The following is a 144,179-nucleotide window of genomic DNA, read 5'->3' on the forward strand; positions in this document are numbered from 1 at the left end:
GGCAGCTCCGGACTGAATGGCAGCTCCGGACTGAATGGCAGCTCCGGACTGAATGGCAGCTCCGGACTGAGTGGCAGCTCCGGACTGAGTGGCAGCTCCGGACTGAGTGGCAGCTCCGGACTGAGTGGCAGCTCCGGACTGAGTGGCAGCTCCGGACTGAGTGGCAGCTCCGGACTGAGTGGCAGCTCCGGACTGAGTGGCAGCTCCGGACTGAGTGGCAGCTCATGACTGTAGGGCAGCTCATGACTGTAGGGCAGCTCATGACTGTAGGGCAGCTCATGACTGTAGGGCAGCTCATGACTGTAGGGCAGCTCATGACTGTAGGGCAGCTCATGACTGTAGGGCAGCTCATGACTGTAGGGCAGCTCATGACTGTAGGGCAGCTCATGACTGTAGGAGCTCTAACGGCTCGGGACAGACGGATGGCTCAGACGGCGCTGGGGAGACGGATGGCTCAGACGGCGCTGGGGAGACGGATGGCTCAGACGGCGCTGGGGAGACGGATGGCTCAGACGGCGCTGGGGAGACGGATGGCTCAGACGGCGCTGGGGAGACGGATGGCTCAGACGGCGCTGGGGAGACGGATGGCTCAGACGGCGCTGGGGAGACGGATGGCTCAGACGGCGCTGGGGAGACGGATGGCTCAGACGGCGCTGGGGAGACGGATGGCTCAGACGGCGCTGGGGAGACGGATGGCTCAGACGGCGCTGGGGAGACGGATGGCTCAGACGGCGCTGGGGAGACGGATGGCTCAGACGGCGTTGGGCAGACGGCCGGCTCAGACGGCGTTGGGCAGACGGACAGTTCAGGCGCCGCTGGGCAGACGGGCAGTTCAGGCACCGCTGGGCAGACGGCAGACTCTGGCCGGCTGAGACGCACTATAGGCCTGATGCGTGGTGCCGGAACTGGAGGTACCGGGCTGAGGGCACGCACCTCAGGGCGAGTGCGGGGAGAAGGAACAGTGCGTACAGGGCTCTGGAGACGCACAGGAGGCTTGGTGCGTGGTGCCGGAACTGGAGGCACTGGGCTGGAGACACGCACCATAGGGAGAGTGCGTGGAGGAGGAACAGGGCTCTGGAGATGCACTGGAAGCCTGGTGCGTGGTGTAGGCACTGGTGGTACTGGGCTGGGGCGGGAAGGTGGCGCCGGATATACCGGACCGTGAAGGAGGACACGCGCTCTTGAGCACCGAGCCTCTCCAACCTTACCAGGTTGAATGGTCCCCGTAGCCCTGCCAGTGCGGCGAGGTGGAATAGCCCGCACTGGGCTATGCAGGCGAACCGGGGACACCACCTGTAAGGCTGGTGCCATGTACGCCGGCCCGAGGAGACGTACTGGAGGCCAGATATGTTGGGCCGGCTTCATGGCACCCGGCTCGATGCCCAACCTAGCCCTCCCAGTGCGGCAAGGTGGAATAGCCCGCACTGGGCTAAGCACGCGTACTGGGGACACCGTGCGCTCCACCGCATAACACGGTGTCTGACCAGTACGACGCCCTCTCACTCCACGGTAAGCCCGGGGAGTTGGCTCAGGTATCCAACCCGGCTTCGCCACACTCCCCTTTAGCCCCCACCCAATAAATTTTTGGGTGAGCCTCTCGGGCTTCCAGCCTCTCTTACGTGCTGCCTCCTCAATCCACCGCTCCTGGGCTGTGGCTGCCTCCTTCTCCTCCCGAGAGCGGCAATTCTCTCCAACCTTAGCCCAGGGTCCTTCTCCGTTGAATATTTGCTCCCAAGACCATTCCTCCTGGTACCGCTGCTTCTGTTGCTGCTGCCCATTTCCACGCTGCTTGGTCCGCGTTTGGTGGGTGTTTCTGTAACGGTTTTCTTCCAGGGGTGAAGGAGAGGACCAAAGTGCAGCGCGGCTAGTGTTAAACATGTTTAATAACGAACAAGTGAAACACTACAAACAACAATACAAAATAACAAATTTGCAAAAACCGAGACAGACCTATCTGGTGCAGACAATCACAGAGACAGGAAACAAACACCCACAAAATCCCAACACAAAACAAGCCTCCTATATATGATTCTCAATCAGGGACAACGATTACCATCTGCCTCTGATTGAGAACCATATTAGGCTGGACATAGAAACAGACAAACTAGACACACAACATAGAATTCCCACCCAGCTCACGTCCTGACCAACACTAAACAAGCAAAACACATAATAACTCTGGTCAGGACGTTACACCCGTCAGTTAGTGGTGGTTTCCGACACTTCGTATGTTGGAGTGGGGGCTGTCCTGCCCCAGCATTCTGCCCTGTACTTCAAGTTACATCCCTGCACCACCTTCTCCCACCGCCTAAATGCCATGGAGAGGAACTACGATTTGGGGAATCGTGAGCTTCTCGAGGTGAAGATGGCATTGGAGGAATGAGGTCGATTGGCCACAAGAACCTGGCATATCTCTGCTGTTCGTCTTCTGTTGCCCCGTACCCTCCATATACATCCCACTTTTCATATTTCCAGAATTAAACCCATGTCTCACAGCCCTTTGTCTCCTGTTTCCCCTGAGACTGCCTGCCATTCTGGACCTTTTGCACCCTATCTGGATTACTGACCTCTGCCTGCCCTTTACCTGTCGTTTTGCCTGCCCCTGTACTAGTAATACATTTTTGTTACTTTGACACTGTCTGGGTGTTAATAGTACTAGTTTCTGTCTTTGTACAAAGCCATGGCCTTCAAGCTAGGGAAGATGGCAAAACATTTAATAATAATAACTGATTGGACTTACATGGCACTTTTCTAGATACCCAAAGCTCTTTACAGTGTATGGTGAACCTTACCTCACTTATACACTGGGATTTTTAGTTACCACAGAGTTCGAACACCCATTTAAAGTCCGATCTTACCTTTTTATGAGAAATTTCAAATGTTAGTAATTCAACATTATTAAATCAAATTCATGGTGTAGAAGTGTATGGTATAAATTACCGGTAGCGGTGCGTGGATAAAAACACTAGGTAAGCCCATCCAGAATAAAATCCATATTACAACCTGTGTTGTGATAATTGCATTATTTGCTCTATAATTAGTTCATATGCCTTGTACTTCACATCGTTATATATAGGCCTAAGGCCGAGACAATAAGAAGACAGTGACATTCAACCACATTTGTTTCATTACAAAAACCAGAGAGTAACATCTGTCCGGGGAAGTCCACAAAACATATTGCGTCTAACAAACACATGACCTACAGCATGGTCAAGCAAGGTAATGTTTCCGACATTTTCGGACTACCTAACAACTATTGATTTTGAACCAGTTAACAGGATCTGCCTCCATTATTCCAGCACCATTTCAACTTCAACATTTCAATATTGAATCACCTATGCTTAGTCTAATACACTGATAACTAAAAAATACCAATCAACGTAAGCTAAATATGATGTGGCTGTCCATGGTACAGATTTCTGTGTGTGTGTGTGTGTGTTTGTGCAAGTTGAAAAAACATGTTCACTCTCCCTACTTAGAGAAACGCCAATGCCATGCTCTTTCATATTGTTTAAATGGTCTATGACTCATTCAGTCATAAACCATTTAATGTCATACAGTACATGCTTTTATTTTTTGTTGTGCTAGGCTACCTGGCTAAAATATTTGCTCTAGCCTAACTTTTATTCATGCGCAAGGTTAGCTAATTAACCTTAGCCTTCTACATCTAGCTACATATTGAACTTCCATCCTCTCAGGCCAGGGGTACAACAATGTATGAATTAATGGCTGGATCAGAATCGCCTTTATAATCATTGGTCAATACGGATAATTAAGTAAAACCAAATCCCTATCCCCATCCATAGCTAATTTTAAGAAAGGGACAATTTTAACTAGCCACCGGAGGACCACAAAACGAAATGCAACAATTCAAGTTTTTCTGTCAATGACGTATGCTCTCAATGGGATTTGATAGGATTGACGCCAAATCCAACCTGGCTTCCCTTGACCCTTTTTTTTGGTGCGCCAGAACCATTCACTGTTGAGCTACATTTTCTTAGAAATATAACATTGCTCTGTGCTTCTATAAGCATGCTCTTCATATAGGCTATGGGTAATTTGATTGAGACCACACTAAATAGCCTATAGCGCACCTAGTATTGTGCGCCCAGCAGAGAATCAGAGATGAGGAACAGCATCTGGAACACATCGATATATAGCCTAATAAGCAACTAATTATAAAACACAGAGAAATATTGACATTTAAAAACTACAATCTGTCTCCTGAATTAGCCTAGTGCACATATGCGCCTAGCTGGCGAGCTGACTATGTTAGCTTTTGTCCTCATTGCCAAACTTGATAAAAACTGCACCCTCAACTTCAAAACTCCGTTGCTAGTTATACAATCATGTAACTAAGAAATTAGCTTGAAAGTAACTTAAATTATGTATTGTTTAATTAAATAGTCATTACTGGGTCAAGATACACTACATGACCAAAAGTATGTGGACACCTGCTCTTCGAACATCTCATTCCAAAATCATGGCTATTAATATGGAGTTGGTCTCCCCCTTTCCTGGTATAACAGTGCGCACTCTTCTGGTAAAGCTATCCACTAGATATTGGAACATTGCTGTGGGGAGTTGCTTCCATTCAGCCACAAGAGGCTAAGGGGCCTAGCCCGAACCATGAAGAATAGCCCCAGACCATTATTCCTCATTCACCAAACTTGACAGTTAGCACTATGCATTGGGGCAGGTAGCGTTCTCCTAGCAGTCGCCAAACCCAGATATGTCCATCGGACTGCCAGATGGTGAAGCGTTTCCACTGCTCCAGAGTCCAATGGCGGCGAGCTTTACACCACTCCAGCCGATGCTTGGCATTGTGCACGGTGATCTTAGGCTTGGAAACCATGGAAACCCATTTCATGAAGCTCCTGACGAACAGTTCTTGTGCTGACAGTTCTTGTGCTGACGTTGCTTCCAGAGGCAGTTTGGAACTCGGTAGTGAGTGTTGCAGCTGAGGAAAGACTATTTATACACGGTATGCACTTCAGCACTCAGCGGCCCTGTCTGTGTGTAAGAACCGATGCAGCTGATGAGAAGCAGGTACAGGGAGTGAACATTTAATTAAGAACAGACATGGAACAGAACAGGAACAGCGTCAGAACAAGGTAACAAAACGACATACGACAATAAATGCAGGAGCGGGGAACAGGGCTGGGGAACAGACAGTTTTAGGGGAGGAAATACACAGGTGATTGAGTCCAGGTGAGTCCAATGAATTGCTGATGCACATGACGAGGGAAGCAGGTGTGCGTAATGATGGTGGCAGGAGTGCGTAGTGCAGGGCAGCCTGGTGCCCTCGAGCAGGTGAGCAGGTGTGACACTGAGTTTGTATGGCCTACCACTTCGCAGCTGAGCCGGGGCAGCTCTAGCGAGGTAGATATTTGACAAACTGACTTGTTGGAAAGGTGGCATCTAATGACGTTGCCACGTTGAAAGTCACTTCAGCACCGGCCATTCTACTGTCAATGTTTGTCTATGGAGATTGCATGTGTGTGCTCAATTTTATACACCTGTAAGTGAGGAGTGTGGTTGAAATAGCCGAATCCACTAATTTGAAGGGGTGTTCACATCTCTTTGGCCATGTAGTGTATCTGTCATAAGACGACGGTGGGCAAGGATATCATTGCTACTTAACACGGATCCAAGTTCAGTTTTGAGATCCAAAGGTGTCATTAGCGTAGAGTTAGCTGGACATATCTGACTGGTCTTGGAACTGTGGCAATGGGTAGCCTCTCTATCCCAACCTCTGTGATATGTAGTGTTTTTGCCAACACAGCCATATATGTAGAGAAGGGGGGAGCTGCAGTATGGGCGAGTGGGTGTGTCGAAAGGAAAGTAGTGGGTGTGTGGAAAGGAATGGGTGTGTCAAGTGCTCTGCTATAGGTTAGAAGGTTTTGATTGAGCTGTGTTTTTTTTCTTTTTTGTTTCTTACCACGCAACTACCGTACATTGAGGATGAGTCTAAGTCGTATTTCACTGTTAGTTTTACACAAATAGTTTAAAATGTTCAGTTATAAAACTAACAATTGTTTATTTTTGATTAAAACTTCTTGACGCACGGATCCCATTAGCGGGATCATTTTCGTAAACAACTGCTGAATTGTAGAGCGCCAAATTCCCCAAAAATTGCTAAAAATATTTATATTCATGAAATCACAAGTGCAATATAACAAAACACAGCTTAGCTTGTTGTTAATCCACCTGTCGTGTCAGATTTTGAAAATATGCTTTACAGCACCTGCCGCCCGTCCAACACCTGCCCGCCCGTCCAACATCACTACTCTGGACGGTTCTGACTTAGAATACGTGGACAACTACAAATACCTAGGTGTCTGGTTAGACTGTAAACTCTCCTTCCAGACTCACATCAAACATCTCCAATCCAAAGTTAAATCTAGAATTGGCTTCCTATTTCGCAACAAAGCATCCTTCACTCATGCTGCCAAACATACCCTTGTAAAACTGACCATCCTACCGATCCTCGACTTCGGCGATGTCATTTACAAAATAGCCTCCAATACCCTACTCAATAAATTGGATGCAGTCTATCACAGTGCCATCCGTTTTGTCACCAAAGCCCCATATACTACCCACCACTGCGACCTGTACGCTCTCGTTGGCTGGCCCTCGCTTCATACTCGTCGCCAAACCCACTGGCTCCAGGTCATCTACAAGACCCTGCTAGGTAAAGTCCCCCCTTATCTCACCTCGCTGGTCACAATAGCAGCACCCACCTGTAGCACGCACTCCAGCAGGTATATCTCTCTGGTCACCCCCAAAACCAATTCTTCCTTTGGCCGCATCTCTTTCCAGTTCTCTGCTGCCAATGACTGGAACGAACTACAAAAATCTCTGAAACTGGAAACACTTATCTCCCTCACTAGCTTTAAGCACCAGTTGTCAGAGCAGCTCACAGATTACTGCACCAGTACATAGCCCATCTATAATTTAGCCCAAACAACTACCTCACCCCCTACTGTATTTATTTATTTTGCTCCTTTGCACCCCATTATTTCTATCTCTACTTTGCACATTCTTCCACTGCAAATCTACCATTCCAGTGTTTTTACTTGCTATATTGTATTTACTTCGCCACCATGGCCTTTTTTTTGCCTTTACCTCCCTTATCTCACCTCATTTGCTCACATTGTATATAGACTTATTTTTCTACTGTATTATTGACTGTATGTTTGTTTTACTCCATGTGTAACTCTGTGTTGTTGTACGTGTCGAACTGCTTTGCTTTATCTTGGCCAGGTCGCAATTGTAAATGAGAACTTGTTCTCAACTTGCCTACCTGGTTAAATAAAGGTGAAATAAAATAAAAATGTAGTACCATAGCAACAGTCCTTGGCACTTTATAGAAATAACCAAACATGTCATCCTTCTAACTCCTCTGAAAGGGACACCTATGTTCTGGAAAAGACCCAAGAGGTGTAATTATAGCAACAGTACATATTAGGCCATAACACAGTTACAGGAATAACCAGTCATGTCCACTTCCCAGACAGGTGCATGTCTAATGGTGTCTTATGAACCAGAGCACAGATAGAGAGCCCTAGTTTTGCTGACTATCCTGAAATGTATAATGGCCACACATGTTTTGGAAAATTCTCAATAGTACTTACTGTAACTCATACTGATATTGGCCACTAGGTATCTACTTTCCACGCTGTTGCCGGACAGTAGTGCTTGTTAAGAGTGAGAAAAGGGCACTGTTTCTCGTAGTTGGCGTTCATGCCCTCCCCATTGAGTAGTAGACTATGTAGGCTATGTGTCAAGGTGACATCTAGATGGTTATCCCTATTAGTTCAATCAAGCACAGGATTAACTGAATGACAACAGAAGTAGAATACCAAATGGAAGTTTATTGAATAGTTTGGGGTAGACCTCGTCTCAGAGGATTGCTCCTCAGAGCCAGATGCTGATGACAGGTTGCCCTATGCTGGGCAGCTGGCACCGAAACCCCCCCCCACCCCCAACTGGGAGAACAGGGATCTGATGACGGGCCTTCAGGTTATATATGCTGGTGGTGGCGGAGAGGTGGAATGTTGTTGGAAGACTGTTGCTGCAAAACAAAGTGAGACAAGGGGTGAGCTGACATACAGTATAAATACTCCCCTAGATTTATGCTCATTGGTTGACAGAAAGGGAAGTGATAATTGCACGAGGGAGCCCATAGTTTACTCAGCAAGCGTGGTGGAAATGCCTTAGTGTGCCATGCTCATTGGCTGAAGTTAATAGTTAAATTACATTCTGCCCACTTGCTAATGGTAAAGAAGAGGAGAGATGAGACGCTATCCTGAACAGGTAACATTATTAACACTACCATATAAATACCTGCTTTGCTGATGGGGTAACATGGACACTCCTATATCAATACATGCTATGCTTATGAGGTACCATTATAAAACATTACTATGGACACCTGCTATGCTAATGAGGTAACATTATAAACACTACCATATAAATACCTGCTATGCTGATACGGTAACATAAAAACTACCCTATAAATACTAGCTATACTGATGAGATAACGTTATAGACACTACCTTATAAGTACCTGATATTCTGATGAGGTATCATTAAAACCACTAAAATACAAATACCTGCTATGCTGGTGAGTGAGATAGGAAGTGATGTGAATTAATGAATGAAATGACGATCCATTCTGACCATCCTTACTGATTAACTTTAGTAACTACATGTATTTCTTGTGTTGGCTGATATCTTATTTGAAATAAAACCGTGTAAGAGAAAGAAATGTTCACGTAAGCTATCGCCGGCGACATGACAGTGATACCCAGTAGGAAGCACTTCAAGTCGCCAGGCAGGCCGTAACAACACCGGTGCACTCATCGCTGGCTCATCGACTCGTTGCGCAGCCTAATCAACCACGCAAAACGTTCTTGAGTGGCAACAAATCTGCACAATTAGCTGATTCTCTTTCCATACACCCCCGGTCGCCATATTGGGCTGCAGCTACCCATACTTGGATATGTACACAGTCTTGTACCCAGGGGAAAAAGTAACCGGCACGGCGACCAGGCAAAATAAATAGTGGGGGTACGCCGTACTGGTAAAACAAGTGCCTATCAAAATAATTAGAACAAAATGTCAAGTAAAATGTACGCTATTACACCACTTTTTATCATTAACGCATGTCAGAGGCATGACATTTTTTTTATTTTTAATTTTTGGGGGATTTAACACATTAATGCTTATCATAAAAATAAGTGATGCAGTCAGTCTCTCCTCAACTCTAAGCCAAGAGTGACTGCCATACATAGTATTTATATCAGCCCTCTGATTACAATGAAGAGCAACACGTGCCACTCTGTTCTGGGCCAGCTGCAGCTTAACTAGGTCTTTCTTAGCAGCACCTGACCACATGGCTGGACAGTAATCAAGATAAGACAAAACTAGAGCCTGCAGGACTTGCTTTATGGAGTGTGGTGTCAAAAAAGCAGAACATCTCTTTATTACGGACAGACCTCTCCCCATCTTTACAACCATTAAAACTATATTTTTTGACCATGACAGTTTACAATCTCAGGTAACACCAAGTAATTTAGTCTCCTCAACTTGTACCAAATACAATGCTTTTAATTTTAGAGATGTTCAGGACCAGTTTATTAGTGGCCACCCTTTCCAAAACTGACTGCAACTCCTTGTTAAGGGTTTCAGTGACTTCATTAGCTGTGGTTGCTGACACGTATATGGTTGAATCATCAGCATACATGGACACACAGGCTTTGTTTAATGCCAGTGGCATGTCATTGGTAAAATAGAAAAAAGTAGAGGGCCTAGAGAACTGCCCTGCGGTACCCCACACCCTACATATTTGACATTAGAGAAGCTTCCATTAAAGAAAACCCTCTGAGTTCTACTAGATAGATACACCTGTTCGTCAAACATCTCATTCCAAAATCATGGGCAGTAATATGTAGTTGGTCCCTCTGTTGCTGCTATAACGGCCTCCACTCTTCTGGGAAGGCTTTCGACTAGATGTTGGGACATTGCTGCGGGGACTTGCTTCCATTCAGCCACATGAGCATTAGTGAGGTCGGGCACTGATGTTGTGCGATTAGGGCTGGCTTGCAGTCTGCGTTCCAATTCATCACAAAGGTGTTTGATGATGTTAAGGTTAGGGCTCTGTGCAGGCCAGTCAAGTTCTTCCACACCGATCTCGACAAACCATTTCTGTATGGACCTCACTTTGTGCCCGGGGCATTGTCATGCTGAAACAGGGAAGGGCCTTCCCCAAGCTGTTGCCACAAAGTTGGAAGCACAGAATCATCTAGAATGCCATTGTATGCTGTAGCGTTAATAGTTCCCTTCACTCGAACTAAGGGGCATAGTCCGAACCATGAAAAACAGCCCCAGACCATTATTCCTCCACCACCAAACTTAACGGTTGGCACTGTGCATTCTCCTGGTGAAGAGTGATTCTTCACTACAGAAAACGTGTTTCCACTGCTCCATGGTGGAGATCTTAGGCTTGTGTGCAGCTGCTCTGCCATGAAAACCTATTTCATGAAGCTCCTGACGAACAGTTCTTGTGCTGACGTTGCTTCCAGAGGCATTTTGGAACTTGGTAGTGAGTGTTGCAACCAAGGACAGATTATTTTTTATGCGCCACACACTTCAGCACTCGGCGGTCCCGTTATGTGAGCTTGTGTGGCCTACCACTTCGGGGCTGAGTTGTTGTTGCTCCTAAACATTTCCACTTCACAATAACAGCACTTACAGTTGATCGGGGCAGCTCTAGCAGGGCAGAGATTTGAGATGTGATGGTGTGGGGATGCTTTGCTGGTGACACTGTCAGTGATTTATTTAGAATTCAAGGCACACTTAACCAGCATGGCTACCACAGCATTCTGCAGCGATACACCATCCCATCTGGTTTGCACTTAGTGGGACTATCATTTGTTTTTCAACAGGACAATAAACCAACACACCTTCAGGCTGTGTAAGGTCTATTTGACCAAAAGGAGAGTGATGACCTGACCTCCACAATCCCCCGACCTCAACCCAATTGAGATGGTTTGGGATAAGTTGGACTGCAGAGTGAAGTAAAAGCAGCCAACAAGTGCTCAGCATATTTGGGAACTCCTCCAAGAATGTTGGAAAAGCATTCCAGGTCAAATCAAATCAAATCTTATTAGTCACTTGCGCTGAATACAACAGATGTAGACCTTACAGTGAAATACTTACTTACGAGCCCCTAACCGACAGGGCAGTTAAAAAAAATACAGATAAGAATAAGAGATAAAAGTAACAAGTAATTAAAGAGGAGCAGTAAAAAATAACAATATATACAGGGGGGTGCCGGTACAGAGTCAATGTGTGGGGGCACTGGTGACAACAGAGGCGGCAGTGGTGTGGAGAGGGGAGGGCAATGTGAATAGTCTGGGTAGCCATTTGACTAGATAATCAGGAGTCTATTGGCTTGGGGGTAGAAGCTGTTTAGAAGCCTCTTGGCCTTTTGGACCAAGACTTGGCGCTCCGGTACCGCTTGCCGTGCGGTAGCAGAGAGGACAGTCTATGACTAGGGTGGCTTCAACACTGAGTAATGGCACTCAAGCTGCTTGATTTGGATTACAGGCACATTTTGTCTGAATTTAAGGCCTGTGGATCTCAAGCCTAAACCTCCTGCACCCTGCTCTCTGCCCCCACTCATTTGGGCTGCTCAATTGGCCTACTCAGTTATTGAAGGTGGATTACTGCCATCTGCTGGAACATAAAAATACTGTCGCTGTACTTCATTACATTTCCACTCCTGTATTTGTACTGTTGATCACAAACAGTCATATTTAGTATCCATCAAAGCAACATTCGCAATGCAAATTAAGGGCATTCCATTAATTTGGACATTTTCTCCGTACTTGAAGGGTGTCATTTCCAATGCTACCGAGTTGCAAACACTGATTGGCTGGTGAGTGTTGAGACATTATCTTCTCTGTATCAATCTGAAAATCCAGAGGTATTTGGGAGTAGCTCCTCTGTTAAAATATTCTGGTAGAAAATTCCCATGACATTCTGAATCATAATCTAGCTTTATTGTGGCCATGGAACCTTTGGGCAAGCATAGTGCCAACCACATTTCTAATGATAAACACAATACAAGAGCTTTTAAACCTAAGCCCTACTTTTAGCATTGCACACTTTTTTTTACTGTATCCTATGGGAGCAGCCAGAACATTTTGGTACTGAAGTTGAAAATAGGTGTAAAAAATATGACTGAGTTTCCGAAACAGGGGCACAAATGAGCAAGATTTACTACCAAAAAATAGCAAACATACCACATTTGTACACATTGTTGAAATTAAGAGATGGAATGGTGTGTTTTACTTTGTTTAACCCAGAGCCAAAAAAAACTACTGGCAGCGTGGGATTGGTGGGATTGGTGCCAACAGCAAAGCAACTTCCCTAATGTATCATGGCGAGAAAGACAGAGCATGTGGCAGTGGAGTAATCATTCAAATTATGTGAAAGGGACGCACTATTCTAACACACAGGTAGCAAGTAAATAGCCTGATGTGGACACCAATTTAGAGGCAAACTATGTGAAAGTGTCTAGGAGTCATCTATAGGCAATATACCACACAACATGACAAAGAGACACACCTTGAGATCATCATGCCAAACAGGAAGTGTAAAGTAGGTGCTTTCCTTGAAAGACTGGGAAGGAGAGGCGAGTCTCAGCCGAGGTCTAAGCATTCTGATATGTTCTGTCCAGTTGTCCCTCAAACAGGCCTGTAGGTGCCATCACCCAGCCTACTGGCTGAGTGAGTGAACTGTGAGCATGGCAGAGAGAGAAAGAGAGATCATTGCATCACTGTTCAGCATTTTATTTTAAAAATGGTGTAATACTGTTCTAGAGTCTGATTGTCTCAGCATGGCAGGGTACTGCAGGGTTAGAAAGATATGCAAATTGCAGTCATCAGGCCAGGCTTTTTGCTTCTCATCAGGATGTTGTAGGAGGAAGTAGTGTAGGACCTTGAGAGTTTCTGGATAGGGCTGAGTGACTGGACTGTTGGAATGGTCCTGTGAATGAGAGAGGAGAGAGTGTAGGGGGAATCCGTAATCAAGTAATATCAGACTGGATCTGTAAAATTGGTTATCAGCCCCCTGAAAGGTGGTATGTATACATTCAGAAAAGAAGGTCAATTGTCCCAGCGATTAATGTAGTATCCTCACACATAGCCTTTTCTATATCTGCCTTTCTGTAAGCAGGCAAGGAGGTTTGTGAATTATACCCACACCAATAAAAAGGCTGATTTTAAAAACTTACTGCATTGGCTGATGTAACTGAATGAAGTTCATGATGATCTGTTCAGATGCCATACTGATACAATATCAGCATTGAATGTAGTTTAACTGGATATTGTTGTGTTTTATGTGAAAGAAATACATATGCAAAGGCCCAGACAGGTAACATTTACAGTAACTGCAGTTAATTATTAACCTACTCAGTTAATAAGCACCAACATCAGCCAGCAAGAAGATCTAGTGAAGTTAGCTGCAAAAAGTAATGTAGAAATATCACCTTTCTGCAGCAGGTACACCTCTGGCTGGGCAGCTTCATCTTGTAGCAGGTTGAGGGACAAATTGACTTTCACTAGCTAGCATAATGATAGACAGAAGCCAAGTAGGGCAGGCTAGCCAGCCTGCTAGCTAGTCGGTTAGCCAGCTTGCTAGCTAGTCAGTTAGCCGGCTAATGCTAACGTAAACTCACTCACTTTTGTACATTGCCTTGGTCCGTACAATTTACCTTATTTTAGCGCCCCAAAAACATAATACTTCCAGATCAACTGTAATGTCAATACCATTGTAAAGCACAATTTCTCCCCTTTCTAACAGAATCAATTACATGACCCCACGCTGCCCGTTTCTACATGATTCAAGAAGGCAATGAGCCCCGTCGGGTCTTTAAAAAAAATGGCGGGTGGGGAAGCAAAACTAAGTGTGATAGTGAGAAGGAGAGATGTTGTGTGGGAAAATTGCTTTTTTTCACTCGATCTGTTCAACTTATCACCTTATCGCCTCTAAAATGTAAATAAAACACTATAAAGAGTTTATATAATGTGTCATTACATACCTATTTGAAGGTTTGTGTTGAATTTGATTCGGGTTTTTAGGGCGGTGCTAAAGTGATCTTAGAAGTAAACAGCGGCTTTGAGAATGATGATCGCATGCAATGATGACGCAAAAAATTACTAGGTATCCCCCCTTACCCCCGTCACTGTCCATTTCTTGTTTTTAAAGGATGAGAGAAGTGCTACACCTGGTGGAGAGAGATTGTAAGACAGAAATAGTTGCTTTATGCGTGCTGTACGTTACGGCATGACACGTCAAGATGTAACGGAGGGTCCGTTTTTTTCAACTTTTCTCCAATACTATAGAGCTATTACCATGTCGATCAACGCTTGAATAGAAACGTAGTTCCCACCCCCGATTTTGAAGTCAACAGAGTCGCTACAGTCCCATTAGTTTTCTTTGTAGCCTCGTTTGAATGTTGCGGTTGCGCACATTTGTACGGAATGGGGTGAGTTTACGTTAGCTAGCCAGGTAGTGCAAGCCAACTTTGTTCAGTTGTTGTTGAGTTATACGTATTTATCTTAGCTAATGTTCCAATTTGTATCATCCTGTCACACAATTGTCTAATCCAACATTGCAGCTTAACCCAGACTGTAACCAAACACCCATTATGCACAATCAATATTCTATTATAGGGCATGTACTGTATGAACAAAATGGAAAACAAAATATGGGATATATTTTGTGGCTATTTGTTTTCTGTTAATCAATGCCCCATTTGCACACCATAAACGAGAAAACTAGTTGATTTCCGATTTTCATTCATAAAATTCTGAAACCAAACACAATACATTACCCATTTCCCGCTTTTACACTGATTTGAATGGACCAATGAATGGACGATACACAAACCTTTCCACCAGACACTGGAAGATGAATTCCCCTTTTAGCAGGACAATAACCTAAAACACAAGGCCAAATCTACACTGGAGTTGCTTACCAAGGAAAGAGAGAATGTTCCTGAGTGACAGAGTTACAGTTTTGACTTAAAATCTACTTGAAAATCTATGGCAAGACCTGAAAATGGTTCTCTAGCAATGATCAACAACCAATTGTAAAGAGCTTGAAGAATTTTGAAAATAATAAATTGGAAAATGTTGCACAATCCAGATGCGGAAAGCTCAGAGCCTAACCCAGAAGAACTCACAGCTCCCAACAGTGATTCTACCAACTATTGCCTCTGAGGTGTGAATACTTATGTAAATTAAATATTTCTGTATTTAATTTTCAACAAGTGTGCAAAAATGTCTAAAAACATGTTTTCACTGTCATTATTGCTTATTGTGTGTAGATGGGTGATATTATATATTTTTTATACATGTTTAATTCAGGCTGTAACGCAACAAAATGTGAAATAAGTCAAGGGGGTGTAAATACTTTCTGAAGGCACTGCATACCTTTTTTCTCCACTTCCTGTCAGAATGACGTGCCCAAAGTAAACTGCCTGTAGCTCAGGCCCTGAAGCCAAGATATGCATATAATTGGTACCATTAGAAAGAAAACACTTTGAAGTTTTTAGAAATGTTAAAATGATGTAGGAGAATATAACACAATAGATACGGTAGGAGAAAATCCAAAGAAAAACCAACCAGAATCTTTTTTTGTTGTTGAGAGACCGTCCTCTTAGAAAGGTCATATTGAAAATTAGCTCCCTAGATGCAATTCCTATGGATTCCACAGGGTGTCAGCAGTCTATGTTCAAGGTTTCAGGCGTATAACTTCAAAAACGCATAAGAAATATCAGTTTTAGTAGAGGGACACAGTCTTGGAAATTCATGTTTGCTGAAATCGGTTTCCTATTGAACATACTTCTTTCCAAAATAAATATTATAATTTTATGACATTTTAGGGTATCTGAGGTGTAAATAGAAACGTATTTTGACTTGTTGAAACAAAGTTTAGCGGTAGATTTTCAGATTCCTTTCTCTGCAAGTTCAACGAGTGGATTACTCAAATCGATGGCGCCAACTAAACTGACTTTTTGGGATATAAAGAAGGATTTATCTAACAAAACAACACTACATGTTATAGCTGGGACCCTTTGGATGACAAATCAGAGGAAGATTTTCAAAAAGTAAGTGAATATTTAATCATTATATGTGAATGTATGAAACCTGTGCCGTTAGCGGGACACCTAGCCCTAAGCACTGAAAGATAGAAAACAACTGAAGTCAAAAATCTAAAGATGGTTAGGTAAAGATGTAATCTCTTCATTTGTGTCCTATTTCCTTCCCATCGATGAATGCTCTAGGGCCCACATAGTAAGTTCTCTTTCCCTCCTTGTGGGCGCTCTCCACAAGAGGCCAAAGAGCGGCTCTGGCCTTTTTGTCCATTATGGTTAGATCCAGCAGGTGGGGGGGAGTAATAAAGGACTTTTGTGATTTTTTTTTGTATTCGTTGAGGAGAGCTCTCTAATCACATCTGACATAGTCGTCATCATCATGGCAAACCTTCAGTTGGAAAAATATAAAATTCTTGTTGCTAGGCTACCAGTTACAGTGCTTATAGCTTGCGGATTGATCATACCTTTAAAAATTATACCTAGTGTCTGCAAGAATGATATGGATTTAATATTTGTCAAATTATTGTGCATGTCCTCAAAACTCAAATAAGCATCAGGAATTGTTCTTATTTAGCATATCAATATCCTGATATGGACCTCAGTCAAGAGCATATGCATTGTATGTGCTGAGAAAATATGCCATGTAGGCCAACTGTGAGTATTTGTCATCATATAGAGAAAATAAGATGTACACATCAGCCTATCTCAGGATATCTAATGAGTCAATATCCGGCAGTATGATATATATTTTTTTATTTTATTTAACTAGGCAAGTCAGTTCAGAACATATTCTTATTTACAATGACAGCCTAGGAACAGCAGGTTAACTGCCTTGTTAAGGGGCAGAACAACAGATTTTTACCTTGTCAGCTCTGGGATTTGATCTAGCAACCTTTTGGTTACTGGCCCAATGCTCTAACCACTAGGCTACCTGCCGCCCTGGAGGGAAACTCAAACAATTATTTGTGCATGAAAGACAAATATGGATTTCAAATTTGTCAAATTATTGAACATATGCTGAAAACTCAGAAATCCATCAGAAATCATCCTTATTTTCAGCATATCAAAAATCATGTCAAGATCCTGATATGGACCTCAGCCAAGAGAAGCATATATGGAATCAATATAGCTTCATATCTTGAATGTGCTGTCGTGTCTTTGCTATGCCGGATTAAGTGTTATGACATGCTATTCTATAAAATACTTTCTCCGTAATTAATATTACCTGATTGAACTAATCATGTAAATATAATTAACTAGAGAGGGGCACCACGAATGAATATTTATATAGCTGTTATCTTCCGAATAAACTCTTAAAGATCTAATAATATTTTACATCAATAGCAGTCAATATCAATCGTCATCTTATTCAGTCTCATCTGAAAGTTGTAAATTCTTGGTTATCTTCACGAACCCTGGCTAACAAGTTGAATCAGCAATACAAAATTGGGTTTAATTATTTATTTACTAAATACCTAACTAATCACACATACAATTAAATCATAACTTGATTACAAAGTAATTACAAAGTAATACAAAATAATTACAATAATTTGTAATTGATTACAAAGTAATAATTTGTAATAAATTGATTACAAAGTAATATTTACTCTGCCGTCTTATCTTACCGGAACGCCAAGTCTAGGACCAAAAGGCTCCTTAACAGCATCTAGCCCCAAGCCATGAGACTGCTGAACAATTAATCAAATGGCCACCGGACTATCTACATTGACACCCCCCCACCTCCATTTGTTTTGTACAATGCTGCTATTCGCTGTTTATTATCATGCATAGTCACTTCACCCCTACCTACATGTACAAATTACCTCAACTAACCTGTACCCCACACATTGACTCGGTACTGGAACCCCCTGTATATAGCCCCGTTATCGTTATGTTATTGTGTTACTTTAAAAAAAAATGTTTTACTTTAGTTTATTTGGTAAATATTTTCTTAACTCTTCTTGAACTGCACTGTTGGTTAAGGGCTTCTAAGTAAGCATTTCACAGTAAGGTCTACACTTGTTGTTTTCGGCGCATGTGACAAATAAAGTTTGATTTGAAATGTACATAGAAGCTATTCCTAAGGAAGTGTCTGAGACTCCTTTTGCGTCTGTACAGGCAGACGAGACCACTGACATCTCCTGTAAATCACTGATGGTAATAGTGCTGCGCTACATGTTACCGGACAACAGTGTGTGTCATAGGTTTTTGTAGAGGTGAAGGACAAAACTGGTGTTGGCCTTTCCAACACCATCAAACAAGTCCTAGCGCCACTGAATGTCAAGGAGAAGCTGATTGTTCAAACCTACGACAGGGCAGCGGTGATGAGTGGTAATGTACGTGGTGTCCAAACACTACAGAAGGATTTCGTTCCGACCACAGAACTCCAGTGTGCTACCATGCCAAGGCCTATGGGCAACCAGGAGAAGATGAAAAGGAAGCTGCTCACTGTCTACCGGCATCCTGAGCTGCACACTGGAAACACAACACTTTCTTTATTGAAATCACTCTATGAGAACAACCTGCAGGAGGCCTTGTCGATGACACTCTGATGACAATCGCAGAGTCAGATATAAACTTTCCACCCTTAAAAGGATAAAAACCTTCATACGCAACTCCATGGGACAGAAAATGTTAAATGCATTGGCCTTGCTGTCAATCCAGCATGACTTCATCCAGAGAATGCCAGACTTTGATGACAAAGTCATTGAGAAGTTTGTTCACAAGAAGGACCGCCATGTCAACTTCCTGTTCAAGTGAGCACAGCACAACAATGGTGAGTCCATAAATATGTATAGTATGCTGCTGCATAAGTGATGTAATATTCCAGAGATTTCAAATATACTGTAGCTAAGAAATCATGCAGCGCCGTGTGTCACAATCGCAGATTTTAGAGAAACAACAAATGTCGGTACATATAAGTGTCTTATATCAGCTGTAAGCTTAAATTCTTGTTAATATAACTGCACTGTCCAATTTACATTAGCTATTACTGCGAGAAAATGCCATGCTATTGTTTGAGGAGAGCTCCTAACAACAAAACACTTTTTTCACCGCAATAGGTTTGATAAATTCACCTCTGAAGGTGAAATGTGTACTTACATTCTGAAATCTTGCTCTGATTTATCATCCCAGGGGTCCCAGAGATAACATGAAGTGTCGTTTTGTTAGATAAAATCCTTTTTCATATCCTAAAAAAGGTCCATATAGAATGCACGATCGATTTTGTATTTCCACTCGTTCAATTTGCAAAGAAAGGAATCTGTGAAAATCTAACCCTACACATTGTTTCAACCAGTCAAATTACGTTCATATTTATTCCTCAGAGATCCTAGAACGTAACCAGACTTCACTATATCATTAGGAGTGTAGTATATCCTGTAGGACACCAACTTTGGTCAGGGAGCGACACCTTCATGGCGTGCCGATGACAAGGGCGGTCTTCACTTGATTGACTGTAACTTTGTCAAATAAGCACCAATCGGAGTCAAAGCTAGCTATGAGCTGGGCTTTACGGGAGTATGCGGAAACCCCGTATCTGTCGCACAATTTTGCTGCTAACCTTGTGCGAAAGCAAGCCTTTTCCTTTTGGACAAAAATTGCAAGAACATGGAGAGTTATGAAGTTATTAAAACTGGGTGTTTTGCAAATCTTGAACTTACAATGTGGCTACTAATACTGGAAAAGCTAAATCAAAGTCCAAGTATTAAAAAATGTAATGTAAATGTGTCCTTCACGATTTCCTCAAATGTACCTGGGTGAGTTGACACTAAATGTCATGTAGCTTCCTCATACTTCAAGTTATAAGTCTGAAACACCATCGGAATTACAACCAGAGTGATGGCTAGATTTGGGACCTTTCTGTTGCATTTCAAAGATGGTGGTAGAAAAAACAAATCGAAAAACTTTATTATTTTTTTGCATTTTCTTCTACCAGATCTATTGTGTTATATTCTCCTACATTCTATTCACATTTCCACAAACTTCAAAGTGTTTCCTTTCAAATGGTACCAAGAATATGCATGTCCTTGCTTCAGGGCCTGAGCTACAGGCAGTTAGATTTGGATATGTCATTTTAGGCTACATTTTCTTTTTAAAGGGGGCTATCCCTAAGAAGTTTTAATTTAGCCTACTGTTCGGACTTGGTGTACAGGGAGAATACTATAAGAAGGCCCATTTTCTGAATTACGTTGCTGTCCATTTCAAAAGTTCTGAACGAATAGGCATATAGCCTACTTTTCGGACTTGGTTGTGCACTTCTAGCCTATATCCAGTTTTAGAGAAATGTAATAATTGAATATTGTAACAGCTTCCAATCCTAAAAAACTGAAATGAGTTACCTCGTGTTCTATGGGGAAAATGAATGTGGAAGGAATAGGGCTTTGGGATAACCACCAAAAATAAGGTCTGAGGTTAACACAGGTGTCACGCCCTGACCATAGTTTGCGTTGTTTGTTTCTATGTTTTGTTTGGTCAGGGTGTGATATGAGTGGGTATTCTATGTTGTATGTCTAGTTTGTCTGTTTCTATGTGTTTGGCCTGATATGGTTCTCAATCAGAGGCAGGTGTTTCTCGCTGTCTCTGATTGTGAACCATATTTAGGTAGCCTGTTTTGTATTGTGGGTTGTGGGTTATTGTTCCTGTTTTATGTGTATTTGTGTTCACGTTACGGGACTGTTTCGTCGTCGTTTGTTTGTTTGTTTTTTTGTTTTTGTTTTGTTCAAGTATTCTATTAAAATGAATACTCACCACGCTGCATCTTGGTCCTCCTCTCTTTCGCCCGACGAAGATCGTGACAGAATAACCCACCACAACCGAACCAAGCAGCGTGGTAACGGGCAGCAGCAGCAGCAGCGGCCGAAATCTCAGGACTCCTGGACATGGGAGGAGATTTTAAACGGAGAAGGACCCTGGGCTCAGGTTGGTGAATATCGCCGCCCCAAAGCAGAGCTGGAGGCAGCGAAAGCTGAGAGGCGGTGGTATGAGGAGACAGCACGAAAGCGCGGTTGGAAGCCCGAGAGGCAGCCCCAATAATTTATTGGGGGGAGGAACACGGGGTGTGTGGTTAAGTCAGGTAGGAGACCTGAGCCAACTCCCCGTGCTTACCGTGGAGAGAGGGGGACCGGGCAGGCACCGTGTTATGCCGTGAGGCGCACGGTGTCCCCGGTGCGTAGGCAGATTCCAGTGCGGTACATAGCAGCGCCTCGTATCGGCCGGGCTAGAGTGGGCATCGAGCCAGGTGCCATGAAGCCGGCTCAGCGCATCTGGTCTCCAGTGCGTCTCCTCGGGCCGGGGTACATGGCACCAGCCCTACGCATGGTGTCCCCGGTTCGCCAGCACAGCCCAGTGCGGGCTATTCCACCTCGCCGCACTCGCCTGACTACGGGGAGCATTCAGCCAGGTAGGGTTTGGCAAGCTCGGTGCTCGAGACCTCCAGTGAGCCTCCACGGTCCGGTCTATCCGGTGCCTCCTCCACGTACCAGACCTCCGGTGGCAGCCCCACGCACCAGGCTGTCTCTCCGTTTCCTTCCTCCAGGTGCTTCCGTCTGTCCAGCGCCGCCCTCCTGTCCAGCGCCGCCTGAGCCGCCCTCCTGTCCTGAGCCGCCTGAGCCGCCCGTCTGTCCTGAGCCGTCCGTCAGCCTGAAGCTGCCAGAGCCGCCCGCCAGTCAGGAGCTGCCAGAGCCGCCCGCCAGTCAGGAGCTGCCAGAGCCGCCCGCCAGTCAGGAGCTGCCAGAGCCGCCCGCCAGTCAGGAGCTGCCAGAGCCGCCCGCCAGTCAGGAGCTGCCAGAGCCGCCCGCCAGTCCGGAGCTGCCAGAGCCGCCCGCCAGTCCGGAACTGCCAGAGCCGCCCGCCAGTCCGGAGCTGCCAGAGCCGCCCGCCAGTCAGGAGCTGCCAGAGCCGCCCGCCAGTCTGGAGCCGCCCGCCAGTCAGGAGCTGCCAGAGCCGCCCGTCAGTCCGGAGCCGCCCGCCAGTCCGGAGCCGCCCGCCAGTCCGGAGCCGCCCGCCAGTCCGGAGCCGCCCGCCAGTCCGGAGCCGCCCCTCAGTCCGGAGCCGCCCTTCAGTCCGGAGCCGCCCCTCAGTCCGGAGCCGCCCCACAGTCCGGAGCTGCCCCTCAGTCCGGAGCTGCCCCTCAGTCCAGAGGCGTCCCTCAGTCCAGAGGCGCTCCTCAGTCCAGTGGGGCCTTTTATTAGGGTCCTCGGTCCAAGGTCAGAGGGGAGGGTCGCCGCTCTAAAGAGGCCAATGAAGAGGGCAATGACTATGGTGGAGTGGGGTCCACGTCCCACGCCAGAGCCGCCACCGCGGACAGATGCCCACCCAGACCCTCCCCTATAGGTTTAGGTTTTCCGGCCGGAGTCCGCACCTTGGGGGGGGGGGGGGGGGTACTGTCACGCCCTGACCATAGTTTGCGTTGTTTCTTTCTATGTTTTGTTTGGTCAGGGTGTGATATGAGTGGGCATTCTATGTTATATGTCTAGTTTGTCTGTTTCTATGTGTTTGGCCTGATATGGTTCTCAATCAGAGGCAGGTGTTTCTCGTTGTCTCTGATTGGGAACCATATTTAGGTAGCCTGTTTTGTATTGTGGGTTGTGGGTTATTGTTCCTATTTTATGTGTACTTGTGTTCACGTTACGGGACTGTTTCGTCGTCGTTTGTTTGTTGTTTTTTTGTTTTTGTTTTGTTCAAGTATTCTATTAAAATGAATACTCACCACGCTGCATCTTGGTCCTCCTCTCTTTCGCCCGACGAAGATCGTGACAACAGGCTTAGGAGATCTTATACGTTTTGTTCCATGAGATAATGAATATCAGTCAGTTAAAATAACCTTTATGAATTATGAAGCCTTTGTGCTTTTTTTGATTACATCAATGCTTCAAAATTCACAAAAATATATTTAGCTGATGGAGATTCTCATAGAACAAAACTTCTAAGATTTCCTTAGCCTGTATTTACCACAGACCTTATTTTCTGAGTTTATCTAAAAACTACGAAAAATGTATTTCCCCGATAGGCTTTGTCCAACAAACCATAGCAGTTAGTGTTTACAAATATACGCCATTACTATTTTCCTCTATAGTAGTGTTGTATTAACTAGGCTCTATGCCCCTGTCCTATGTGTGTATGAACCAGTGATGATTCACTCACCCCCTACGATATGTCAGCTGACCAGGAGAAGAGCTAAGCTGCCCTGACTCGCTACCCCCGAGACTCTCTAGTGGGTAAGATACAATATACAGGTCTCTCCATGGGTGAGAGATGGACATTTTAGCGTATTAACGCTCTATTTATTTTACTGACTTGTTGAATGATTGATCCATTCATCCTTCCATCCCTCTCGCTCTCCCCAGCCTTCCTCTCCTCTGAGGACCCAGTGAGGGTGGAGCTCAGTCAGAGAGCTGTCTACAGCTAGAGAGGTGAGATGTCACACATGGTTTAGATTACAAATATTTATATCCCCTTAGCGAAGCGTTTCCCAAACTCGGTCTTCAGGACCCCAAGGTGTGCACGTTTTGGTTTTTGCCCTAACACTACACAGCTGATTCAAATGATCAAAGCTAGATGATTAGTCGATTATTTGAATCAGTTGTGTAGAGCTAGGGCAAAACAACTAAACGTGCACCCCTTGGGGTCCCGAGAACTGAGTTATGGAAACCCTGCCTTAGCGGTTCATCGCGTAAGCAAAAGGGAATATGTTCCATTATCTATGTTAATTTACATCAGTGCAAATTGTTCACTGATATTCATGTAATTTCTCACCCCTTTTCACTTTATGAAAGTTTATTCACCCTCAGGCACACACATTTGTTCTTTGTTATTATGAAAGTAATTTGTTTAGAATGTACTTTTCCCCACTCATCCACCCCATCTCTTTATATTGCTTATGCATATTCAGTGGCCTGATTGCGTCCAGACTGTCAAACTCCGAACACAATGCCCATAAATACCAAATACCAAGTCCTGGCAAATCTGAACCTAATGTGAGCAGAATGTGACTTTCGTGCGTCCAGAACTAATGCAGCTTGTCGTGATCGGATGACAGAAGTCGCATTTAAGTGCCGGGTGTAACAGAGGCCATAGATGAGCCCTATCCATTACTTTGACAGTTTTATATAATATAACTAAATGTGTTTATTTTTGTGTTGCAGGGGCAGCTGTGGGAGACCACCTCAACCATGCCCCTGGTAGAGCAGGGGCTGGTGTTTACCATGCCACCTTCAGCAGGCTTGAAAAGTGGTACTGTTTGTCTTTGTTTGATCCATTTGTTTGTTTCATTTTTCAGCTGTTGAATCCTTTGAAGTGTTGCTGATTTCCAAAAATGTAATGTTCAACAAAAATACATTGGATTGGTTGAAAATACTAAACTTACATACCATGCACAAACTTGACATACTGTTTTTCATACTAAGATGGACCAAGATATGTGTTGTGTGGATTGGATATGTGATTTGACGCAGGCAGTGAGAAAAGACAACCTGCTCAGGTACTCCCTCTCCTTCCCAAAGGCCAAGAAGGGTGGCTACACAATTCAGCCAGTGAAGACTAAAACCACCTACGGTAAGATTTCTTTATATTCTATCAAGTCATTAAAAAAAAAAAAAAAGTCTACCAATATTGCTGAAATTCCTGTTTATTATTTGTGTCTTTACAGACTACGCTGCCAAAATAGTTAAAGCTATGGTTTGGCCCCCTGGAGGAGGAGTCAGACCCCAAGATCCTGGAATCACCTCCACCACTCTATAGCCAGTTTCAGCATCCCATGAAGGACCAGGCAGTGAGGGAGTATGTACGTCATTTTAAGGCTGCTGGCACACCATGAGCACCTGTCTTCACACATTTTAAATTACATTCGAGTCATTTAGCAGACGTAGTTCTCCAGACCGACTTACATTAGTGAGTGCTAAGATTGTTTTCTTACTTTTTCATACTGGAATTTCGAGTCTTCGGCTGAAATTTAGCAGTTTACACTAATCGTACAGTGGGTGCAGTGATGTCTTTATTGATTCGTCTGGCTTTGTGGATGGTTCTGGATTTGTGGAGTGATGAGATGCCTTGGCACTTGACACTGCAGACCTTGCTCGAAATGTTGACTGTTTTGTGAATTGTTGGTGTTCGTTATTGACAGTGAACCATACCAGTTGTAGCATCCTGTCCTCGTCCCTTCTACTTGTCCTGCCTGTGTGACTGAGCCCCTGATTCATCAGGGAGTAACTCCACGTGTGGGGATTGGTAATATGGTGTCGTGGAAATTCACAACTAAGGACTCAATCTCAATATAAATGAATCAATCTTTATTATCACGGCCGGAGAGGTTCACAAACTCAATCCAAGCTTATTAATGAAAACACTGAAAAGGGTGTTCCCTCTCAGTCCTTTTATACTGCTATACAAACAAGTCATATAAGCATGATATACATTATTCATTATTAGCGTTGGTTCCTGCATGTGACTGAACAATGTTATGGGCGTACTGCCAATTGGTCTGAGGAGGAGGTCACATTCACCTACACGAACCAAGGAGATGCTGTTTGCAATTCAATGCTAGCTCTTCAGACAACATTTTCCCCCACAATGACTTGCTATTTTGCTACTGAGAATACACATCTGCCAGAGTAGATCTGTACCTGCCATTCGTTTTTTTTGCTTTTTACACAGAGTTCCCCGTCTGCTCATGTTTACTACCCATTACTGAGCTGAGATAATTGGATAAAAGTAAGGAGCACTTTTATTCTGTAACAGGACATTGGGCTCCTTGAGCCTTCTCACACCAATCGCTGCACGTCTCTCCTGCTGCGCCAAGCCTTCAGTGGAACTTGTTCATCCATAAAGAAAATGTTTAAAAAAATAGATACAATAATTGTATTTCTAAATGTTAGTTAATATACAATAAAAATATAATTATTATGGGTACTGTGACCACTAAGTGAAATGTGACAGACCAATGACTAAAGTGATGCACCAGTATTGGTATAACCTATATATTTAAAAAACTTAATAAAAAGGTAAAAACGTGGTACTTGAATCCCATATAGGTCATGTTATCCTAATTTGGGAACCTATTTCTTATCCCATTGACTGCACACACTAGAATTGGCACATGGTTGTACCACCCCAGATAGCCCCAATTCCAGCTGATGAACTGCCTGAAGGCAACTGTCTGAACTTTATAAAAAGGGAAAAGTGTACTACTATTGGTAGGGGGAGTGGTGTAACATTATTTGATTTCATTATTGCATTAGATTTGTGAAGATTCTATTTATAAATGAATTAACTTGTGTTGAGTATGGAATGTCAGGTTCTTGGGTGTAGTCCTGCCGGTATGTATTGTAGGCTGTGTGCAGCACATTGACATCCAGACAGACCGTGGGGAAGCTAGAATATTGCTTTATAAAACCCTCTCCTTCCTCTGTCATCGTGGACCTGGTATTCCTGACAGCACACAGACTCCATGGCTGTTGGCATGGCAATACACCTGCTGCACGAGCACCTACAACAAGTTATTTTTGCATGATTCAGCCGTAGTTATGAAGGACGTGACATTATAGGGTGTATTCTCAGTAGCAAACTAGCTAGCCATTTTACCAATAAACAATCCCTACATGTGGAGCTGCATCCTACACTACAAGTTCAGCACCAGCGCTGGTCTTCACTGATGTAAGGTTAGCTGGCTAGGCTAGCTAACTGTCTCAAATGGCTAATGTTAACTGGTTGGCTAAGATAACGTTAACTGCATATAACCTAATGGTTAGATGTGGCTATGTATTTCCATAAGTTTACTTTAATGTAACTGTTAGCTAGGTGTTGATAGCACTTCATGAGTTGGCCAGTTGCTAACGTAATGTTAGCATGCTGGTGTAACGGTCTTTATATGTACCACAGGTACTCTTAATTCTTAGACAATATAACCATACCTGCAGTAGTATTGTGAAAAGACAGGACAGGAACACATCAGTCTCCAATGCACCATGTGACAAGTTGTTCTATACAGGAGCATGAAGAAAGGTAAAACACATATCCTGTCTCACATCCCCAATACATTGCTAGGTGATTTCAGTGTTGACAGTACCAAAATACAACAACTCATCTACAAAAACACTGCAACACAAACAAGTTACAGCGTGAAATCGCCTCTATCCCATTCAGACCTTAGAAGGCCAAAACTACATCTCCCATAATGCAACGCCAGCACGAGTCGGCAGCTCAACTAACCGTTTGCATCACAGAAAGGCATGCTAGCTAGCAACAGCAGCACTTTTAGCACTCTGTAAACTATATTAAATAAAACTCTGAAAGTTACATGTTTCAATAGTCTCACACTCCCTTATAATAATATCTACAGCATTAACCTTGGGATGTTTTATTTATTTCACGTTATGGACTTCTACAAAGGATAATCTGCAGCACATACCTTTCTCAGTGTTTTCTCGGACTGAGTCCCGTTCGGGTAGTACCAGGGTGTTAGTAGGGGACGCAAGCACCCAGATGAAATAAAATACATTTAATGAAACAAAACCCGAAGATGTTAACATCATTCAGCTACTGTAGCTGCCTACCTAACATCAACAGGCAGCACCAGTAGCGCAACAATTAAAAATAGACACAAAAGTAAAGCTCCTCCCCCCTTCTGTCTGAACTTGGAATATTCCTGTTCACTGGTTTTGGCCACTGACCCTCAACCTGGTTGTTCTGTTCTGCGTTGTGTACAATTCTAATAATTTGAAATTTGATGGAATAACCTTTTTAACTCACCTACACTGGTAGGGCTAATGTTAGCAGGCTTGTAGGGCTAAAGTTAGCAGGCTAGTAACCTTGCAAGCTGATTTGTAACAATATATTCATAAATTATTTGCTTGTAAATTGGCTGAACATATATTGAAATCAGTAGTGATGAGTGCAAACGATTTAGTTTAATTTGAAGTTATTTTGGTTGGAGTTTACATTATAGGGAATAGGCTGGCTTGCCGGGTCCTCCATATTACATCGCCCCACAGAAAAAAAATTCTGGCATGACTTAGGCATTCTTCGGAATTCTGATCAGTTTCATGTAATAACTTGGAAATTAGAAAAAAAGTGACGTGTAAATTTGCAAATGGACTTTTAATGCGTATACTAATGCAAATCAATATGTTACGTGGTTGTGTTTATGCTACCTACACTTTAACGTTGATGCTTTACATGTCACGGAATATAGCTAAATATAAGGTTTTTGTTGATATCACTCTATGCGTGTGAGTGAATGAATATTCAGAATATTCGAGAAATACTCAGCACAACACTGGAGGGCAAAGTCATTGTGGCAAGCCTCGAGAGGTTTGGAGAAACGTGAGTGTTCTAGTTACTTAATTAATGACAGACTTGTCTTCAAGGATGCTTGGTACACCCAAGGATGACACCACCGTCCTTCTACTGGTTTCCTTGAGGAACGCCTCAGGAACCTGAGAAAGCAGCTTTGGAGACCAGGACCAGCTGCTGCAGCCGCCGAAGATAACAGACCAAGCAGGAGTCCTTACTTGTCTAGTAAATGCTTCAGTATATGGAGTGTGTACACACACACCCTCCCGAGAGGGTAAGATATTAATAGACAGACAAGATCGTCTGTGTCCATTCTGTTGTTATCGAGAGCTTTAATTGATTCAAATAGATGTAATGATATTAGGCCACATTTTAGTTTGATCGTTTCCTAGATGGGCTACAGCAGTGATCACCAGTGATCTCCAAGGCATTCCTGGTTGATCACCAAACAATTATTATTTTTAAACTACGATAAAGCCTTGCATTTCTATTTTTATTTATTTGTCTCGCGCTGTTGCCGATAGGTGCACTCCATTCAGCTGCCCTAGGCACCGGTTAGGCGAAGTGTTTCCATTTCATGTGTCTGAAGATACAAATTCTGCCTTCCCGGCGGTCCATGAGAGCAAATCAAGTGCACTATATGCCTATCGCAGGCCAATCGGTTGGCCGTGTCAGATTACCAATCGGTTGTCCGTGTCAGATTACCGTGTCTGCAGTAACGTAACAGGCCTAAAAGAAAGTTAAAGCAAAGTTGATACTGTGAGATTTCAAAACCATGACTAGAGAGAGACTGTCAAGAAATACAGCAACGACCTACTGTTTTTATAAGTGAGTTCATGTTTAGGTTATTACTCAGCACTGTCAACACTTTTTATTCAACACTTTTATAAGCCATAAAACGTGCGTTCTTCCTACATCCACTGGTGCTATAACCAGCACTGCAGTTGTAATGAAAGAGTAGGAATGTGTCAATAGGCTTGCGTTGTTGTTATTATTAGCGCCTTGGGTCTTTTTTCATATCAAGGGATATTTCACTTTCTCTGTTCATAGGAGCAAAACATGAATTTGTGCATGAGGCAGAAATAATGCGGTGCAACGCGAGTTTCTCCATCAGCTGGAAGACTTCCCTTTTTGGTCAGTGTCAGCGGAGGAAAGGGAGAGCAGAGTAAGGTTAAGAGGCGGACCCTCAGTCTGCTGCTCTCTCCCTCAACTAAGATTGACCATCAGATGCAGGCACCATCAGCCCAGTAAAATAAAAATGTGTGTATTTGACAAATAAAACAGATGGTATACAAAATCAAATCAACCCCCCACAAAAATCTACTAAAATGTAAGGGGGTGAGTATAATTTGTGTAACGTTCCAACAGGAATCTGTTCCAAAAGCTTTGTAAATAACAAGGTTGCCAACAAACAACGCATACAACGTTGTATAGCGGCAGAATAAGATACCAGGGGCCTGTTGCACAAAAGTAGAATTAAGACATCCGGGATAAATGACTCAGCTGAGCTCAATGAAGCCAAAACATGTGCGTCCAGGCTTAATTGGTTGCACAAAGACCAAGCCAGGATGAGCAGACACGGATTCATTAAGCCAGGTGAAACCAATCCTGGATAGGTGCGCGCTCACGGCTCACTCAAATAGACCCCGCCACAGATTAACTGATTTACCATGGCAACTAGAGCCGCGTAATTTTCCCCGTCGGAAGCACAAATCCTCATGGAGGCATACGAGGAGGTAAAAGATATAATTAAGAAGAAAGGCAACACCGCCACAGTGATAAAGCAAAGAGAAAAAGCGTGGCAAAGTATTGCAGACCGCCTGAATGCGTAAGTAGTGCACAATTACACACTCACCGCTCCGCTGAAACATCACAATTACAATTCAAATATTTAATTCACATCTCCAAAAATGCAGTTGTACTGTAATTATGAAACGGTTAAATTTTTAATTGAAATGCACTGCAGATATGAGTGAAATTGTGTAAAGTAACTCCATCACACTGTATAAAGCTATGATACATTTTTTGATATTTTTACTGAAAACAAGACAAAAATACCAAGTAATTTTTTGCAGTGTGACTCCATTAAATGTGTGTGTGTGTGTGTGTGTGTGTGTGTGTAGATTAAACATGAACGGGCCAAAACGGACATGGCAGCAGGTCAAAATCAAATACAAGAACATTCTGCAGAATGGTATGGTCCCTGACTAATATTTAACAAAGCACAAGCATATATTGTACCCAGAAGGTGCCTGCTCACACATTGTCTGTACTGTTTTAGCAGTGAAAAAGAATACCCACAGACAAGGCACGGGTGGTGGGTCACCAAAGGCTGACCTTACCCCAGCAGAGGACATGGCCTTGGAGCTAAATAAAGGCAGGCCCGTCTTAGAGGGGATCCCTGGGGGGAAAGAGACGAGCATAGGTTCCTCCCAAGATGCCACCCGCTTCATTCAAGGTATGTCCTTCCATCTCTACATGGGATACAACCACATTCATATTGAATCAATTTGGACTGTCTGACTTTGGTTTACCTATTGCCTTGCAGTGTCTGGCAGCACTGTGTTCCTGTTAGAGCCACCAGCACAAGCACCAGACGATGCTGATCCAGTGAGTACTCCATCAAAGGCATACTGTAGGCCTGGCATGTCTTGTCTACTAGCTTCAATATGAATCCGATTAAATGTGATAGGGTGAAGGCCCCAGTGCAGCAGCAACAGCACATGATGGAGACGATGATGAGGAGGAGACCATCTCTCTGGATTCCAGAAGGCATGAGGTATCATGTTAAGACTGTGAAAGTACTATTTACTCTACAATGGTGAGGAGTCCTCATCAAAATCAAAAAATCTAATTTCTTTTACAGGACCCAGATGCTATACAGTGGGAAAACCAGCCTGGCAACATAGTGCGTATTAATAAAAGGACACCACATCCTGCCAAATTCCAGCTGCGCTAATTGTATTGTGTTCACAGAGCTCACAAGCTATCAGAAAGTTGTATGGCAACCACCTCCGGCGCCAAATAGAACTGGCAGACATAGACATTCAGTACAAGAAGAAAAAGATGGAAAATCTTGCACTGGAGTCCGAAATAAAAAAGAGGACAATTAGGAAACTGGACCTTGAAATAAAAAAACTTGAGAGGGAGGTGAGATATGCCTTCAATGTACACTGTATGCTAACTGTAACACAAATGTATTAATCATTATTTTTCTTTCCTCCCCCAGCTCCAAGAAGATGACAGCTCAAAATAAAAATTAGGTATATTCTCGTAAAGTCAAGTGAGCCATGACATATGAGCTCTTATTGTGAGCACACAGGACGGTGGCATCTTTCTAAGGTTTTTTTTATTTTCCCAGCAATCAGTACAACCAAGTCATCGTTATAAGGCATCGCCCTCTTTTGCCCACCCCCCCAGCACCAGGTGTGGCCACTAGCCTATATGAAGGCCCAAAATTGTGTGTTCCTTTCTGCTCTGACAATGGCATGCCCATTCGTGCGAGATGTGGTGGATGAAGAAGCACTTGTGCTGAGGAGAGCCTTCAGGCGAGAAAGGGTCTTCAGGGACCGGTTGGACCCACTGGCCTTCCCTGATGACCATCTATATGAAAGATACAGGTTTTCTGCAGATGGCATCAGGTATCTATGCAGACTACTGGGTCCCAGGATTAAGCACCGCACTGCACGGAGCCATGCACTGAGTGTGGAGCAAATGGTTTGTGTGGCCTTGCGCTTTTTTGCTAGTGGAGCCTTCCTGTACTCAGTGGGGGATGCAGAACAGCTGAACAAGGCCACAATTTGCCGCACAATAAGGAGTGTGTGTCTGGCTATCAAAGCATTAGCAGATGTCTTCATCTCCTTCCCTGGCCACAGAAGACTCTGTGACATCAAAGAGGAGTTCTATAGGATTGCAGGTAAGAGGATCTACAAATTACAGGACAACTGTTAACACATAGTAGGATACTCATTACTTTGTGTGACAGGTTTCCCCAATGTCATTGGTGCAGTGGACTGCACACACATAAGGATAAAAGCCCCCTCAGGTGCCCATGAGGCCGATTTTGTGAATAGGAAATCCTTTCACAGCATTAATGTTCAGGTGAACATAACTTTTTGATATTGTCCATTGACGAACACTCTGCATTGCCAGTGATGTGCATTGATTGGTGTAATATTCCTCATCTTATGATTTCAGATGGTCTGCAATGCTGACTGTGTGATCAGCAATGTTGTGGCAAAATGGCCTGGCTCAGTCCATGACTCCAGAATCTTTCGGGCCTCTGAAATCTATCAGTGCCTATCACAAGGTAAGCCACACAACCCCTATTTATAACCATCATGGCTGTGTCAAGAATATCACTGTGTTTATGAGGTAGTAATGATGAGATTTTGTGTTGACAGGTGAATTCTCTGGTGTGTTGCTGGGAGACAGGGGGTATGGCTGCCAGCCTTTTCTCCTGACACCTTTCACAGACCCCCAGGAAGCACAGCAGGCCTACAACCATGCCCATGCCAGGACCAGGGCCAGAGTTGAAATGACCTTTGGCCTCCTGAAGGCACGCTTTCACTGCCTTCACAAATTAAGGGTCAGCCCTGTTAGGGCATGTGATATTACTGTGGCTTGTGCTGTCCTCCACAATGTGGCCTGCCTGAGGAAGGAGAGGGCCCCCAGAGTGCCACCAGCCATGGACTGGGACAATCCGGCAATCTTCCCTGATGACGACAGTGGTCGGCTGCTGAGGGACCAATATGTGTTGAATTATTTTAGTTAGTATGTGTGCTTTCAATTTTGGTTAAATATGTCCTGCGGTGGCAGAGGAATTTGGGTTTTTTTGGGTTCGTTTTTTGACGAATTTGGCCTCTTATGATGTTTGTGCGGTATACTGTGTGTAATACAAGGCTGCAGGGAGGCTACTGCATCCATTCATTTGTCTGTTCAGTTGATGTGTATGGATTTGTCCTGCATTTATTTTAGTGTGCAGACATGCAGGGTGTGTTATATATAGACCTTTGAATGTGTATGTATCATTTTGTATAATATGCTTGGATTCTGTGCTTTCCATCTTGTAGAGTCACTGTGACTTCAGTTTCGAAAGGAGCTGATGGTTTACCTGCTTTGTTTTGTCCTTATTCAATAAAGGAACATAATGTTACACATTGTGTTTTTATATTCATATGGAATGTGTATTTGTTTATATGACAGAGTACTAGGGCCACACTGAAGAAAAAGGATAAAGTCATAAATTTATGAGGCTGGTTCTTTCTGCAGAAAAGCTACATATTGTTTTTACAGTTTTGATACTTATGACAATGTGATACTTAATATTCTGGCACATCAGCATGTCTTTGTTTATGAAACCATACTGAAGTACAATTTCACGAAATGCCCCACATCTGTCATTTTAACAACTGTCCTCCTTTAAAACAACTGGTTACAATATTATGACTTGTGTTTTTTTCCCCTCTGTGGCCCTAATATTCTATCATTTTATATATAGCCTTATAGTCTATGGGAAACTGTAAATTATCTAATGATAGCAACATCATCTAAAAATCATTTTTTATCCAAAATCATTGAAATTAATGATCACAAACGTTTAAATAATAACAGTGGGTCTAGTTATATGTGATAACAATGTATAGTGAGCAGTGAAATAACTATTGGTTTCCATTTGTGGTGACTGCTGACTGACATTAGGGATGAGATTAAATAGATCCTGGAATTTAGCCTGGTCTGGAGCAGGCTAGCTCCACAGAATAAATCTCCATGGTAATTTATACCATAACATATCCTCCTGCCCCCTATCCATCTTTAGTGCAACCGGATTACGGATCAATTGAGCCAGGATCACCAAGATATCCTGGCTTAATCCCTTATCCTAGTTTTGTGCAACAGGCCCCAGGTAGGTGAGTGGGAAATTTTGTTGAGTTTTTCACTCATCCACATTTATTCTGAAATATGTCTGTCCTCACTCTGGTAGCCTCTGGAAAAACATTAAGAATGAGCTACGTGGTGATTTGATGCCTATTCGGCAGCTAGTTAGCTAGGTGAATTGATCATGCTACTTTGTATGCGTTGTTTGTTGGCATCCTTGTTATTTACAAAGTTTTTGGAACAGATTCCTGTTGGAACATTCCACAAATTCTAGTCACCCAATGTAAGGCTCTGAAACACAAATGAAAAGCTCAGCTTTGGACAGCTAACAAAGTCTCAAACTTTCAAGAAAAGAAAGGTCAACGCTTAGTTCAGTTCTGAATCCAAGTAAGAAGTCCAATTAATCCAAATGGGAAAAAATGAAAATAAGGGTTGATCTTACCAGTACAGTTGATCTGTTCAGAAGAATTATCCAAAGGAAATCCACAAAGCCAAAACCCTCCCAAAACAATGAATGGACCATGCAATTAGCCTTCCAAAACATTGTTCTTTCCTGGTGGTGTCAGACAATCCACAGAAAGGAAAACCTCTTCTCAATGCTCAAATACAAGTCTGAGACAAGTCTCACCTGTCCGGCATCAAAGAAAACTAGGTCTTCTAACTAACAAAAGTTTCCTAGTCAACAAAATCTTCTTATTCTTTAAAGTTTTATGGGAGACTACACCTATTGGTGTTTTGCTGCCACCTAGTGTACCGGGTATTAAAAAAAAAGAAATCCATTGTGGGAAGAGGGGCGGGGGACCTACACCAAAATCTTTCTTCTCCCACCTCTCTCCTGTCAAAATGCCCTCCCCCCCACTTGACACACCCACTTCTTCTTCGGTGAGGGTTAACCCCAGTTGGCATCCAGGAAGGTTGCATTACCGCCCCCAACTGAACTATAGTATAGATCCATACTAAATGGGAACTGAATTATAGATATATATCCTTTAATGACTCTACCAACTAACCCGATACTTATTAAAACCAATCACTTTATTGCACTACTTTAACCCTATCTGATCCTATCCCAGGCCAATGGCTGAGAGGACGGGACACTACCAGTCAACACACACTAACTCTTCTGAAGTAAAATCTCATACCCCTAAGTACTTTTCTGCAGCTGCCACCACATCTATTTTCTGTGATTTGTTCCATTTCTGCAGTACAGTTGATAACCATTGCTATGAACGCTAAGAAGGCGACCTTACTGAAGCATACAGTGGCTTGCGAAAGTATTCACCCCCCTTGGCATTTTTCCTATTTTGTTGCATTACAACCTGGAATTAAAATAGATTTTGGGGGGATTTGTATCATTTGATTTACACAACATGCCTACCACTTTGAAGATGCAAAATATTTTGTGTGTGTGAAACAAACAACAAGACAAAAAACTGAAAACCTGAGCATGCATAACTATTCACCCCCCCCCAAAGTCAATACTTTGTAGAGACACCTTTTGCAGCAATTACAGCTGCAAGTCTCTTGGGGAATGTCTATATAAGCTTGGGACATCTAGCCACTGGGATTTTTGCTCATTCTTCAAGACAAAACTGTTCCAGCTCCTTCAAGTTGGATGGGTTCCGCTGGTGTACAGCAATCTTTAAGTCATACCACAGATTCTAAATTGGATTGAGGTCTGGGCTTTGACTAGGCCATTCCAAGACATTTAAATGTTTCCCCTTAAACCACTCAAGTGTTGCTTTAGCAGTATGCTTAGGGTCATTGTCCTGCTGGAAGGTGAACCTCCGTCCCAGTCTCAAATCTCTAGAAGACTGAAACAGGTTTCCCTCAAGAATATCCCTGTATTTAGCGCCATCCATCATTCCTTCAATTCTGAACAGTTTCCTAGTCCCTGCCGATGAAAAACATACCCACAGCATGATGCTGCCACCACCATGCTTCACTGTGGGGATGGTGTTCTCGGGTTGATGAGAGGTGTGGGTTTACGCCAGACATAGCATTTTCCTTGATGGCCAAAAAGCACAATTTTTGTCTTATCTGACCAGAGTACCTTCTTCCATATGTTTGGGCAGTCTCCCACATGCCTTTTGGCCAACACCAAACGTGTTTGCTTATTTGTTCTTCAAGCAATGGCTTTTTTCTGGACACTCTTCCGTAAAGCCCAGCTCCGTGGAGTGTACGGCTTAAAGAGGTCTATGGACAGATACTCCAATCTTCGCTGTGGAGCTTTGAAGCTCCTTCAGGGTTATCTTTGGTCTCTTTTGTTGCCTCTCTGATTAATGGCCTCCTTGCCTGGTCTGTGAGTTTTGGTGGGGGGCCCTCTCTTGGCAGGTTTGTTGTGGTGCCATATTCTTTCCATTTTTTTAATCATGGATTTAATGGTGCTCCGTGGGATGTTCAAAGTTTCTGATATTTTTTTATAACCCAGCCCTGATCTGTAGTTCTCCACAACTTTGTCCCTGACCTGTTTGGCGAGCTCCTTGGTCTTCATGGTGCCGCTTGCTTGGTGGTGCCCTTGCTTAGTGGTGTTGCAGACTCTGGGGCCTTTCAGAACAGGTGTATATATACTGAGATCATGTGACAGATCATGTGACACTTAGATTGCACACAGGTTGACTTTATTTAACTAATTATGTGACTTCTGAAGGTAATAGTTTTTTTTTTTCATTTCACTTCACCAATTTGGACTATTTTGTGTACGTCCATTACATGAAATCCAAATAAAAATCAATTTAAATTACATGTTGTAATGCAACAAAATAGGAAAAACGCACAAGGGGGATGAATACTTTTGCAAGGCACTGAATACACATCAATCATGGCCTATCCCTCTGTGCTGGCACAGATCTACTATTCACAGGGGTCCTCTCACAATCCCTCACCCTTGACCCATCCTACTCTACTTTCTTCACTGCCTCAGCACACGTCACCTTCTGCACGACTCGAGCTACCTCAATCTGATTCCTCTCACACTGGACACTTCCGATCCCCAGTAACATGTGCACCCTTGCAATTGACACACACAACTTTTTCCACCAAAACTACATAATCCTCTATCCCATGCCCTCCTGCACACTTCCTACATCTTGGAATCTCCCTCCAACACACTGCTGTGACATGACCATGGAATGTCTGTGTATGTCTGTGTATGTTTTGTAGCCTAACATTACAAGTGTGATTATGAGATAGAAAGAGTGATTTTTTATGAGAGAAGAATGGATTAAAAAAAAATATATAAACACATGAGTCGCTACAATACTATAGTTATCCCGTTTCACATTGGATTTATTAACTAAAAAAAGGTTAAGACGTTTTTAATTTTGGTGCCGCTCTGCACACACAAGCTTATTAGCTAGCTCATCCATTTCTATGAGCTAGATCTGGTCCTACTCTGGGACGTTCCTCCATAGTAGCTGCTCCTCCGTAGGTCTTTTAATTATGTAATTCGGTAAAGTTATGATATTCTAATAAAAGCAAAGATACTGATAAGGTTTCCCTTTTGTCTGTGGTAATAGTCTAAATGTTGTGATGCCCAGCGCTTCAAGGCCCAGCTGCATCCCTGTAGCAGATAAAAGTGGCCTCTCACTAAAACCAACAGCCTACGATAGCCATCTACTGGCTGTGGTTAATCTCTGACACACAGGTGAACTCCTTTTACAGGTGAACTCCTTTTCTTTCCTAAATCCCTTTCCTCCTTTTCTTTCCTCCTATCTAAGCTCCCCTTCCTTTCCTCCTTTTCTAGCTCACTTTCCTCCTTTTTTTTACTTGATCCCTTTCTTTCATCATGCTAGCTCCCTTTCCTTTCCTACTTTACTTCCCTCCTTTGCTTTCCTAGCTCCCTTTCCTCCTATCCTGTCCTCCTTTAATATAACCATTTCCTTCCCTAGCTTCCTTTCCTATCTTCCTTTCTTTCTTTCCTTACCTAGCTCTCTTTCCTCCTTTCCTTTCTCTATTCCCTTTCCAAGTACCTTTTCTTATCTCCTTTCCATTCCTAGATCCTTTCCTTTCCTCCTTTCTTAGCTTCCTGTCTTTTCCTAGCTTCATTCCTCCTATTCTTTCTGAGCTTCCTTTACATGCTCTCTTTCCTTACATAGCTTCCTATCCTCTACTCGTTTACTAGCTCTCTTTCATGTCCCCCTTTTTTTTCCTACTATCCTTTCTGAGCTTAATTTCCTTTCCTCCTTTCCTTTCCTGGCTCCCTTTCCTTCCTTTCTTTCCTAGCTTCCTTTCCTCCTTTCCGAGATACCTTCCTTCACTATCTCAATTTCCACCTTTCTTTTACTATTTTCCTTTCCTCCTTTCCTAGCCCCCTTTCCTCCTTTCCCTTCCTAGACCCCTCCTTATACACCTCTCGCTCTCTCCCCACCAGTCGAATCTTGCGCCATGCATTTGTCTGTCCAACACAAAACACTAAACCTGCTTTGGAGCAAGCTTCTCTATCCACGCTAATTGGTGGGTTCATTTAATAAGCCAGCGACCTCGTCAAGAAGTTTGACCATCTTGGCATAATGGTTAAGGTGTTGGCTTGACAGTTGCTGGACCGGGGTTCAAGTCCCAGTCGGGGCTACCATCCGAATTCGCTACATTGGTATCGGAAGTGGGATGGCGTCCGTCAGGCCATCAGAGAGTTGTTTAGGCCTACACGTGAGGGACTTGGTATAGAGAAGTGTGTGGACACGCTCCCCCAAAGGGTAAAGGAGCGACAATAACCCAAAAGCTAGCGACCATGTCAAGAGATTCAGATGTCTTGCCGTTACACTGGTGTTGGAAGTGGGATGGCTACCATGAGCCCATCCCACTTCCGCTTCTCTATACCAAGTTGCTCACGTGTAGGCCTACATGCTTCTCCGATGGCCTCACAGACGCCAATATAGCAAATTAAGTTGCTGGCTTGACAGTCGCTGGGCTGGAGTCCCGGTCAGGAATTCACAACACTATGTTGAGAGGAACGAGAGAGGAACGATATTAACCTTTATTTTTGGGTGGTTCGAAACAGTTCAGAACTTTATTATGCTGGTCGGAACATGAGAACGGAACAAAAAAACTGCTTCTGGTCAGAACCAAACGATAGAAAAATGATTTTGGTTCCAACCAATCGTTACAATATTTTCCTTCACAAGCCCAAAATTTAGTCCCGCCCTACCGTGTCATTGCCTCGCTACCCAAACTCCTTGCTCCGGCCAAATGCTATGTCATGCCCACGGACGTTAGTTTCTTCTAACGTTTCTTCTTCCATTCTAGACCGTCTGATTGGTCCCAGAAACCGATGGCCTGAGCCAGAGCAGGAATACACGTGGGTAAAGTGGCATTTTAAAAATTCGTCATTGTCATTGATACTCTGATTGCTGAGACATGATCCAATCGCTGATGTATTTTTTATTATATTGAATTATATATATATCTGAGGGAATAGCATTAACCACAGAGCGATAATCTTTGTATTGAACAGGAAAGGCTTTGACTCTTGAGAAAACCTCATAACTTAACATTTGGCCACCTCTAATGAAGATGTCACTTACAAATATTATATTTTTCTTTATCCAATGTTGCATAAAAAAAACATTTTGTTTTTAACAGTGATATATTTTTTTCCCCACAGAATAGCTTTATGAGGTGAAACGTCAAGCACAAAACACAATTTCCATGCCATAAGTGCTTGCTGATAAAATGTTGATAATTGTAAACCCCAAATGTTCTTAAAATGAGGAATAAAGAACCATAACGATTCAGAAGATTCTATGCATTTGTTCAACTACTTAATCTTAAAGGTATTATTCATATTCACAAAATCCAGGTCTTTGTTTTGTACAAAATCCCTTATTTTTACATCACCACAAACGACTTAATTGATGGCAGTCTGACTGAAGTACGTAGCGAACGATAGAGCAGCGGAATAACTCAGTTTCAGCCAAACCGCGTCAGTCAGTAGTCTTCGTGCATCACAAACAGTAACCTTGAACTAACTACAGCAACTCGCAGTCAGAAATAACGGAAAGTGGAGGACCACACTAGGGGTGTGTTCAGGTCCATTAAATGTTTGCTACGTTGAGTTACGTTTTGCACTGACACGTTTCCCCAAAACGTTCTTCAACGTTCTTGAACATACTTTACGTACGTTTTCTCCATTTGGTGGGGGTCCATGCTATTTGGGATCCTTGGGACATCTCTACCCAATTGAAGTCGAAATGTACAATGGTTATGGTTAGGTAAGGTTTATGATTAGGGTTGGGATAGGGATTAAGGTTATGTTTAGGGTAGGGACGGCCAAAGGACAGCGCTAACGGTTTGGTGGGTGTGCCGGGGTGTGGCTTGAAGGAATGAGTGACGTATTTAAAGGCAGCTGCCATGCTTATAGCGTTCTCCCACTCCTCACGTTTTTTTCAACTGATCGTTCAGAACAACACAGTTTACGTTTAATTGAACGTTCCACACTGTTTTTTCGTAGGCCTACTGAACACGGTGCACAGATCCACAAGGACATGATCGCCGCTGTTCTAAAAAAGACCCATCTACGTCTTCTATAGAACCTAGGCTTTCGGACGGACATCACTAGGGGTAAGGTACATTTTGTTATTGTATTCATTTATGATTGGTTGTAACGGTCCATGTTTACGATATGCTTTTCGTTACATTGTCTGGGACTGTATTTGGGTTTTACTGTAAATTAGCTCACGCATTGTTGCCGGTAAGCGATACAGATAACTTTCGCCTGTGTATAGCCCATGTAACCCGAGCCTCCTGCATCGCTGGCACCGCTACTGAAGGGTGCTAATATTGAGTTTTAGCATACGCCACATATCTCAATTCGGTTTTTTTTACACACACACAGCTTATGTTTTATTATTTTGTTTTCAAGGCTAGAAATAGGAAGTCGTGGCGATTTCTCGAGTTTGGATAATGATATCACATATACCCCCACCTCCTCCCCCTCTTCCCAAAAATAAAATAATATAAAATGAGTTGTAAAATATTCTTCTCCACCCCATGGCTTCACAGGCCATATGAATAATTGGTTAGCAGTAGCCTATGAGGGCCTATTTATGCAAGGCGATAATTTACACCATAGATTAGATTTATACTGTATAGCCGAGTTTACTAATGGCTTTGAGTTTGTCTATCTTGTCTAGAGGGAATGGTTTATGGTTTTGGGGGAAAGTTTTGTGACCTATTATGTGGTTTGAAGTTGAACAAGGAGAAAATTCGGCTCTAAGGTCAGCCAATAGGCTCAGCCGTTTGCATTATGCAGTTTAGTAGTAGTAGTACTAGTAGCAGCCTATACGATTTGGGTTTTCCATTGTACAAGTTATTGTTAAAAGATGTCTGACGTTGTGTTTTTGTTAACATTTTAAGACCTATTGTTACAAGTTAACCCCCTGATTCTCTCAAAGTGACCCTGGAGTCTAATATTTTCTGCGGTGTTTTTCCATGGTCCTTATGAATAACTAATGAACCCATCTTGGACAGGATTTGTTATCCTGGGGACTGGGTCTGAACTATCCAGACATGCATGTCTCCCAAATGGCACCCTATTTCTTATATATTGTACTCTTTTTTTTCTTCTCCTTCTTCACCAGGGCTCTGCTCAAAGGTAGTGCTATATATAAGGTATTCGGTTCCATTTTGAATGCAATCATAGTCTGTTTTGGGCAGTCCAAGTGACTCCAGTGTGTGTTAGAGATCTGCAGAGTTTCCTGTCAGGAAGAGCCAGACATAGGATAAGGCCCGGGCTGCCCGGACAGCCAGGCCAGCTCACTGTGGTGACAAGGCGAACAACTCATCTAGGCAAGGGAGGAACCATTTTCTAAAAATGAGCTAAAGACCCGCCCGTAGTTAAATTAAACCCTCATACAGTTATTTCTTTGATAGAGTATGCTGTTTGGTACAGTTGCATTAATTAACCACCCATTGAGACTAAATATAGAGTTGAAGTTACGAGTAATATAGACACTTCAGGTTCAATAGGTGAATGTTTACGTCTTCCATCCTTCTTGCCGAGGTACATTCAATATTTCCATGAGACTCAGGAACTCCTCAAAGAAACAATGTTGTGATTGACAATTCGAGATGTTAGTAGTACTGTATAGTCTCCACAGTGAAATTATGAGAATCTGTCTGACTTTCAGACAAAGTTGTATGCTGACCAACCCTGGTTAAAGATGGTGGTTTGTTACTGGCACGGTCTAATTTAAGATTAAATCAAAAAGTCAAAATCAAATTGTATTTGTCACATGCGCTGAATACAACGGGTGTAGACTTACCGTGAAATGCTTACTTATAAGCCCAATGTTGAATTTTATTTCAAGTAAGAAAACATTTGCTAAATAAAAATGCAATTAACTAAAGTAAGAAAAAAGTAACACACTAAAATAACAATAACGTGACTATATACAGAGGGTACCGAGTCAATGTGCAGGGGTACAGGTTAGTTGAGGTAAATTTAGGTAATATGTACCTGTAGGTAGAGTTAAAGTGACTGCATAGATGATAAACAGCTAGTAGCAGCAGTGTAAAAAAGGGGGTCAGTCCAAATAGTCCGGGTAGCCATTTGATTAACTGTTTAGCAGTCTAATGGCTTGTGGGTAGAATCTGTTAAGGAGCCTTTTGGACCTAGGCTTGTCGCTCCGGTACCACTTGCCATATGGTAGCAGAGAGAACAGTCTATGACTTGGGTGGCTGGAGTCTTTGACCATTTTTTGAGCCTTCCTCTGATACTGCCTGGTATAGAGGTCCTGGATGGCAGGAAGCTTGGCCCCAGTGACGTAAAACAGTGCAGCTGTGTTATTGTAAGTACTAAAATATTTAGCTGTAGCTCCCTTGAGACATGTTTTGATAGAGGTTGTTTAGTGCTGAAGACTGTGTATACACATTAATTAAGTGATTCCATACAAACATTTGTATCTAAAAGAATAATTGAGAAATAATTCATGAAAATTGGCATATTTAAGACATTTTGGCCTCACCCATGCCTCCTTTAAGACTCCATAATGTTTCATATGTAGGTGCTACAAAGCAAAAATGTGTGTTATATGAAGAGCTCTATTCTCATGTCATCTGACCATTGATAAATGGCATTAGCACTTGGATTGGAACCAGTGCTATGGTCAGATGACATGAAAATTGAGCTCTTTGGCCATGCATACGAGTGTTAGGTTTGGCGTTCGAAAACAGAAGCATATGCAGAAAAGTACATCATACCTGTGGTGAATATTTGATGTTATGGGGCTATTTTTGCTTCCACTGATCCTGGGGCCCTTGTCAACGGCATAATGAACTTTACCAAGTACGTGGACATTTTAGCCAAAAGTCTGGTTGCCTCTGCCAAGAGGCTGACACTTTGCCGAAAGTGAACCTTCCAGCAAGAAAATAACTCAATCTGTAAAGAAATGGTTAATTTCTTTACTCTGACTTCCGGCGCCGAAAAGAGATGGCTGCCTCGCTTCGTGCTCCTTGGAAAATATGCAGTATTTTGTTTTTTTACGTGTTATTTCTTACATCGGTACCCCGGGTAATCTTAGGTCTCATTACATACAGTCGGGAGGAACTACTGAATATACGATTAACGTCAACTCATCATCGTTCCTACCAGGAATATGACTTTCCCGAAACGGATCCAGTGTTTTGCCTTCCACACAATACAATGGATCTGATCCCAGCCGGTGACCCTGTGCGACGCCGAAAAAGGGGAAAACGTGGCGGTCTCGTGGTCAGGCTTCGGAGACGGGCACATCGCGCTCCACTCCCTAGCATACTACTCGCCAATGTCCAGTCTCTTGACAATAAGGTTGATGAAATCCGAGCACGGGTAGCATTCCAGAGAGACATCAGGGATTGCAACGTGCTCTGCTTCACGGAAACATGGTTAACTCAAGGGACGCTAACGGAGTCGGTGCAGCCAGCTGGTTTCTCCATGCATCGCGCCGACAGAAACAAACATCTTTCCGGTAAGAAGAGGGGCGGGGGGGTATGCCTTATGATTAACGAGAAGTGGTGTGATCATCATAACAACACACAAGAACTCAAGTCGTTCTGTTCACCTGATCTAGAACTCCTCACAATCAAATGTCGACCGCATTATCTACCAAGGGAATTCTCGTCAATCATAATCACAGCCGTATACATTCCCCCCCAAGCAGACACATCGATGGCCCTGAACGAACTTTATCTGACTCTTTGTAAACTGGAAACCACACACCCTGAGGCTGCATTCATCGTAGCTGGGGATTTTAACAAGGCTAATCTAAAAACAAAACTCCCTAAATTCTATCAGCATATCGATTGTGCTACCAGGGCTGGAAAAACACTAGACCATTGTTATACTAATTTCCGCGACGCTTATAAGGCCCTCCCCCGCCCCCCTTTCGGAAAAGCTGACCACGACTCCATTTTGTTGATTCCAGCCTACAAACAAAAACTCAAACAACAAGCTCCCGCGCTCAGGTCTGTTCAACGCTGGTCCGACCAATCTGAATCCACGCTTCAAGACTGCTTCGATCACGCAGATTGGAATATGTTCCGCATCGCGTCCAACAACAATATTGACGAATATGCTGATTCGGTGAGCGAGTTCATTAGGAAGTGCATTGACGATGTCGTACCCACAGCAACGATAAAAACATTCCCAAACCAGAAACCGTGGATTGACGGCAGCATTCGCGTGAAACTGAAAGCGCGAACCACTGCTTTTAACCAGGGCAAGGTGACCGGAAGCATGACCGAATACAAACAGTGTAGCTATTCTCTCCGCAAGGCAATCAAACAGGCCAAGTCTCAGTACAGAGACAAAATCGAGTCGAAATTCAACAGCTCAGACACAAGAGGTATGTGGCAGGGTCTACAGTCAATCACGGATTACAAAAAGAAAACCAGCCCCGTCGAGGACCAGGATGTCTTGCTCCCAGACAGGCTAAACAACTTTTTTGCCCGCTTTGAGGACAATACAGTGCCACTGACACGGCCCCCTACCAAAACCTGCGGGCTCTCCTTCACTGCAGCCGAGGTGAGTAAAACATTTAAACGTGTTAACCCTCGCAAGGCTGCAGGCCCAGACGGCATTCCCAGCCGCGTCCTCAGAGCATGCGCAGACCAGCTGGCTGGTGTGTTTACGGACATATTCAATCAATCCTTATCCCAGTCTGCTGTTCCCACATGCTTCAAGAGGGCCACCATTGTTCCTGTTCCCAAGAAAGCTAAGGTAACTGAGCTAAACGACTACCGCCCCGTAGCACTCACTTCCGTCATCATGAAGTGCTTTGAGAGACTAGTCAAGGACCATATCACCTCCACCCTACCGGACACCCTAGACCCACTCCAATTTGCTTACCGACCCAATAGGTCCACAGACGACGCAATCGCAACCACACTGCACACTGCCCTAACCCATCTGGACAAGAGGAATACCCATGTGAGAATGCTGTTCATCGATTACAGCTCAGCATTTAACACCATAGTACCCTCCAAACTCGTCATCAAGCTCGAGACCCTGGGTCTCGACCCCGCCCTGTGCAACTGGGTATTGGACTTCCTGACGAGCCGCCCCCAGGTGGTGAGGGTAGGTAACAACATCTCCACCCCGCTGATCCTCAACACTGGGGCCCCACAAGGGTGCGTTCTGAGCCCTCTCCTGTACTCCCTGTTCACCCACGACTGCGTGGCCATGCACGCCTCCAACTCAATCATCAAGTTTGCGGATGACACTACAGTGGTAGGCTTGATCACCAACAACGACGAGACGGCCTACAGGGAGGAGGTGAGGGCCCTCGGAGTGTGGTGTCAGGAAAATAACCTCATACTCAACGTCAACAAAACAAAGGAGATGATTGTGGACTTCAGGAAACAGCAGAGGGAGCACCCCCCTATCCACATCGACGGGTCAGTAGTGGAGAAGGTGGAAAGTTTTAAGTTCCTCGGTGTACACATCACGGACAAACTGAACTGGTCCACCCACACAGACAGCGTTGTGAAGAAGGCGCAGCAGCGCCTCTTCAACCTCAGGAGGCTGAAGAAATTCGGCTTGTCACCAAAAGCACTCACAAACTTCTACAGATGCACAATCGAGAGCATCCTGTCGGGCTGTATCACCGCCTGGTACGGCAACTGCTCCGCCCACAACCGTAAGGCTCTCCAGAGGGTAGTGAGGTCTGCAGAACGCATCACCAGGGGCAAACTACCTGCCCTCCAGGACACCTACACCACCCGATGTCACAGGAAGGCCATAAAGATCATCAAGGACAACAACCACCCAAGCCACTGCCTGTTCACCCCGCTATCATCCAGAAGGCGAGGTCAGTACAGGTGCATCAAAGCAGGGACCGAGAGACTGAAAAACAGCTTCTATCTCAAGGCCATCAGACTGTTAAACAGCCACCACTAACATTTAGCGGCCGCTGCCAACATACTGACTCAACTCCAGCCACTTTAAAAATGGGAATTGATGGAAATTATGTAAAAATGTACCACTAGCCACTTTAAGCAATGCCACTTAATACAATGTTTATATACCCTACATTACCCATCTCATATGTATATATACTGTACTCTATATCATCTACTGCATCTTGCCATCTTTATGCAATACATGTACCACTAGCCACTTTAAACTATGCCACTTTATGTTTACATACCCTACAGTACTCATCTCATATGTATATACCGTACTCTATACCATCTACTGCATCTGCCATGCCGTTCTGTACCACCACTCATCCATATATCTTTATGTACATATTCTTTATCCCTTTACACTTGTGTGTGTGTGTAAGGTAGTAGTGTGGAATTGTTAGGTTAGATTACTGTTGGTTATTACTGCATTGTCGGAACTAGAAGCACAAGCATTTCGCTACACTCGCATTAACATCTGCTAACCATGTGTATGTGACTAATAAAATTTGATTTGATTTTAATTGACCACAATCTACATTTTGCATTGGCCATCTCAGTCTCTGGACTTCATTGAAAACCTGTGGTTTGAAGAGTTTAGTCCATAAGAGCAGACAAAGGATATCAAGGATCTGGAAAGATTCTGTATTGAGGAATGGTCTAAGATCCCTCCCAACATGTTTTCCAATCTCATAAAACATTTTAGGAAAAAGGCTGTGTCATTATCCTCTCAAGGGGAGGGTCCTATAGAGTATTGAAAACAGCGGTGGCCATAATTTTGACCCCTATCTTTTTATTACTTGTTAAACAAAGTCTCTTGCTCTGAGCAATTATATTAGTATTAAATATTATAATTTCCCAATTTTTTATTTATACAATAGCTTAGTGTTTGTATTTTTTTAATACAGATTTTTTTTACTCATCTTTATCAAGGGTGCCAATAATTATGGACCTGACTGTATGTTAACCATCTCATTGGATTTAGGGTAAAAATGGGTGAAAAAAAGACAATCACGAAATTCCTTTACATTGCTGGCTTTTTGTAAATCCAATCAGTTTTCCACATTAGTTCAACATCACCACATTGCATTCTATTGTCGAAAGGACATTGATTCAACCAGTTTGTGCCCAGCGGGTTCCCGGTTAACAATGAGCAATTGGGAGGCCGGCGTCCCTCCACAGTGGTCGCGTGACATGCCACAGGTTTTTTGACCATCGCCTCACTCACGGGCCACCCGCATCACCCCTGGTGAGACAAGACCGCAACTCGTCAGTGAAGAGCACTTTTTGCCAGTCCTGTCTGGTCCAGCGACGGTGGGTTTGTGCCCATAGGCGACGTTGTTGTCGGTGATGTCTGGTAAGGACCTGCTTACAACAGGCTTACAAGCCCTCAGTCCAGCCTCTCTCAGCCTATTGTGGACAGTTTGAGCACTGATGGAGGGATTGTGCATTCCTGGTGTAACTCGGGCAGTTGTTGCTGCCATCCTGTACCTGTCCCGCAGGTGTGATGTTCGTATGTACCGATCCTGTGCAGGTGTTGTTACACATGGTCTGCCACTGCGAGGATGATCAGCTGTCCGTCCTGTCTCCCTGTAGCTCTGTCTTAGGCGTCTCACAGCACGGACATTGCAATTTATTGCCCTGGCCACATCTGCAGTCCTCATGCCTCCTTGCAGCATGCCTAAGGCACGCTCACACAGATGAGCAGGGACCTTGAGCATTTTTCTTTTGGTGTTTTTCAGAATCAGTAGAAAGGCCTTTTTAGTGTCCTAAGTTTTCATAACTGTGACCTTAATTGCCTACCGTCTGTAAGCTGTTAGTGCAACTATAGGGGGTGCTGTTCCGCATTAGAATTTTTTGGTCTCCATATTAAACTGCCTCGTGCTCAATTCTTGATCGTACAATATGCATATTATTGTTATTATTGGATAGAAAACACTTTCTAGTTTCTATAGCCGTTGGAATTTTGTCTCTGAGTGGTACAGAACTACTTCTACAGCACTTTTCCTGACAGGGAGTCAGATTTCAGAAGTTTTGACCCCTGATCTGGGATCGGTTTTAAGGTGCCTGTAGATGCTATGGAGAAACCGACACTGCCTACGTCTTCCTCTGGGTGTCAGTACGTCATCACGCTTTGAATGGATTCGATTGCGCAATCAGAGCCACTATAAAACACGAAAACGTGGAAATACCGACCTCTTCCTGCATGCGTCTTGCGCAAGATGGACATCAGACCTGCCTCCTTCCAAATGGTTGTTTAGCCAGTGATATTTCTCCGGTCATGTTTTTAGTCGTTATAGTTGTTGAAAACATCATAATGTAGTTAATTTGAACCGTTTTATAGCAATTTATATCCGTTTAGTGCGATTTTGAGGAATTTCTTTGTCGTGCACTCTGAAACTTTGGGCACGTTTCGGGGTCCCGTTCGATCGTTAGTGGATATTTCGAAGGACAGAGGACATCTATCGACCAAAAGAAGATTAGACCCAAGAAAGGATACATTGCCCAAGAATCTGATGGAAAATCACCTCATAGTAAGAAATATTTAATATGATAAATCGTTGTTCTGTCGAAATATTTTAAACGCATATTACGCCATTTTGTTTGTTATAGCTTCTCTTGGCGAACGCTGTATAAGAAAGTAAGGATAATTTTAGAAATGTAAATCAGCGATTGCATTAAGAACTAATTTGTCTTTCGATTCCTGTCAACCCTGTATTTTTTAGTCAAGTATATGATTAGCTTTCGATTAAACTAGATCACTCTGAAAGATGACGTCCGACATTTTGAGGCTTGATTTCCTACTATTTTCATTGTGTAACCACGGTTTTGTATGGCTAAATATGCACATTTTCGAACAAACTGTATATGTATGTTGTAAAATGATGTTACAGGAGTGTCATCGGAAGAATTCTGAGAAGGTTAGTGAAAAAATTAATATATTTTGGCGATGATTACGTTATAGCTCTCTTTGGCTTGAATCGATGCTCTGGTAACGTTTGCACATGTGGTATGCTAACTTATCGATTTATTGTGTTTTCGCTGTAAAACGCTTAGAAAATCTGAAATATTGTCTGGAATCACAAGATCTGGGTCTTTCCATTGCTATGCTTTGTCTATTCTTATGAAATGTTTTATGGTGAGTAAATTGGTCATACACGTTGCTCTCTTTAGTAATTCTAGTCGAGTTGTGATGGTGGGTGCAATTGTAAACTGTGATTTCTACCTGAAATATGCACATTTCTCTAACAAAACCTATCCTATACCATAAATATGTTATCAGACTGTCATCTGATGAGTTTTTTTCTTGGTTAGTGGCTATCAATATCTTAGTTTAGCCGAATTGGTGATAGCTACTGGTGGAGAGAAAAAATGGTGGACAAAGAAATTGTGTATTTTGCTAACGTGTTTAGCTAATAGATTTACATATTGTGTCTTCCCTGTAAAACATTTTAAAAAACAGAAATGATGGGTTTATTCACAAGATCTGTATCTTTCATCTGGTGTCTTGGACTTGTGATTTAATGATATTTAGATGCTACTATCTACTTGTGAAGCTATGCTAGCTATGCTAATCAGTGTGTGGGGGGGTGGGGGGTGATCCCGGACCCGGGGTAGAGGCTCATGAAAGGTTAACAACCATTCCACGGGTGCATGTTCATTAATTGTTTATGGTTCATTGAACAAGCATGTGAAGTTATTTGGATTTTTACGAATTATCTTTGAAAGACAGGGTCCTGAAAAAGGGATGTTTATTTTTTTGCTAAGTTTATTTAAATGTAATATAAATGCCTTGTGTTATAATTCTAAGCGGAGGAATTTAGAAAATGCTGCTGTCACGTCAGATTATTATGGTCGCAACAACACCGTCAAAGTTCAATGTCTCTTGCTTCTTCCCGGGAAAAAGCAATGGCTATATACAATTCTGAGCACACTTACAAGTCTCTCCTGGAGCTCGGTGTCCTGGTTCAGCCTGGTCTCCATTGGCACATTGTTGATAGGCTAACAAGGTATTCATGTTATCCATCTCAAGCATCCGATACCACCCAGACCTACAGTATCAGTCAAAAGTTTCGACACACCTACTCATTCAAAGGTTTTTCTTTATTTGTACTATTTTCTACATTGTAGAATAATAGTGAAGACATCAACACTATGAAATAACACATATGGAATGATTTAGTAACCCCAAAAAGTGTTAAACAAATCAAAATATATTTGAGATTTTTCAAAGTAGCCACCTGTTGCCTTGACAGCTTTGCACACTCTTGGCATTCTCTCCACCAGCTTCATGAGTTCCCACGTATGCTGAGCACTTGCTGGCTGCTTTTCCTTCACCCTGCGGTCCAAGTCATCCCAAACCATCTCAATTGGGTTGAGGTCAAGTGATTGTAGATGCCAGGTCATCTGATGCAGCACTCAATCACTCTCCTTCTTGGTCAAATAGCCCTTACACAACCTGGAGGTATGTTTTGGGTCATTGTCCTGTTGAAAAACAAATGATATTCCCGCGCAAACAAGATGGGATGGCGTATCGCTACAGAATGCTGTGGTAGCCATGCTGGTTAAGTATGCCTTGAATACTAATTAAATCACCAACAGTGTCACCAGCAATGCACCCCCTCACCATCACACCTCCTCCTTCATGCTTCATGGTGGGATCCACACATGTGGAGATTATCCGTTCACCTACTCTGCGTCTCACAAAGTCACGACAGTTGGAACCGAAAATCTAAAATTTTGATTCATCAGACCAAAGGACAGATTTCCACCGGTCTAATGTCCATTGCTTGTGTTTCTTGGCCCAAGCAAGTCTCTTATTATTGGGTTTCTTTGCAGCAATTAGACCATGAAGGCCTGAATCATGCAGTCTCCTCTGAATAGTTAATTTTGAGATTAGTTTGTTACTAGACCTCTCCAGCATTTATTTGAGCTGCAATTTCTGAGGCTGTTAACTCTAATGAACTTATCTTCTGCAGTTGTTCTTGTCATAATATGGACTTGGTCTTTTACCAAATAGGGCTATCTTCTGTATACCACCCCTCCTTGTCAGAACACAACTGATTGGCTCAAACGCACTCATTAAGAATGAAATAAATTCCACAAATTAACAAGGCACACCTGTTAATTGAAATGCATTACAGGTGACTGCCTCATGAAGCTGGTTGAGAGAATGCCAAGAGTGTGCAAAGCTGTCATCAATGCAAAGGGTGGCTACTTTGAAGATTTTCAAATATAAAATATATTTTGATTTGTTTAACCTTTTTAAGTTTATTTTTTGGGTTACTACACGATTTCATGGTTTTGATGTCTTCCCTGTTATTCTATAATGTAGAAAATAGTAAAAATAAAGAAACCCATGTGTGTGTGTGTGTGTGTGAGACAGTTAATCACTGTCACACTCCTGAAAACAATTATACACCAAAAATAGATGTGCAAGTTTTGTTGTCACGTGCTTGCTCACTCCTTAGCACCTTAACTTTGGCAGGAAAACAGGGCAGAAATGCAGTCACTGGATTTCTGCCCTGAAAAATAAAACCAAGATTTAAAAGTTACCCTCGTGGAAAATGTGTTTACTTTTCAATACAATTACATATTGTTCAAAACTGGACAGATAATCATAGTCTCATTTAGGTTAAGTGAATAGCTCATAGCTGTCATCCACATGCTGCTGTGGTGAATATGATGCTGTGGGTGTCCAGTCTCCTTTTTGATAGACAGATTACATGAATAAAGGGTATTGTTTCTCTTCTGAAATTCCATCATTATTTAGCAGGACAGAGTACATCTGAAAAATATATTTTGTAGGGAATAATGCTTCTCTTTTATTCAGACTCTTTGCCCCTTGAAGTGGCATCTGTGTTATAGGGAGACGACTAGTTCTAAGAAGAAAAAATATGTTGTTAGCTAGCATCTAACATTAGCAAGCTACCTAGGTAAGTAACTCAGCTAGCATGGTCACAAGCAGATGGTAAGCCAGCCAATTTAACACAACAAAACAATTCTAAAGGCTTTGCATTCCAATCTGGCACATGAACAAATTAGTAAACTAGAAACATTTTCTAATGCTCTGGATGTTTAAAAATAAATATAAAACATTTTACCAAACAATTATACAGAAAGACAAACCTATAGGTACATCTCCAGCAAGTTTTTACAAAAACAACATGAATCGCTCTCAATGACTCAAAATCCAGGCCAGCAAACATGATGCCACTAGTATACATTCGGTATTTCAAAACGTTCGGTGGTGATAAATACAAACAATTCAACTGTTCTTTATTTCCAAAAGCCTACCGTTGCCATTTTTCTATAGCTACTACAATGTTGATGACATTGGGCTTTCCAGCTTCTTCTTTGAGGGTTTAAGAGGTGCTGCCACCTACGGTAAGTAGTGTGCATTTCTCTTTTGGTAAGGTTGTAGGAGATTACAAACTGGGTGGTTCGAGCACTGAATGTTGATTGGCTGACAGCCGTGGTATATCAGACCGTATACCGCGGGTATGACAACACTTATTTTTACTGCTCTAATAATGTTGCTGTTGTGTCGTGAGTAGGAACTGCACTTAGCCATGGTATATTGGCCATATACCACACCTCCTCGTGCCTTAGACTATAGCAGCCTATGGATATCTAATGCAAGTAACATTTACTTGGCAAAGGAGGGTATAAAGGGAGTAGTTTGAGTTTACACAACACAATCTGTGGTCACAGAACAAAAGGCTATGGGTTCCTAAAGTTTTAACAATGCAGGCTATTCATTTAAATTTACATTACAAGTTGCAACATTGACTGTGGCTTCGATTTGAACATAGGTTGAAGCAATAAACAGGTAATCGAATTAAATGTCAAATCAAATCAAAGTGTATTTGTCACGTGCTCCGAATACAACAGGTGTAGACCTTAGTGAAATGCTTACTTACAGGCTCGAACCAATAGTGCAAAAAAGGTATTAGGTGAACAATAGGTAAGTAAAGAAATAAAACGGACAGGCTATATACAGTAGCGATGCTATAAAAGTAGCGAGGCTACATACAGACACCGGTTAGTCAGGCTGATTAAGGTAGTATGTACATGTAGATATGGTTAAAGTGACTATGCATATATGATGAACAGAGAGTAGAGGTAGCGTAAAAGAGGGGTTGGTGGGTGGCGGGACACAATGCAGATAGTCCAGGTAGCCATTTGATTACCTGTTCAGGAGTGTTATGGCTTGGGGGTAAAAACTGTTGAGAAGCCTTTTTGTCCTAGACTTGGCACTCCGGTACCGCTTGCCATGCGGTAGTAGAGAGAACAGTCTATGACTGGAGTGGCTGGGGTCTTTGACAATTTTTAGGGCCTTCCTCTGACACTGGAATGTAGGCTATGTATTAATGGCCTCAATACAATAGACTTGAATTCGCTTCATGACTACATACAATTTCACCCTTAATGATCGTGATCAATACTGTGTGAAGTGGTTTAGGGAGTGGCATCTCTAACAAAGCAACTGGAACAGTTGCTAGGAACAGTTGGTATTGCCTTTAAATATAGCTTAGTAAATAAAACTAAAGCTATTAATGGCTATAAACTGTAAATGATTAGTTGTATCACTTTTGTCATCCTCAATTATTTTCAATGCGCTGTCTGTTTATTTTAAATGGGCAAATCAACTTTAAATCACAATGTAGGGGAAGGTTTATAGATCACAACAAAAACAGTTTGTAGCCTCTGGCTGGGTGTGTTTAGCTGGAAGTTGGCAGGCCTAATTTGAGAGTCAAGAGATTCCTGGCTATTGTCTTTCATTACCTCATGGCTAGATGGTTTGCCTAGGGCGTATAGGTGTCCTCAGAGTGGAGGCTAAACGCCAGAGATTCAAAAGTGGCCTGCAGATGGCTTAGCGGTCTTCTGAATGGAGGCTACCAGCCGGAGATGCAAATCATGTCTTGAGCGGCAAACGGTAGGAGTTTATAGCCATTGGCATAGCAACAGCGGGAAATAGCAAGCAAAATAGCAATAGAAATAGAAATAGCAAGCGTGGGAAAAGTTTTTGGTGTCTGGGTTACCATTCTGAGTTGTATTGTTTTACATTTGCACAAAAGTGCAGACAGAATAGAATCATGCTCATACTGTAAGAACTTTCCAAATACAGTAAATACATTCTCTTGGGAAAACCATTTGACATCCCTTTTGTCTTGTTTTTGAAGAATGTTCCTCTCCCACTGACAAGACCAGATGGATACTGTCACGGTGCTGACTTTTGCCCGTCGCCTGCAGCAAAAGCCTCTATCCCGTCCTCTGGCTAGGCAGAGTACTTTAGGATTTTAGTCACTTCGGTGTGACCAGGGCCTAGCCGTGCGGCCCTACCAACCCGTCTATTTATTCGTACTGGCCCTTCGCGTGAGTTGGGTTTGTTCCTTCGTTCACGTTGTCACTCCCTTATTTCCCCGGTCAAGTGTGGGGCCTTGGATAGATGAGTACTTTATTACTTTATGTTTATAGATTCCTCCTATATTCCCTTAACCCGTCTCTTCCTCTCTTGTATACCAATACCTAATAATTAACTTCTGTTAGTTATTATGCTCGTCAGCTAGTAGTCACTTGGAAACTAGTATTGTTATATGTTTGATTTTTCCAAAGATATATTATTGTCCACACAATGAAATATTCTTTAGTGCTATCCCTTTAACCTATAACCAGGGTCACTTTCCGCTTAGTGAGAGTGTCAAAGGCGTTCGCTCTCCGGGTAGGTTCCCTGGCCTAGTTGTCAAAGTTTCAAGCATTTATTTAAGTCACTCTGTTTTTTGTCATATACACGTTATTACAGTTAAATGGTTATACAGTCCTAATACATCAATAATGCTCAATCAATCCTTAATGCGTTATGCTATGCCAGATACTATTGCAAATATAAATCAGCTTAAAACACTTCTTATAACTCTTAAACAAAGCAAATAGCAATATATTTACCTTAAAGCTCTATTCCCTTGGTCCTTCCCGAAAACTGGTGTCTATAAGAGTAATATTGGCAGCCTCTGCTGTGTATCTATCTCTTATTGTCTCCAAATTTCTTAAGGTTACACTTTTCACTGCCTAATGCTTGTAATACTGACTCCTTGTTAGTGACTCTGGGCTTTCTACGAGGCTTACTTGTATCTGGGCTTTTTTCAATCCTTCAAATTGGAATTGTTTCTGGTACTCCCAAGAATAGCGCTTGTTGCTCTCTAGGAGATTGCTCTCCTATGCAACTGCTTCCTTTTAATGGAGCGACTTTCCAGAATACAACACAACTCTCAAGATATACCAGTCAATATAATGCTCGTGCCTTAATGTCAAAGTAGTCAATACAAGCAGAGTATAGTGAAGAGTAATTTACCTTGCCTGATGATCCTCTATGATGTCCAAATCATATGTGTCGAGGATCATGCCCTAGGCACTGACCTCTCCTTCTTTTATACCTCTCTTTAGACACAGTTCGGGGGAAGACACTTGAGAGTGCAATCAATTCGTCACATTTTGCCACTACTACTTCTCTTGTAGCATGCTCAACATTTTCCGGTGGGACTCAGTCCAATGTTAAGTCTTTCAGCACTGATGCCCATAACTCTTCTTCCGCTGGGGCGTCAGTTTGGTCGAGCGGTTCATACCACTCTCCCTCAGCCTTCATGCTGATTGGTTCTTGTTTCATGTCTAGCTCTTTTTGAGCCTGTTCATTTGTCTCCTCATACCATTCTCCCTCAGTCTTCATGTCGAGGGGTTCTTGTTTGATGTCCCATTTTTTTAGGTCTGGTTCATTTGGCTCCCTCTGCTGGTTGATCTCCGTCGTGGCAGTCATTCCCCAGTCTATAATTGTTCCTAGGGCCCACAAGGGTAGCTCTGGATCTAGCCTGATTTCTAGGGGAGGGGTCTGATTTCTTTTACTTTTCGTTACACCCTCTCCAAGATCTGACCCTCCCACAACTCTTTTCCTACTCTTCCTTTTTACTGGGCCTAAATACTTAATTGCTAACGTCCTCCCATTCTGTGCCTGCACCCTCCCGTATAGGTCTTATCTCTTACTTCGGCTTTTTCTGCTGCTTGTAGTGCCCATATGGGGCGCCACTCTTTCTTCCCATTGGGCCCTGTCCTCCTTACTCCTGCATCCAATAGTAGTTCTTTTCTAAACCTTCCTGCTATCTCTCCGTCTATTAGCTTGGAAAGGTTACCTTCCCCAAAGGTGGCTGTCCTGGGCGTCTGCTCCTTTTTTTCCCTGTCTCTCTGCGTTTCTTTCCGGTGTCTATGTGTGTAGCTTCCCAATCTAGTTACTGTTACTACTACACCCTCTCCATGCTCTTGCTTACATGCTCTTACTTACTGACTTTCTTTCGGTAAACTTCTTCCTTTTGTATCATTCCCGCCTTTTTCTGGAGTAGCCTATCCTCCTCGGTAAGTTCCCATTTCTTGACTTCTGGCCTAAATCTCGGGTAGAACTGGTCTTGTCTCATCTCCTTAACTCAGCCTGTCCCTATCATTATGCTGCCTAGGTTGCAATCCAGCATCCTCCATCTAGGGGGGTACCTTTCCATTGTAGATAGGTGCCACCTTTTTCCTCCTTTTTTAACATCCCAGAGTTCGTGCCCGAAGCTGGGATGTTGTTCTAGGGCCGCCAAGTCCTCCTTGGTCCACCACTTTGCTAGATCTTTTATCATAACCTCTGGTTCTGCTCTATAGTCGCCCTTTTCTCTCTGGCAGCACATTCTTAAAGGTTGTGTTCCATATTTCCAGTTGGCCGTCCTGAATGGCCACTCTCCCTGTACACCGTAGTCTAACCTTTTATTACCCTTCTTTCCCATGGCTACCCGTACTCTACCTTGGTCCTTGGATATCATCGTTCTGGGTCCCCAGGACGTGATTACCCCTAAGTATGGTTCTTTCCCTACCTCTTTTCTGTCTATCAGGTAGGCCACTTGCGTGTCCCAACATCCCAGGCATATCCAGGTGGTTCCACTGAGAACCACTCCCTGTATGCTTTCTTGAGCCAGCTCCCCTGGTGCTAACTTTCCACATTTTCCACAATTTACCATTACTATTCTTGTTTGTTCTTTAACCCATAATCTCTTACTTTCCCCTAACTTAATTAATCTACCTTTCTCTCCTATTTTCTCCTCCTCCTTCCCCTGAGTTTTTATGTATAGTCCGTCTCTTACCCCGTCACTCTCCCCAGGATGTTCCTGCGAGGGGGGGTAGGAAAGAAGATTGGTAAACAAAGTACCCAGATTTGCCTCAACTCATTCACATCCCTTCCTTTTAATATTCCTAGGCCTATGGCTATTAGTATCCATACTGTTAGTGGTAGGGCCAATTTTACCACTCTCATTTGACTCTCCCTTTTTTTGAGGTGCCTTAGGCTTTTGATTATCTGAGCCATCACTATTATCATCAATAACATCTCCATCCCCCAGCCTGCATACTTAAATCCTGTTATGGACTGGCAGAGGGGTTGCGTTTGGTTTGTGGTGTTACTCCACTCTTCAAACTCTCCAATTTGTCCCATCAGTCTAAACACAATGGACATGGTTTCTCCCATGATTACTAGTCCATAATGTTTTCCACATATTTTAAATATTCTTTGTATTGCTACTATGGGTACCATGGATAACATAACTTCGGTTCCTTTAGTGAGTCCGAATTTAACCATTGCCACTATACAGGTTAATATCATTGCGAGGGTGGTGACTACACCTTGTCCTTGTCTACTTTTCCACGCTACCCCTGACCATATAATTATTTGTAATGTTTGGCCGCATATTTTAGCTACCATTTCCTCATGTTGTCCAGAAGCCCGGTCATCAGAGTCAGATTGGCTGGAGTAGTTGGCGGCCATGGTTTGATTTCTGCAAGTTCTTGGATGGGTAGTTCTCAAGATACTCTTTTCTAGTCTCACTCTGCCTTATATTCTCTTCTAACCCCTAGTTGTCACCTCCCTTTTTTTCAACCTGGGCCTCACTTCTAATACTACTGACAGGTTCTTTTAGAAGCTTGCCTCTTCCAGGAGCCTCTCACGTGCTTTGTTTTTACTCGGAGTATTTCTTTCTGCTGTTGCAGTATTTGGACTGTGCTTATGCACTCGCTCATACACCATGCTCCATACCACAAAACCTGCCAACAGTTTCCAGAACAGCTTTAGTATTAACTCTATTATTTTCTTCACCAGCTTTCCTAGCAGTGTTATTCCCCTAAGTAGGCCTAACCCGAGCGCCCTCAAAACCTGATCTACTGGTAGTCCTAATTTTTTTGCATAGCCAATGGCCATCATTACGCCACTAAATACCAGGATGCCTATGGTTATGGTCAAACCCATCCAAAATTTAGCTTTAGCTTTGGTCCACCAGGTAGTTACGTCGGTCCATTTATCTTCTATAGCTCTAACTACTTTATTCACTGGTTCCACTATTAAGTCATTTGCCGCCTTAGTCATTCCTGTAGTAAATCCTCCCCAGGCCTTGACAAACCAGTTTCCCCCTATTCCACCCTTAGCTGTGGTATCTTCATCTCTGTACCACATTATACCCTCTGAGCCTTCCTTCCAGAAGTCTTCCTTAAATATGTTACAGTAGTTTTCCTGGCCCATAGTCTGGAGCAATTGTATTGTTCTTTTTATTATTACGCATCCAGTAGAGTTAGTGGAGTTGTCCATTAACTGCTTACATAGAGATTTATTCCAGACTTTTGTCAGGTTTTTTTCCCACTCAGACCCTGATCCCCAGAGGTCCTGCCATTGTTGTTGCTTTTTGGGCCACATTAGTTTTAGAGCCCATTCCTTATATCCTTTCATAAACCATCTCCCCGCTAGAGGGTCCATGGTGTATCTAGCCCAGCCTGCTAGGGAGGGGTCCGTCCTAAGTGTTTGATCTCTGGTTCCAGGTATATCTCCCGGGTTTACATGGAACTTCAGTCCTCCATAGCATGCTAATTGCACATAACCCCCAGTAAGGGGTGTTGGGTCTATAGGCCGTTTTGCCCATCCCAATGCCATTGGGTCCGAGGTTTTTGATATTCCCCTGGTGGCTCCTTGTACTGCTAGCTTTATTTTCTCTAATTACGGTTTCGTTCACTTTTATGGCCTTTCTACTCATTTTGCCTGCGGTGATATTCCATTTTTGTAGGGTTAACCCATACATCCAAATGAACGAATCCTCGTGCACTTTGCCTATGGGTGGGAAACTGTACCCAAACTGATGCACATGTTCCATTCTATCTTGTGCTCTGATTTCCCTCATAATGGCTCCCCCAACTAACTTTCTATAGGTACACGCGCCCCTCATGTTTGCCCAATCTACCAGTCGTTGATTCGCTTCCTCGTTTCTTCCTGCGAATGCTGGAGCTACTCCCAACATTCCGGGTGAGGGATAATGCCCTCCTGACCATCTATGAAAGTGGGGGATCCCTGACTCTTTTAGATTGCCATGGGCTGAAATGCAATGATATCTCGCCCAGGCTTCTGTCTTATTTGCTGGGGGTTTAACCCATTGGTCATAGTATTGTTGTGCTGTTTTCCCTTTTCTCCTATGGAACATATTGTTTGGTTCTTGTCCCCAGTTCCATAGGGGAGCTTCAGCACAAATTTCCTGCGCCATCTCTAGACTAGGTTGATAGTTTTCCTGCAAACTTCGAAGGTCTAGAGTGGTCCATGGGGTTGACCTCGGGTAGGCCAATCCCAGGTTTGAATTATTATGGGTCGTAAGGCATACCCATCCTGTGGTAGCATATTTTATTGGTTTTTCTCCGGCTCTTGCTGAGTGGGGGATATCATGTCCCCCCACTCCATACTCCATTCTGTGGAACCTATCCATAGGGCCGCTAATGAAGCCTGGGTAGTTATACGTTCTATTTTTTGCATACGGTAAAATAATTCCATTGCTCCCTCCTAACATTCTGTTGTCCCAAGAAGAGGTATTACCTGGGTGCAAATATAGGACCACATCTGTCAGCCATTTAGTCTCAGGGTTGCCTGAGCTCCGAGCCTTATGGTTCACGTTTCTTCGTATTCTATATTTCGCTTTGGTCCCGCTGCCTTTAACACATAACACGTTCAATGTCTCTATGATTTCCTGTGTTTGTTTTTGTGCCTCCGCTGACCTGTCAGTTGAGGTACTCGCACTAGGCCTGTTTCCTGTGCTACTGTGTCTTGAAGCATTTGTGGTTACTGTTGTGCTAGCAGTCGGCGGGGTCAAAGTAGTCACACTGCTCCTGTTATTTCCTGAGGCAGCTGTGCTCCGGGGTGTCATGGTAGTAGACAGAGTTTTTAGTGTCAGAGGCCAGGTCGTGGGGTTTATTGCAGTCTTAGGGCTGTGGCACTCCACCTTCGTCCATGGCTGACTATGAGTAGCGTGGTCATAAATAAATTTGATCTCTGTTATGTTGTTACTATCTCCCAGTTGCCCTTTCCATTGGCCCCCTTTATAAGAGTTAATGTATTGGCCATTTTCGCAGGTTTGATTGACTAACACCGCTCCTTGGGTTATATTTACTAGCCATCCTTGCAGGGTGTTGTTTGTTATTGATTTCCATAGTACCACTAGGTTGCTATTCTCGTTCCGGGTATCGTTCCAGTTGGTATTATTCCATTTGTTTTAATTTTACCGATGGATATCCCGGACAATCTGTCCTATTTATTGGGGTGCACTGTATTGGTATTCCCCATCGTTTGGTAAAGGCCCTATAAGTGGGAATGCTGCTCTGGCATCTTTCTTGGTCCACTTCTATGCCCCTAATTACTGCTCTTTCCTGTTGTTCATAGATAACCCCTAGGGTTAAACCAAGTACTATAGCACTGGGTATTATAATTATGGTGGAAAGAATACTTACCCACCAGCCCCACCCTACCTGGCACTCTCTGTGAATCGTTCTATATTCACCCAGCCTCATGCTTCCCTGTGGAGACAGAGTGGGATTCAATTAGTCCCCTTATTTCTTATAGATGGGGGACCTAGTATGGCCTGTGTCCCTTTGCCCTGACGTAACCTCTCCAGGGCCTGGCCTGTCGAGGGTTGTCTTTCTCCTCAATAGGTTTATAAATTGTCTCATTCTCCCGTGTGGCTCGGGAGGGGCAGTTTCATTTTTACCCCTTCCCTCTCCAGGAACTGCCTTCCTGTCCACCAGCATATGGCAGGAATACACACAGTCCAATTTTGTCTTTGGTTCTTGGGCAATATATAACTGCCACCCCAATTGGACCATGTGCCTCTTCCTTTTGTCTCCCTGCACTGGCTCAGTGTCTTCCACTTCCGTGAGCCTGGTAACACAACACACTGTTGTCTCTTTTCTCATTAGCCTCCCCCAGTGTAGCTCTCTAACTGGTCTACTTGTGCCTTCCCACCAGCACCTTCTCATCATCCCATGATGATCATTCCTCTCATGATTGTTATCTATGTCATAACTATCGTCCTGATCCCAGTCCCGCCTGTTTAGCAGCAGTTGACTTAGGTATTCCCTGGGATTCCATTTTGAGAATTTCCCATCCACCAACATCCAACAAGTTGGATCTCCTGGTTGGATTCCATATCCCGTGAGGGATGCTGGTTCTCTTTTTCTCTCTTTCAACCACTGTTCACTACTCTGATAAGTGCTCTTTCCCCCACCTTGTTGGAATGGCCCCTGCTCTACTGGCCATAGGGGATCCTCCATTCTCACCGGGGTGAGTAAACTCCCTTTTAGTAGTTCTGTTTTTCCTTTCATTTGCTGGTGCCTACATTCCATGCAATTTGTTGCTCTCAGCACCCCTCTGTGTGTCCATGCACACACACACTTATTAGGATCCCAGTTTCTTGTGACCACCTGTGCACCTAACATGCAGTTCGGGAATACCTCCCTACTGCATTTCCTACACCATAGGATTCGACCAACTCTTTGTCGTCCCCCCACTTCACCGCCATCATTCCCCGTGGCTATTTGTCTAATGCTCATATTTGCGGGTCCCTCATACTGGACCTCTCCTGTGGCTTCTCCACAGACATCGCAAGGTGCTATGTTCATATAACCCAACCCCTCAGGGTCCTGGCACATACTTTTATGCCACAATACTCTAGTATTGGCAGCCACCATAACCCCCATCCTTGCCAGGTCCTCATGTCTACCATGTGAGGCCACCCAAATGGTGTCTCCCAAGCGACGCACCTGCAGTCCCGACCTGCAGTTCAGCAGGTGCATCCACTCCGGTACTAACTCCTGGGTGGACATACTTTCTTAAGCTGGGCTATATCGGCTGTTATATCACCGTCTACTTTGACCGTGTTTGCACTAATCACTTCTACAATTTGTTGCCTTTTTCCGTATTTTTTCGGGATAACTCTATCCCCGGTGTCAGCTCCTGGTGGGTTCTTAATCCTAATCCAGTCTCCCACCTGTAACACACAAGGTAGAGGGGGAGACTGCGCATTAGCTATTTCCACCACTGAGCTGTTGTTGGGTAATCCCATCAATTCTCTAGGACTGGGTCCTGTATCAGTGGGAGTCAGATTTAACTCCACACAGGCTCGTACTAGCTTGGGTCCCCAGTCCTTTTTTGCTTTCCACAACCCCAGTGTTGTTTTAAGCTTTCCAATTGTTCTCTCCGCACAACCATTTGCTTGGGGAGTATAAGGAGGGGAGAATATGTGTGAGACTCCATGCTCGGCACACCAATCCTCCACCTTCTTATTCTTATATTGGGTCCCATTGTCAGTCCTTAACAATGGGAATGGACCTAGAGCAAGAGTCAGAAGGTTAAGCATTTGCAATACTGGCAGCGCATTGGATGATTTTGAGGTGAGCACTATTGAGTACCCTGTAGCCATGCACACCGCAACTATAGCATACCTATGTCCAACTGAAGTAGCTACTTTCATTGGACCCATAGTATCTAATGCTATTTGCTTCCATGGTGTACTGCATTTAATGTGTTGACCCGCCACTCTGCCTAGGTTACTAACCTTTTGCTCTTGGCAAGTAGAACATTGATCGCATATATCTAGAACCTCCTCTCTAGTATATAATATGCCCTCATCTTTTAGCCTCTTCATGAATATCCGGGAACCCAAATGTCCCCAATCTTCATGAAGTGCTTTTAGCTTATCTTTTTCCTGTTTGTAAAGAATTATTCGCCCCATCTGGACTAGTTCATCTACTTCTCTGTTTCCTAGTTGGTTAAAGTCTGCTCCTGCACCTGCTGAGTCAGCAGTGTGAGCCTTTTGATGACTTACCACTATGTCCATTTTATCATGGATTTTTCTCCATTCCCCCTCGTACTGAATTGGCTTATTTTTGGCACCTCTGTACCCATTATTCTGCCAAATCTTCTTGTCCGAGGTCATTGCTTGTGCACAGTAGTGGCTGTCTGTTACCACTTCTACCCTTTTCAGGTTGGTCCCTATGCAATGCAGGAGTGATTCGAGTACTGCCATTACTTCTGCTTTCTGGGCCGTACCGGTAATAATTCGGCTTTGTTTGGTTACCGTATCTCCTGTAGCTTTATTCTTAACTATAAAGACCCATCTGGTTTTTCCTGCTTTTTCACTTCCATCTGTAAACACGACTATGTCCCTAGGCTTATCCTTGGGCAGTTTGTGTTTTTTCCTGCCCATTTGTGGAGTCTCATCCGCTTGCTCCCATCCCTGATCTGCGATGAATATAACCCCTTTTGTTCCTACCACATTCCTCCATTTATCCCACGTGGTAGTTGTTACGCCCAGCATTTTCTTTGTGTGGTTAGCTGCCCATAGCTTGTTTAGCTCATTATCTTTAATGATAATTAACTGCCCTTGTCCTAATGCCACTATCTTATTCCAGTAAATTTCTAGTAGGGCCATTTTTGCCCCTTCCGATGAGTATTTCATAACTGGGCCTTTTAGCTGTTTACTGTAACATTTTACAGTCTTTTCTGCCCCCTCATTGGATACCCACAAGTACCCATCTCTGTCTATGTCTGCTCCCTCCAATTTAATCAAGATCCATAAGGGCACATCTGGGTTTCTTGGTTCATTAGTTTGTGCTTTTGCTGCCATGGCTTTTAATTCATTCCATGCCGTTACCATTTTCTTGTTCCAAATTAATGGCTCTCTTCCAAACTGCTTATGAGACAGGCCTATTTGGTCTTCTCTCCTTGTGATACCTTCATAGCAGTGTTTAGCAACCCTGCTATATCCGGGTATATGATTCCGGAAGTAGCCCATCTTGCCTAGGCACTTCTGCATTTCGTTCATAGTCTGTGGTTTTGTCATATCTTGTACTTTCTCTAAGTAGCCTCTGCTTGCTGTGATACCATTGCTTATGGTAAACCCGAGAAAGGGCAGAAGGAAGTGAGCTATCTGGCTTTTGGTCAGGTTGAATTTCATGCCTGCAGTATTCAACTTGGTTAGGGCTTCGATCATTCTATTTATACATTCCTCCGGTAGGTCTGTATCTTCTTTAATCCTGTTCTTTTGTTTATCTATGTCCACCGGTTTAAAGTGGTTTATTTTCAGCATCCCTAATCGGTGTAGCTCTTTTGCATCTGATAATGACAATAGGTTCTCTTCTCCCTGCAGCATATCTATGCCATATTTGTTTATTAAGGTCATGTTCAGTCTATGTCCGTCTGGGAACTCTACCTTGGTAGTACCCACTGGCTGTCCTGGCAAACTGGTCATACTACACTGGGCCCCTGTATCAATAAGAAACTCTGCATCACCCAGGTTTACGATCAAGTTTTTCTCCAGGGTTCCCTCTTGCCAGTTTGCACTATCCTATTTATTATTAGGGTTTGCCTCTCTCCAGACTGCATATTCCTGCTTCCTGGTCTCTCTTTGCTCCGGAGTCAGTGCCCCGAAGGCTTCCGCATCCAGATAGGCTGGTCTCTGTGGCCCTGTGTCCTTTTCTTTTGGGTCCTGGTCTTTTTTGGGCCAGGCCTTCTTTTGCCCTCTCGAATTTGGATTAGGCTTTGCCTGTCTTGGTTGATCAGCTTCCTGCTGTGCTTTCTGGTGTTCAGGTTTATCATTCCTGTCCCTACGTCCGGGTTTTACCTGTACCCTCTCTGGTGTATTTACCTGCCTTATCTTTTGTTCCTTCTCTTTTGGTGGGGGCCTCTTGGCTACACTAGCCTCTCTTTGTACTATCTGCTTCCATACAAAGTTCCACTCCCCCGTAGTGCCGTTTCCTTCTAGTTGTTCTATTAGGTTTCTACATGGGTCATTATCGGCCTCTGCCCTATCTACACATAGCTCTAGGGACTCATAGGTCCCTAAGTCATCCTCTGCCTGTTGGTAGCATACTTTCCACGGCAGACCCTGTTTTCTATCTTCAATTAAGTTCTCTAAGTCTAGCCTTAGTGAGGTTTCTAGAATTATTTTGGGCTCCAGGAGGTTATCTCCGCTCATATTCATAGCTTTAAGTTTATTCCTCCTGGCTACCGGGCTCATTTCTGAGTTCTTTTACTATCCCTACAATATCTCTCCAATATTTCTTCAGGTGGTGTGTCACACACCCCATTCTGAGGTTAAGGTTTCCCTTACTCTCTCCTTCGATCGGCAGTACCTTTATTACGGCCCAGTCATTCACCTGGCCTATCATTAGGTCGCTGGGGGCAATATTTCTCTGCACAAAGTTTTTATCCTCCCAGAAGGTCTGTCTGCCTTTCCACCCGACCATTTCTTTAATTGCTGACTGCTCATTTCGTGTTAAGTCTTTCCATTCATAACCTGGTACACATACAGCAAATCTACAGTCTGGTAGATTACCCTGTGTCCTAAGTTCCCTTTCCTGCTCTAGACTACCGGACTGGGCAGCTATTTGTGCCAGCGTTGCCTCTCCTAGGTCGAGTGCTGCTGCCATAATAAGCACCGTTCTTAATTATTTTAGAATTAAATTCTGCCTGTCCCAACAATTTTCAGCGAAGGTGATCAGTCTTCGCGGGAAATTCCTGGGACCCAGGGCATACAACACGTATTAAATTATTTCTAAGTCATATAAGATTTCCTATTTAGTTACAACCTCTATAGTACTTTCTTATTCCTCAGGGATTTATTTCACAAAGAGTAGACTCTAACCCGCCATTGCTCTCCACCTTGAGATTTTATTTAGATTTCCTATTTAGTTATAAACTCTATAGTACTTTCTTATTCCTCAGGGGTTTTCCTCAAAAGAGTAGACTCTAACTCAGGTTGTATAGGTTCTGTTACTTAATCGCTTTTTAACTCTTCTATCGGGCCCCACGTTGGGCGCCAAGTGTCACGGTGCTGACTTTTGCCCGTCGCCTGCAGCAAAAGCCTCTATCCCGTCCTCTGGCTAGGCAGAGTACTTTAGGATTTTAGTCACTTCGGTGTGACCAGGGCCTAGCCGTGCGGCCCTACCAACCCGTCTATTTATTCGTACTGGCCGTTCGCGTGAGTTGGGTTTGTTCCTTCGTTCACGTTGTCACTCCCTTATTTCCCCGGTCAAGTGTGGGGCCTTGGATAGATGAGTACTTTATTACTTTATGTTTATAGATTCCTCCTATATTCCCTTAACCCGTCTCTTCCTCTCTTGTATACCAATACCTAATAATTAACTTCTGTTAGTTATTATGCTCGTCAGCTAGTAGTCACTTGGAAACTAGTATTGTTATATGTTTGATTTTTCCAAAGATATATTATTGTCCACACAATGAAATATTCTTTAGTGCTATCCCTTTAACCTATAACCAGGGTCACTTTCCGTTTAGTGAGAGTGTCAAAGGCGTTCGCTCTCCGGGTAGGTTCCCTGGCCTAGTTGTCAAAGTTTCAAGCATTTATTTAAGTCACTCTGTTTTTTGTCATATACACGTTATTACAGTTAAATGGTTATACAGTCCTAATACATCAATAATGCTCAATCAATCCTTAATGCGTTATGCTATGCCAGATACTATTGCAAATATAAATCAGCTTAAAACACTTCTTATAACTCTTAAACAAAGCAAATAGCAATATATTTACCTTAAAGCTCTATTCCCTTGGTCCTTCCCGAAAACTGGTGTCTAAGAGTAATATTGGCAGCCTCTGCTGTGTATCTATCTCTTATTGTCTCCAAATTTCTTAAGGTTACACTTTTCACTGCCTACTGCTTGTAATACTGACTCCTTGTTAGTGACTCTGGGCTTTCTACGAGGCTTACTTGTATCTGGGCTTTTTTCAATCCTTCAAATTGGAATTGTTTCTGGTACTCCCAAGAATAGCGCTTGTTGCTCTCTAGGAGATTGCTCTCCTATGCAACTGCTTCCTTTTAATGGAACGACTTTCCAGAATACAACACAACTCTCAAGATATACCAGTCAATATAATGCTCGTGCCTTAATGTCAAAGTAGTCAATACAAGCAGAGTATAGTGAAGAGTAATTTACCTTGCCTGATGATCCTCTATGATGTCCAAATCATATGTGTCGAGGATCATGCCCTAGGCACTGACCTCTCCTTCTTTTATACCTCTCTTTAGACACAGTTCGGGGGAAGACACTTGAGAGTGCAATCAATTCGTCACATTTTGCCACTACTACTTCTCTTGTAGCATGCTCAACATTTTCCGGTGGGACTCAGTCCAATGTTAAGTCTTTCAGCACTGATGCCCATAACTCTTCTTCCGCTGGGGCGTCAGTTTGGTCGAGCGGTTCATACCACTCTCCCTCAGCCTTCATGCTGATTGGTTCTTGTTTCATGTCTAGCTCTTTTTGAGCCTGTTCATTTGTCTCCTCATACCATTCTCCCTCAGTCTTCATGTCGAGGGGTTCTTGTTTGATGTCCCATTTTTTTTAGGTCTGGTTCATTTGGCTCCCTCTGCTGGTTGATCTCCGTCATGGCAGTCATTCCCCAGTCTATAATTGGTCCTAGGGCCCACAAGGGTAGCTCTGGATCTAGCCTGATTTCTAGGGGAGGGGTCTGATTTCTTTTACTTTTCGTTACAATACCCAATAGGTGCTATTTAAGGGGGTGATCTTGTGGTTGTGGATGGCACTCCTCAGAGAAATAGAATCACAATAGTGATCCAAAATAGTGATTCTATTTCTATGGTATCCTGTCTAGAACATCAGTCAGTTGTATATGGCATTTCCCGCAGTTGAGCTGAAACTAAGTACACTCTGACGTAATGGGCTGTATACAGTAAATGACACATTATATGGTAGGCCTATTTGTGTTTACAAAAGCATTGCTGTTATATTTCATCATTTGTATAGAATTCAGAGTGATACCCGTAGTAAGCAGATTGCTAAAGCTGACCAGGGGGAGAGAGACGAAAAGACTGAGACGTGCAACATCAGTGTAGAAAACCCTCTCTCTGGCCCTGAGAAATCCCCAAGATGTGCCCAACTGCACCAAGTAGGCGTCCCATCCCCGCTTGAGCCTAAAGGGCCATAAACTTGCATTTCACACCTCTGTTGCTAGGCCAGGTTGCTAGGGTTGCCTTATCAGACCATGGGGTCAGCCAATCACAGGCAGTCATCTGGGATCACAGTTACCCAATTCCTGCCTCTCATCTTCAGAAAGCAGTGGCAAAGTGAGGAACTCTCTGAAAACTTCTGCCCTGCACAACAACAGCGGGGCCACAACCAATGGACCTTTCTCTTGAAGCCCTGGACTCTGACAACACACGCTAGTGTTAGTGCATCCATGATATAGTAAGTGGACTTCACTGGGTTTGGGTGTATTGAAATCTGCTTGTTTATGTTTAGACCAGCCAGTACATTGCTACTAAATGCCTCAAGATGGCCGCTGTGTTATGTAACCTAAGATGGCTGCTCCCGTGCAGGGCTGTGCACAGACATTTTGGGGGGCATGTGCTGAAACCAAAAAAGGGCACCTAATATGTTTTCTCCCCGCAACCACGGTCAGACTCATTGGGCAATTATTACAAGAGGGTAAAGCAGCACAAATCTGAGTAAAGTATTTAGCAAACTATTTTCAACTAGAATAAATGCTGCACTTATTAACAATGACAACATAACTCCAGTTAAAGAAATACTGCAGCCTACTATTACTAAATCCAACCCAACTCCATTTGTTACTACCATCATGTTTCCCAGTGGATGACCCCCAAAAAGGAGTGGTACAAAACATATGACCCCCATTGTCTGTAGCTTAAAGCTGCCCATACCATAACCCCACAGCCGCCATGGGGGAGTCTCTTCACAATGTTTATCAGCAAACCACTCGCCCACAACGCCAAGCATGTAGTCGGCGGTTGTGAGGCCGGTTCGACGTACTGCCAAATTCTTTAAAATGACTTTGGAGGCTACTTGTGGTAGAGAAATGAACATTACATTTTCTGGCAGCAGCTTTGGTGGACATTCCTGCAGTCAGCATGCCAATTTCATGCTCCCTCAACTTGGCACATCTGTGGCATTGTGACACAACTGCATATTTTAGTGGCTTTTTATTGTCCACAGCACAAGGTGCACCTGTGTAATGATCATGCTGTTTAATCAGCCTCTTGATATGCCACACCTGTCAGGTGGATGGATTGGCAAAGGAGAAATGCTCACTAATAAATAATGTAAATAATTATGTGCAATTTGAGAATCTTTTTGTGCATGTTAAACATTTCTATGATCTTTTATTTCAGCTCATGAAACATGGGACCAACACTACATGTTGTGTTTATATTTTTGTTCAGTGTACAAAGACCAGGGAGCTTTTTGAAAACCTAATAAAGAAGGGCAGTGATTGATAGATGGGTAACAATAACAAATCAGACATTGAATATCTCTAAGCATGGTCAAGTATAATAATTATTCTGTGGATTATGTATTAAACAACCCAGACACATCAAAGATAGTTGTCCTTCTGAACTGAGCTGCAGGACAGGAAGGAAACTGCTCAGGGATGTTACTATGAGGTCACTGATTTTAAAATGGCTACAGAGTTTATTGGCCGTAATGGGAGAACTGAGGATGGCTCAACAACATTGTGGTGACTCCGGAATAATGACCTAAATGACAGAGTGAAAAGAATACAAATATACATACAAATATTCCATAACATGCATTTTGGGGGCAAATCCAACAGATCTTTGAGTAACTGCCTCCTTATTTTCAAGCATGGTGGATGCTGCATCATGGTAAGGGTATGCTTGACATCTGCAAATACTGGAGGTTTTCAGGATAAAAATAAATGATGGCGCTAAGCACAGGCAAAATCTTGGAAGAAAGCCTGCTTCATTCTGCTTTACACCAGAGACTGGGAGAGGAATTCACCTTTCAGCAGGACAATAACCTACAATGCAAGGTCAGATCTACACTGGAGTTGCTTACCAAGAAGACGGTGTGTATGTTCCTGAGTGGCCAAGTTAAAATGTTGACTTAAGTCTGCTTGAAAATATATGGCAAGACTTAAATGTCTGTCTAGCCATGTTCCAACATCTTGAAGAATCTTCAAAATAATAATGGACAAATATTGTACAATCCAGATTTGCAAAGCTCTTATAGTCTTACTCAAGAAGACCCACAACTGTAATCAATGCCAAAGGTGTTTCTAACATGTATTGAGTCAGGGAGCTGAATACTTATGCAATGACTATTTTAGTTATTTAAAGATGAACTATGCAGAAATTGCTTTGCCATTTCGTGGTTGCTTAAATTCTAATAGTTTGTCTAATTTATAGTGTTGAGAATCATTGTACCATCTAAACCACCATGAAATATAAATTTTCCATAACCAAAAATATCTTATTTTCAGCTGTTTGAAGCTGGTGTTCAAAACGAAAGTATAAAAGGCAACGATGATACTTAAGAACGGGAAGTATAGAAATGTGGCACATAGAACAGATCTCCCGCTTCTTAGACATTTCAATGAGAATGCCACGTCTTCAAAACACATGTTTTATGAATTGGTCTGGTTGTTACATTTTGTTACATTTTGCAGCTAAAGTTTGTATTAATCTTTAAAAAAGAAAAGATCTCCCACTTTGACATTAGAGTATTTTGTGTAGATTGTTGACAAAAATACCAATACATTTTTAGCCCACTTTACTTCATATGTTATTGTGTTATCTGAATACTTGGAGTCCAGAACAAGCAAAATCATACGGCCTACTTGTAGTGGAGGGTGCAGAATCGGATGGAAAGCATGTTCCGTCTGCACCGCACCATCATTTTTTGGAGGGCAGCCTGCATGCAGAGCGCTCGTTGCCAGCCGGGTAGCCCTGTTCTTCCTCACAAATATCGTAACATATTCTGGTGAATTTATCACATTTTCATCCCGTAATATTGAAGGCAGTGCGATGTTACAGCTGCTTATCTTTAAGCATATATCGCCAATAGGCACCCAAACTAGGCCGATCTGAAATATGAAAATGTTCACTCAAATTGTCCTGGTAAAGATGAGTCGGTAGTAGATGCTAAACTTTATTTTGTATGGATGATAAATGTAGGCCTACTCTGTTTTTGCCAGGCAAAACTGGAGGGAAAAAACCCCAGTTATTTTTGGTCAGTAATCTGGATAGTAATCTGGTCTGCCTTTGCTTGCCAATGCTGATTGGTCATTGGTTAACAATCAAGACGTGCAAGTATTTGGTTCTGAAGTATAGATGAGAATTTAACGACTACCTGCGGGCAGTGGGTTCAGAATGACAATTGTATACAAAAAACATTTTGGGGGAAATTGTACTACCAGGGCATTTTGTAGAGCACATGCCACTTCCAGTCTACAAAGGTAGTGCCTGATCTGTGCCTGTTCCCATGGCCTTGTTATTGTATACTGTGTGCAGTGATAGCCTTTTTGGTCACTGTACATTGCCCTGCTGGCCATCACTGTTAGCCTTGCAAATTATAGCTTCCCTGTATGCCTTGTATTGTGCCTAGCCTACAAAACCCTAGCCTAGCGTGCTAGCCCACTGCTATGTTTATATTGAGTGCTATGTTTAGCCTATTCTACATACTCTCTATCTTTTGTTTTATTCGAGAAACCACTATCACTTCTACTAGTCCCCTCTTGCTATGTTGGTGTGTCTTAAAGCGGCAATATGTAAGATTACCACACCTAAAAGAGGCGCCAGGACGTTTGTACCTATATTTAACTGGCACCTCTTGTTGGTGGTGCTCTTTTTCAATCCGGGATAATATAGGCATATTTTTTTTTAAGGCCTTGATGATGCTAAAGCATTGCTCCATTTACATTCTCTCGTGGCCAGATCTCCATAAACATAATTGGTACTGTGGGATAACAAGCAGCAGTAATTCCGGTGTTGGGTTTTTCGTCACTGGTTATTTGGAAAAATCACGATTTTACAGGTGTTTGCGTCTTTCAAATTTCGGAAGGGGGGGGTACATTCGGCCATTAACTTGCAAATAGAGAGGGTGGAGCTCCTCGTGCCGGTTCCACTCCTCGTTCTAGCGTCTCTTCATCTCTTCTCTCACGTGTGGATCCAGAATTTAATCAAGCATCTGACCAATCATGTGAGACTTAAGTCTGGGTTAACTGATTACTCCATATATTATGCTGCTTTAGACTGATTCAGTTATCCATCCTAACAGGCAGATTGTTTTGTCTATGCCAGCCACGAAATTGATCTTAACCAACTGCCTCAAAAGTGAGGCTTTCCTCTGTGTATTGGTACATCAAACCAGTGAGTTGTTGTACATTCAAATCTTTAACCATATCACAAAGGGAATTATACACCATTAGTTACAATAGTTTTTTTGTCATGTTTGACAGCATGATAGGAAGGAGAGTTGAAATCCATCAAATCCCACACCGAAAGGAAACTTTGATTTACAGTTCCAGTGAAAGGTCTGTTGTATGATCCTAATTGAATGTAAAACAAACATGGCCATATTGGGGCCTGCTGTATTTTGGCAGGGCTGGTTTGTTTGACAAACAATAGACAGACTGGTTGTACGGAAGGCAATGCTTAACGCCAACTTCGTTCTTAGTGTCGTCTTGTGAAGCATTTCCCCCTGCATTGTCAACTAGTCTGGAAGCTGGCCATAGTGAACATCTATGGCGGGCATCCTCCAGGAATGTGACAAGGGGATTTAAATGGAGGCTTAAGAGCACAATCCTTTATTCGTTTTTCAACCAAAAGGAAGCCCTGCCACTTGCTCTAAAGCTAAGTGATGGGGATGGAGAAATGTCACCACTCTTAAATTCATAAATGCAGTTATGTTTGTAATAACTGGCACATATAAGGACATAACATATTTTTAAGCTATACATTGTTTACAAACAATCCCTACATTTCATCTCTGTCCCAGCAGGAGCCATGATTCCTGTGACGGAGTTCCGACAGTTTTCGGAACAGCAGCCACAGTTCCGGGTTCTGAAGCCCTGGTGGGATGTTTTCACAGACTACCTCTCTGTGGTCATGCTAATGATCGGAGTGTTCGGATGCACCCTACAGGTCAGTAGCATCCAACAGCTTCAAAAGCTCTTCCATAAAAAGCCTGACTATCTATGAACTAACAATTGTTCCTAAGAGGTGCATACATGTTCTAAACATTTTAGAGCATAAGCTTATACCCAGAGGGAAAATCTGAGTAAGTTTTACTATTGTAGTTCAGTCTGCCTTGTGTTCTGTGTACAGAACAGCCAGAACAGCCATATTTTATTTTATATTTTGTTTCTTTAAAACTAATACCAGTCGAAAGTTTGGACACACCTACTCATTCAAAGGTTTTTAATTGTACTATTTTCTACATTGTAGAATAATAGTGAAGACATCAAAACTATGAAATAACACATGGAATCATGTAGTAACTGAAAAAGTGTAAACAAATGAAAATACATTTTCTATTTGAGATATTTCAAAGTAGCCACCCTTTGCCTTGACAGCCTTGCACAGGCTTGGCATTCTCTCAACCAGCTTCACCTGGAATGTTTTTCCAGCAGTCTTGAAAGAGTTACCACATATGCTGAGCAACTGTTGGCTGCTTTTCTTTTACTCTGCGGTCCAACTGATCCCAAACCATCTGAATTGGGTTGAGGTCGGGTGATTGTAGATGCCAGGTCATCTGCAGCACTCCATCACGCTCCTTCTTGGTCAAATAGCACTTACACAGCCTGGCGGTGTTGGGTCATTGTCCTGTTGAAAAACAAATGAAAGTCCCACTAAGTGCACACCAGATGGGATGGCATATCGCTGCAGAATGTTGTGGTAGCCATGCTGGTTAAGTGTGCCTTGAATTCTAAATAAATCACAGACAGTGTCACCAGCAAAGCACCATCACACCGCCTCCATGCTTCACGGTGGGAACCACACATGTAGACCTCATCTATTCACCTACACTGCGTCTCACAAAGACACGGAGGTTGGAACCATAAATCTCAAATTTGGATTCATCAGACCAAAGGACAGATTTCCATCAGTCGAATGTGCATTGTTTCTTGCCCCAAGCAAGTCTCTTCTATTGGTGTCCTTTAGTAGTGGTTTCTTTGCAGCAATTGTACAATGAAGGCCTGATACCCACAGTATCCTCTGAACAGTCGATGTTGAGATGTGTCTGTTACTAATCTTGAACTCTGAAGCATTTATTTGGGCTACAATTTCTGAGGCTGGTAACTCTAACTTATCCTCTACAGCAGAGGTAACTCTGGGTCCTCCATTCCTGTGGCAGTCCTCATGAGAGCCAGTTTCATCATAGAGCTTGATGGTTTTTGCGACTGCATTTGAGGAAACGTAATTTTCCGGATTGACTGACCTTCATGTCTTAAAGTAATAATGGACTGTCATTTCTCTTTGCTTATTTGAGGTGTCCTTGCCATAATATGGACTTGGTTGTTTACCAAATAGGGCTATCTTCTGTATACCACCCCCTACCTTGTCACAACACAACTGATTGGCTCAAACACATTAAGAAGGTAAGAAATTCCACAAATGAACATTTAACAAGGCACACCTGTTAAATGAAATGCATTCCAGGTGACTACCTCATGAAGCTGGTTGAAAGTGCAAAGCCGTCAAGGCAAAGGGTGGCTACTTTAAAGAATCTCAAATATATACAATATATTTTAGTTTTTTTTGGTTAATACATGAGTCCATATGTGTTATTTCATAGTTCTGATGCCATCACTATTATTCTACAATGTAGAAAATAGTCCAAGTAAAGAAACCCTGGAAAGAGTAGGTGTGTCCTAACTTTTGGCTGGTACTTTATGTATAAACTCACCTCAACCACTCCAGTACCCCTGTACATTGACTGAGGTACTGGCACTGACCTGTATATACTTGCATTCTCGTGTTCTTTAACTCTCATCGTAGTCCTATTCCAAAAACTATATATAATAATAAAAAATATATACAGCTCTGTAAAAAATTAAGAGACCACTGCAAAATTATCAGTTTCTCTGATTTGACTATTTATAGGTATGTGTTTGGGTAAAATTAGATTTAAAAGATATATTTTTCATTCTATAAACTATTGGCAACATTTCTCCCAAATTCCAAATAAAAATATTGTCATTTAGAGCATTTATTTGCAGAAAATGAAAACTGGTCAAAATAACAAAGATGCAGTGTTGTCAGACCTCGAATAATGCAAAGAAAATGTCATATTAATTTTTAAACAACACAATACTGTTTTAACTTAGGAAGAGTTCAGAAATCAATATTTGGTGGAATAACCCTGATTTTCAATCATTGCTGTCATATGCCTTGGCATGCTCTCCACCAGTCTTTCACATTGATGTTGGTTGACTTTTATGCCACTCCTGGGGTAAGAATTCAAGCAGCTCGGCTTTGTTTGATGGCTTGTGACCATCCATCTTCCTCTTGATCACATTCCAGACGTTTTCAATGGTGTTCAGGTCTGGAGATTGGGGTGGCCATGACAGGGTCTTGATCTGGTGGTCCTCCATCCATACCTTGATTAACCTGGCTGTGTGGTATGGAGCATTATCCTACTAGAAAAACCAATCATCAGAGTTGGGAAATTACGTAATTGAGGTAATATGTACATGTAGGTAGAGTTATTAACGTGACTATGCATAGATAACAGATTAGCAGCAGCATGGGGGGAGGGTGGCAGGCAATGCAAATAGTCTGGGTAACCGTTTGTTTAGCTGTTTAGGAGTCTTATGGCTTGGGGGTAGAAGCTGGATAGAAGCCTCTTGGACCTAGACTTGGTGCGCCAGTACCACTTGCCGTGCGGTAGCAAAGAGAAGTCTATGACTAGGGTGGCTTAAGTGGATGTCGCAGATGTAAAACCTTTTGAGGATCTGAGGACCCATGACAAATCTTTTCAGTTCCTGAGGGGGAATAGGTTTTGTCGTGCCCTCTTCATGACTGTCTTGATGTGCTTGGACCATGTTAGTTTGTTGGTGATGTGGATGCCAAGGAACTTAACCTGCTCCACTATAGCCCCGTCGATGAGAATTGGGGCGTGCTCGGTCCTCCTTTTCCTATAGTCCACAATCGTCTCCTTTGTCTTGATCACGTTGAGGGAGAGGTTGTTGTCCTTGCACCACACGGTCAGGTCTTTGAGCTCCTCCCTATAGGCTGTCTCATTGTTGTCTGCAAACTTCATAATGGTGTTGGGAGTCGTGCCTGAAAGTGCAGTCATGAGTGAACAGGGAGTACAGGAGGGGACTGAGCATGCACCCCTGAGGGGCCCCCAGTATTGAGGGTCAGTGTGGCGGATGTGTTGTTACCTACCCTTTCCACCTGGGGGTGGCCCGTCAGGAAGTCCAGGATCCAGATGCAGAGGGAATAGTGTTTAGTTCCAGGGTCCTTAGCTTAGTGATGATCTTTTTGAGCACTATGGTGTTGAATGCTGAGCTGTAGTCAATGAATAGTATTCCCACATAGGTGTTCCTTTTGTCCAGGAGTGAAAGGGCAGTGTGGAGTGCAATAGAGATTGCATCTGTGGATCTGTTGGGGCGGTATGCAAATTGGAGTAGGTCTAGTGTTTCTGGGATAATTTTGTTGATGTGAGCCATAACCAGCCTTTCAAAGCATTTCATGGCTACAGACGTGAGTGCTACGGTTCGGAAGTCATTTAGGCAGGTTACCTTCATGTTCTTGGGCACAGGGACTATGGTGGTCTGCTTGAAACATGTTGGTATTACAGACTCAGTCAGGGAGAGGTTGAACATGTCAGTGAAGACACTTGCCAGTTGGTAAGCACATGCTCTGAGTACACGTCCTGGTAATCCGTCCGGCCCTGCGTCCTTGTGAATGTTGACCTGTTTAAAAGGTCTTACTCACATCGGCTGCGGAGAGCGTGATCAGTCGTCTGGACCAGCTGATGCTCTCATGCATGTTTCAGTGTTACTTGCTTCAAAGCGAGCATAGAAGGTATTTAGGTCACCTGTTAGGCTTGGGTCACTGGTCAGCTCTTGGCTGTGCTTCCCTTTGTAGTCTGTAATAGTTTGACGCTCGTCGGATTTGGCAGGGCTTGTAGAGCCGGTTTAGTATGATTTGATCTTAGTCCTGTATTGATGCTTTGCCTGTTTGATGGTTCGTCGGAAGGCATCGCGGGATTTCTTATAAGCCTCCGGGTTAGAGTCCCACTCCTTGAAAGTGGCAGCTCTACCTTTTAGCTCAGTGCGAATGTTGCCTGTAATCCATGGCTTCTGGTTGGGGTATGTACGTACAGTCACTGTGGGGACAACGTCATCTATGCACTTATTGATCAGGCCAGTGACTGATGTGGTGTACTCCTCAATGCCATCGGAAGAATCCCGGAACATTTTTAGTCTGTAGCACATGCTTAATCTGACCACTTTATAGACTGAGTCACTGGTGCTTCCTGCTTTAATTTTTGCTTGTAATCAGGAGAATATAATTATGGTCAGATTTACCAAATGGAGGGCGAGGGAGGGCATTGTATGCATCTCTGGATGGAGTAAAGGTGGTCCAGAGTAAAAAATAAATAAAAGTGTTTTAATATATTTTAGATTTTTTCCCCCTCTGGTTGCAGATTTAACATGCTGATAGAAATTAGGTAAGACTGATTTAAGTTTCCCTGCATTAAAGTCCTTGGCCACTAGGAGCGCCGCCTCTGGATGAGCGTTTACTGTTTGCTTAAGGCGGAATACAGCTTGAGTGCGGTCGTTGTGCCAGTATTGGTCTGTGGTGGTATGTAGACGACTACAAAAATACAGATAAACTCTCTAGGTAGATAGTGTGGTCTACAGCTTATCATGAGATACTCTACCTCAGGCGAGCAAAACCTTGACCTCCTTAGATATTGTGCACCAGCTGTTTACAAATAAATAAGATGCAGTAAGTCATTAGGGACACAAAGCTCTAGAACTATGTGTCCTGTCCTGCAGTGACAAACAACCCGGTGTTGGGTTCATGTAAGTTGCAGTCTGGTGGGAGTATACAAACGGAAAGGAAAGAAATACAAACGGAAAGGAAAGAAATTCCTGCACCACACCAAAAATTTCCTCCTACCTTCCTCACCCGCTCTTTATAAACACATGGGATTTGTCCCAAATGGCACCCTATTTCCCATAGTGCACTGGTCAAAAATAGTGCACTAAATAGGGAATTGGATGCCATTTGGGATGTAGTCATGATTCAAGTGGCCCATGGCCTGTCACTTCAATGTTCTTCACCACTCAGACCAGCTGGAGAGGGTGGAGCTCGATTTGCTGATTCTTGGTCTGCGTCCCAAATTAACCCTATTCACTACATTGTGCACTACTTTGGACCAGGGCTCATAGGGGCTACATCTCTGTATAAACCTGTGTAGATTATGACTAATAATTTTTTGAAACCCCAAACACCATTGACAGGAACTATTTATTAGGTTGGGAATATCCCCTGTTCTCCCTTGAGCCGAGGGAGGGGTCTCTTCAAAAGACAGACTGAGTGTTTAGAAATGGTTGCTTTCACAAATGGTAAAAACCAGCCTGGCCTCAGAAATACGCAACATACTTTTGGTCGTCTAGTATGTGGACACCTGCTCGTCGAACATCTAATTCCAAAATCATGAGCATTAATATTTGCTCCTATAACAGCCCCCACTCTTCTGGGAAGGCTTTCCTCTAGATGTTAGAACATTGCTACAGGGATTTGCTTCCATTCAGCCACAAGCATTTTTGAGGTTGGCACTGATGTTGGGCAATTAGGCCTGGCCCGCAGTCGGCGTTCCAATTCATCCCAAAGGTGTTTGATGGGGTTGAGTTGAGAGCTCTATGCATGCCAGTCAAGTTCTTCCACACCGATCTCGACAAACCATTTATGTATGGACCTCGCTTTGTGCACGGGGGCATTGTCATGCTGAAACAGGAAAGGGTCTTCTCCAAACTGTTGCACAAGGTGGTAGCACAGAATCGTCTAGAATATCATTCTATGCTGTAGTGTTAAGATTTCTCTTCACTAGAACTATCCCGAACCATGAAGAACAGCCCCAGACCATTATTCCTCCCCCACCAAACTTTGCAGTTGGCACAATGTATTCGGCCGGGAAGCGTTCTCCTGCCATCCTCCAAACCCAGATTTGTCTGTCAGACTGCCAGATGGTGAAGCGTGATTCATCACTCAAGAGAATGTGTTTACACTGCTCCAGAGTACAATGGCGGCAAGCTTTTAACCACTGCAGCCAACGCTTGACATTGCACATGGTGATCTTAAGCTTGTGTGCCGCTGCTCTGCCATGGAAACCCATTTCATGAATCTCCTGATGAATAGTTATTGTGCTTACGTTGCTTCGAGAGACAGTTTGGAAGCAGGTGTAGTGAGTTATGCAACCGAGGACAAACTATTTTTATGCGCTACGCTCTTCAGCACTTGGCAGTCCCGTTCTGTGAGCTTGTGTGGTCTACCACTTTGCGGCTGATCCGTTGTTGTTCCTAGACATTTTCACTTCACAATAACAGCACTTAAAACTGCCTCAGGCAACTGGATCAGGACAGAAATCTGACGAACTGACTTGTTGGAAAGGTGGCATCCTATGACGATGCCATGTTGAATGTCACTGAGCTCTTCAGTAAGTCCATTCTACTGCCAATGTTTGTCTATGGAGATTGCATGGCAGTGTGCTTGGTTTTATATACCTGTCACCATGCATGTGGCTGAAGTAGCTGAATCTGCTAATTTGAAGGGGTGTCCACATACTTTTGTTTATATAGTGTATTAGTGAGAACCGCCAAGATGTATGATATGCACCAATGATCTAGCTACTGTACTTTAGACAAACTACAGTAGGGAGGTTGGTCGGGGATCATGGGTGGGCGTATACCACGACCGTCTAGCAAACCAAAGGTTGCGTGTTGGAGTCACTAGGATTTGTAGCTAACCCTTATTCTTACTTTAACCGGATTCATGCAAATTATGGTCATTTTCATTATCCTAACCTTTTACATTAATTATCCTAACCTTTGTTATTAATTCTCCAAACCACCAATGTAATTCTCCCCGTAGCACTCCTTTTGTTAAGATTCAACAAGCAACCAGGTCTCAGAGAAAGATGTATAATACTGTACGTCCTACAAGCCATATTATCTAGTTCTTATATTACTTAATTCCTTTTATTTTTGAGGAATTGCACGTTTTTTTATTGTTGGGTATTACTGCACTGTTGGAGCCAGGCACATAAGCATTTCCCTACACCCGCGATCTGCCAAATATGTACAGTAGTAGTCAAAAGTTTGGACACCTTCTCATTCAAAGGTTTTTCTTTATTTTGACTATTTTCTACATTGTAGAATAATAGTGAAGACATCAACTCTTAAGTAACACATATGGAATCATATATTAACCAAAAAAGTGTTAAACAAATCTAAATATATTTTAGATTCTTCAAAGTAGGAACCCTTTGTCTTGACAGCTTTGCACACTCTTGGCATTCTCTCAACCAGCTTCATGAGGAATGCTTTTCCAACAGCCTTGAAGGAGTTCCCACATATGCTGAGCACTTGTTGGCTGCTTTTCCTTCACTCTGCACTCCAACTCATCCCAAACCATCTCAATTGGGTTGAGGTCGGGTGATTGTGGAGGTCAGGTCATCTGATGCAGTACTCATCACGCTCCTTCACAGCCTGGAGGTGTGTTTTGGGTCATTGTCCTCTTGAAAAACAAATGATACGCCATCCCATCTGGTTTGGACTATCGCTGCAGAATGCTGTGGAAGCCATGCTGGTTAAGTGTGCTTTGAATTCTAAATAAATCACTGGCAGTGTCACCAGGAAAGCACCATCATATCTCCTCCTTCATGGTGGGAACCACACATGCGGAGATCATCCGTTCACCTACTCTAAGTCTCACAAAGACATGGTGGTTGGAACCAAAAATCACATTTGGATTCATCAGACCAAAGGACAGATTTCCACCGGTCTCATGTCCATTGCTCATATTTCTTGGCCCAAGCAAGTCTTCTTCTTATTGGTGTCCATTAGTAGTGGTTTCTTTGCAGCAATGTGACCATGACGTCCTGAACAGTTGATGTTGTCTGTTACTTGAACTCTGAAGAATTTATTTGGGCTCCAATCTGAGGTGCAGTTAATTGATGATTTCTGAGTCTGGTAATGAACTTATCCTCTGCAGCAGAGGAAACTCTGGGTCTTCCTTTCCTGTGGTGGTCCTCATGAGAGCCAGTTTCATCATAGCACTTGATGTTTTTTTTAACTGCACTTGAAGAAACGTTCAAAGTTCTTAATCTTCTCCGTTGACTGACCTGCATGTCTTAAAGTAATGATGAACTGTTGTTTCTCTTTGCTTATTTGAGCTGTTCTTGCCATTATTTGGACTTGGTCTTTTACCAAATAGGGCTATCTAATGTATACCAACCCTGCCTTGTCATAACACAACTAATTGGCTCAAACGCATTAAGAAGAAAATAAATTCCACATAGTAACAAGGCACACCCGTTAAATGAAATGCATTCCAGGTGACTACCTCATGAAGCTGGTTGAGAGAATGCCAAGAGTGTGCAAAGCTGTCATCAACGTAAAGGGTGGCTACTTAGAATCTCAAAATCAAAATATATTTTGATTTAACACTTTTTTGATAACACAAATGGAATCATGTAGTAATTTCATAGTTATGTCTTCACTATTATTCTACAATGTAGAAAATAGTAAAAATGAAAGAAACCCTTGAATGAATAGGTGTCCAAACTTTTTACTGGTACTGTATATGTGACCAATAACATATGATCAGTTAAGTCATCCAATTGGATGCTATTGTATGACCGGCTAAGATGTATAATACTATACGTCCTGTAACTTGTATGATATTGTACGACCACTATTCCATTCATAATGTAATCTATCATACTAAATGGAGGGAACATGTTTACTTACCAAATCCTAAGAATTTCGCTGAGACAAGGTTCACAAAACACCACCCATCCGATGACTTCCGAGAACTGCAGCCTTGTCAAAGCAGACTGTTTATTTATTTTTTTACTGGCCCTAATTAATACATTTCCTGTCTCAGTTTAGAATTGTGGGGGAAACACTGGCCCTGCCAAAGTGGAAACTTTTTTTTATTTTAAACCGAGAGAAGCCAATGTATAGCTCTACATACCAGCTACCACATATAGGGAATGGAGAGGGAGAGTGAGACAGCTGAAGGGGGGATATATAGAGGGAGAGCGAGGGCGAGCAAGACGAGCGAAGCAGAAGAGAGAAAGCGAACTGAGGGGCATGGAGAAAGGGAGGAGTGTGAAACGGAGTATATGAGGGAGTAAGAGGGGGACAGAAAGGAGGGTGTAGAATTCTGCTAATCCTCTCTAGAGACTGTACTTAGGGCGTGAACGTTATTTAGAATAAGGGATTCATGGAGAAAATTTGACCTCTGAAATGTAAACGGATGGCCCTCCCTTCAGCAAAGTATATTTGACCTAAACTCTCCCTTAACGCTAAAAAAACAAGTGATCCTCCCCTATACCCCAAATTATTAAAACAAAGTGGATAGCAGATAACATGTTTACCCTCACTACTTGGACAGACCAGAGCCTTAGATATGCAGTTTTAGAAACTGTTCTTCATCCTGTAAGCATTAGATGACGACAAAGGAATTTTGATAGTGCACAGGGCTACGGGCCAGAAGGTTCGCAGAGCACCGTGGTCTGACAAAAGTAGGGTATAATGATCTCCTTTATAGCTAAAGCTTTGCATGAATCGATCAGAAGTATTTGCAGGTCAGAGTAAAAAAAAAAATGGGTTTGTAATTTTGCATATTAGCAGATTTCTTTTTTTTAATACCACACAAATGACCAAAATGACAGGCAAAGAATGTGTGTTCATCTTATCATATTTCTCCAATGCCAAATCTTGTTTGCAATGAAACTGTCCATGTTTGCAAATAATAAAATCTGAGACTTCATTAGGACTCTGAGCATGGTGCTTTCAAAAGTTAGGCCTACCTTTCCACCCCAGACAGAGTAGGCTTACCGACGTAGAAAAATGTTAGCTTTAACTGCTGGCTAGTCTTCTTCCGTGGTTTAACCAAATGAGAGCAGTGTTTCCCTAAAGGCTGTCTGGGTTTAAACATCTTCTATTGTAGGCCTACAGAAAGTGACTAGTTTTAATCAAGTGATAGTGACAGAATTAGATTACTTCCCAAGCAAAGACGGCCTCTGTATGTCAAAGAAATTAAACCATGATATCCCCCATATGCATCGGCGTCGCGTCTTTCCCGGATATTTTACAGCTTGTTTCTAGCGTAAAGCGTTGAGGTCGGGTGATTGTGGAGGCCAGGTCATCTGATACAGCGCTCATTACTCTCCTTCTTGGTCAAATAGGCCTTACGCAGCCTGGAGGTGTGTTTTGGGTCATTGTCATTTTGAAAAACAAATTAGCGCGGACCAGATGGGATTGCGTATCACTGCGTAATGCTGTGGTAGCCATGCGCATTGAATTCTAAATAAATCAGTGTCACCAGTAAAGCATCCCCACACCATCACACTTCCTCCTCCATGCTTCACGGTGGGATCCACACATGCGGAGGTCATCAATTCACCTACTCTGCGTTTCACAAAGACACAGCGGTTGGAACAAAAAATCTCAATTTGGATTCATAAGACCAAAGGACAGATTTCCACCGGTCTAATGTCCATTGCTCGTGTTTCTTGGCCGAAGCAAGTCACTTCTTATTGGTGTCCTTTTAGTAGTGGTTTCTTTGCAGCAATTAGACCATGAAGGCCTGAATCATGCAGTCTCCTCTGAACAGTTGATGTTGATGTGTCTGTTACTTGAACTCTGAAGCATTTATTTGGGGTGCAATGTCTGAGGCTGGCAACTCAAAATAATTCATCCTCTGCAGCAGAGTTAGCTCGGTCTTCGTTTCCTGTGGCGATCCTCATTCAATATCCAAGATGGCGTAGCAGTGTAGACGTGTTTGTTCAGTCCTCTCGTGTACATTTGTATTTTTTTCGTATTTCTTGTATATATTTTAATTTTTTTTTCTATCTCTTTTCGATTTTTAACTCGATTATACCTTCCGGTAACCTACCTCACCCAATGTGATACGGAATCGCTATTATTTTTTAACTTTGGAACACATTCAAGAACCCCCAGTAGCTAACCAGCTAATCAGCTACAAGCTACTTAGCCATTTTTAGCCACTGCTAGCAGCTTTTACCTTCTGCACAGACACCAGCCCTGTTATTAGCCTGGATATTACTCACCAATTTACCAGCATCGGACTGTCTCTCGACAACAACGCCGGATTCCGTAATCCCTGAGCCACTACTTCTGATCCTCACAGCTAGCTTGCAGCTAGCGCCACTGCCACGAAGCTAGCATCAGTTAGCAAACACAATTCTACAATCACAACCTCTCTTTCGCCATCGCCATTCGGCTTGGATTCTCTGTCGACACGACCACGTCTGGTCTGCAGACGTATACCCCATCCGCTGTGCCCTCAACCGGCCTCCGTCTGAGCAGACCCCCTCCGTCTGAGCAGACCACCCCCCCGGGCTACTAACTTTAAACACCGCGTGCTAGCTTAGTGGCGGCCTCCCTGCTCAATCTACAGCTGCCCCCTGGACACTATGATCACTTGGCTACATTCTGTTTATTTGTGTTTTATCTGTCGGCTCTGTGTTTTAACTCAGGCTCTGTGTGTAGTTAATCCGACCCTCTCTGCCTAGTCGTCGCCATTTTTACCTGCCGTTGCTGTGTTAGCTGACTAGCTGCTGTTATCTCACCTGTTGTTTTAGCTAGCTCTCCCAATCAAGACCTGCAATCACTTTATGCCTTACTGTATGTCTCTCTCAAATATCAATATGCCTTGTATACTGTTGTTCAGGCTAGTTATCATTGTTTTGGTTTGCAATGGACCCCGTAGTTCCACTCTCCGTACCTCTGATACCTCCTTTGTCCCACCTCCCACACATGTGGTCCCGTGTGGCTCAGTTGGTAGAGCATGGCGCTTGCAACGCCAGGGTTGTGGGTTCATTCCCCACGGGGGGACCAGGATGAATATGTATGAACGTTCCAATTTGTAAGTCGCTCTGGATAAGAGCGTCTGCTAAATGACTTAAAATGTAAAATGTAAAAAAAATGCGGTGACCTCACCCATTGAGACCAGCATGTCCAGAGATACAACCTCTCTTATCATCACCCAGTGCCTGGGCTTGCCTCCGCTGTGGGCTTGCCTCCGCTGTACCCGTGTCTGCACATTATGCCCAGAATCTATTCTACCACGGCCATAAATCTGCTCCTTTTATTCCTTGTCCCCAACGCTCTAGGCGACCAGTTTTAATAGCCTTTAGCCGCACCCTCATCCTACTACTCCTCTGTTCCTCGGGTGATGTGGAGGTAAACCAAGGCCCTGCATGTCCCCAGGCACCCTCATTTGTTGACTTCTGTGATTGAAAAAGCCTTGGCCTCATGCATGTCAACATCAGAAGCCTCCTCCCTAAGTTTGTCTTACTCACCGCTTTAGCACACTCTGCCAACCCTGATGTCCTTGCCGTGTCTGAATCCTGGCTTAGGAAGGCCACCAAAAATTCTGAGATTTCCATACCCAACTATAACACTTTCCGTCAAGATAGAACTGCCAAAGGGGGAGGAGTTGCAATCTACTGCAGAGATAGCCTGCAAAGTTCTGTCATACTTTCCAGGTCTATGCCCAAACAGTTCGAACTTCTAATTTTAAAAATTAATCTCTCCAGAAATAAGTCTCTCACTGTTGCCGCCTGCTACCGACCCCCCTCAGCTCCCAGCTGTGCCCTGGACACCATCTGTGAATTGATCGCTCCCCATCTAGCTTCAGAGTTTGTTCTGTTAGGTGACCTAAACTGGGATATGCTTAACACCCCGGCAGTCCTACAATCTAAGCTAGATGCCCTCAATCTTACACAAATCATCAAGGAACCCACCAGGTACAACCCTAAATCCGTAAACATGGGCACCCTAATAGACATTATCCTGACCAACTTGCCCTCCAAATACACCTCTGCTGTCTTCAATCAAGATCTCAGCGATCACTGCCTCATTGCCTGTATCCGCTACGGGTCTGCGGTCAAACGACCACCCCTCATCACTGTTAAACGCTCCCTAAAACACTTCTGCGAGCAGGCCTTTCTAATCGACCTGGCCCGGGTACCCTGGAAGGATATTGACCTCATCCCGTCAGTTGAGGATGCCTGGTCATTCTTTAAAAGTTACCTCCTCACCATAGTAGACAAGCATGCTCCGTTCAAAAAATGCAGAACTAAGAACAGATATAGCCCTTGGTTCACTCCAGACCTGACTGCCCTCGACCAGCACAAAAACATCCTGTGGCGAACTGCAATAGCATCGAAGAGCCCCCGCGATATGCAACTGTTCAGGGAAGTCAGGAACCAATACACGCAGTCAGTCAGGAAAGCAAAGGCCAGCTTTTTCCAGCAGAAATTTGCATCCTGTAGCTCTAACTCCAAAAAGTTCTGGGATACTGTCAAGTCCATGGAGAACAAGAGCACCTCCTCCCAGCTGCCCACTGCACTGAGGCTAGGTAACACGGTCACCACCGATAAATCCGTGATAATCGAAGACTTCAACAAGCATTTCTCAATGGCTGGCCATGCCTTCCTCCTGGCGACTCCAACCTTGGCCAACAGCCCCGCCCCCCCCGCTGCTACTCGCCCAAGCCTCCCCAGCTTCTCCTTTACCCAAATCCAGATAGCAGATGTTCTGAAAGAGCTGGAAAACCTGGACCCATACAAATCAGCTGGGCTTGACAATCTGGACCCCCTATTTCTGAAACTGTCCGCCGCCATTGTCGCACCCCCTATTACCAGCCTGTTCAACCTCTCCTTCGTATCATCTGAGATCCCCAAGGATTGGAAAGCTGCCGCGGTCATCCCCCTCTTCAAAGGGGGAGACACCCTGGACCCAAACTGTTACAGACCTATATCCATCCTGCCCTGCCTATCTAAGGTCTTCGAAAGCCAAGTCAACAAACAGATCACTGACCATCTCGAATCCCACCGTACCTTCTCCGCTGTGCAATCCGGTTTCCGAGCCGGTCACGGGTGCACCTCAGCCACGCTCAAGGTACTAAACGATATCATAACCGGCATCGATAAAAGACAGTTCTGTGCAGCCGTCTTCATCGACCTGGCCAAGGCTTTCGACTCTGTCAATCACCATATTCTTATCGGCAGACTCAGTAGCCTCTGTTTTTCTAATGACTGCCTTGCCTGGTTCACCAACTACTTTGCAGACAGAGTTCAGTGTGTCAAATCGGAGGGCATGTTGTCCGGTCCTCTGGCAGTCTCTATGGGGGTACCACAGGGTTCAATTCTCGGGCCGACTCTTTTCTCTGTATATATCAATGATGTTGCTCTTGCTGCGGGCGATTCCCTGATCCACCTCTACGCAGACGACACCATTCTGTATACTTCTGGCCCTTCCTTGGACACTGTGCTATCTAACCTCCAAACGAGCTTCAATGCCATACAACACTCCTTCCGTGGCCTCCAACTGCTCTTAAACGCTAGTAAAACCAAATGCATGCTTTTCAACCGTTCGCTGCCTGCACCCGCACGCCCGACTAGCATCACCACCCTGGACGGTTCCGACCTAGAATATGTGGACATCTATAAGTACCTAGGTGTCTGGCTAGACTGCAAACTCTCCTTCCAGACTCATATCAAACATCTCCAATCCTAAATCAAATCTAGAGTCGGCTTTCTATTTCGCAACAAAGCCTCCTTCACTCACGCCGCCAAACTTACCCTAGTAAAACTGACTATCCTACTGATCCTCGACTTCGGCGATGTCATCTACAAAATAGCTTCCAATACTCTACTCAGCAAACTGGATGCAGTTTATCACAGTGCCATCCGTTTTGTTACTAAAGCACCTTATACGACCCACCACTGCGACCTGTATGCCCTAGTCGGCTGGCCCTCGCTACATGTTCGTCGTCAGACCCACTGGCTCCAGGTCATCTACAAGGCTATGCTAGGTAAAGTGCCGCCTTATCTCAGTTCACTGGTCACGATGGCTACACCCACCCGTAGCACGCGCTCCAGCAGGTGTATCTCACTGATCATCCCTAAAGCCAAAACCTCATTTGGACGCCTTTCCTTCCAGTTCTCTGCTGCCTGCGACTGGAACGAATTGCAAAAATCTCTGAAGTTGGAGACTTTTATCTCCCTCAACAACTTTAAACATCTGCTATCCGAGCAGCTAACCGATCGCTGCAGCTGTACATAGTCCATCGGTATATAGCCCACCCAATTTACCTACCTCACCCCCCCATACTGCTTTTATTTATTTACTTTTCTGCTCTTTTGCACACCAGTATCTCTACTTGCACATGATCATCTGATGATTTTTCACTCCAGTGTTAATCTGCTAAATTGTAATTATTCGATTTATTGCCTACCTCCTCATGCCTTTTGCACACATTGTATATAGATTCTCTTTTTTTCTACCATGTTATTGACTTGTTTATTGTTTACTCCATGTGTAACTCTGTGTTGTTGTCTGTTCACACTGCTATGCTTTATCTTGGCCAGGTCGCAGTTGCAAATGAGAACTTGTTCTCAACTAGCCTACCTGGTTAAATAAAGGTGAAAAAAAAAAAAAAAAAAAAAATTAGAGCCAGTTTCATCATAAAGCGTGATTGTTTTTGCGACTGAACTTGAAGAAACATTTAAAGTTCTCGACATTTTCCAGATTGACTGACCTTCATGTCATTTCTCTTTTCTTATTTGGGGCGGCAGGGTAGCCTGGTTAGAGCGTTGGACTAGTAACTGAAAGGTTGCAAGTTCTAATCCCTTGGCTGACAAGGTACAAATCTGTCGTTCTGCCCCTGAACAGGCAGTTAACCCACTGTTCCTAGGCTGTCATTGTAAATAAATGAAGGTAAAATTAATTTGAGCTGGTCTTGCCATAATATGGACTTGGTCTTTTACAAAGTAAAGCTATTTTCTGTATACCACGCCTACCTTGTCACAACACAACTGATTGGCTCAAACGCATTATGAAGGTAAGAAATTCCACAAATGAACTTTTAACAAGGCACACATGTTAATTGAAATGCATTCCAGGGGGCTACCTCATAAAGCTCATTGAGAGAATGCCAAGAGTGCAAAGCTGTCATCAAGGCAAAGGGTGGCTACTTTGACGAATCTTAAATTATAAAACCTATTTTGATAACTTTTTTGGTTAATACATGATTCCATATGTGTTTTCATAGTTTTGATGCCTACTATTATTCTACAATGTAGAAAATAGTAAAACATTAAGAAAAACCCTGGAATGAGTGTCAACGTTTGACTGGTACTATATACACTACCATTCAAAAGTTTGGGGTCACTTAGAAATGTCCTTGTTTTTGAAAGAAAAGCACTTTGTTTTCGTCCATTAAAATAACATCATTGATCAGAAATACAGTGTAGACATTGTTAATGTTGAAAATTACTATTGTAGCTGGAAACGGCTGACTTAAAAAAAAAAAAAAAAAGGTTTTGAATATCTACGTAGGCGTACAGAGGATGAGAAATTAAGGCTATTCCATGTGAGAAACTGAAGATCTCGTACAATGCTGTGTACTACTCCCTTCACAGAACAGAGCAAACTATCCCTAACCAGAATAGAAAGGAGTGGGAGGCCCCGCAGCACAACTGAGCAAAGGGACAAGTACATTACTGTCTACAGTCGTGGCCAAAAGTTTTGAGAATGACACAAATATTAATTTTCAGTCTGCTGCCTCAGTTTGTATGATGGCAATTTGCATGTACTCCAGAATGTTATGAAGAGTGATCAGATGAATTGCAATTAATTGCAACGTCCCTGTTTGCCATGCAAATTAACGGAATGCAAATGAACTGAATCCCCCAAAAACATTTCCACTGCATTTCAGCCTTGCCACAAAAGGACCAGCTGGCATGTCAGTGATTCTCTCGTTAACACAGGTGTGAGTGTTGACGAGGACAAGGCTGGAGATCACTCTGTCATGCTGATTGAGTTCAAATAACAGACTGGAAGCTTCAAAAGGAGGGTGGTGCTTAGAGTCATTGTTCTTCCTCTGTCAACCATGGATACCTGCAAGGAAACACGTGCCGTCATCATTGCTTTGCACAGAAAGGGCTTCACGGGCAATTGCACCTAAATCAAACATTTATTGGATCATCAAGAACTTCAAGGAGAGCATTTCAATTGTTGTGAAGAAGGCTTCAGGGTGCCAAAGAAAGTCCAGCAAGCGCCAGGACCGTCTCCTAAAGTTGTTTCAGCTGCGGGATCGGGACACCACCAGTACAGAGCTTGCTCAGGAATGGCAGCAGGCAGGCGTAAGTGCATCTGCACGCACAGTGAGGCAAAGACTTTTGGAGGATGACCTGGTGTCAAGAAGGGCAGCAAAGAAGCCACTTCTCTCCAGGAAAAACATCAGGGACAGACTGATTTTCTGCAAAAGGTACAGGGATTGGACTGCTGAGGACTGGGGTAAAGTCATTTTCTCTGATGAATCCCCTTTCCGATTGTTTGGGGCATCCGGGAAAAAGCTTGTCCGGAGAAGACAAGGTGAGCGCTACCATCAGTCCTGTGTCATGCCAACAGTAAAGCATCCTGAGACCATTCATGTGTGGGGTTGCTTCTCAGCCAAGGGAGTGGGCTCACTCACAATTTAGCCTAAGAACACAGCCATGAATAAAGAATGGTACCAACACATCCTCCGAGAGCAACTTCTCCCAACCATCCAGGAACAGTTTGGTGACGAACAATGCCTTTTCCAGCATGATGGAGCACCTTGCCATAAGGCAAAAGTGACAACTATGTGGCTCGAGGAACAAAACATTGATATTTTGGGTCCATGTCCAAGAAACTCCCCAGACCTTAATTCCATTGAACTTGTGGTCAATCCTTAAGAGGCGGGTGGACAAACAACAACCCACAAACTCCAAGCATTGATTATGCAAGAATGGGCTGCCATCAGTCAGGATCTGGCCCAGAAGTTAATTGACAGCATGCCAGGGCGGATTGCAGTGGTCTTGAACACTGCAAATATTGACTCATTGCATCAACTTCATGTAATTGTCAATAAAAGCCTTTGACACTTATGAAATGCTTGAAATTATACTTCAGTATTCCATAGTAACACCTGACAAAAATATCTAAAGACACTGATGCAGCAGGCTTTGTGAAAATTAATATTTGTGTCATTCTCAACTTTTGGCCATGACTGTAGTTTGAGAAAGACACCTTGCAAGTCCTCAATTGGCAGCTTCATTAAATAGTACCCGCAAAACACCAGTCTTAATGTCAACAGTGAATAGGTGACTCCGGGATGCTGGCCTTCTAGGCAGAGTTGCAAAGAAAAAGCCATATCTGACTGACCAATAAAAATGAAAGATTAAGATGGGCAAAATAACACACACTGGACAGAGGAACTCTGCCTAGAAGGCCAGCATCCTGGAGTCGCCTCTTCTCTGTTGACTCTGAGACAGGTATTTTGCGGGTACTATTTAATGAAGCTGCCAGTTGAGGACTTGTGATGCGTCTGTTTCTCAAACTAGACACTAATGTACTTGTCCCTTTGCTCAGTTGTGCCCCGGGGCCTCCCACTCCTCTTTCTATTCTGGTTACAGCCAGTTTGCTCTGTTCTGTGAAGGGAGTACACAGCATTGTATGAGATCTTCAGTTTCCTGGCAATTTCTCACATGAAATAGCCTTCATTTCTCAGAACAAGAATAGACTGATGAGTTGCAGAAGAAAGTGCTTTGTTTCTGGCCATTTTGAGCCTGTAATGAACCCACAAATGCTGATTCTCCAGATACTCAACTAGTCTAAAGAAGGTCAGTTTTATTGCTTCTTTAATTAGACAGTTTTCAGCTGTGCTAACATAATTGCAGAAGGGTTTTCTAATGATCAATTAGCCTTTTAAAATGATAAACTTGGATTAGCTAACACAACGTGCCATTGGAACACAGGAGTGATGGTTTCTGATAATGGGCGTCTGTACAACTATGTAGATATACCATTAAATATCAGCTTTTTCCAGCTACAATAGTCATTTACAACATTAACAATGTCTACACTGTATTTCTGATCAATTTGATGTTATTTTTAAAGGACAAAAAGCACATTTTCTTAAAAACAATCATTTCTAAGTGACCTCAAACTTTTGAACGGTAGTGTATCTCCTAATAAGCAAACCCAAATGGAATCTGCGGAATTCTTATCTGCGGTAACAATTTTTTAATCTAATTTTATTCGTCACATGCGCTGAATACAACAGATGTAGACCTTACTGTGAAGTGCTTACTTACAAGCCCTTAACGCTATTTCTTGAACTGCATTGTTGGTTAAGAAAATATTTACTAAATTAAAGAAGAAACAAAACAATAACGAGGCTATATATAGGGGGTATTGGTACGGAGTCAGTGTGTGGGGTACAGGTTTGTCGAGGTAATTTGTACATGTAGGTAGGGGTGAAGTGACTATGTATAGATAATAAACAGTGGGTAGCAGCAGTGTAAAAACAAAGCGGGGGGTGTCAATGTAAATAGTATTGTTGGCAATTTTTTTAATAAACATTTCAGCAGTCTTATGGCTTGTGGGATTTCTTATAAGCGTCCACTCCTTGAAAGCGGCAGCTTTATTCCGGTGCAGATGTTGCCTGTAATCCTTGGCTTCTGGTTGGGATTTGTACACCCGGTCAATGTGGGGATGACATCGTTGATTCACTTATTGATGAACCCGGTGACTGAGGTGGTATACTCCTCAATGCCATTGGATGAATCCCGGAACATATATTCCAGTCTGTGCTGGCAAAACAGTCCTGCAGCATCTGCATCTTCTGACTACTTTTATTGACCGAGTCATTGGTACTTCCTGCTTTAGTTTTTGCTTGTAAGCAGGAATCAGGAGGATAGAACTATGGTCAGATTTGCCAAATGGAAGGGGGAGAGCTTTTTATGTGTCTCTGTGTGGAGTACAGGTGGTCTAGAGTTTTTATTTTTATTTTTTTTACCTCCCCTCTAACTTGTCTCTTGTTTTTGATAGCCAAAGTGATGTGGTGGAGCTAAGTGAGCTAGCTAGCCTAAATAAAGTGTTGTAGCTGGAGTAACTTGGGAAGCTTGCCAGGCTAACGTTAACTAGCTAGCTAACTTGCCACTGTGAAGATACAGACAAATGTAATGGTCAAGAAAAGATATTAGCTAACTAGAACAAACCTCTTAGCTAGTTAATATATATGTAGCTAGCTAAAGCATCAACGTTTACCTGGCCCACTAACCCTCCTATTTTTGTGTCGGTGTGACCGCTTGTGCTCCACCGCAGTTAGATGCGTATTTAGTCCATTAAATGCTGACAGACTTTCCAGAAAAGTCTGCATCCTCGTACAGTTCAGCTGGAAACTCCCTGTCCCTGGCTGTTATTCTGGTCACCAACTGTTTACTCCTCAGCTCCTCTGCTGTAAATCTAGGCATTTTTGTTAAATATTTCTCCCCTCAGACAGCTGTCATTCATTCACGGAGGTGTCTGCATCCTGCTCTTCTCACTCACACTGGGGAGGGGGTACAGTGGGGAGAGTGGGCTAAACCTCTGGCTACATTTTTCGGTGATTGAAATTAGAGGTCGACCGATTAATCGGAATGGCCGATTTTAATTAGGGCCGATTTCAAGTTTTCATAACAATCGGAAATCGGTAATTTTGGATGTTGATTTTGCCTATTTTTATTTTATAACACCTTTATTTAACTAGGCAAGTCAGTTAAGAACACATTCTTATTTTCAATGACGGCCTAGGAACGGTGGGTTAACTGCCTTGTTCAGGGGCAGAATGATAGATTTTACCTTGTCAGCTCAGGGATTCAATCTTGCAACCTTACGGTTAACTGGTCCAACGCTCTAACCACCTGCTTCACGAGGAGCCCGCCTGTTACGCAAATGCAGTAAGAAGCCAAGGTAAGTTGATAGCTAGCATTAAACTTATCTTATAAAAAAACAATCAATCAATCATAATCACTAGTTATAACTACACATGGTTGATGATATTACTAGTTTATCTAGCGTGTCCTGCGTTGCATATAATCGATGCAGTGCGCATTCGCGAAAAAGGACTGTCGTTGCTCCAACGTGTACCTAACCATAAACATCAATGCCTTTCTTAAAATCAATACACAGAAGTATATATTTTTAAACCTGCATATTTAGCTAAAATAAATCCAGGTTAGCAGGCAATATTAACCAGGTGAAATTGTGTCACTTCTCTTGCGTTGATTGCACGCAGAGTCAGGGTATATGCAACAGTTTGGGCCGCCTGGCTCGTTGCGAACTAATTTGCCAGAATTTTACGTAATTATGACATAACATTGACGGTTGTGCAATGTAACAGGAATATTTAGACTGGATGCCACCCGTTAGATAAAATACGGAACGGTTCCGTATTTCACTGAAAGAATAAATGTTTTGTTTTCGAGATGATAGTTTCCGGATTCGACCATATTATTGACCTAAGGCTCGTATTTCTGTGTGTTATAATTAAGTCTATGAAATCATAGAGCAGTCTGACTGAGCGATGGTAGGCACTAGCAGGCTCGTAAGCATTCATTCAAACAGCACTTTCGTGCGTTTTGCCAGCAGCTCTGCTGTTTATGAATTCAAGCCTATCAACTCCCGAGATTAGGCTGGTGTAACCGATGTGAAATGGCTAGCTAGTTAGCGGGGTGCACGCTAAAAGCGTTTCAAACGTCACTTGCTCTGAGACTTGGCGTAGTTGTTCCCCTTGCTCTGCATGGGTAACGCTGCTTCGAGGGTGGCTGTTGTCGATGTGTTCCTGGTTCGAGCCCAGGTAGCGGCGAGGAGAGGGATGGAAGCTATACTGTTACACTGGCAATACTAAAGTGCCTATAAGAACATCCAATAGTCAAAGGTATATGAAATACAAATCGTATAGAGAGAAATAGTCCTATAATTCCTATAACTACAACCTAAAACTTCTTACCTGGGAATATTGAAGATTCATGTTAGAAGGAACCACCAGCTTTCATGTTCTGAGCAAGGAACTTAAACGTTAGCTTTCTTACATGGCACATATTGCACTTTTACTTTCTTTTCTAACACGCATTATTTAAACCAAATTGAACATGTTTCATTATTTATTTGAGGATAAATTGATTTTATTTATGTATTATATTAAGTTAATTAAAATAAGTGTTCATTCAGTATTGTTGTAATTGTCATTATTACAAAAAAATAAATAATAATTGGCTGATTAATCGGTATCGGCTTTTTTGGTCCTCCAATAATTGGTATCGGCGTTGAAAAATCATAATCGGTCGACCTCTAATTGAAATACATCAGTGAAAACCAAAGGATATATATTTTTTTTTTTTTCAAGTCAATTTTATTTAACTTTGCTTTCAGCTGGCAGCTTATTTGTACCTTTAGAATCCTATGCATTCTATTTGGAATTATGCGACTTTTCGTCAGAATTCTGCGTGCGCGGATTCCATGCGGGTCTACAAATAAGCAACTAAGTCTAAATTGAAATATTTCAATGTCATAAAATACAAATTACATGACCCTTCCCCGGACTTGTTCTTAAAAATATACTGACCCTCCCCCTGACTGAAATTGCAAAGCATGACCCTCCCATTTTCCTCCAGGTAACTATTGTGTACATTTCAATCTCTCCCGTAGCAGGTTTGACTTTTTGCATATCTCCTGTTTTGCCCTGTACTGCTGCAGCACAACCCCAAGAGTAATTTCCTCTGGCCCATAAACCACATGGTATTTAGGCTAAGTCACTAGTCTGGATCATAGCAAGACAAGTACATCTTTACGAAGCTGAAGGAAAAATTTTCATTTTGTTTTCGTTTGGCTCAATGATTCATCTTTGATTTCAATAAAGAAAAATACTTGTAGTGTTTTAAGTACTATATGAATAGTAAAACAAATATTGTTTTAAAAGGTGCAATAGTGGGTTAAAGCATAACAAATAATTTGGTGGTACAGTATTGCATTAGGGAGTCTGTCTCCCTCTTCAGTCTGCGGTAGTTAAAACATTAACTGGTTATTTCCTTTGTGAGTCACATCTCTACCAGCGAAGTCAGTGCAGGAAATGAGACAGATATTCCCCTCTTTCTATTATCACTGTAACAGACTAGTTTCGATCTTGCGTGCTTGCTTATTTGTTCTTTGTTTTATTTCAGGTGATGCAGGACAAAATCATCTGCCTTCCCCAGAGAATGTCCATGCCGAACCAAACAATACTCTTACCAAATAAAACCGAGCTGGTCTCACCCGCTGTGCCACAGGACGTGCACGAGATGATGGGCCTGAAAACCAACCTGGACCTCCAGCAGTACAGCTTCATCAACCAGATGTGCTACGAGAAGGCTCTGCACTGGTACGCCAAGTACTTCCCTTACCTGGTCCTCATACACACCCTGATCTTCATGGTGTGTAGCAACTTCTGGTTCAAGTTCCCAGGCTCCAGCTCTAAAATAGAACATTTCATCTCCATCTTGGGAAAGTGCTTTGACTCCCCCTGGACTACCAGAGCTCTGTCTGAAGTGTCTGGAGAGAACCCAGAGGAGAAGGTATTGTTTGTATATGTGTGTACATGCTTGAAATCATTTTTTTTGTTGTCCAGGACTAAGCTCAATCTTCGTCCGAGAAACCTAACCTATATTGTACTGTATACATTTTAAATATGTCAAATAAAGTGCATTCATTCATTCATTCAAGGATAAGAAGTGCAGTGCCAGCAGAGCGATCCTCAACGTGTCTGTAGAGGGGAACCTGGACAACCTGGAGAAGACCCAGTCCCTCAAATCCATCCCAGAGAAGATTGTCGTGGACAAGCCCACAGCTAGTGCCCTGGAAAAGAAGGAAGGAGAGCAAGCCAAAGCTCTGTTTGAGAAGGTGAAGAAGTTCCGCCTGCATGTTGAGGAGGGGGACATCCTCTATATTATGTATGTTCGCCAAACTGTTCTCAAAGTGATGAAGTTCCTCCTCATCATCGCATATAACAGTGCGTTGGTCTCTGAGGTGCAGATCACAGTGAAGTGCAATGTGGACATGCAGGACATGACGGGATATAAGCATTTCTCCTGTAATCACACCATGGCCCACCTGTTCTCCAAGCTGTCATACTGTTACTTATGCTTCGTGGCTGTGTATGGAATCACCTGCCTCTACACTTCCTACTGGCTCTTCTACCGCTCGCTGAAGGAGTACTCCTTTGAATACGTACGGCAGGAAACGGGAATCGATGACATCCCAGACGTGAAGAATGACTTTGCCTTCATGCTGCACATGATCGACCAGTATGACCCACTATACTCCAAGAGGTGCGTTGTCTTTGTAATTGTAAAAGTAATTTAGCTCTTCATTGCTATTGATAAGTATGCAATGCCTCCAATTGTAAAAGTTTCCTTTGCCCATCCTTGGACAATAAAGTCATCTTTGACGACTTCTCTCTTTCTCTCTCTTGTTCTCAGATTCGCAGTGTTCCTATCGGAGGTCAGTGAAAACAAACTAAAACAGCTGAACCTGAACCATGAGTGGACGCCAGAGAAGCTGCGTCAGAGACTGATGACCAACCACAACAACAGACTGGAGCTGCAGCTCTTCATGCTGTCTGGGCTTCCAGACACCATCTTTGAGGTGACAGAGCTCCAGTCCCTGAAGCTGGAGATCATCAACAACGTAACCATCCCAGCCTCCATCGCCCAGCTTGAAGACCTTCAGGAGCTTTCTCTGTATCAGTGTTATTTAAAGATTCACGCCACAGCCACCTCCTTCCTCAAGGAGAACCTCAAGGTATGCTATTCTACCATGTGCTATTCTCATAGTCTTTTCGTATCGGATATTTATTTTTATTCCTCCTGGCGTTGTATTGGGTTTTTGTCTCGTACAGTATGTGTATTTTGTCCGTATTTGTTATTGACATTAAATTTCCTCCTCCGGGATTAATAGGTGGAGTAGTTCTGTATGTAATAAAACCCTTTTGTGGGAAAATTAATTCTGATCGGCTGGGCCTGGCTCCCCAGTGGGTGGAGACAAATTAAATTGACCTCCAAGGCCCACTCATGGCTGCGCCCTTGCCCAGTCATGTGAAATCCATAAATTAGGGCCAATTTATTTAAATTGACTGATTTCCTTCTATGAACTGTAACTAAGTAAAATATTTGAAATTGTTGCATTTTATCTTTTTGTTTATCTAAGGTGCTCAGGGTGAAGTTTGATGACAGCAGAGAGCTGCCTCATTGGCTGTACCACCTGCGGAATCTAGAGGAGCTCTACCTCATTGGCTCACTGAGTCCTGACGCTTCTAAAAATGTGGTTCTGGAGTCCCTGAGGGAGCTGAAGAATCTGAAGACCCTGTCACTCAAAAGTAACTTTACAAAGATCCCCCAGTCCATTGTGGACGTGTCCAGCCACCTGCAGAGGCTGTATGTCTACAACGACGGCACTAAGCTGGTGATGCTCAACAATCTGAAGAAGATGGTGAACCTGACTGAACTGGAGCTGGTGCACTGTGACCTGGAACGCATCCCACATGCTGTCTTCAGCCTCACGAACCTACAGGTATGATATGCATTACTTTGACTGCCTGCTATCTGAGTGGTCTACAATGTGGTTTTTAAATATGTAAGGAGTTATTCCTTTCAGCTCCTAGTGGAGAAAAGAGCTTCAATGGTGAAATTCCAGCGAACCCTGTTCTGGGTGGTTTTCTTGACCTCAAATATGCAATATGTATTGCCAATTCCTGTAATATTGTGGTGTTATACTTAAAATAACATGTTCTAACTCTACAGGAGTTGGACCTGAAAGAAAACAACCTGCACTCCATCGAGGAGATAGTCAGCTGCCAGCACCTCCGCAAGCTGACGTGCCTGAAACTCTGGCACAACAGTATCTGCTACATCCCAGAACACATCAAGAAGCTGGGCAGCCTGGAGCGCCTCTACTTCAGTCACAACAAGATCGAGATCTTGCCCTCGCACCTCTTCTTATGCAACAAGCTTCGTTACCTGGACCTGTCCAACAACGACATCCGGTTTATTCCGCCGGAGATTGGCGTCCTACAGAGTCTTCAGTACTTCTCTGTCACATGCAACAAGATTGAGAACCTCCCAGACGAGCTGTTCTTTTGCAAGAAGCTCACAACCCTCAAGCTGGCCAAGAATACGCTGTCATTGCTCTCACCAAAGATCTCATACCTGGTTCTATTGACACACCTGGAACTGAAGGGCAACCATTTTGAACTCCTGCCTCCAGAGCTTGGGTTCTGCCGGGCATTGAAGCGCAGTGGCCTAATGGTGGAAGACGCTCTGTTTGAAACCTTGCCATCGGAAATCAGAGACAAAATGAAGACTGAGTGAAATGTCTTACAGTATCTGTGCAAAAGGCCCTGCGATAGACTAGCGTCCCGCCCAGGGGGTACACTTCAAGCTGCATTAAACTATATAAAAAAAAGTGATAGGACAGGAGCCAATGGGTTATTCTGGCTCGGACAAGCCAACTTACTTGACTGTTCAAAAAGAAAAAGCCTGTCTGGCAATCCTAGTCAACCAAAATGGTCGATTTTACTGTATTACACATCACGATCAAAATCTAAGCACTGTACCCTAAGTTTGTTATAGGGGGCAGATGTGATAATCATGGGTGAATGTTTTTAGTATTATGTCGAAGTCTTACTTCATGACAGAAGGGAACATGGCATTGTGTTGTAATTAAATGGTTCTTAACAATAGGATTAGTCACATGCAAGGTGTACTTGTACCCAGGCTAACATTTGACTCCTTATACCCTGCCATATGCCACACAAGGTTTGGCATGACATGGAGTGGCAAGGAATGGAAGGATAGCACAAACATATCTGTTTTCTTCTGTTACATGTAGTTGCTAGTTGACATATGTTAATCACTCGTTGCACCTTTTCTGCATGTTGCTTATGTTATGCTAATTAAGGCCTGCTTTTTATGGCTATTGCATTGCTGCTTGAATACTTTTCATTCGTTTTTTATATTTTTTATATTGTTTGCCTGCCATGTGCTATGCTATGTAGCCCCTGCTAGCCTAGCCTGCTCTAGCTTTGGCCTTCTGTGCCACATGCTATTGCAACCCCTTTTCCATTCGATTTGTTGTATTGCTGCTATATTTATGTACAAGCTTTATTCATTTACGTTGCATTTGTATATTTTCATTGCCATTTGAAATTCATACAAATTAAGTCAATGAGTTATGCACATTATTACCTGTTCTTATTTGTACCTTTGTCTCCTTTGTAGATAAACTATGCATACATACATACATGCATGCATACATACACACCTTTTGTGTGTGTATATATATATATATATACTGTATTTATGTGGACACCCCTTCAAATTAGTGGATTCAGCTATTTCAACCACACCTGTTGCTGACAGGTGTATAAAATTGAGCACACAGCCATGCAATCTCCATAGACAAACATTGACAGGTGGCCTTAATGAAGAGCTCAGTGACTTTCCAACATGGCACAGTCATAGGATGCCACCTTTCCGACAAGTCAGTCAAATTTCTGCCCTGCTAGGGCTACCCCGGTCAATTGTAAGTGCTGTTATTGTGAAGTGGAAACGTCTAGGAGCAACAACGGCTCCGCAGCGATGTGGTTAGGCCACACAAGCTGACAGAACGGGAGTGCTGAAGCGCGTAGCACGTAAACATTATCTTTCCTCTGCAACACTCAATACTGCACACAAGCCTAAGGTCACCAAGTGTCGGCTGGAGTCATGTAAAGCTCGCCACCATTGGACTCTGCAGCAGTGGAAATGCGTTCTCTGGAGTGATGAATCATTCTTCGCCATCTGGCAGTCTGATGTATGAATCTGCGTCTGGAGGATGCCAGAAGAAGCCTGAATGCATAGTGCCAACTAAAGTTTGGTGGAGAAGGAATAATTGTCTTGGGATGTTCTTCATGGTTCGGACTATGCCCCTTAGTTCCAGTGAAGAGAAATCTAAACGTTACAGCATACAATGACATTCTAGACGATTCTGTGCTTCTAACTTTGTGGCAACAGTTTAGGGAAGGCCCTTTCCTCTTTAAACATGACAATGCGCCCGTGCACAAAGCGAGGTCCTTACAGAAATGGTTTGTCGAGATCGGTGTGGAAGAACTTGACTGGCCTGCGTAGAGCCCTGACCTCAACCCCATCGAACACCTTTGGGATGAATTGGAACTCCGACTGAGCCAGGTCTAATCGCCCAACATCAGTGCCAACATCACTAATGCTCTTGTGGCTGAATGGAAGCAATTCCCCACCGCAATGTTCTAACATCTAGTGGAAAGCCTTCCCAGAAGATTGGAGGCAGTTATAGCAAATGTGTGACCAACTCCATATTAATGCCCATGATTTTGGAATGAGATGTTTGACAAGCAGGTGTCCACATACTTTTGGTCATGTAGCGTACCAATAATTGTTGAGACTGGCAACAACTGTTCACCTAACTCAACCATGTGCTGTAATTCAACTAATCTGAACCTGTTCCATGCCATGTACCAGCTTCATCTGAATACACATATACTTTATCTCTGCCTCTGTCTGCTCCTTCACCACAGCCCCACAGTAGTTGACCATTATCCATTCACCAGTCCTACATCTCTATTCTTTACAGAGATATTGAATGTTTTATCCTGAAGCGCCTCATCCTTAAGTGCCTGTCTAAACGCAAATACGCCTCCCTTTCTATACGATTTTGGAATATAACTTTAATTTAAGCAAGATAGAATCTTTCAAATACAAAAGATATTAGTGTGAGTAGTTTGGCAAAGTTGCACCCGGCTGTTTTCACATGCCGCCTTGGGTACGACACATCCTCTCACCTTTTGCTTTCATTTCCATTCAACCATTCCATTCCATATTTCCTGTTTCTCAAAATATAGCCGGGTGCAGCTTTCCTAAACTGCGTACAGTACGTGTTGTTTTTTTGTTTTTGAAAAAAAGAATCTTGCTTATATGAGCGTTAACTTACAGATGTTTTCAAAATGGTATCGTGTGCGAGGTGTATTTGCGTTTAGACGGAGCATTTGGGCAAAAATCCCCTCAAGTGGCAGACAGCTTTGTGAAAGACAGTACAATGTTTAACATTCACTATTTATTTGAATGGGCTAGCTCGGTCCTTGAGTTTGAGTGTTTGCATTCTCCATCCCTCTGCTGTTTACCAAATCAGTGGTGGCTGGCCACTTTGTTTGAACTGCAGATTGCTCCTTTTAAGCTCAAACAACATTTGATCAGGTCATGTTTAAACACGTTTAATCATTTCAACCCATGACTGTTACTTTTTTACATTATAGAAACACTAAAAAGGAAATATTGAATCTGATCCACTGTTCTCTACTCAGGTAGTCTATATATTATGTTGAAAGTTATTTATAGAACAGTGTAGTCTATAAGTAAAATGTGGACTCACTCAGCTGTAGCTGTTCTGTCAATAGCCTGTGGCAATACTATATTTATCAGGAAGGTTAGCTTGTTTCAGTTAGTCAACAGCTTACACAAGCTAAAACAATTGTTGCCAAGTTGTAAGTAACGTATCTTTATTACAATCCACAAAACACTTTGCACATGCCTTATAGACAGATTTATACTTTTTGGTCCTCAGAGAGGTAAAAAAAAGTCCACGCCTTACACGGCAATGTCTATCAGAGCTGTAGATCACTGCAAAGGTGCCATGGTCAGCTGCTATCTTAATGTATAAAAACAGTACCGTATCTACATTTATGTAGGGCTTTATAGTCTAATGCGAAATAGTACCCCCCCCCCCCCCAATGAATACATCTGGTGATGAAAGATGATGAAAAGGTATATATTTTGTACATTCTTTTTTAACGGATTGTATTTGCTGTGTTTGGTTCTTGATGAATAAAAACAGCCAGCTGCTTTAAATGAGACATTTTGTAGTCTGTCTTATCCTATACCTGTACAGTGTGTTGCATCCCATTTCATGTACAGTTGCAGTTTTGTTTCCCTCAGAGGAAATAAACTGTGTTATTGTATGTGGAATCAAAGTTGCACCCTAGGTGGCAGTGATGTGCTTTGAATACAACCATGTTCAAGTGTTAGAGGGAAACTATAGTCTGTCACCCCATCCTACCTGTTTAGATCAACGGGGCAGACTTTGGTCTATGCTTTACTAGCCTTGGATGCCCAAGCTTTGCTGTGAGGTTAAAGCTTGTGACAGAGGCTAATACTGTATAGTCACTGTCTCACTTCTCAGCAAACCTGTCTGTCAGGATATAAGTTCTCCTCACTTTGTAACAGCTTGTAAAGGGAGCTGTCTGACATGAGCTACTGTATCCCAAATGGCACCCTATTTCCTATATTGTGCACTAGTTTTGACCTGGGCCCATAGTGCTCTGGTTAAAAGTAGTGCACTATATAGGGAATAGTGCTCCATTTGGGATGCTACCATATACAGGTAACTGGCCAAATAAACACCAACATAGTGTCTTAATAGGGAGTTGGGCCACCTCGAGCCAGAACTGCTTCAATGAACCTTGGCATATATTCTACATGTGTCTGGAACTCCATTGGATGGATGTGACACAATTTTCCAAGAAAAATTCCATAATTTGGTGTTTTGTAGTTATCGGTCGTTTGCAAACGAAAGGCTGTTTTTGAATGGATTTTTTGGGGCGAATGTAGGGAATCAAATTGTTGAAAGAGCCCTTCATTTGTCTTCCTGATTTGCATACTGTTACTATTGCTTTTTGAGCTCAAAGCAATGATTATATCCAAGATGGCGTAGCAGTCAGACGTCTTTGTCTTGTCTCGTCCCATGTGTTTATCTTTTTATATATTTTTCTTCACATTCTTTTAAATATTTTTCCTAAACCTCTACTTCAAAATACTCTCCTGCAACCCGCCTCACCCAATGTGGTATGGATCTGTTTTTTTTCTAATGTATTTCTATTTACCTCCGAACTGGAATACCTCAACTGAAGCTAACTAGCTATCAGCTATCAGTCAGCTAACCTTTAGCTCGGGAAAGCTCTTGCCAGTTCATATAACGCGTTTCAAACCAGAGCATATCGGACCTATTTTTCTCTCTAAATCCCCGGATTCCTACCGCAAACTCTGAACCCTTTCATCTGGATCATGGCAGCCCAGGCTAGACCCATGTCCCGGCTAGGGCTCCTGGGCTACTCCTGAAGCCCACTCCTCGGCTACAATATCCGGACCCCTTCTACTGCCGGTACGGTGCACGGAACCCCGCCGATCTTTCACGACTGGAATACCGACATAATCTGCCCGAGGATCCCAACAGGCTCCTCAGGCGCGACGTCCCCTGAAGGCCCATTCTGCTAACCGCGGCCTGCTAGCTATCTATAGCATATTGGACTGTTAGCTGATCCACTGGACAGTTTCTTGGACCACTATACCCATTTTGCCAATTGGACTTGGACCCCTCTGCTACTTGGAACCCTACTAATTCCACGACTGGTCTATCGACGTCACCGCACGAGGAAGCAAAAACAGACTTTTCCCCCCCATTGACGTCCCTCTCAGGCCCTTATGCTAGCTTGCTATCCCCGGCCTGCTAACTGCTAGCTTGCTATCCCCGGCCTGCTAACTGCTAGCTTGCTATCCCCGGCCTGCTAACTGCTAGCTTGCTATCCCCGGCCTGCTAACTGCTAGCTTGCCAGCCCCGGCCTGCTAACTGCTAGCTTGCCAGCCCCGGTCTGCTAACTGCTAGCTTGCCAGCCCTGGCCTGCTAACTGCTAGCTTGCCAGCCCCGGCCTGCTAACTGTCTGAATCGCCGTGTCCCCAGCCAGCCCAACCACTCACTGGGCCCATACGATCACTTGGCTACGCATGCCTCTCCCTAATATCAATATGCCTTGTCCATTACTGTCCTGGTTAGTGATTAGTCTTATTACACTGTAGAGCCTATAGCCCTGCTCAATATGCCTTAACCAACCATGTTGTTCCACCTCCCACATATGCGATGACATCACCTGGTTTAAACATCTCTAGAGACTATATCTCGCTCTTCATTACTCAATGCCTAGGTTTACCTCCAATGTACTCTCTTCCTACCATACCTTTGTCTCTACATTATGCCTTGAATCTATGCTGTCGTGCCCAGAAACCTGCTCCCTTTACTCTCTTTTCCGAACGTGCTAGACGGCCAGTTTTTATAGCCTGTAACCCTACCCTTATCCTACTTCTCCTCTGTTCCACTGGTGATGTAGAGGTTAATCCAGGACCTGCAGTGCCTAGCTCCACTCCTACTCCCCAGGTGCTCTCATTTGTTGACTTCTGTAACTGTAAAAGCCTTGGTTTCATGCATGTTATCATTAGAAGCCTACTCCCTAAGTTTGCTTTATTCACTGCTTTAGCACATTCTGCCAACCCGGATGTCTTAGCCGTGTCTGAATCCTGGCTTAGGAAAACCACCAAAAACCCTGAGATTTCCATCCCGAACTATAACATTTTTCCACAAAGATAGAACTGCTGAAGGGGGAGGTGTTGCAATCTACTGCAGAGAGAGCCTGCAGAGTTATGTCTTAATATCCAGGTCTGTACCCAAACAATTCAAGCTTCTACTTTTAAAAATTCACCTTTCCAGAAACAAGTCTCTCACCGTTACCGCTTGCTATAGACCACCCTCTGCCCCCAGCTGTGCCCTGGATACCATATGTGAATTGATTGCCCCCATCTATCTTATGAGCTCGTGCTGCTAGGTGACCTAAACTGGGACATGCTTAACACCCCAGCCATCCTACAATCTAAGCTTGATGCCCTCAATCTCACACAAATGATCAATGAACCTACCAGGTACCACCCCAAATCCGTAAACACGGGCACCCTCAAAGATATCATCCTAACTAACTCGCCCTCCAAATACACCTCTGCTGTTTTAAACAAAGATCTCAGTGATCATTGCCTGCATCTGTAATGGGTCAGCGGTCAAACGACCTCCACTCATCACTGTCAAAGGCTCCCTAAAACACTTCTGCGAACAGGCCTTTCAAATTGACCTGGCCATGGTATCTTGGAATGACATTGACCTCATCCCGTCAGTAGAGGATGCCTGGTTATTCTTTAAAAGTGCCCTCCTCACCATCTTAAATAAGCATGCTCCATTCAAAAAATTTAGAACTAAGAATAGATATTCACTCCAGACCTGTCTGCCCTTGACCAGCACAAAAACATCCTGTGGCGTGCTGCATTAGCATCGAATAGCCCCCACGATATGCAACTTTTCAGGGAAGTTAGGAACCAATATACACAGGCAGTTATGAAAGCGAAGGCTAGCTTTTTCAAACAAACTTGCATCCTGTAGTACAAACTCAAAGTTCTGGGACACAGTAAAGTGTCCAGCTGCCCACTGCACTGAGGCTAGGAAACACTGTCACTACCGATAAATCCACAATCATTGAGAATTTATATAAGCATTTTTCTACGGCTGGCCATGCTTTCCACCTGGCTACCCCTACCCCGGTCAACAGCCCTGCGCTCCCCACATTCACCCAAACCTCCCCCACTTCTCCTTCACGCAAATCCAGATAGCTGATGTTCTGAAAGAGCGGCAAAATCTGGACCACTACAAATCAGCCGGGCTAGACAATCTGGACCCTCTTTCTAAAATGATCTGCCGAAATTATTGCAACCCCTATTACTAGCCTGTTCAACCTCTCTTTCGTATCATCTGAAATTCTCATAGATTGGAAAGCTGCCGCAGTCATCCCCCTCTTCAAAGGGGGAGACACTCTAGACCCAGACTGCTACAGACATATCTATTCTACCCTGCCTTTCTAAGGTCTTTGAAAGCCAAGTTAACAAACAGATTACCGACCATTTTGAATCTCACCGTACCTTCTCCGCTATGCATTCTGGTTTCAGAGCTGGTCATGGGTGCACCTCAGCCACACTCAAGGTCCTAAACGATATCATAACCGCCATCGATAAGAGACACATTACTGTGCAGCCGTATTCATCGACCTGGCTAAGGCTTTCGACTCTTGTCAATCACAACATTCTTATTGGCAGACTCAACAGCCTTGGTTTCTCAAATGATTGCCTCGCTTGGTTCACCAACTACTTCTCCGATAGAGTTCAGTATGTCAAATCGGAGGGCCTGTTGTCCGGACCTCTGACAGTCTCTATGGGGGTGCCACAGGGTTCAATTCTCGGGCCGACTCTCTTCTCTGTATACATCAATGATGTTGCTCTCGCTGCTGGTGATTCTTTGATCCACCTCTACGCAGACGACACCATTCTGTATACCTCTGGCACTTCGTTGGACACAGTGTTAACTAACCTCCAGATGAGCTTCAATGCCATACAACTCTCCTTCCGTGGCCTCCAACTGCTCTTAAATGCAAGTCAAACTAATTGCATGCTCTTCAACCGACCGATGCCCGCACCTGCCCGCCCGTCCAGCATCACTACTCTGGATGGTTCTGACTTAGAATATGTGGACAACTACAAATACCTAGGTGTCTGGTTAGACTGTAAACTCTCCTTCCAGACTCACATTAAACATCTCCAATCCAAAACGAAATCTAGAATCGGCTTCCTATTTTGCAACAAAGCAACCTTCACTCATGCCTCCAAACATACCCTCGTTAAACTGACCATCCTACCGATCATCGACTTCGGCGATGTCATTTTACAAAACAGCCTCCAACACTCTATTCAACAAATTGGATGCAGTCTATCACAGTGCCATCCGTTTTGTCACCAAAGCCCCATATACTACCCACCACTGCGACCTGTATGATCTCGTTGGCTGGCCCTCGCTTCATACTCGTCGCCAAACCCACTGGCTCCAGCTCATCTACAAGTCTCTGCTAGGTAAAGTCCCACCTTATCTCAGCTTACTGGTCACCATAGCAGCGCCCACATGTAGCACGCGGCCAGCAGGTATATCTCACTGGTCACCCAAAAAGCCAATTCTTCCTTTGGCCGCCTCTCCTTCCAGTTCTCTGCTGCCAATGACTGGAACGAACTTCAAAAATCTCTGAAGCTGGAGACTCTTACCTCCCTCACTAGCTTTAAGCACCAGCTGTCAGAACAGCTCACAGATCATTTCACCTGTACATAGCTCATCTGTAAATAGCCCATCCAATCTTCCTCATCCCCATACTGTATTTATTTATTTATCTTGCTCCTTTGCACCCCAGTATCTCAACTTGCACATTCATCTTCTGCACATCCTACCATTCCAGTGTTTAATTGCTATATTGTAATTACTTTGCCACCATGGCCTATGTATTGCCTTACCTCTCTTATCCTACCTAATTTGCATATGCTGTATATAGATTTTTCTACTGTATTGTTGATTGTATGTTTGTTTATTCCATGTGTAACTCTGTGTTGTTTGTGTCGAACTGCTTTGCTTTATCTTGGCCAGGTCGCAGTTGCAAATGAGAACTTGTTCTCAACTAGCCTACCTGGTTAAATAAAGGTGAAATAAATAAAATGAATAAATATGCAGATAAGTTACTATATAATTCTCTAAGAGGGTGAATCCTCACTACAGAAACAATAAGTGGGGAGAGCGCGTACATTCTGGTCCACTCTCCTTTTTGCAGTGACTTAAAAATATGCAGTACCAGTCGAAAGTTTGGACACACTTACTTATTCAAGGGTTTTCATTTATTTTATTTTTTTTCTACATTCTAGAACAATAGTGAAGACATCAACACTATGAAATAACACGTAATCATGTAGTAAACCAAAAAGTGTTAAAAAAAATCAAAATATATTTTGAATTTGAGATTCTTCAAAGTAGCCACCCTTTGCCTTGATGACAGCTTTGGACACTTACCATTCTCTCAACCAGATTCATGAGGTAGTTACCTGGAATGCATTTAAATTAACAGGTGCGCCTTGTTAAATTCTGGAATTTATTTCCTTAATGTGTTTGAGCCAACAGTTGTGTTGTGACAAGGTAGGGGTGGTATACAGAAGATAGCCCTATTTGGTAAAAGACAGGTCCATATTATAGCAAGAACAGCTCATAAGCAAAGAGAAATGACAGTCCATCATTACTTTAAGACCTGAAGGTCATTCACTCTGGAACATTTCAAGAACTTTGAACGTTTCTTCAAGTGCAGTCGCAAAAACCATCAAGCACTATGATAAAACTGGATCATGAGGAGCATCACAGGGAAGGAAGACCCAGGGTTACCTCTGCTGCAAGAGGATACGTTCATTAGTTACCAGCCCAAATATATGCTTCACAGAGTTCAAGTAACAGACACATCTCAATATCAACTGTACAAACGAGCCTGCATTAATCAGGCCTTCATGGTTGAATTGCTGTAAAGAAACCACTAAAGGACACCAATGAAAAGAAGAAGAGACTTGCTTGAGCCAACAAACACGAGCAATGGACATTAGACTGGTGGAAATCTGTCCTTTGGACCGATGAGTCCAAATTTTCGATTTTTGGTTCCAACCGCTGTGTCTTTGTGAGACGCAGAGTAGGTGAATGGATGTTCTCCACATGTGTGGTTCCCACCATGAAGCATGGAGGAGGTGTGGGGGTGCTTTGCTGGCGACACTGATTTATTTAGAAATCAATGCACACTTAACCAGCATGGCTAGCAGAGCATTCTGCAGCGATATGCTATCCCATCTTGTTTGCGCTGCTTAGTCCCACTATCATTTGATTTTCAACAGGACAATGATCCAAAACACACCTCTAGGCTGTGTAAGGGCTGTTTGACCAAGAAGGAGAGTGATGGAGTGCTGCATCAGATGACCTTGCCTCCACAATCACCCGACCTCAACCTAATTGGGATGAGTTGGACCGCAGAGTGATGGAAAAGCAGCCAACAAGTGCTCAGCATATGTGGGAACTACTTCAAGACTGTTGGAAAAGCATTCCAGGTGAAACTGGTTGAGAGAATGCCAAGAAGGTGCAAGGCTGTCATCAAGGCAAAGGGTGGCTACTTTGAAGAATCTCAAATATAAAATCTATTTTGATTTAACACTGTTTTGGTTGTTACATGACTCCATATGTTATTTTTTTAGTTTTGATGTCTTCACTATTATTCTACAATGTAGAAAATAGTAAAAATTAAGAAAAACCCTTGAATGAGTAGGTGTGTCCAAACTTATGGCTGGTACTGTATATATTTTTTGCCAAGTAAAAATGTATTTGAACGCGCATTGCACGATCTGACAATGGTAGCCTACTTGTTGGGCTTTACATTGGAGATTGCTTAATTAACTCAGGAACCAAACTTGTGTGGAAGCACTTTCTTTCAATATACTATGTATCCCTCATTTAATCAAGTGTTTCCACTATTTTGGCAGTTACCTGTATATCACCCACACTCCATGGGAAGATATCAATTGCATTCTCCAGACGGCCTATCTCCTTGCTGCCTTCTCAAAACCCATTGGATGAGAAAGTCAGAGGTCCTGCCCCTCTGACCTTCTCCTTCAATGGGTTTGAGAAGAGCGAGGACACGAGGAGTATGCAATTGAGATCTTCCCAATCTCTCATGCCTCCTCTCCTTGGTGATAAGCATGTTGGTGTGCACTTGTGCCTGATACTGGAGATAAGTCAAGGCGACCTTTTGAGAGGAGGTGAAAAATAGATGGGGGAGAAGTCAAGTGTATCTGTTTAGTTAGGGCAGGTGAAAGATGTGTCTGTAATTCACTGGAGGAGATGTGGTCATAGGTTTAGAATTACTAGATTCTATTTCTACCGCTGTGTTACTGTGTAGTCACTATCTAGGGCTATTTGATCAGCCTCATCTGACAAGACCATAGACATATCATTGACAAGACTGACTATTTTAAGTCAGTGGGACATGATGGAGGAGACAATGAACTGATCGGAGGTGCAGTGGCTACATGGCTACCGCACCTAACAGAAATAAATAGGACCGTCATTATACTGAATAGTTTTAATATTCATCCAACATAAAATAATTCATAACTTTGGCCTTTGTTTATTCAACAGAAGTGCTCCAACATCTCTGTTCCATGTTCCTGGCAAGCTGCCCAGTCCAAGACAACAGCTATATTTGTATTATGTAGCATTTGTTTGGCCCACAAATACAGGGCTTGTTCTATGAAGGGCATTTTACAGAGAACACAATGGCATTCTGAATGGCACATAGACACAGTACTTAGGATCATCATCCACAGAACAGATAGCTAATGTACTTTTATCGATTGTATGAGAAATGGTCATGTCTTCTTAAGAACCACCCCTCGCAAATTTTGAGAAGCACAGAATTCCAGTCCCCTAACATATATTTAAATAATTTCAAAGCTCTCTTTTGAATGTATGTTTTTTTTCCAAAATTACAAGTTAAATATTGACACCAACATGATGTATGGATGGTGCAATGTCTGACAGTACCTAAGAATATACAGCCAGTATTGGCTCCAGGAACCAAATGTTTAGTCTGTCATGAGGTCACGAGATTACACAGCAAGTAAAGCACAGCTGCTGTGATCTGTTACAGTATGTATGCCATTTCTGTTTCCACTTTTAGAGAGCTGTTTCAGAGGTCACAGTCAGTCATTATAACATGAAACTGATGTAATAAAATAATGCTTTGACATGTCACGGCTTGTCATGGACTGATCGTAGCTGATTAGGCTACTGGATCTGTGGAGGATGCCAGAATGGCACTTTTTATTTTGAGTGGTGTACCAAAATAATCCAGTGGAGTAAACTACTTTCCCTATATAGGACTAAAATAAATAGTTAACAAAATCTCCTATCAAACCAAAACATAAACAATGCAGCAATAGCTTTTCTGTAAAAAAAACAATCTCATAAAGATATGTTAGTTAAAATGTAATACAACCAAGCTTTTATAATTTGTTTACAATCAATGGGTGGTTTTGCATAAGGATATTGTATAGATTGTGTGTGTGTGCCCTACAGGCTTTAGTTTACACTTCACACCTTTGCCTGACTGGCAGCAGAGTTGAGACTTGTCTTGTTTTTGAGACATGATTGGTTGATACAGTAATACCAAAGATGGTTCGGTAAAGCTATTGGACTAGCCTAGGATAAATTTAATATTTATTTCCTGTGCGCTCTGTGTCCCATGCTGCAACTAACCTTCATGGCCGCAGCATGTCGCTATGGAGGAAGCAGAACCAAAGCAATTTTCTAATCAGCTTAGTGTCTGTTCAGCAATACGGTTGACTAGATGTTAAGCGTTTCGTCTTTGTTTACCTTATCGAATCATGGGACGTACCAATAATTATCATTTTCCCGGCTGAAGAATCGAGGCAACGGGACCCATAAATTAATTGAAGGTGCGTATGCGTAGCCTATCTCGTCTCAGAAACCGCAGCCAAGAATGTTATGCAATGCCTTGCTGTATAAATAGCGGCACCATATGTATATATGTTGTCAGAAAATAATGTGTACCCACTCATTATGAAAAGTCGTACTGTAAGAGGCTACAATAAGGCTGCTATAGAGAAGGCTAGGCCGTGTTACATTTCAATATGTAACGTTAACACGCTGACCAGAAATCAAGAGTAGGCTAGGCCTACTGTAGCCTATACATTTTTTGGTTTTGTATAGCCTACTAAATCCAGGCCTGAAATCATATCCTTATCCTAACCATAACCCTTACCTAACCGTGTTAAATTGCAACGTCAATGGGGTGACGTCAGAGTTAGACGTCTCAAGGATCCAGTTGAGACTTTTCTGAGCAGAAATGCTGTGTCACATTTAGAGCCCATTCATGTGCATCCCGTGCCAGTGCGCAGCCGATGATGTTGTGGGATAGCTATATCCAGTTTGACCTACTATATAAAACAGCGAGTTCATTATCACACCGTGTTCTCATCTTTTTAATACGACACTAGCCTATGTTCAATCTAGGAGGTGGTGGGTAGCCTATGCAATTTCATATGACGTGTAGGCTACTTAATCATTTTTGGAACACAGCAGTAGCTGAAACTGTTCATAATATAAGGTCCATATAAACTATAGCGTAGCTGATGTGTAGATTACGCAGTTTTTTAGCCTTGACTGTGAAATGGCAATGTAAACCAGGTATATTTTTAATCTCTGACGAGCCTACAGCATTTGCATGTGGTCCATCAATTTGAATACAGAAGCCTACAAGGGCATCTAGCTACCACAAACATGGTTTCTTTTGATTGTGGGCAGTGTTGCCAGGTCTAGCTACAATTTCTAGCCAATGACCTCTGAAAACTAGTCCCAAAAAATGTTTTCGAGGGCAAGAGAGTTGGAACATTTATCTATGAATACCTTTTTTGAAAAACATTAACGAGCGAATTAAGAAGCAATATCCACTTAATTGTTAACGATGTAGGCTAGGAAGAAAAATGTGGTTTTCCATCAAAATAATAATTCTTGGAAGTTTAAGAATATGTTTCAAGAGAAAAGATAAATTGCTCTTATTAAACTCTCCAGATCATTTTCCATCAATGGATGTCGATTTAACTTGTTTTGACTGCTATGATTAAACAATAAGGCCCTAGGAGGTGTGGTATATGGCCAATATACCACAAAAACCTGAGGACCTTTATTGCTATTATAAACTGGTTAACAGTGTAATTAGAATAGTAAGTGTTGTTTTTTTTGTCATTCCCATGGTACCGATATACCATGGCTTTCAACCAATTAGCATTCAGGCATCAAACCACCCAGTTTATAATTGTAAATAAATCCTGTTTGTGCATGTGCATAACTATAGATAATTCTGACAGGAGAGTTTGAATGATGAAAGTTGGACAGAGGATCTCAATCTCTGTGCAAAAAACACTTGGACGAACTTCAAAAAACAAATGTTAGGCTATTTTCTGGCAATTGTGCCTTCATTATGTGCCAGATGTTAAGACTACAAACCGTTATAAATGGCCTATTTACGAAATGTAATTGTTAGTACAATCGGCATAGGCTATTGACAAAAATCTGGGTTTATAATTGCAATTCAACTTTGCCAAGGTTTGCTGAGCTAGATGCAGGTAGGCTATAGCCCCTGAAATGCCAACATCTCATTTCAGGGAAAAGTCCACAATGAAACTGACATTAAATGTGGAGAATGATACATTCGCGATAGAGCTGTGACCATGATCACAATTGATAACTTCCAATTTAATTAACTAAACATGGCCATTAATAATACAAGACTACAACTAAAATTTTAGTTAAAGGCTATTTATTTATTTATCTGTTTGCCAGCTCCAGGTAGGCAACACGAGTGGCACAAATTGATTTGCAATGACTCCAGCGATATCGACATTTCAACATATTTATTGTACTGTATCATATGGTAGGCAACAGTATCTTACAATGGCATAGAAATGAATAGCCTTTGATGGCCAACAAATGCAAATGTAGACTATCATTCTCCACATTTTAAATACATTTTAATTGTGGACTTTTTCCCATTTAAGAGAAGCACACGAGTGAGTTCCATAACTTCCATTTCAAATTTCCACTTGCACAGCGCTCCAGACCCTAGAACTGAGCATGAGTAAAACCCTTCCCTTGATACGGTTGTCCATAAGAAAAGTTGACATTTGAATGCAGTTTACTTAAATTCGCTCAGAGGTGGTTTAATCTAAAGAGCTCTAGTGTGCCTAAAGTCCTTTTCCAATGCTTTGTCACCGTTATATCAGTTCTAGCGCATTAATTTTTTTATGGAAAAGGGTGTCTCCTAAATAGCCTACCCACAAATGGTAAAAAGTTGTTACGATGTGCGAGTGTGCTACTCTTTCTCCTTGACAAAAGCTGCCTCTGCTGTAGCACTCTCAACCAGGGCTTTCAACGCACACACACTGCTCTGGCCCTTCCCACCACTCAGTCACTCAGTTACTCAGTAACACCCTGCTTACTACCTGATGGTCAGCAGCAGCAGGTTACAGTTAAATATATACAGTACCAGTCAAAAGTTTGGACACATACTCATTCCAGTATTTTTTTTAAATTTTTACTATTTTCTACATTGTAGAATAATGTAGAACTATGAAATAACACATGGAATCATGTAGTAACCAAAAAGTGTTAAACAAATCAAAATATTTTTTATACATTAGATTCTTCAAAGTAGCCTCTCTTTGCATTCTCTCAACCAGCTTCATGAAGAATGCTTTTCCAACAGTCTTGGTGTTCCCACATATGCTGAGAACTTGTTGGCTGCTTTCCCTTCACTCTGCGGTCCAACTCATCGGAAACCATCTCAATTGGGTTGAGGTCGGGTGATTGTGGAGGCCAGGTCATCTGATGCAGCACTCTATCACTCTCCTTCTTGGCCAAATAGCCCTTTCACAGCCTGGAGATGTGTTTTGGGGAATTGTCCAGTTGAAAAACAAATGATAGTCCCACTAAGCACAAACCAGATGGGATGGCATATCGCTGCAGAATGCTGTGGTAGCCATGCTGGTTGTGTGCCTTGAAATCTAAATAAATCACAGTGTCACCAGCAAAGCACCCCCACACCATCACACTTCCTCCTCCATGCTTCACGGTGGGAACCACACATGCGGAGAACATCCGTTCACCTACTCTGCGTCTCACAAAGACACAGCGGTTGGAACCAAAAATCTCAAATTTGGACTCATCGGACCAAAAGACAGATTTCCACCGGTCTATTGTTCTTTGTTTGTTGGCCCAAGCAAGTCACTTCAATCAATCAATCAAGTTTATTTTATATAGCCCTTCGTACATCAGCTAATATCTCGAAGTGCTGTACAGAAACCCAGCCTAAAACCCCAAACAGCAAGCAATGCAGGTGTAGAAGCACGGTGGCTAGGAAAAACTCCCTAGAAAGGCCAAAACCTAGGAAGAAACCTAGAGAGGAACCAGGCTATGAGGCGTGGCCAGTCCTCTTCTGGCTGCCGGGTGGAGATTATAACAGAACTATGCCAAGATGTTCAAAATGTTCACAAGTGACAAGCATGGTCAAATAATAATCATGAATAATTTTCAGTTGGCTTTTCATAGCCGATCATTAAGAGTTGAAAACAGCAGGTCTGGGACAGGTGGCGGTTCCATAACCGCAGGCAGAACAGTTGAAACTGGAATAGCAGCAAGGCCAGGTGGACTGGGGACAGCAAGGAGTCATCATGCCCGGTAGTCCTGACGTATGGTCCTAGGGCTCAGGTCCTCCGAGAGAGAGAAAGAAAGAGAGAAGGAGAGAATTAGAGAGAGCCAAGATTTTCAAAATGTTCATAAATGACAAGCATGGCCAAATAATAATCAGGAATAAATGTCAGTTGGCTTTTCATAGCCGATCATTAAGAGTTGAAAACAGCAGGTCTGGGACAGGTAGGGGTTCCATAACCGCAGGCAGAACAGTTGAAACTGGAATAGCAGCAAGGCCAGGCGGACTGGGGACAGCAAGGAGTCATCATGCCCGATAGTCCTGACGTATGGTCCTAGGGCTCCGGTCCTCCGAGAGAGAGAAAGAAAGAGAGAAGGAGAGAATTAGAGAGAGCCAAGATTTTCAAAATGTTCATAAATGACAAGCATGGTCAAATAATAAATCAGGAATAAAAGTCAGTTGGCTTTTCATAGCCGATCATTAAGAGTTGAAAGCAGCAGGTCTGGGACAGGTAGGGGTTCCATAACCGCAGGCAGAACAGTTGAAACTGGAACAGCAGCAAGGCCAGGTGGACTGGGGACAGCAAGGAGTCATCATGCCCGGTTTGCCGTGACGTATGGTCCTAGGGCTCAGGTTCTCCGAGAGATGAAATCACTTCTTCTTATCAGTGTCCTTTAGTAGTGGTTTCTTTGCAGCAATTTGACCATGAAGGCCTGATTTCATGCGGTGTCCTCTAAACAGTTGATGTTGAGATGTGTCTGTTACTTGAACTCTGTGAAGCATCTATTTGGACTGCAATCTGAGGTGCAGTTAACTCCAATGAACATATCTTCTACAGCAGAGGTAACTCTGGGTCTTCCTTTCCTGTGGAAAGTAATGATGGACTGTCATTTCTCTTTGCTGATTTGAGCTGTTCTTGCCATAATATGGACTTGGTCTTTTACCAAATAAGGCTATCTTCTGTATACCACCCCTGCCATGTCACAACACAACTGATTGGCTCAAATACATTAAGAAGGAAAGAAATTCCACAAATTAACTTTTAACAAGGCATACCTGTTAATTGAAATGCATTCCAGGGGACTACCTCATGAAGCTGGTAGAGAGAATGCCAAAAGTGTGCAAAGCTGTCATCATGGAAAAGGGTGGCTACTTTGAAGGATCACAAATATAAAATATATTTTGTTTGTTTAACACTTTTTTGGTGACTACATGATTTCATATGTGACTCACCACTTGGATTCGGTCTTATGTAGCAACATTTGAAATGGTGTTTTACATTGGATGACAGTAGAGACTCAGAGCTACAAAATTGTATATCATACTGCATTGTTGAGGAACAATGGGAAAGTCATTCTGCTTTGAAAGTTGATAAACTTGTCAACTCTTTTGAGAAAATGGCCTTTGAATGTTTTGGTATCTAGTGAATAGCGCTTCTTTGTCTACACCCCTTCAGCATCGTTCACACCCTCTTAAGCTTTAGCCCCACCCATCTTGTTTCGCTCTCGGAGCGTTCAGAGCGCACACTTGACGCTCTGGCCGATGATTTGTTTATCTATGGATAACATGAAAACAGCCTAGTTTGCAGTTGTTAGCTAATTTGTACTATTTAGCTAGCTTGCTGTTGCTAGCTAATTTGTCCTGGGATATAAACGTTGAGTTGTTATTTTACCTGAAATGCACAAGGTCCTCTCTCTGACAATTAATCCATTATTATTATTATTATTATGTGACAATAATCTACACAAAATACACTAATGTCAAAGTGGAAGAAGAATTCTAACATTTTCTAAAGATTAATAAAAAATAAAATAAATATAATATAGATTTTGCATAAGTATTCAAGTTCTTGAGTCCATCATAAACTCAGCAAAAAAAGAAATGTTCCTTTTTCAGGACCCTGTCTTTCAAAGATAATTCGTAAAAATCTAATTAACTTCACAGCTCTTCATTGTAAAGGGTTTTAACACTGTTTCCCATGCTTGTTCAATGAACCATAAACAATTAATGAACATGCACCTGTGAAACGGTCGTTAAGACACTAACAGCATACATACGGAAGGCAATTAAGGTCACAGTTATGAAAACTTAGGACACTAAAGAGGCCTTTCTACCGACTCTGAAAAACACCAAAAGAAATATGCCCGGGGTCCCTGCTCATCTGCGTGAACGTTCCTTAGGCATGCTGCAAGGAAGCATGAGGACTGCAGATGTGGCCATATGTCCGTACTGTGAGACGCCTAAGACAGCGCTACAGATCATCCTCGCAGTGGCAGCCCATGTGTAACACCTGCACAGGATCGGTACATCCGAACATCACACCTGCATGACAGGTACAGGATGGCAACAACAACTGCCAGAGTTACACCAGGAACGCACAATCCCTCAATCAGTGGTCAGACTGTCCGCAATAGGCTGAGAGAGACTGGACTGAGGGCTTGTAGGCCTGTTGTAAGGCAGGTCCTCACCAGACATCACTGGCAACAACGTCGCCTATGGGCACAAACCCACCGTCGCTGGACCAGAAAGGACTGGCAAAAAGTGCTCTTCACTGACGAGTTGCGGTTTTGTCTCACCAGGGGTGAAGGTCGGATTCACGTTTCTCGTCGAAGGAATGAGCGTTACACCGAGGCCTGTACTCTGGAGTGGGATCGATTTGGAGGTGTAGGGTCCGTCATGGTCTGAGGCGGTGTGTAACAGCATCATCGGACTGAGCTTGTTGTCATTGCAGGCAATCTCAACGCTGTGCGTTACAGGGAAGACATCCTCCTCCCTCATGTGGTACCCTTCCTGCAGGCTCGTCCTGACATGACCCTCCAGCATAACAATGCCACCAGCCATACTGCTCGTTCTGTGCGTGATTTCCTGTAAGACAGGTATGTCAATCTTCTGCCATGGCCAGCGAAGAGCCTGGATCTCAATCCCGTTGAGCACGTCTGGGACCTGTTGTATCGGAGAAATGTCTGTGAACTTGAAGGTGCCTTGGTGGAAGAGTGGGGTAACATCTCACAGCAAGAACTGGCAAATCTGGTGCAGTCCCTGAGGAGGAGATGCGCTGCAGTACTTAATGCAGCTGGTGGCCACACCAGATACTGACTGTTACTTTTGATTTTGACCCCCCCTTTGTTCAGGGACACATTATTTCATTTATGTTAGTCACATGTCTGTGGAACTTGTTCAGTTTATGTCTCAGTTGTTGAATGTTATGTTCATAAAAATATTTGCTGAAAATAAACGCAGTTGACAGTGAGAGGTGTTTCTTTTTTTGCTGAGTTTACATTTACCTTTGACAGCAATTACAGCTGTGAGTCTTCTTGGGTACGTCTCTAAGAGCTTTGCACACCTGGATTGTGCAATAGTTGCCTTTTATACAACGGTTGGGTCTATTCCTGAATGCTGATTGGTTAAAACTTAATTTATGACGTAAAAATACCTATTTACTCTGGTCCATCTGACTGCGCAATCCACTGTCTCATCAGCCCAGCAAGGCAATTTATGAACTTGATCTCCACTCTAAAAAGCATCTAGACATTATCTCACATTTCTTTTCGCTGTTTTCAACAGCGGAGATTTGTATAAACCTTATTGTTTCAATATTCAATTTCGATCAACAGCTGTCACATAGCAATGCACGTGTCGGGATGAGACAGACAGGCAGGCAGTTTTTCTCAACCTGTTGAAGTCATGAATCAGCATAATTTTAATGGAACAGTGCCTTCGGAAAGTATTCAGACCCTTTGACTTTTTCCACATTTTGTTAGGTTACAGCTTTATTGTTTAAATTATTTTTCCCCCTCATCAATCTACACACACTACACCATAATGACAAAGCAAAAACAGGTTTTAGACATTTTTGCTAATTTAAAAAAGGTAAATATGATATTTCATTTTTTTATTCAAGTATTCAGACCCTTTACTCAGTACTTTGTTGAAGCACATTTGGCAGCGATTACAGCCTCGAGTCTTCTTGGGTATGATGCTAAAAGCTTGGCACACCTGTATTTGTGGAGATTCTCACATTCTCTGCAGATCCTCTCAAGCTCTGTCAGGTTGGATGGGGTGCGTTGCTGCATAGCTATTTTCAGGTCTCTCCAGAGATGTTCATTCGGGTTCAAGGCCGGGCTCTGTCTGGGCCACTCAAGGACATTCAGAGACTTGTTCTGAAGCCACTCCTGCGTTGTCTTGGCTGTGTCGTTGTCCTGTTGGAAGATGAACCTTCATACCCAATCTGAGGTCCTGAGCGCTCTGGAGCAGGTTTTCATCAAGGATCTCTCTGTACTTTGCTCCGTTCATCTTTGCCTCGATCCTGGCTAGTCGCCCAGGCCCTGCCGCTAAAAAACATCCCCAAAGCATGACGCTGCTGCCACCACCATGCTTCACTGTAGGGATGGTGGCAGGTTTCCTCCAGATGTACCTCTTGACATTCAGGCGAAAAAGTTCAATCTTGTTTTCATCAGACTAGAGAACCTTGTTTCAAATCATCTGAAATTCTTTAGGTTCTTTTTGGCAAACTCCAAGTGTGCTGTCGTGACTTTCACTGAAGAGTGGCTTCCATCTGGTCACTCTACCTTAAAGGCCTGATTGGTGGAGTGCTGCAGAGATGGTTGTTCTTCTGGAAGGTTCTGTCATCTCCACAGAGGATCTCTGGAGCTCTTGGTTACCTCCTTGACCAAGGCCCTTCTCCCCCGATTGCTCAGTTTGGCCGGGCGGCCAGCTCTAGGAAGAGTCTTGGTGGTTCCAAACTTCTTCCATTTTTAAGAAATATGTTTGCCACTGTGTTCTGGCAGACCTTCAATGGTCAGAATTCTTTTGGCACACTTCCACAGATCTGTGCCCCGACACAATCCTGTCTCTGAGCTCTACGGACAATTCCTTTGTCCTCATGGCTTGGTTTTTGAACTGTGGGACCTTATATAGACAGGTGTGTGCCTTTCCAAATAATGTTAAATCAATTGAATTTACCTCAGGTGGACTCCAAGTTTTGAAAACATCTCAAGGATGATCAATGGAAACAGAATGCACCTGAGTTCAATTTTCGAGGCTCATAGCAAAGGGTCTGAATACTTATGCACATAAGGTGTTTCTGATTTTATTTTTTATAAATTTCAAAACATTTATAAAAAACGGTTTATGCTTTGTGTGTACATTGCTCAGGATTTTTTTATTTAATCATTTTTGGAACAAGGCTGTAATGTAACAAAATGTGGAAAAAGTCAAGGGGTCTGAATACTTTCCGAAGGCACTGTATATACAAAACAATATCAATAGAAAATAGGTAAAACAAACTAAATCATTATCATATTAAAGTTCCAGAGTGGGATCTCTGCTACTTTTAGAGTTAGGATCCGATTTGTAAGTATTACCAACAGAGTGAATGTGAAAATGGATTCAAAATGGTCGCCCTCTGCTGGTGATTTGTAGGATGTGCTATAATACAATTGAAATGAGGGCTGTGATTGGTTACATTGGCCTACTATGCCAATTTCTTTGTATAACATGGGCCATAACTTTTAAGAGTAACTTTAATTAAAAATATTTTTTCTCATTGAAATCAAATGTTTACGGCTTAGTTATAGTGAAAGATGTAAATTCTGGTGTTCATTTTGACCGTTCGTTGCAAAGTGATATATTTAGGTATTTTTGTAGTAAATCTAACTTTTTTTTGCCCCTAGAGGTTCAACTTTAACATTGAAATAATGATGTAGTCATCTCAAGGGAGAGGTTCGGTATGAAATACACTCTCTTCTTGATGTGCTGGGTGGTACCACCTCAAGGGAGGGGTTCGGTATGAAATACACTCTCTTCTTGATGTGCTGGGTGGTACCACCTCAAGGGAGGGGTTCGGTATGAAATACACTCTCTTCTTGATGTGCTGGGTGGTACCACCTCAAGGGAGGGGTTCGGTATGAAATACACTCTCTTCTTGATGTGCTGGGTGGTACCACCTCAGGGCTTACGATAAAAGCAGGTGACAGTGTGCCTTATTCGGCAATGGTCTTGGTAAGTGGAGTGCTGGAATCCTGCTTTTTTTTACCACGCTGCTTGATGAACCTAACCTTTCGTCCACAAAGCAAAAATAATAACAAAGGTACTGGGGTAGATACTGCCATTTTTTCCCCCTCATCTTCAATTCACTATTTAATTAATATGTCTGTTTTCTGTTGCAGTGATGTTTACTCTCACAGAGGTAGCCGCCCTGAATGACATCCAGCCAACTTATCGGATCCTGAAACCATGGTGGGACGTCTTTATGGACTACCTGGGTGTTGTCATGCTGATGCTGGCCATATTTTCTGGAACCATGCAATTAACCAAAGACCAGGTGGTTTGCCTTCCCATCCTGGAACCAGCTCCAGAGGACCCCAGCAGCTTCACGACACCGCAGCCAGAGGAGGGGTCTGGTTCTGGGTCAGGGAACGGAGTAAGCAGGGTGACTCTAGCCGCCGCGCCCCTAATGATTAACGATCTACCGGATAGTGTTGTTCATGAGATCCACTTCACACAGTTTGGTGGTGTTGGACAGCAGCCTCCGCCAACAGGCGTCAGGACAAACCTGGACTTTCAGCAGTATGTTTTTGTCAATCAGATGTGCTACCACGTTGCCCTGCCGTGGTACTCAAAATACTTCCCATACCTTGCTCTCATACACACCATCGTGCTCATGGTCAGCAGTAACTTTTGGTTCAAATATCCAAAGACTAGTTCGAAAATAGAGCATTTTGTGGGGATTCTGGGGAAGTGTTTTGAGTCTCCTTGGACGACCAAGGCATTGTCCGAGACGGCATGTGAGGACTCAGAGGAGAATAAGCAAAGGCTCACTGGTGCCCATTCCCTACCAAAACATTTCTCAACCAGCAGTGAAGAGGGAAGTCCTAACCAGTCCACCCCGATGCTGGCTAAATCTGGGGTCAAGTTTACTGCTGATAAGCCTGTTATTGAAGTCCCATGCATGACCATACTGGACAAGAAAGATGGAGAGCAGGCCAAGGCCTTGTTTGAAAAGGTTAGGAAGTTCCGTGCCCACGTGGAAGACAGTGATTTGATCTACAAGCTCTATGTTGCTCAAACTGTGATCAAAACCGTGAAGTTCATTTTGATCTTGTGTTACACAATGACATTTGTTGCTTCAATTGACTTTGACCATGTGTGTGAGCCTGACATAAAACATTTAACCGGATACTCTAAATTCCAATGCACACATAACATGGCATTCATGTTAAGGAAGCTGCTTGTCAGCTATATTTCCCTCGTCTGTATATATGGCCTCATCTGCATATACACTCTCTTCTGGCTGTTTCGACGACCTCTCAAGGAGTACTCTTTCGAGAAAGTCAGAGAGGAGAGTAGTTTCAGTGATATTCCTGACGTGAAGAACGACTTTGCGTTCCTCTTGCATATGGTCGATCAGTATGACCAGCTGTACTCAAAGCGTTTTGGCGTCTTCCTCTCTGAAGTCAGCGAGAATAAACTGCGAGAGATCAGCTTGAATCACGAGTGGACCTTTGAGAAACTGAGACAGCACGTAACCCGCAACGCTCAGGACAAATTGGAGCTCCATCTCTTCATGCTGTCAGGTCTGCCAGATGCTGTCTTCGATCTGACCGATTTGGAGATCCTAAAGCTAGAGCTGATCCCAGAGGCCAGGATAACAGCCAAGATCTCCCAGATGATCAACCTTCAGGAGCTTCACTTTTATCACTGTCCTGCCAAAGTTGAGCAGACCGCGTTCAGTTTCCTTCGCGACCACCTCCGGTGCCTTCATGTCAAGTTTACAGACGTAGCTGAGATCCCCACCTGGGTGTACCTGTTGAAAAGTCTGAGGGAGCTATACTTGGTCGGGAATCTGAATTCTGAAAACAACAAGATGATTGGTTTAGAATCTCTCAGAGACCTGAGACATCTGAAGATTCTGCATCTAAAAAGCAACTTGACGAAGGTCCCAACCAACATAACAGATCTCTCTCCACACCTGATCAAGCTGGTGGTACATAATGATGGTACTAAACTCCTGGTACTGAACAGTTTGAAAAAAATGATGAACCTAGCTGAACTGGAGCTTCACAATTGTGAACTGGAGAGGATTCCCCATGCTATTTTCAGTTTGACCAACCTGCAGGAGCTGGACCTGAAATCCAACAACATTCGCACCATTGAGGAGGTCATCAGCTTCCAGCACCTCAATAGGCTGATCTGCCTTAAACTGTGGCACAATAAAATCATCACCATTCCATTGTCCATAAGCCATGTCAAAAACCTTGAGTCCCTCTACCTTTCGCACAACAAACTGGAATCTCTGCCCGTACCTTTGTTTAACCTGCTGAAGCTGAGGTATCTGGACGTTAGCCACAACTCCATAGTGGTGATCCCTCTGGAGATCGGCTTCATGCAGAACCTCCAGCACTTTGCCATTACAGGAAACAAGGTGGAGGTGGTACCCAAGCAGCTGTTCAAGTGCACCAAATTGAAGGCACTATGTCTGGGACACAACTGCATCTCTGTCCTTCCAGAGAAGATTAGCAATCTGGTGCAGCTAACAAACCTGGAGCTTAAGGGAAACTGTCTGGACCGCCTGCCAGCCCAGCTAGGCCAGTGTCATCTCCTCCGCAGGAACTGCCTGGTGGTGGAGGACCACCTCTTTGACTCACTCCCCCTAGACGTCAAGGAGAGTATCAATCAGGAAGCCAACGTTCCCTTTGCTAATGGGGTGTGAGTGTGGAAGGACAGTCACTTTACCCATACAGGAATGAGATTACAAAAATGTGGCAATAACTGTCCATACACAGCCAGCTAGTCAACTTTTTTAATTACAGCATGTGAACTGGAATAAAGGTTTTTGCTCAGGGCTGACTCGTCGAACAAATGATGTTTAAACTTATAGAAAATGTCACTGTGCTAACTATTTAGGAGAGTTGATTCCAGGTACTGTGGAAAATTCTAGAATGATGGTCTAGATCCAGAATAATAGGTTAGTTCCATAGTGATGGGCTGATTCCAGAATAACAGACAAGTTCCAGAATGATGGGCTAGTTCCAGAGTGAGTTAGTTGTAGAATGACAGCAGTGGTTGTGTTAGACACTAAATGATTAGTCAATGTTCTGAGTAAAAGGGATGCTCCTCTTAATGAAACAGAGAATGGTGGTGTAGAATTCATAGATACCAGGGATACAGTAGCCTCAAAGTATTGGCACTCTTGATAAAGATGAGCAAAAAATAATGTATAAAATAAAGAACACAAATACTGAGCTATATTGTATGCAATTTTTATTATTTTATACTAATACAATCGCTCAGAGAAGTAGATTTGGTTTAACAAGTAAAACAAAACAAATCTCAAAAATATAGGTGTCACAACTATTGGCACCCCCAAAGATTCTTATTTTACTTTTTAAAATGAATCTCAGTTTAAGGAACTATATTGTGGCCTTCCATGGCTTCTTGTGTAAAAATGAGATAACACAAATGTAAAATCCATTTGTCATCCATCATCGGGCTCCCGAGTGGCGCAGCGGTCTAAGGCACTGCATCTCAGTGCTAGAGGCGTCACTACAGACCCTGGTTTGATTCCAGGCTGTATCACAACCGGCCGTGATTGGCAGTCCCATAGGGTGGAACAATTGGCCCAGCGTCATCCGGGTTATGGTTTGGGCCGAGGTAGGCCGTCATTGTAAATAAGAATTTGTTATTAACTGACTTGCCTAGTTAAATAAATAAAAATTTAATAAAACTGCAAGTTCCCGAACATTTCTGGGGGGAATGGCCCTGGCCCTCACCCTCCGATCCAACAGGTCCCAGACGTGCTCAATGGGATTGAGATCCGGGCTCTTCACTGGCCATGGCAGAACACTGACATTCCTGTCTTGCAGGAAATCACGCACAAAACGAGCAGTATGGCTGGTGGCATTGTCATGCTGGAGGGTCATGTCAGGATGAGTCTGCAGGAGGGGTACCACATGAGGGAGGAGATGTCTTCCCTGTAACCACAGCGTTGAGATTGCCTGCAATGACAACAAGCTCAGTCCGATGATGCTGTGACACACCGACCCAGACCATGACGGACCCTCCAACTCCAAATCGATCCCGTTCTAGAGTACAGGCATCGATGTAACGCTCATTCCTTCGACGATAAACGTGAATCCGACCTTCACCCCTGGTGAGACAAAACCGCGACTCATCAGTGAAGAGCACTTTTTGCCAGTCCTTTCTGGTCCAGCGATGGTGAGTTTGTGCCCATAGGCGACGTTGTTGCCAGTGATGTCTGGTGAGGACCTGCCTTACAACAGGCCTACAAGCCCCCAGTCCAGCCTATCTCAGCCTATTGCAGACAGTCTGAGCACTGATAGAGGGATTGTGCATTCCTGGTGTAACTCGTGCAGTTGTTGTTGCCATCCTGTACCTGTCATGCAGGTGTGATGTTCGGATGTACCGATCCTGTGCAGGTGTTGTTACACATGGTCTGCCACTGCGAGGACGATCAGCAGTCCGTCCTGTCTCCCTGTAGCACTCTCTTAGGCATATCACAGTACGGACATTGAAATTCATTGCCCTGGCCACATTTGCAGTCCTCATGCCTCCTTGCAGCATGCCTAAGGTACGTTCACGCAGATGAGCAGGGACCCTTGGCATCTTTCTTTTGGTGTTTTTCAGAGTTAGTAGAAAGGCCTCTTTAGTGTCCTAAGTTTTCATAACTGTGACCTTAATTTCCTACCGTCTGTAAGCTGTTAGTGTCTTACCGACCGTTTCACAGGTGCATGTTCATGAATTGTTTATGGTTCATTGAACAAGCATGGGAAACAGTGTTTAAACCCTTTACAATGAAGATATTTGGATTTGTACGAATTATCTTTGAAAGACAGGGTCCTGAAAAAGGGCCGTTTCTTTTTTTGCTCAGTTCACCTGCTGTAAAATATGATGGTAGATATTTTATGATATGGGGCTGTTTCGCTTCCACTCGTCCTGAGGCCCTTGTTAAGGTCAACGGCATCATGAACACTTCCAAGTACCAGGACATTTAGCCAAAAACCTGGTTGTCTCTGCCAGGAGGCTGAATTTTGGCCACAAGTGGATCTTTCAGCATAACAATGACCCCAAGCATGCATCAAAATCCACAAAGAAATGGTTAATTGATAACAAAATCCACATTTTGTAACGGCCATCTCAGTCCCTGGACTTGAACCCCAGCACAGACCAAAGGATATCAAGGATCTGGAAAGGTTCTGTGTGGAGGAATGGTCTAAGATCCTTCCCAATGTGTTCTCAAATCTCATAAAACATTATAGAAAAAGGATAAGTTCCCTTATCCTTGCATGGGTAGGGTGCACAACGTATTGGAAACGGGTGGCAATCATTTTTACGTATCTTAATATATATATTCTTTTAGCTTGTTAAAGAAAATATTTTTCTCTGAGCAATTGTATTATTATAAAATATAATTTTCCAATTGTTTTGAATAGTCCATACAATATTGTTCAGTATTTGTATTATTTATGTGATACTGTCTTTTTTGCTCATCTTTATTAAGGGTTTCAACAATTTTGGTGGTGACTGTATATCAGGGTTGGGCTCAATTCAGAATTGAATTGAGAATACCTTATAAATTCCAGAATTCTTGAATTGAAGCAGCAAACAGGATAAGAATTGCAATTTGAATTACAGGAAATAGAATTGAATTAAGTGAAATTCTAAGAAATTCAAAACACAGAGTTGCAAAGAAAAAGACATATCTCTGACTGGCCAATAAAAAGAAAAGATTAAGATGGGCAAAAGAACGGGCACTGGACAGAGGAACTCTGCCTAGAAGGCCATCATCCCGGAGTTGCCGCTTCACTGTTGACGTTGAGACTGGTGATTTGCGGGTACTATTTAATGAAGCTGCCAGTTGAGGACTTCTGAGGTGTCTGTTTCTCAAACTAGACACTCTAATGTACTTGTCCTCTTGCTCAGTTGTGCACTGGGGCCTCCCACTCCTCTTTCTATTCTGGTTACAGCCAGTTTGCTCTGTTCTGTGAAGGGAGTTTACAGCGTTGTATGAGATCTTCAGTTTCTTGGCAATTTCTTGCATGGAGTAGCCTTCATTTCTCAGAACAAGAATAGACTGACGAGTTTCAGAAGAAAGGTCTTTGTTTCTGGCCCTTTTGAGCCTGTTATCAAACCCACAAATCCTGATTCTCCAGATACTCAACTAGTCTAAAGAAGGCCAGTTTTATTGCTTCTTTAATTAGAACAACAGTTTTCAGCTGTGCTAACATAATTGCAAAAGGGTTTTCTAATGATCAAGTAGCCTTTTAAAATGATAAACTTGGATTAGTTAACTCAACGTGCCATTGGAACACAGGAGTGATGGTTGCTGATAATGGGCCTCTGTACGCCTATTTAGATATTCCATTAAAAATCAGCAGTTTCCAGCTACAGTAGTCATTTACAACATTAACAATGTTTACACTGTATTTCTGATAAATGTTATGTTATTTTAATGGATAAAAAAGTAGCTTTTCTTTAAAAAGCAAGGACATTTCTAAGTGACCACAAACCTTTGAACGGTAGTGTATCTGGAAGTGTGACTTGTCAGATTCAATGAAACTCATGTTCTATGACTGAGTTGAATTTATTCGAATTGCACTGAATTAAATTATACTTCCTGTCACTCAAACTCTAATTCTACATCCTGTGGAGTGTGGCTATATTCAATTAAAATGTCAACTCATGAGTTGAATGGGAGTCAATTCCAAAATTCTGAATTGAGCCCAACCCTGGACTGTGTATGAACTGATGAGCTTTTATCTTTTGTTATTTTGTTTTATTTAATGTATGTTTTATAGCAAAATGTCTCTACCTTTTACCTGGATCCAAGATGTAGCAGCTTAGGGATTCCTCTCACCATTTTTACGTCATTCTTTTGTTGTCATTATTTAGATTATAAATACCTGTGGTTGTTTGAAAGGAACCTCCAAACTTACCGACAAGTGTGACAACCCAGTCAACAAGCATGCCTATGCCCGTACTATATCTGCTCTGGTAAGAACCACATGTTATAATCAGACCAAAGCAAGGAAGAGTTTATCAACAAGGATAATTATAAGACACTATTGTATGTGATATCCGCTCTGCAGCATTGATGTGCATCAACAATATGGTCTTGGCTACTCACTTAATGACATTGTGCATGTGTATGTTTGCTATCCTATCCTTTTACTCATAAATGTGTCGGTAAAGTATTTAACTCTTTCAATAGACATTTTCAACATGTCCGTTCCCCTGTGATGCATTCAGAATGAAATATACCAGAGGTTCCTCTGTTATCTGATTTCCCCTATGTCTCTAGCAATTTCACAATATGTTTGAAGCATTTTCAACTTCACTGGTATGGTTGTAGGCTACCAGAGCATGTGATGCAGGCCATGCCAGGTCAGTTTGAACTGTTTTGCACATTTCAATCAGTCAGAAGTATCATATTCCTGCCTTCCATTGGTGGCACACATCTAATTAATTTAGTCATATAGTGCCTATCTTTTCCATTCATGTAGGATTCACACCTGCAGATATCTCCTAATGCTTATAGGCTGATCTACACAACAGTTGCTGTTGAATATGGATTCACCTCAACCTGACACCACTTTTTTGTTGCATGGAATCATCTGACAAACTTAGATTTGCGGTAAACTTTTATTTAATTTGAAATTTTGTTCAACCAATGAAAAATGCTACCATCTGAAATGCTACAGTGTTCAGTCTCGACTAGTTAAAAGATTATAAATGTTAAGGTATGACAATTGTAACTCAATAAAGGAGTTGCGTTGACTTGCACAGTAAACCAATTGTGTCATGTCTTGCATGGATTTGATGACGAGCTCATGGGATCATCAGTTGTAGATTGCACTTGCAAGGTATAGATTTGAATTATTTGAACCCCAAAATTAAAGTGTATCACTTTGGTCTCAGAAACTATCACAATGTGAACCATCAAAATAATCGAATGATCAAATTAAATGCATGCACATATTTGATGCATCATTGATAGACTGCAATACTTTTTAAGAGTGTTAATATATCACAAACTGATGACATTATTCCCATTTCCAAATTTTGACTATTTTCTCTCATGATTGTTTCGATTTTTTTTTGAGAGAAATGTGTGTTTCTTATTTTATATTCATTTCTATATCATTTTGTTTTTAGCATGTTAGAAGAACGTGTTTTTAGCATTGTAGAAGTCATGAGAATAATGTGTAGAGAGACTGTCTAACCGAAAGATTAGTATGAGGGATACGTGTGATTCACTGTTGTAATAAGCCCTCACCACCATCTCTAGTCAAAGCATGATTTCTGACTGATAATGCTTGAAAATCCATAAATTGTGTGCGTGTGTGGCAGGGAATTATTACTTAAGTTCCAATATAAAAAAAATATACATTGTTTTGTAAACAACAAATAATAAGGGGGTCTCATATGAAGCCATTGTCCTTTTGTTTTTGTTTAGTACGGTATAACGTTAGTTAAAAAAATTGAGGATTTCCACAGTTTCTAAATAACAAGAGCAACGTGATTTTCATATTTTTTATGATTCTTTTTAACATTTCAATAGAATATTATGTATTTTAACCATCTGATATTCTAATGTTTCTCTTCTATATCTACTAAACTAACACAAGCTAAATTTGAGTCGACTTCTGTCGACTCACTGGGATTCTCAGCCTCTAACCCTATTACAGGGGCTGAGTCACTGGCTTACTGGTGCTCTTTCATGCCGTCCCTAGGAGGGGTGCGTCACTTGAGTGGGTTGAGTCACTGACGTGGTCTTCCTGTCTGTGTTGGCGCCCCCCCTTGGGTTGTGTCGTGGCGGAGATCTTTGTGGGCTATACTCGGCCTTGTCTCAGGATGGTAAGTTGGTGGTTGAAGATATTCCTCTAGTGGTGTGGGGGCTGTGCTTTGGCAAAGTGGGTGGGGTTATATCCTTCCTGTTTGGCCCTGTCCGGGGGTATCATCGGATGGGGCCACAGTGTCTCCTGACCCCTCCTGTCTCAGCCTCCAGTATTTATGCTGCAGTAGTTTATGTGTCGGGGGGCTAGGGTCATTCTGTTATATCTGGAGTACTTCTCCTGTCTTATCTGGTGTCCTGTGTGAATTTAAGTATGCTCTCTTTAATTCTCTCTTTCTTTCTCTCTCTCGGAGTACCTGAGCCCTAGGACCATGCCTCAGGACTACCTGGCATGATGACTCCTTGCTGTCCCCAGTCCACCTGGCCGTGCTGCTGCTCCATTTTCAACTGTTCTGCCTGCGGCTATGGAACCCTGACTTGTTCACCGGACGTGCTACCTGTCCCAGACCTGCTGTTTTCAACACTCTAGAGAGCAGGAGCGGTAGAGATACTCTAAATGATCGGCTATGAAAAGCCAACTGACATTTACTCCTGAGGTGCTGACTTGCTGCACCCTCGACAACTACTGTGATTACTATTATTTGACCATGCTGGTCATTTATGAACATTTGAACATCTTGGCCATGTTCTGTTATAATCTCCACCCGGCACAGCCAGAAGAGGACTGGCCACCCCTCATAGCCTGGTTCCTCTCTAGGTTTCTTCCTAGGTTTTGGCCTTTCTAGGGAGTTTTTCCTAGCCACCGTGCTTCTACACCTGCATTGCTTGCTGTTTGGGGTTTTAGGCTGGGTTTCTGTACAGCACTTTGAGATATCAGCTGATGTAAGAAGGGCTATATAAATACATTTGATTTGATTTGACTAACACTACCACCAAAAATACATTTAGGCACACTACATACAGAGGCAATAAAAAGTCTACACCCCCCTTGGATTTCTTCATTTTGTGGGATTAAAATGGATTTAATTGTCATTTTCTTGTCAAGGATCTACACAAACTACTCTAACGTCAAAGTGGAAGAAAAATTCTAACATTATTTTTAAGATGAATGAAAAATAAAACATAAATGAGTCAATAGATGTTAGAAACACCTTTGGGCGCAATTACAGCTATGAATCTTATTGGGTAAGTCTCATCAGAGCTTTGCACACCTGGATTGTGCAATTTATAAGAATTCAAGCTCTGTCAGGGTGTTGGGGATCATGGCTAGACAGCAATTTTCAAATCTTGCCCTATGTGTTCAAGCAGATTTAACTAAATACTCCAAGGTAGATCTGGCTTTGTGTTGTAGGTTATTGTCCTGCTGGAAGGTGAATTCCTCTCCCAGTGTCTGGTGTAAAGCAGACTTAATCAGGTTTTCCTTTAGGATTTTGCCTGTGCTTAGCTCCATCCCATTTCTTTTCATCCCGAAAAAGTCTTTGCCGATGTCAAGAATACCCATACCATGATCCAGCCACCATGCTTGAATATAAGGAGGCAGTTACTCAGTGATGTGTTGTTGGATTTGCCCCAAACATAAGGCTTTGCATTTAGGCAGAAAAGTGTATCCCTTTGCCGTTTATTTTTTTTTGCAGTATAACTTTAGTGCCTTTTTGCATACATATGCATGTTTTGGAATATATTTTCATTCTTTATATTTGGATTCTTCTTTTCACGCTGTCATTTAGGTCATTATTGAGGAGTCACTACAATGTTGTTGATCCATCCTCAGTTCTCCCATCACAGCCATTTTACTCTGTAGGTTTTTTTAAATCAACAATGGCCTCATGGTGACATCCCTAAGCAGTTTCCTTCCTGTCCTGCAGCTCAGTTCAGAAGGACGACTGCATCTTTGATGTGTCTGGGTGGTTTATCATCCACAGCATATTTATTACCTTGACCATGGTTAAAGATGTACTCAACGTTAGATGGTTTATTGTTACCCATCTACCAATCACTGCTCTTCTTTATGAGGCTTTAGAAAAGCTCCCTGGTCTTTGTAGTTTAATCTGTGCTTGAAATTCAATACTTTACTGAGGGACCTTACATATGTTGTATGTATAGGAGACAGAGGAAGGGGTAGTCATTCAAAAATTATATCAACCCCTATTATTTCACACAGTGAGTTCATGTAATTTGTGATTTGTTAATCCAAATTTGACTTCTGAACTAATTTAGGCTTGCCTAAAAAAAGTAATGAATACTTTTGCAACAACTATATTTTAGTTGATAAATTATTATTTTGTAAACATTTTAAATGACAGATCAATGACAAAAAATGACAATTAAATCTATTTCAGTCCCACTTTGTAACACAAAATGTGATTAAAAGTTCAAGGCAGTGTAGACTTTCTATAGGCACAGTACTTCCTTCCTGACAGACCATCCCAGGTTATGCATTCACAAATCCTATGTGTGTTGACAACTGTACATTGTGGAATATTGTTATTATACAAACCACACTGTTTACTTAACAATGATTGATGCCATTAGGATGGTTGATAACAGTGATCCCTGCAGCACTTTCAAACAACTCCTGATCAAATTCCTCGGTTACCTGTAAATAAAATGTTCAAATCATATATTACAGGCAAGTTATCTTTTTTTGATGAACAATAAAGACAATGATATCCATTTTGTACCCGTTTTATCTTTGACAGTTACCAACATGACTTTTTATTATTTCAGTATCTGTTTAAATGTGGTTCTCAGATGTGCTCTTCTGGGCCATGTTCAGTACAAAAAATGTTCTTAAACGTTGCAGATAGGAATACAACAAATAGAGCCGACGTGAGTCCTTATTCTACATGTCAGAGATCCATGTTTGTTCTACATAGAAATATGCTATCTAAACATTCCAAAACATTGAGTCTTCCTGAACGTGCCCCCTGCTTTCTCTTGGGAATGGGGATGCAACCTATTAATATCCTATTGGAGGCTGTGATGTCACCTGACAGCCTTAGGACCAGATGGTAGGTCTAGTGGTGAACGGTCTTGGAGTGCCATTGTGTGGGAGGACAGTGTTACTATAGCTTATTTCCTCATAGATAAGCCTGCATACATAGCAAACACACTTACTTTCTAATAATTAAATGGATCTTACTTCACACTGCGAACTATTATTTAGATACTTTTTTCCCGGGTATAATAAGTAATATTCCAGATATAATTAGCTAATAATGCAGTCAAAGTAGCGGACGTTCAAGTAACTGTCCAGTGTTTCCAGATTTTTATGAAATATAACCTATAATTACTTACAATATGAGTGAAAAATATTTACAAAAAAAATGTAATTGACCAAACTATAGTATTTCTCTATTTCTCAAATTGACTAGCTGGCTAATTAATTTGATAATGCTTTTTGATACACCCAGTTTTATGCTGTTTTAGTTCACACAACTTTCGTTCACACGCTGTCACCTATAGTAAAAACTGATGACCAACATGGGGGTAAACAATAAAATTGGCCATGCTCTCTTGTCCTACCAGATCTGCGATGAGAAGGTTTTAGCTAGTGAATCCCTCTGTCCTTCAACTCTTGTTGTAAGTAGTTGTCTGGTTTGTCAGGTCCCAGGATCCCATGATTATGTATTTGCAAGTTAATTGCAATTGTCTTTTTGTTTTCTGTACCTGATAGAGTAGATCTAGTCTCACGTGCGGAAGTAAGCCTTCTGGCGAGAGACTCAGAAGTTCTGATTGAACGGACGCACATTTGAGAGCCCCAGGACGGTCCATTTACCTTGTGCTGTTCTAATTTATGCTATCAAATCCTGCAATTTCATTAGAGCAGTTCCCCCTCATAGCAAATAGCTGGCAAAACAATCCAAACAATGTTCACATGGCCTATGCGCCACGGAGGCGGAGCTGCCTCTGCTGGCAGTCACTGTGGGGCAGAGTAGTAACTGAACAGCTTGTTATGAACAATATATTTTTGAAACAGGAAAATATACGCATTTACTGTACTTTTATGAGCATTTAAATCATAACCCATGAATTTCTATAAAAAATAAAAAATAAAAAAAACATTAACTTTTTGGGGGGGGGGACTAATCACAAGTGGGGCGCCGCCCCTAACGCCCTAATGGGCGGGCCGCCACTGTGTGGTAGTATAGTAGTGTATTTAGCCTATGTTCCAAATGGCACCCTAAACCGTTTATAGTGCACTACTTTTGACCATGGAGAAAACCCTGACTACTCGCTCTAGATGTGATTGGATAGGAAGACCGGGTCTGTGGTTGCACACCTGTTTGCCCCTAACTTGAGCAATACTACATGTAGGGGTTTTGTGTCAAATAAATGGGGACAGTTTCCCAGGCATAGATTAAGGGCTCTATTCACTCAGATCCGCTTTAGCCGACATCCGCATAGCTGTTGTTTTGGTGGTGTTGAAGGTAGAACTGGATTAGAGCTGTCAAATCCAATATAAACATCATTATTTCTATATAGCCTACACTTTCTTGGTCTAAACTTCTAACTTGAGTTGGGGCAGGTGTGACAATGATTGCAAGAGCAGCTGCAACACAATTCCACCTCCAACAACGCTGGTTAATGCTTGATCTGATTGAATCTAGGCCTAAACTTAGTCCTGGACTAAAATGCTTGAGATTTCTATGGAGAATCTCCATTGAGCATGCTTTTTCCGACTAGGCCTTTCACAGGAATTGTGGAAGTATGGTTGCAGTGCTGCATGCATCCCAAATAGCTCCATATTACCTTTATTGTACTATGGGCCGCAGTCATTAGTAGTGCATTATAAAGGGAATACCTAGGGTGCCATTTGGGATGGAGACATGGCTTGGTTTTGAAGGGGAATTTGGATGAGTGTGTGGCCTGATGCTCCCTCTCTGCCCAGAGGTATAAGGAACAGATCTCCTGTGATGGCCTCTTGTAAGCACTTGCATAGCTGATGAGCTGTAATTATGTTTTAATGATTTCTGTAGGGCATCTTTCTCCCCCCTCTGTGCAAACCCCCTACCCCCTCCACCCCTCTCTCTTACCCCTACAAATTAAGACAGAGTATTTTGAAAACATTTGGTGTTGAAACTCTCTATGTGCATCCCAAATGGCACTTTATCCCCCCTTGTAGTGCACTACTTTTTTACCAGAACCTTATGGCCCCTAGTCAACTTAGTGCACTAAAAAGGGAATAGGGTGGCATTTGGAACACCACCCCTATGAAGTCCACCATGGCACCCACAGTTGGTTGGTTGGCAGCTTTGATGTCTCCAGTCTGCTGCATACTGGCCACAGCGGCCTGATAGTTTAGTGCCACAGATCACCCTGATTTGCTATAATTGGAACAACTTGTTTTAGAAAAAGGGCATCGGATGACTTTGACGGCTGTGTTGCCCCGTTAACGCCCCCAGCCACTGCTAACCACCCTCTCCTCCTCCCCTTCTTCCGATCGCGTGCCCAGGGCATCATGGGTAGCCTTGTCCCTCATTAAGGAGACCGTGGCTGTAAAGTGACAGATGTCCTGATGCGATCTGGCTGCCTCATTGGCCTCCGTCTTTCTTGTTAGTAGACACGGTTACTGAGGGTGTGGGAACTCATGGTTTAGGAGGGTGTGGGGACTCACAGAGAGACCAGGGTCCTCTAATAACTGTTAAATATATTATTTGGAGGGCAGGATGGCAAGGTGGGTTGAAGGAAGCTATAACTCCCCTGGTGATCCCCTTACATAGTGAAAGACTCAGAGCACTTCATCTCTATCTCTATGTTCCAAATGGCACCCTATCCCCTGTTGACCAGGGCCCATAAGTCGTGCACTATGTACGCCATTTGTGACGCAACCCATACCCCTAGATTGGAAGATGTATCCCCCTCTCCACTCCTCTCCTCTGCTTTCTCCTCTCTTCTCTCCCCTGTGGTGCTGGCCCTGATATTCTGGGGTTCACGGACGTTGAAGCGTTTATAAATCTCAATTTTGGACCTGTGTTGCCCCCCTGCTTGGCACAGCATAGATGAGGGTTGGGGTCCTGGGCTAGGCTATGTCTCCCACCCCTGTCCTCCCTCTTTTCACACCCTCCCCCTTCACCCATCCTTGGGGACTCTAACCCTTTTAGCTTCCTCTACAGGTAAAATTGCCAAGGACCTTGTGAGACCTGGGTTCCCTTGGAGGTAAAATCTATAATGAGGTTTTGATTTGAGCTACGGGTCTTGAAAATGTACTTTAGCTTATCCACACGCCTGCTGCCTCACAGAAGGTCAGAAAAAGCCTGGATGGACACTCACAATATCAGCTGCAACAGTGAGGGAAATGGAGAGAACAACAAGAAACAGTAATAGTCCAAAGAGAGCGACCTGTAGACACTTCATTTTTCTAAAATAACTTTTGAAACATGCTCTGCTGCTTCTTAAACGTTCACACTTTCAAAATTAATTATTCACACAGCGTTATTGAGTCATAGGGCCTGGTATTAAATCTGGTAAATCTTGTTGCTCGAACACCTTTCCATAGTCCAATCTGTCTTGTTGCTGTGTTAAATCTGAGATAAATATTTGGTAGTTAAGTCATACATTTTACAATAAGGGAAATAATTTCCAATTTAAGATCATCACAATAATCTGGTGCTCTCTAGCATGGATAGCAGGCCTTTCACAATCTTCTTTTTCTTCTTCTATGATATCATGGTGGTCTGGAAACAATCATTTAAGCGCATTCCTCCACATACTGTGCTGGAATGTACGATCAATCATGATCTGCCCAATTCTGTATTACCATGAAAATACAATTCAAAAACAAATAAATCCCTAACTTCTGTTTTACGGCCTCTGCATACAATACATCATGACTGATCCTATATCTCTGAGCCTCTCTAGCCTCTCTTTGTACCTGGTATCCACCAAATGCTGCATTGCGTTCTCCCCCACAATTACAGCACATAACCTTCACATTGCTTCCACATTTACCGTAATGAATTCAACATCTTCTCTTGCTGAGCCTGGCTACCACACAATATTAACAATCTACAATTTCCAATAAACCAGGCTAATTTCACTTCACCTACCTCTTTCTCTACGGCATTAGTTAGTCGGATAGGGTGTAAGTGAGGCCCTGTGGTCTCATCAAACACTATCACCACTTTCCAATCCAACACATCACTACTCTTGCTTCCTACCTTGGCCCTCTTTATGGTTTCTTTACTAGACGCTCCACTGCTTTCTATCTCATGATCTCTCTTCTTCCTATGTCTTTCCACTACCGACCATTCTGGTCCTTGACCCTCATCCTCCCGCTCCATACCATCATAACTGACACCCACATTGTTTGCATTCCAGCGCAGCTGTTGCTTCACCAACTTTTTCTCCTTTTCCTCCATTTTGTCCTCACTGCTCTCCGCCATTTCCCATTCCCCGAACTATGGATCAACTCTACAGGCTTCACCAATCATGGAACCTGTGATTACTATTATTTGACCGTGCTGGTCATTTATGAACATTTGAACATCTTGGCCATGTTCTGTTATCTCCACCCGGCACAGCCAGAAGGGGACTGGCCACCCCTCATAGCCTGGTTCCTCTCTAGGTTTCTTCCTAGGTTTTGGCCTTTCTAGGGAGTTTTTCATAGCCACCGTGCTTCTACACCTGCATTGCTTGCTGTTTGGGGTTTTAGGCTGGGTTTCTGTACAGCACTTTGATATATCAGCTGATGTAAGAAGGGCTATATAAATAAATTGTATTTTATTTGAGCCTCATGCGACCAACGTACACAACTCCCTCGTATACCGTCAACCGTCAGCCGGCCTTTCACAATACTTGTGAACCGTGTTTTTGTTATGTTCTAAATCTACAGCTAGATGGCGCTCAAACCTTAATATTAGAGTGACTCCTGATTTAACTGACTGAACAATCAACATACAGCCTACAGTCAACCTGAGCTTCATCAAATTGTATCATCTATATTGCTTGTAGTGAATATATAATGTGGTTTGAATCAAATGTATTTTGACATTTCATTACAATAATTCAAAGTCCTTATTCTTATCATATTTGATAACACTCATTGCTATATCTGCAATGTATGCATTGAGTTCTTTTACCAAAAAATAGTAACATTCATCATAATATATTACACTTAGTCAGAAGGGTTTCACTGCTATTATTGTCCCCAGAAAATAATAATAATATGCATTTTGAACCCGAGAACCTTATTACTCACAAGACTTGCTAAGATGTTTGCTGAGTGTCAATTTCTGAATGAGAAATTCCACACAATTCAGTACCACTTAATTGATGTATCCTCCGCTGACTTTATTCAATTATTCATAAATCAACCCCTAAAAAAAAACACTGTTTGCTCTGCCTAAATCTGTTTGATATCAAAACAGGGAACCAGAAAGCCATCGCAGCTATAATCTTACTTAATCATCTAATTTAATGCACTTAGTGTCGTGTTGTTTAATATTCTAATTAAATGTCTGCGCCAAAAAAGAAACAGTAGCCCCATGTCCCACTTGTCATTGGTGGTGGCCTGGGTTTGTCAAAATGATGTGATTGGTCAGATTGTAATTCCTTCCAATTAGAATTCTTTGGGACCTAATGCGATGTGACAGTTGAGTTGTGGATCTGGCAGACAGGACCAAACTTGTGGAGTTTCTCTCTAAATACTTAACATAGCAATGACTTAAACATCCCCAGGAGGCTTAGTAGAGGTTCCCTTTGAACAAACACCTCAGGGAGACTAAACTGGGACTGAACCAGCACCTAGAGGTCTTAACAACCAGTGATGGGACTGCTACACCAACTACACGCATGTGTCCAAAATGGCACCCTATTCCCTATATATTTCACTACTTTTGACCAGAGCCCTATGGGGACCTGGTCAAAAGTACTGCACTATAAAGGGAATAGGGTGCCATTTGGGATGCAGAAGGTCTTATCAACCAGGACTGTTTTGGTTGATCAAATAGTACAATTAGTAATTTCTCCTGCTACTGCAGAGGAGAGAAAAAAGAATGTGAAGAAAAAAGAAAGAGAGAAGGGAATATGTTTAAGAGTGAATCTTTATCTGAGCTTAATTTCCCATGCTCTAGCAGAGTGGAGGATTTCTCCCCCCGTACAGATCTCTTTGTCAGATCCTACCTACCCAGGATAGACCCAGGGGCGCTCAGAGAACATACACATCACCTAGATTTGCCTTCCAGCTCTCTTCACTTCTCTCCAGTGATTGCTCCGTCTCTCTCTCTCTCTCTCTCTCTCTCTCTCTCTCTCTCTCTCTCTCTCTCTCTCTCTCTCTCTCTCACTTTCACTCGCTCTTACTTTCTCATTCTCTCTCTCTCTCTCCCTCTCTCCCCGCTGGCTTCTTTGTGTAGAACGAGACGAGCAAGCATTTTGGAAATCAAATCTCAGTTTGTCTGAGTAAAACTGGAGCAGACTTCAATTTGAATATATTTACTGCAACATAATTGTTCTAAGCACATATACACACACACAACCCCCATCCTCCCCTAGCTACCTAGCTTTCTCTCCAACGACAATGCAAACCAGGCATCACAGTTGGTAAATGAAACACTGTATGAATTTTTGTAATGTCTCCTGCAATGCACCTCCATATCAGACCAGTATGTGAATAACTGCAGAATGGAAAAAAACAATCACCTTAGTAGCTTGTCTATGATTAGTCAAGCTACTTACCTCACTACAATTTCACCCTCACTGTTGCTTTTATCTGGAATTGCAGTGACCTTCCAGCCTTAATGGCCTGTTAATAATCCTGTTAATTATGATCCTTACTGTCACACTTTGATGACATGCTAATCATGACATGCTCTTTTTCTGATGACCTCGTCACGTTAGCTACAAGAGAGGACTAGGTAGGACTAGAGGACATGAAAACAACCTCTCCCTCAACTTCAACCAAACGAAGGAGCTGATCGTGGACTTCAAGAGACAGCAGAGGGAGCACGCCCCCATCCACATCGACGGGGCCTGTCCTATTAACTATTTCTGTACATATACTATTCTTCAGATATACCACATATTCTATCCATATACTGTCCATAGTGTCTATACATCCTCATATATATATATATATATATATATATATATATATATATATATATATATATATATATATATAGAATTATATTATTTAACTTTTTAGATTTGTGTGTATTGTAGGACATTACTGCACCGTTGGAGCTAGGAACACAAGAATTTCATTACACCCTCAATATCATCTGCTAAATATGTGTATGCAACCAATAAGATTTGATTTGACTGGAGAGGGTGGACATGGGAGAAGGTGATGGCAGGACACATGAGGTGAGTGGTGGGATAGGGAGGGGTGATGTTGGAGGCTTGGGTGGAAAGGTGTGGAATGTGTGTGTATATCAATGTGTTTATTTGTGTGGGTGTGTGCCTGCTTACATGTGCATATATACATGTGTGTGTGTGTGTGTTTGTGTGTGTGTGTGTGTGTGTGTGTGTGTGTGTGTGTGTGTGTGTGTGTGTGTGTGTGTGTGTGTGTGTGTGTGTGTGTGTGTGTGGATAGGGATGAGGTAGAGGGGTGTATAGAAGGTTGTGAGGAGTCCCCCAGCTCTCCTCCTGTGATGACCAGTGTCCATCAGCGTGGTCTCACGGGTGCCACGGAAACAGCAGCGCTGGCAGAAATAAAAAACACACCCTGGGAAAGTGCTTTTTTTCCCACCAGACACAGAGTGATGGATCAGCCTGGCCACAGCACACAATGCATTTGTGAAGAGAGGAGGAGGGGGGGGGGGGGACAAGGTCTGGCAGAAAAACACTACCACTTTCCTCCTAGTTGGCTCTAAAATATTAAACAGCTCAATATTTATTTCATTATTCCAGACTCTGGATTCAGAGATCAACAATGGACACACACAACACAACTAAAGAATTGACACAACACAACAACAAAAAAGACAGACTGGAAATTTTATAAACCATATTATTTAATAACACAGACACAGAGAGACAAATTAATATTCAAATGTTCATCTATTTTATAATATCTACATACAACATTCCATTTATCTAATATTGTTCATCTAATCTGATTGACTATTACTACAATTAATTCCATCGAATGACCACAGATGACATTGGGGTCTCATTTGTGTAGTTGTCCAGTGTTTGTGTGTGTGTGTCTCCTTACTCTCCCTCTGCTCTAAGCTATGAGAATGGGCAGCCTGGGTTCACACTGATTGATGGAAGCTTTATTTTTTTGAGGTGTCCAGAGAGAAATAAAGAGAGAGAGACCTGCGTGTAGCAGACTAAATCAGCCGAGAGGGAGAAAAATAACCACTGCTTCCTCCAATAATTGTCCCTGTTTCTTTTGAAGGAGAGAAATCATCTTATTCAACCAATAGCTTATTTAGGGATTTCTCCACTTTCCATCTAGGGTTGTTTTAATTAATACATGCCTTTCTTAAATTAGTCCTCTGAGGAGCTATAACTCAAATTCTTGTATTTATGGAAGTAATGGATTGGAAAAAGTTCTAAACTGAAATAATTACGCAGTCCAACACTTTGCTTTGAGTATAAACTGCATTGGAAACCCGATGAAATATAAATGTGTGTAGGGTGCATAGATATTTAAATATTAACCACTCTGTGTTAGTCTAAAACCCCAGTAAAGCTGCTAGTCAACTGCAATAATTGCTTTGCTGCAAAACTTTGCACTGATTTTATTGATTTGTAGTTTGCAGTGTACACAGAAGTTTTGGCCAGAACAATTTAGATATTTTTCAAAGTACTAAACTACGCAAATGAACGATGCCCAGGTCAGTTTGAGGTAATAATGCAGCAGGTACTGTATGTGCATCTAAAAGAACAACCCAGGTTGTTGACGTAACGGGAAATGTACACCAGTCCAGGCCATAAAGAGGAGACCCTTTGGGGACTGAGCCTGTATCAGGAGATTGCATATTTCTACGCTAAAGAAGCTATTTAAACCCACTAAAGCCGGAATTAATTAAGACACTGTGGGCTCTATTTCCGTCTGGTGCTAAGGAGGCGTAGGCATAAGTGTCAAACGCATGTTAGTTTGCAATTTCGTCGTGTAAAAACTGTCACACTGGCATTCTCCAGCCCTAACACAAGGTTTGTCAATTTACCCATAGCAGCGGGAAGTAGGGGTGCTGATGGTGCTGCAGCACCCCCTGGCAAAACATTTGTATGATTTTTTCTTCTTCACAAAAGCAGTACCCTGAGCCTTTACTAGTATTCGCGGACCGATATGGATGTCTGTAACGAGGGGACATTTTTTTTTCAGCATCTCAACTTTGGCAATAAAGGTAGTTAGATACTGTTCTTAAT

The 144,179-nt window shown here is 42.8% G+C and overlaps 3 protein-coding genes and 3 long non-coding RNA genes across 12 annotated transcripts; 4 read left to right on the forward strand and 2 right to left on the reverse strand.

Moving 5' to 3' along the window:
* Window positions 1-7,857: 7,857 nt before the first annotated feature.
* LOC139578616 (uncharacterized) lies at window positions 7,858-35,046 on the reverse strand. Of its 3 annotated transcripts, XR_011675580.1 has the most exons (4): window positions 34,785-35,046; window positions 13,012-15,014; window positions 12,640-12,809; window positions 7,858-8,077 (listed from the first exon to the last, which is right to left on the reverse strand). It is a non-coding gene; the product is annotated as an uncharacterized lncRNA (long non-coding RNA). The 3 variants fall into 3 exon arrangements; XR_011675581.1 differs by having other exon boundaries at window positions 12,640-13,059; XR_011675579.1 differs by having other exon boundaries at window positions 12,640-15,014.
* LOC139578613 (uncharacterized) lies at window positions 25,442-27,777 on the reverse strand. The gene is made up of 2 exons (XR_011675576.1): window positions 27,085-27,777; window positions 25,442-26,660 (listed from the first exon to the last, which is right to left on the reverse strand). It is a non-coding gene; the product is annotated as an uncharacterized lncRNA (long non-coding RNA).
* On the forward strand, window positions 29,935-31,737 carry LOC139578614 (myb/SANT-like DNA-binding domain-containing protein 4). Of its 2 annotated transcripts, XM_071406459.1 has the most exons (8): window positions 29,938-30,293; window positions 30,589-30,659; window positions 30,747-30,923; window positions 31,014-31,075; window positions 31,158-31,244; window positions 31,332-31,373; window positions 31,442-31,615; window positions 31,695-31,736. In XM_071406459.1, the coding sequence occupies exons 1-8, from the start codon at window positions 30,184-30,186 to the stop codon at window positions 31,719-31,721; spliced, it is 750 nt and encodes a 249-aa protein (XP_071262560.1). In that variant the 5' UTR covers window positions 29,938-30,183; the 3' UTR covers window positions 31,722-31,736. The 2 variants fall into 2 exon arrangements, with proteins under 2 accessions (XP_071262561.1, XP_071262560.1); XM_071406460.1 differs by lacking the exon at window positions 31,332-31,373 and having other exon boundaries at window positions 29,935-30,293; window positions 31,695-31,737.
* On the forward strand, window positions 32,409-33,641 carry LOC139578615 (uncharacterized). Of its 2 annotated transcripts, XR_011675578.1 has the most exons (3): window positions 32,409-32,566; window positions 32,663-32,774; window positions 32,869-33,641. It is a non-coding gene; the product is annotated as an uncharacterized lncRNA (long non-coding RNA). The 2 variants fall into 2 exon arrangements; XR_011675577.1 differs by lacking the exon at window positions 32,409-32,566 and having other exon boundaries at window positions 32,612-32,774.
* A 5,513-nt stretch (window positions 35,047-40,559) lies between the features above and the next one.
* LOC139578619 (volume-regulated anion channel subunit LRRC8C-like) lies at window positions 40,560-103,918 on the forward strand. Of its 3 annotated transcripts, none has more exons than XM_071406465.1 (7): window positions 40,560-40,900; window positions 73,890-74,035; window positions 97,185-97,574; window positions 97,723-98,327; window positions 98,478-98,799; window positions 99,205-99,567; window positions 99,798-103,918. In XM_071406465.1, the coding sequence occupies exons 2-7, from the start codon at window positions 73,898-73,900 to the stop codon at window positions 100,362-100,364; spliced, it is 2,385 nt and encodes a 794-aa protein (XP_071262566.1). In that variant the 5' UTR covers window positions 40,560-40,900; window positions 73,890-73,897; the 3' UTR covers window positions 100,365-103,918. The 3 variants fall into 3 exon arrangements, with proteins under 3 accessions (XP_071262566.1, XP_071262567.1, XP_071262564.1); XM_071406463.1 differs by having other exon boundaries at window positions 40,561-40,900; window positions 73,893-74,035; XM_071406466.1 differs by lacking the exon at window positions 73,890-74,035.
* Window positions 103,919-113,077: 9,159 nt separating this feature from the next.
* Window positions 113,078-130,853, forward strand: LOC139578618 (volume-regulated anion channel subunit LRRC8D-like). Its single transcript, XM_071406462.1, has 2 exons — window positions 113,078-113,276; window positions 123,214-130,853. Exon 2 carries the CDS (start codon window positions 123,216-123,218, stop codon window positions 125,754-125,756), a length of 2,541 nt encoding a protein of 846 aa, XP_071262563.1. The 5' UTR covers window positions 113,078-113,276; window positions 123,214-123,215; the 3' UTR covers window positions 125,757-130,853.
* The last annotated feature ends 13,326 nt before the right edge of the window (window positions 130,854-144,179 follow it).

This window comes from Salvelinus alpinus, chromosome 6, assembly GCF_045679555.1.
Source record: "Salvelinus alpinus chromosome 6, SLU_Salpinus.1, whole genome shotgun sequence".
Taxonomy (NCBI): domain Eukaryota; kingdom Metazoa; phylum Chordata; class Actinopteri; order Salmoniformes; family Salmonidae; genus Salvelinus; species Salvelinus alpinus.

Excerpts from the sequence above, each read along its gene's own strand:
- LOC139578614 (XM_071406459.1), top strand. The coding sequence starts at position 30,184 with ATGGAGGCATACGAGGAGGTAAAAGATATAATTAAGAAGAAAGGCAAC. Across the intron at positions 30,660-30,746 it reads CAAGAACATTCTGCAGAATG|CAGTGAAAAAGAATACCCAC; the intron begins GTATGGTCCCTG and ends GTACTGTTTTAG. Across the intron at positions 31,374-31,441 it reads AAAACCAGCCTGGCAACATA|AGCTCACAAGCTATCAGAAA; the intron begins GTGCGTATTAAT and ends TTGTGTTCACAG.
- LOC139578619 (XM_071406465.1), top strand. The coding sequence starts at position 73,898 with ATGATTCCTGTGACGGAGTTCCGACAGTTTTCGGAACAGCAGCCACAG. Across the intron at positions 97,575-97,722 it reads GAGAGAACCCAGAGGAGAAG|GATAAGAAGTGCAGTGCCAG; the intron begins GTATTGTTTGTA and ends CATTCATTCAAG. Across the intron at positions 98,800-99,204 it reads TCCTCAAGGAGAACCTCAAG|GTGCTCAGGGTGAAGTTTGA; the intron begins GTATGCTATTCT and ends TGTTTATCTAAG.
- LOC139578618 (XM_071406462.1), top strand. The coding sequence starts at position 123,216 with ATGTTTACTCTCACAGAGGTAGCCGCCCTGAATGACATCCAGCCAACT.